At 41.4% G+C, this 111658-nt stretch overlaps 4 protein-coding genes, 1 long non-coding RNA gene and 1 pseudogene across 17 annotated transcripts; 4 read left to right on the plus strand and 2 right to left on the minus strand.

The window, feature by feature from the left end:
• Positions 1–21013: 21013 nt before the first annotated feature.
• LOC113589453 (transmembrane protein 198-like) lies at positions 21014–29057 on the plus strand. 7 transcript variants are annotated; one of them, XM_035522028.1, is made up of 6 exons: positions 21014–21421; positions 21848–22321; positions 24558–24955; positions 26151–26729; positions 27391–27509; positions 28081–29057. In XM_035522028.1, exons 3-6 carry the CDS (start codon positions 24802–24804, stop codon positions 28231–28233), a joined length of 1005 nt encoding a protein of 334 aa, XP_035377921.1. In that variant the 5' UTR covers positions 21014–21421; positions 21848–22321; positions 24558–24801; the 3' UTR covers positions 28234–29057. The 7 variants fall into 7 exon arrangements, with proteins under 7 accessions (XP_035377921.1, XP_035377923.1, XP_035377922.1 ...); XM_035522030.1 differs by having other exon boundaries at positions 21848–22127; positions 22233–24955; XM_035522029.1 differs by having other exon boundaries at positions 21848–21895; positions 22000–24955.
• Positions 29058–29148: 91 nt separating this feature from the next.
• LOC113589448 lies at positions 29149–32798 on the minus strand (annotated as a pseudogene).
• Positions 32799–35183: 2385 nt separating this feature from the next.
• pym1 (PYM homolog 1, exon junction complex associated factor) lies at positions 35184–38316 on the minus strand. Its single transcript, XM_027029109.2, has 3 exons — positions 38246–38316; positions 36808–36901; positions 35184–36514 (listed from the first exon to the last, which is right to left on the minus strand). Exons 1-3 carry the CDS (start codon positions 38274–38276, stop codon positions 36025–36027), a joined length of 615 nt encoding a protein of 204 aa, XP_026884910.1. The 5' UTR covers positions 38277–38316; the 3' UTR covers positions 35184–36024.
• A 983-nt stretch (positions 38317–39299) lies between these two features.
• spats2 (spermatogenesis associated serine rich 2) lies at positions 39300–63349 on the plus strand. 3 transcript variants are annotated; one of them, XM_027029106.2, is made up of 13 exons: positions 39300–39450; positions 44728–44807; positions 51720–51799; positions 52712–52820; positions 53720–53769; positions 54484–54724; positions 55177–55386; positions 56831–56966; positions 58501–58559; positions 59680–59789; positions 59883–59985; positions 60074–60228; positions 60350–63349. In XM_027029106.2, exons 2-13 carry the CDS (start codon positions 44783–44785, stop codon positions 60620–60622), a joined length of 1551 nt encoding a protein of 516 aa, XP_026884907.2. In that variant the 5' UTR covers positions 39300–39450; positions 44728–44782; the 3' UTR covers positions 60623–63349. The 3 variants fall into 3 exon arrangements, with proteins under 3 accessions (XP_026884907.2, XP_026884908.2, XP_026884909.2); XM_027029107.2 differs by lacking the exon at positions 39300–39450 and adding an exon at positions 43331–43760; XM_027029108.2 differs by lacking the exons at positions 39300–39450; positions 44728–44807 and adding an exon at positions 51173–51265.
• Positions 63350–73232: 9883 nt separating this feature from the next.
• On the plus strand, positions 73233–82024 carry zgc:136971 (S9 family peptidase). 5 transcript variants are annotated; one of them, XM_035522085.1, is made up of 23 exons: positions 73233–73306; positions 73535–73563; positions 74840–74991; positions 75090–75216; positions 75418–75502; positions 75594–75669; positions 75827–75960; positions 76383–76517; positions 76603–76694; positions 76785–76822; positions 76922–77043; positions 77247–77307; positions 77441–77535; positions 77711–77780; positions 77870–77952; positions 78179–78317; positions 78403–78486; positions 78615–78695; positions 78804–78892; positions 80253–80446; positions 80886–80988; positions 81128–81234; positions 81341–82024. In XM_035522085.1, the coding sequence occupies exons 3-23, from the start codon at positions 74850–74852 to the stop codon at positions 81447–81449; spliced, it is 2166 nt and encodes a 721-aa protein (XP_035377978.1). In that variant the 5' UTR covers positions 73233–73306; positions 73535–73563; positions 74840–74849; the 3' UTR covers positions 81450–82024. The 5 variants fall into 5 exon arrangements, with proteins under 5 accessions (XP_035377978.1, XP_026884922.2, XP_026884924.2 ...); XM_027029121.2 differs by lacking the exons at positions 73233–73306; positions 73535–73563 and adding an exon at positions 74318–74414; XM_027029123.2 differs by lacking the exons at positions 73233–73306; positions 73535–73563; positions 81128–81234; positions 81341–82024 and adding an exon at positions 74318–74414 and having other exon boundaries at positions 80303–80446; positions 80886–80958.
• A 1287-nt stretch (positions 82025–83311) lies between these two features.
• On the plus strand, positions 83312–87522 carry LOC113589447. The gene is made up of 3 exons (XR_003411981.2): positions 83312–83400; positions 86583–86788; positions 87364–87522. It is a non-coding gene; the product is annotated as an uncharacterized LOC113589447 (long non-coding RNA).
• Positions 87523–111658: the final 24136 nt, after the last annotated feature.

Here is a 111658-nt window from a genome sequence, read left to right on the forward strand (position 1 = left end):
AAATGTAAGTCCTTTGCTGAACCCTTATGGTGAATACAAATCATGCACAAAGAAAGCAGGTTAGACAGGATGTTTCCTTCATTCAGTTGACTTTATGAAGAGGATTTTTAGGTTTGGCCCTTTTTTTTGCCCAAGAGTGTAGTTAGCACAGCTTTTCTATTTTTTTCTTGTTTTCAAAAATGGTAGTTAGCTAAAACAAAAGTTCCATCTGAATACTTATGTTTTAAAATTATTTAATATGCGTTAAATTTAATGTGTTATTTAGGCATGTAAGATCCTCCACATTGCCCCCTCAACACACAATAACCTGCACCCTGCTGTAGATAATAGGGCTGAGATAGTACTGCTGGATGAGTGTGCTATATAAATAAAATCCATTATGATTCATTGCTTCCTGGCTGTCCAGTGTTGCCGATAACTCTGCTTCACTGCATGTGAGGAGAGACACAGATACTCAGAGCAGGAAGTAGAGGTGTGCAACACTCTACAAAAGTCACTACATGTACATCCATAAATGTGGGTACCAAGAACAGGATAAATGAAAAGCAAAAGGACAAAATATAGGATCGCTCTCTTTCTCTCACTCAGTTGGGGGTAAAACAGGTACACAGGCTCATTCCCTTCAGCATTAGAAACCATAGGGAGACCTGGTTCAGACATGCCTGGAGCAAAAGACCTGAAATCTTGGCAATCCCCCGAGACACATATCATTGTAAGAGAAACTCCTCACATGCCTCCAGGCTCAACTTTAAGAGTGCAAGAGGTAGAAGTCCTCACATTCTTTTTAATTTTTCTATTTTGTAATTATTAAGAATGTTTTAGGCTATTAGAAGGTATTCTTAACACTTTCAGTAGTTGTGACTGCTCATATATGATCATTACTAATGTATGAGACCATAAAAATTATACTGTTCCAGACTGTAATATTTTATGAAAAAAAAAAAAAAAAAATCTGTCCCTTTCGATGGTAATCATATGCATGAATTCAGCATATCTGTATGTGTAGGTAAAGGACTTGGGAGTGTCAGTATCTATTGGTCTGTTGCATGTAGGATCAGTGGTCTTTGTTAAGCCATCTGTTGTGTGTGTGTGTGCGCGTGGTTACGTGAGGAGAGATCCTCCATGTTTTACCACCCAACAACGCTGCTCATCTCTGCAGTGACTGGAAAGGAACTGGTACGTCCTTCTCCGCCCACGCCTTGGCCACAGAGCACAAGATAAACCTCCACCTTGGCGACAGCCCTGTCAGCCGTCTCATAGCAACAGCCTCTTTTAGCTCCCCCATTATTCCGCTATTGTGATGCTAATAAACAAGCCGAGCAAAGTCCTCCTCTTCAGTTGCAGAGAAGGAAATAAAGTAGCGTTAGTGACACAAAGAAACTTGGCCCAAAAAAAAGAGGAAAATTTAAACCTGGACTTTTTGAGAGGTTAATTATAAATATTAAAATGTTTGTGTGAATGGTGTTGTGAGAGCTCTTGAATCGAGGCTGATATGTGAGGTGAAGACAGTGTGTTTGCTGTGTTTTAAGATAAGCCTTTTCAGACATTTTGGTGAGGAGAGCCATAGTGACAAAGGAAACAGAACAGAGTAGAAAAACAACTCCAAAAATAAAAACAAGTGAATACCTGGCCTAAAGAGTGTCTGTCAAAGGATCAGCATCATAGAGGATCTTTGGGTCCTGGAAATGGAAGGGTTATATCTGAACTGTGAGAAAACAAAACATGATAAAAATACTCTCTTTCAGGGGGCTTGTCCACATTGTAACACTGTTTTAAGTTTATTAATAATTGGACGTTACTGTTATTGGACATCCGTTAGTTCCAATATATATAGTTTCAAGATTTCATTGAAAGCCACTTTAGCATTTAATTTTTACAGGATCAGCAAAAGTAATTATGTTATAGTTAATTCATCATGGGCATAGCCTCTGTTGTTAGTCACATACTGTAAGCTTACTAAACCCGTTTTATTCGGATTTGAAGACTTAAACAAAGTGTTTAATTTGCTTCGTTTGTCAGCCTGAACTAATTACCACAGCCATACATTTAAACAAGCTGGACCACCTCCATAGGCCTTATCTGCTTTCTGCAGCAGTGGTCGAGTCAGTTGTAATGCCTTAGAACAAATTCCAGAGAAAAAGCACAAAAATGACGAGTACAAAGTGGATTGGGAGCCTTCCTCAGTTTTGGGTACACGTCATTAATCATTAATCATAGCAAACAGTGGCAGGTGAGAGATTAGTACGATGTTTTTTTTTCTACTATGTCTCTATTTGTTAGGTGTAGAGATTTACTGATCAGAAAACTAACTAGCTCGCTCCAAAACATCAAATCATATCAAATCGCTTTTGTCACATCATTGCCATATCACTACACAGCCTGCATTAGTGAAGACATCTGCATGAGTCCATGAGGTCGTTATTGCACAGAACACAACATAATATAATATAATATAATATAATATAATATAATATAATATAATATAATATAATATAATATACCAGGGATATACAAGAAATATACAAAGATGCTGTGATGCATCCAGTCAGCACAGACATAGAACATTCTGAGGATGTGGGGGCTCATACTGAACCTCTTTACCCGTCTGAGGAAGCAGAGGAGGTGTTGTGTCCACAAAAACATATTCATTACCCTTTTAACAACTAGGTTAGAAGACTAAGAATCGGTTATTATTCGAATTTCTATAACAATGGCCAAATTGTTATGCAAAAGGTTCAAATAAAATGTAATATTTAATTAAGATTCAATATATAAATATTCATCTAATTATAGTTTCCTGTTCCTCTCATAACTGAATGGTCAGTGCTGTTACTCAGCCCAGTCAGGAACTGTCATCATGCTATTGATTATTCTCCATGATATTTCATAACAACTTGCTACTTGTACGTATGGTTTGATATTTTATTAAGGAGGTATTTCTAAAAAGCTGAGCATCACAGGGACATCCAGATTTTATAGTCCATCTATTTATCTACATGTAAATTGCAGCAATTTATAATAGCTGGATTATGCAGGTTGTGTATCTCAGGTTTGGCTGTGTAATTGACCTGCAAAATTCTGAGGATCCGAAAACTCACGCCAGACCTATTAAGATACAGACCTGTTTCCCCGTTTAGTCAGTTTAATAACACTGACTTGCACTTGTATCCTGCATCCTACTACCAAGTTACATTTATATACTCTAAAATTTAAATAGATGAAAGTGTCTCATCCATTTCAGTCCTCATTTTTTAAAATTATGTTGGGAACTATATTCAAAGAAAAGTAAAACATTATTTAAATAGATAAAAAAGAACCAGATTCAAAGATGATATACAATGATACATTTGCCATATTAATGATCATATCAGAGTGAAAAAGACCTCATAGGCAAATGCAGTCATTTTGCTGGAAGTCACTGGCACAAATTATCGAGCTGTCAGTGAAAATTCTGTGACGTGATTAGCAGCAAGTGCTTTTTGTAATGCTGTCCTCTGTGATTGTTCTAGAACTTTTCATTATTTTTATCTCTATTGTGGACGTATCCCTTCCACATTTTTATGAACGTGATTTTGTTTTTCTTATGAAATTGTCACATTTAGTATTACAGGAACATTCCATACTTTTCCAAACTCAAATTTCCAGAATTCTTGGTATATTTTTCAAACCATATTTTATGTCTAAGTCACTATGCTCACTCTCTTTGGAACTAGATATTAGCTAGATGTCTGTTATGTAAAAAAAATGGTTTCAAAATCCTACTGATAACAAGTATGTTTACTTTCTGTCTCCGTATGCTATTATGTTGTCAAAAAATTGGCAGATGATTGTAGCTAGATACCATAGTTCATACAAATCAACTAACACCAAAAAGTTCAGTGCACACCATTTTATTCAAGCTGCAATGCTAAACAGTGCAGGGTTGTTCATGTTTTGACATGTACATTTAAATAATTTTATACCTTCAACCCCTACAGTAATGGAAGGAACATTCATGTACAACCAGGGAACTAAAGTCCATGGACTTTGCTTCATTGGCTGTGGGGGTATTTTCCTTTAACATACTGAATAAATATTATTGTTCCTCTCATATTGTAGCCTTGTTAATTATGTCTTGTTTATTCATTATGCCTTATTTATTCATTATGCCTTATTTATTCATTATGTCTTTATGCAGAAAAGGAAACCATTTACTTTTTTGTCTATTTACTTTTCTGATACACAACTGCATAACTCATAAATGTTCAGACAAGATGACTATATGGTTATTTGTTATCCAATGTATATATGCAGTTCAAAAATATTGCTGCACTTTCTATTAAACTAATATGGTACAGTTATAAGGCATTTGGAGCAGTGCTGTTTTGCAGGCTGTGATGTACAAGCAGCTCTGCATAGGAGTGTGCATTCAGTTGCACACATACTTCTTGCCTTGATTTATCTCAAGTAGTGGTAAACATTTTGGCTACACTGGTTGCTGGCTTCATGAAAAACACTGCTTATATGATTTTCTACACTGTGTATGAACCCTGGAATTAAGACAGAGGTTTGTAATAGTTTTGCTACATATTTCCTGTAATCTAGGATCCCATCCATTCTGTAATCTGTCATCAGAAATAATAATCAGATGATTTGTTATTTGTTAATTTTTTCAGTACAATTAAATATCATGCATCACATAATGCATATAATGAGCTGATATCATATGCAGCTGCACCAAGAAGGACACCGTGGTACCCGTAGTAAACCTCAGCATTTTCTGTCTATGGCCTAAAGAACTCACAGAATGGTTGAAACACAGTAGATTGGTTAGAATACAGTTGTGTTCACGGTCTTCTAAGTATGCATAGTGTGTAACACTGGAAGCCAAGGTACAGCTGCTTCAGGGGTGTTGAGATATTATTTCTGTGCTATTACAGACTCCTCCTCTCTTTCTTTAGCATGATGATTCTCTACTGCAGCTGTTTGTGCTGTACTGGAAAACATCCTACTGTATTTATAAGCAGAGACTAATCTACCACATACAAGTCGTGCTGGTCTACCACCATGGAATATGTGGACTTCCAGCCTATTGTGCTACTCATAAAAATACTGTCTACTTAGTATCAGGGATCAAGGAGCAAAGCTTACAGGTCTGTACAAAAATAATTTGTTTTAAGCAATTATTTTATTATAGAATATAAAAAGGAAAATATTAAAGGTGAAAAAGCCTAATGTGTTGTCCATTAGTGTACCAGCACTATAATCCTAGAAAGGATTTTAGGTGTCTGCTAAAATTTACTTAAATGCAAGGCTTTATCTCTGCCCTATAAATTCTACATAAACCCAGCCATTTTATAATTAAATAGATTATATTGCAATCAAACTATTTCTGAATGATTTCAATATTTATATCATATACTTTACACATTCTAATTAGTATATTGATTTGCTGTATACCCTTCACTGGTAACAGATTTCACTAAAATAAATATAAAAAAAGATGCTGACCTAAGGCCATCTGCTTCTAACAGAGTATATAAATGAGCAACAGCTAAACTGGCCTCAGAACAGTGCCTGGTAATCCATCAGGTCAGTAGCCACTCTCTTTGCTGATTTGAGGAAAATTAGGAAAGGTGAAATATGTTTCCCAGCAGACGGGGGCTAGGGTGGGCATTTTTCTTACCTAGCAAGTATGGAATCTCCTGTTGCGTCACTCTTCATGGCATCAGTATTTTCTGAGGAGAATTTTTATTTCTCTCTTTGTTGCTGGTGAAGCCACCCGTCCTTGGCCTGGCTCAGGAGATATATGGCATCCATAAATAATGGCACAGAAAGCTGTTTTCCCTCATCAGCGAGTGGGACCGAAGCCCAGGGCATAGGGGCAAAGCAGCCCTTCCCAGTGTCCCCTCCCTGCAAAGCCATGCAGAATGGAAAAGACCATATGAGCACATGTACAGAACAAGTGCAGTAACTGGATTGTTGCTATTCTGTCATAGATTATTCCATGTTAAAGGGAAAATTAAAGGGATATTCATTTGTAGCTTGTGATATTCTAGGCTTAGGGGTAGTAAAAAAAATAGTGTGAATAACCATAGTCAGTGTTCACAAGGAGGGGTAGAACCATAGATGTTATAGGTGGATTTTACAGCTTAGAGTTGGTCACAGTAACTCTAGTGGTTACTGCAATTTTGAACTTTTGTGTGTTTGTCTGCTATTAACTCCATAAAATGAAAGTAGTGAAAAGAGAGAGAGCAGTTGTTAGGGGAATTGGCCACTGTTCAGACTTAATGCTGCATGAAAGGTCAATTTGGACAGCAATTTTTTTTTTTTACATTAGAGAAATACAGTGAAGGACCAAAGTACAGATAAGAAATCCATCTGTTATCACCAGCAATCTGCTCCTACTTATTTATCTCTGTTATTATCTTATCATCTTTTAACCCTGCCCAACAGATGGGGACAGTGTGTGAGACTTTTGGTTTGAGGAAGGTTTCTTTCACCAGGCTGGCAAGTTTAAAGGGCTCATTTTCTAAAGCTGCTAGGAGACGCTGGTCAGCCTTGTGAGCCTGGTCAGCATGGTGAGCTTTCTTTATTTTTACATCAGATCCGATTTCCCACAAACCCAGTTTTACTGTTTCAGTCACTTTCAATCCTGTCCCTGAAAGTCGGGAAACAGCATAACACTGCAGAACCACAAAGACCTTTCATTGTTGTAAGTGTTTCCCACATTACTAAGAAGCATGGCTCTTTCTGCAGACACTTGGTCAGATGGATATCGAAATGTCCTGTAAACATATGCAAGTATACTGGTTGCATCTCTACACAGAAAATAAGGCTATTTCCATGTACCTTACCTCAGCGTCAGGCACTACCATGGTGGGACCAGCCTATGGAGAGAGCTCTTTTCAAATGGCATGTTGTTTCTGTCAAATGAATTGTACAACCAGTGACGGCATGGCTCAGACAGTGGAAATGGGTACAGTGTTATCAGGGAGGTGTCCTCTCTTGGTGATGCCTATTCAGTGTACATGCCTCAAGCACTTGTGCGTCACGGTGGACCCCATGTGTAGTCCATGGTGATGCACAAGTGTTTCAGGTAATGCATGGTGACATGTAAATGTTTGAGGTGGTAGTACATGGTGTCGCATACATTTTCAGTTAGTCTATGGTGACATGTAAGGGTTCGAGGTAGTACTTGGTGACACATATGTGTTTGGGGTAGTTCTGTTAGTCCTGAAGGGAGATACTGCCACTTTGTCCCGTTGGCTTGACCAGTCTTCTCAAGCAGTCGTCCTAAAAGTAGTAACATAAAATATCAAAAAGGTTATTTCAGAGTACTACCTTGCCCTCAGGTCTTTGACAAACCAATCATGGCAAGCCCCAATGAATTCTATTATCAGTGTACCTTCTGATATATATCCAATTATCCATCATGAATGTTAAAAGGCAGCTATTATAATCAGGGATGATAAGGTATCATTGTATTTTTCTCTACTACATTAGAGATCAAAGAAAAGGTTTTCTTACAACACAAAACAGGCTTAGTGGTATTGACTGGCATTACTCACCATATCTTACAGATAGAGCGAGTTACAGATATAGAGAGAGAGACAGATAGATAGATAGATAGATAGAGAGAGAGAGAGAGAGAGAGAGAGAGAGAGAGAGAGTGAGAAAGAGAGAGAGATAGGGTGAATAGATTTTAATGGTTTTGCTGTGACATAGTTGTATACATGTCCTCGCATCATCCATTATGTTTATGTAACCTTTAGTCTGAGATGAAGACTAATTTGATCTCTTTGCTTGGCTCTAAACAGCATGGTTTACGCTGGCCACCCCTTTGTGTGTTCCAGCAATGTACATTACAGACCAATGCTAACAAAACTCAAAGCCTGGACTGTTCAAAATACACTCTCCTCTGATATGATATTATAGGGTTCTGCTCTTGGATTAAGAGCATTAAGGCAACTCTCTCTGTTTGTGTTTAGATTGTATGATATTCCTGTTCCTGGACAGAAAAGAAGAAAGCATCCAGGGAATTGTAATCTTTTGTAAATTTCACTTGTCTTGCTGGAGAACTTGCTGGAGAAATTATTCATTAATGTTCCATAATGTAAATGCTCCACTGAAAATTAAATTTCATGGTTTATCATGTTCCGTATGGAATAATTCTTCATTTGCCTGCTGTGGGTTACGGAAAAGTATTAACTCTCTCTCTCTCTCTCTCTCTCTCTCTCTCTCTCTCTCTCTCTCTCTCTCTCTCTCTCTCTCTCTCTCTCTCTCTCTCTCTCTCTCTCTCTCTCTTTTGTCACTTTCAATCAGTGATGAACAACACATCCATATGACAACAGTTGAATGTTGGTGGGTCATACCATTAGTCCTATAATCTGATTATAACTCAGTACTTCTTTCTGCAACTAATGCCAATTCAAGGAACCTGACTATTAGCCCGGAGGGTCTGGGTTGATCCTACCCTTTCTACCATTGTGCCCCGCTGCAATAGCCTTGAATTCACCTGAATGTCAGCAGCTATCTCACTAGCCAGGGTCATCCACCTCCATCCACCTCCGCCTGGAGGGATGCTTGATCACATACGGAAGAAATGTGACCTCTTGCTTTCTTGATTTTTTAATATATATATATATATATATATATATATATATATCTATATATATATATATATATATATAAAATAGATTTTTGTAAGAATAAATTTATTATAAACAAATCTGAACCATGACAAAAATTATGAAGTAAATATATAGATAGATCACTTTTATAATTCCCAGGGGGAAATGACAAAAAAAAAAAAGGTGTTATATTATAAAATATGTATATTTAAGCAACAACAGAGAGAGCAAAGAGCAAAAGTCAATGTCGTATGCACATTCACTGCAGTAACTGCAGTTTATATAGAAGTGGAGGAACACCTAATGGCGATACATGGTACTGCAAAAGTAAACTAACTAAATAAATACATTCTAACCATTCAGTTAATTAGTTAATTTAGCTAAACAAGTATCAGAATCATCACCGTGTAACTCAATGTTACGAATTACAGAGGTAAAACTATTAACATAGCTCATAAGTGTCGATACTAATTTACTGTTTTATTGCTTGTAATATTTTGGTGGTACGAATTCTTGTTGTTGCAGGACCACAGAGCAACCTAGCTTTAATAACTAATAGCAAAATAATTAGCACAATTTTTCAGTTCATTCCTGTTAGATGTAAAATGTGTTAGTATTCTGGAAATTCCTAAATGAACTGAGTAAGCGTATGTATGAATCTATCTGACGCCTTCATCCAGAACTCTATGTAACACTAGAGGACAACACTTCAAACCAACTCAAATACAATTGCCCAAGTGATCATAAAGTGTTATATATACCAAGGAGATACACTGTGTCCACTGCTGTTCTGTATAGCTCTGAATCCTCTGACCCAGATAATCAATAAGAGTAGATTTTTGGGACAGATTCAGGAGTGGAACTTCCAACATCTATATCTTGTACATGGCTGACATCAAATAGTATATCATGACAGAAAGGAACATTGACTCATCCGACCAAGATCTACATCAAAGACATAGGAATGTAATTCAGGCTGGAGATGGAGATGGCTGAGAGTAAAAAGAGGAAGTGTTCAGGACAGAGGGAACTGAACTTCCGTAAAGGCTGTAGATCCGACTCAAATTTCAGCTACAAATACCTGTGGATCCTGCAATCCCACAGGAAACATGAAGCAGAAAAATGAGAAGGACAGCAATAACTATGTACCTGCATAGGGCAAGGAATATGAATGCGAAAAATAAGATCAAAGCTATACACATATGCCTTACTAGTCATCAGATACCCACAATAAGCTGGTCAAGAGAACAGCTGGAAGCTGTGTCAAGACCATCAGTGTCAAGACCACAAAAATCCTCACAATGCATGGGACACTCCGACCAATGTCCAACATCCAAAGGCTGTATGTCAGCCAGAAGAATGGGGGTGAGACATGAAACAAACAAACATACATACGTCCAAGCAATTGCCTCCAAGCTGATGAGCTGATGAGGGAGTGCCTCGGACAGAGGGGGATGTTGTTGCCATGGAAGCAGTGTAAGTGCCATGGCAGGATAAGTCCCTCCACATACCACCAACAGATAGCAACGGTGGTTGACAGAAGACAGTCATACCAATGGCTGGAAAAGGCAGGAGTGAAGGACAGCACAGAGGCACTAATCATGGAAGCACCAGATCAAACACTCAGCAGTAGGTCAACTGAAGCAGGGGTGTATCGCACCAGACAAGATCCCAGATACAGACTGGGTAAAGAAGCTCTTTAGACAGTCCAGAAAGTAGTACCAGGATGCAAGATGCTGGCAGGGAAAGTATACACAGAGAGACACTGCGCAGTGGCAGGATCATATTCAGAAACATATGTGACTTGTGGCTTGATGGGTCCTGTTGTCTTCAATTAGTATCAACATAATCAACATAACTGAAGCCTATTTAAACAGAGAACGTTCTCTATTTAACTCCAACTATTCTTTAACTCTGTGCAACTCTCAGTCTGTGTCTCTGTTGTTTGGCCTCATCATGTGCACAACACTGATCATGGCCCAGAGAAAGCAAAGGAGAGATTTGTGTGTAGATATCAGAAAGAAAATGACAAGCATATTAAAGGTAAAGACTATAGGACCATATCCAAACAGCTTGAAGGTCCTATGACTATAGTTACAAATTGTATTAAGATTAAAGTCCACGAGACTGTAGACAACCTACTGGACTGTGAGCACAGGAGGAAATTTCACTCCAGAAACAGAAGGACAGTGCAAATGGTAGACAAAGAGCAAAGGAAAACTTCCAAAGTAAATCAGGGTCTGATCGCACCATCCATTGCTTTTTTAGTGACAGTAGGCTCCATGGAAGAAGACCCAGGAGGTTCTGATGAAAACCTCATCTGTCCTTTGGACAGATGAGACAAAACTGGAGCTTTTCCACAAGGCTCAACAGCTTTATTCACAGATGAAAAAAAAAAGCTGTTTTGGGGCTGTTTTGCTGCATCTGGCACAGGGTACAATGAAATTCCGAAACTATTAAGGCATTCTGGAACTAATATACTACCCAATGTCAGAAAGCTCTGTCTCAGTTGCAGGTCATGGATCCTCCAACAGGAAAAAAGACCCAAAGAACACAGATAAGAGCACCCAAGAATGGCTAAGAACAAAACCTTGGACTATTCTGACATGGCTTTATATGAGCCCTGATTTCAGTCCATATATGCATGAGTCTGTATGAGTCTGGAGTAGACGCTCTTCAAAGCTGAGACCGCTGGAGCAGTTAGCTCAGTCAGCTCAGGAAGAGTGGGCCTGTGTGTCTGGTGACAGTGATCGCCTCTACAGGTTTTGCAATAGAATATTACGATAATGGTCCCATCATTTTGTCCATGCCATTATTCAAAATATTCTGTTAAATCAAAAATCAAAAGCAAAGTCAAAAATCTAAATATTTTTTTTAATTAAATATGGAACAAAAATAGGGGTTCTTCTCTTTTCATGGAACACATTTGTCAACATCTGCACGTATATCATAATTGTTGTTGGTCTGTTTGCCAGGCTTGATAATCTGATCACAAACATTTCGTCACCAAATTAAGTGACATCTTCAGTGCAGTTGTTGGCGCTTTTTTTCTTGAAAATCCTGTGTTTATACAGAATTTTTTGTGTGGGTCGATATGTTGATAGCATAGCTTGTGTGTGTGTGTGTGTGTGTGTGTGTGTGTGTGTGTGTGTGTGTGTGTGTGTGTGTGTTTGTGTGTGTGTATGAGAGAGAGAGAGATAGAGAGAGAGAGAGAGAGAGAGAGAGAGAGAGAGAGAGAGAGAGAGAGAGAGAGAGAGAAAGAAAGAAAGAAATGTTTAGGTAAGCCAGAGAAGGGTGTGTGGGTTTGCGTGAGTATGGGTGGGAGGGGCAGAGTGTTTAGGAGAACCCCAGAAGTAGAGTGTGTGTATGTATGTCACACAGTTTTTGAGTATTTAGTGCTGGTATAAAAAGCTAAGAACAGTACTGGGCTGTGCTAAAGGCCTGCAATGATTATATAATACTATGACTACTTGTAGTGTGTGCCTTGTAAATGTTTAACATTTACAGACTGGCATGTTCAGATCATAATCTTCTGAATCTGACATGAATGTACAACGTGATTCTGTCCTTACATGTATGTGTGTGCATTTCTGTGTGGATGTGAACTACTTTTCCTGACTTCTGCCCATTTAGGTATTTAAACACAACGCCTGTGAATAAGTGCAAAGTAGGTAATTGTGCACTGTAGAGCCTCCAATTTTCATAACTGGCTCAAACTTTGCAGGCAACCTCATACTATCATTACATGTGTGTCTGCAAATTTCTGTGTTGATGTGACCTATTTTCCCTGACTTCTGCCCATTTAGGTATTAAATCACAAGGCTTATCATTATAAGCAAAATATGTCATTGTCAGGAGTGGCTGCCATCCTGGTGTCCCGGTTGTCATGGTTTCCCTGTCATCTGTTTTCCTGCACTTCCTGGTTCCGCTCCTGGTTCCATTTTTGCCACCCCTAGTCTGTTCCTTCATTCCAGTCCGTGTTTTGGTTCTCCCTGCTCCCATGTTCACCCGAGTCTGTTCTGTACCTGATTGTCTTGGTTATTTAAGTGTTTTGTCTTCTTCTTTGTTGGTTATTTGGTAAGTCATGTTCCCTCGGTCATGTCTATGTTTTGCTCCCTGTGTTGTTGTCACCATTGCTTAGTTTGTGTATCATTTTGTCTCAGTGTTTCTTCCTCGCCGCTGTTATTTTGCCCTTTGTGAATGTGTGTTTTCCGTTGTAAATAAACTGCCCCCTGCAGATGCATTCCGCCTCTTGCCTGTCCCGATTGGAAAGCGTTACAGTCATTCTGCATTGTAGAGCCTCTCAGGAATGGATTTGCCCCAAACTTAGCAGTTTTACTCAGAATGGTAGTGTAAATATATATTTCCAAATTGGTCAAAATCAGACAAACTATGATAGCATTTCAGTAACAATACCGGTACCAATTTGATCTGTGTTGCAGCCACATATAGTCAAAAAGTCATTTTCTTTCATAATTATTTAGTTTCAGACTCTATAAGTGCTTGGTACATAATAATAATTGTATTTATAAAACATTTTTATTCCAAAATATGCATAAGGATGATTAAATGTTAAGGTTTATTATGACAATTGAGCAAATAATGCAATACTTCAAGGCATAAAACATAACATAAAGAACAAGTGTAAATAAACTAAGTGGAGGCCAATGTAAGCGAGTTCTGTTCATGCTTTTGTTCTGTAAGTGTGTTCATGCTTACTATGTGTCTTGACTGCTGTGAAAGAACAAAATAGCATACACAGTCATCAGCCACTATCTGATCAGGAACTGAATCAAGTACATTGATCTGGCTTCTTCCATTGACAGGTATATTCAGTCATACAATAGACATGTATCTACTGTTAATAGTTTCAGAATAATTTCATATATGAAACATGTAATGCGGCACAAATAAATAATCAAGCACATGTGATAAATTTCATATGTCATATATATATATATATACAGATACACCGATCAGCCATATCATTAAAACCACCAGGTATTTTGTAGGTCCCCCTTGTGCAACCAAAACATCTCTGACTTGTTGAGCCATGGGCTCCACAAGATCTCTAAATGTACCTGTAGTATCTAAGTGGCACTAAGACATTAGCAGCAGGTCCTTTATGTCTTGTAAGTTATAAGGTGGCTCCTCTATGCATCAGACTTGTTTTTCCAACACATCCAACACATGCTTGGTTTGGAGAACAAGTCAACACCTTTGAATCTTTGTCATGTTCCTGAATACTTTTTGCAATCTGGCAATATTATCCTGCTGAAAGAGTCCACTTCCATTGTCGGGAATACAATGATGGGGTGTACTTAGTCTGCAACAATGTTTAGGCAGGTAATACGTTTCAAAGTAACATCCACATGAATGTCAGGACCCAAGGTTTTCCAGCAGAATGTTGCTCATCACGATGCGTTTTCCAACTAGACTTTTTCCCGTAGTGCATACTAGAGCCATCTCTTCCCCTGGTAACTGACACACATGCTCTCAGCCATCCAAAGAGAACCTAATTCATCAGACAAGGCCAGCTTCTTCCATGGCTCTATGGACAAGTTCTGATGCTCATGTGCCCATTGTTGGTACTTTCAGCAGTGGACAGGGGTCAGCATGGGCACTCTGACCAGTCTGCAGCTAAATAGCGCCATACACAGCAAGCTGCAATGAACAATGCACCTGACACCTTTTTATTATAGCCATCACTCAGTTTTTCAGCAATTTGTGCTACAGTAGCTTTTCTGTGGGACCAGACCAGACAAGCTAGCCTTTGCTCCGAACACACATCACAGTGAGCCTTGGGCACCCAAGACCCTGTTGCCGGTTCACTAGTTGACCTTCCTTGGATCACTTTTGGTAGACATTAACTGCTGTATACCAGGAACACCACACAAGACCTGCCGTTTTGGGGATCACTAAAGCCATCATATAGTCATAAGCAATTTGTTCCTTGTCAAAATTGGTCAGATCTTTACACATGCTCAATTTTCATTCTTCCAACACAAGTTCAATAACTGATTGCTCACTAATAGATCCCACTCCTTGACAGGTGTCATTGTTTTGAGATAATGCTTTTCTCTTCACCTGCCAGTGGTTTTAATATTGTGGCTGATCAATGTAAGAATATATATATATATTCTTACATTGATCAGCCACATATATATATATATATATATATATATATATATATATATATATATATATATATATATATATATATATATATATATAGAGAGAGAGAGAGAGAGAGAGAGAGAGAGAGAGAGAGAGAGAACGGATATGAACATGAGCAATGATTGACCACTAAGCACACGCCTACAGCGATTTAAATACTGACAGACATAACAAGACTAAACCAGGTACAGGTGTGTGCTAAACAACAGAGGTGTGGTAACAAACGAAATAGACAATGAACTCCCACTGCATGCCGTAGGCCGTACTGCGTGACCAGTGGGGAGGGTAGAGTTCTGTGACTTTATACAAGGTTTACAGTAGAAAATGAGTCATGTACAAATAAGAAAAACATAGAATATGCAAGATCAAAAATATGAATGTTCTTTTACTTTTGTAATATGATCTGATTTAATTGACTTGAGAGCATTGACTCCCTCTTCTACCTCTGATAGGACGCGGAGAACGTCATTCAGCAGATGAACAGCCAGTGGCTGGGAGGCTGGCAGATCAGAACCAACTGGACCACCAGGAAGCCTCCTGCCTCCAAGTCCAACTACAAGAGTGAGCCCTCTTCAGAATCGTTCTTCTGGAGTGACATGCAAGCCTTTGCCGCTCTATGCAGAAACCGCCGTGTTCAGAGCGCTGATGTGTCTCTCCCTGTCTCCACGTACAGGTGGAGTACAGGTGGAGTACAGGTGCTGAGCCAGTCCAGCCTGAGTAACTGCACCGTGTACTGCGCCGGCGCCACCTCTGGCCTCTCGGATAAGTGCTGACCTTTCCCCTCTCTATCTGGGGCGCTTCAGCAAATAAAGTCCCGCCACAGGTTTTTGGTCCGACTGCATGGATTTGCTAGTTGAATCAAACCTGCAAAAAAAGGTGGAGGGGGGATCGTAGAAATCCAGTGGCTGGACCAGAATTGGAGCAGGACTTTGGAACCTTGGCTCTTGCTTCTCTGGCTATCCTTGGCCCAAGAGTCTCCTCAGATTCTGCAACCAGGCTTCATTTCCTCTCTGTGTCCCTCCTAGCTTACCTGCACCAGATGTTCAGTCATGCCAAAGGCTCAGTTCAGGTTCAGGTGCATACAGATCTGGAATAGGGCACAGATGTGCACTTTCCATCTGCTGTCTGGTGTGAGATCTGGGCTCTGGTGGGCATGTGCTGTGATCTGGACAGGACTGTTTCTGACAGTCATGTTCTGACACAGCACTTACTGTATTAGCTTGGCACCGTTGGGTGTGTTCACTTGGTTACTACTCTCTTATTTAATACACATTTTTTTAATACACAGTAAATTTGGTTTTGAATTCTAGTGCAGGACAGGAGATGCAGTTTCAGAGTCCTGACTTTGTCTCTTTAAACACATTAGCCATTACATTCACCTGTCTCTAGATTTGCATGTCTGATTGTCACTGCATTTTTCTTTTCACTGCTCCAGGTCAGCTGATGAGACACGTTCTCTCTGTTCGGGCAGATCATGGACATCGGCTTTCCCAGATAAAGGCTATTCATTCGCGAAATGTTGTCAGAGAGATGTTTAAGGCAAATCCCGGACAGGTGTACTGAAAGTAGCTCACTACCTAACAGGTGTGTCTTTACTGACTTCTGCAATTGCCGTCATATATACTGTGATCCATGGAAGAAGACCATACTGTGTTCTGTGATATGTGATATGCCTGTTCCTATATCAAACTACACTGGTGTCTTTGTGATGTGGTTAAAGATTGATCAAGCATGTTTTGACCAAAAATTACTTGCATTGGTTAGATCAAGTGCAAGCTGTGATTTTATTGAAAAAAATTGACTTGCTGTAGCCCAAAATTGATTGTAAACTAAAAGCAGGAATCAGTGACATCAGTGCTGCAAAGACCACAGCTGTGATTTGATAAATCATTTAAAATGGACTAACTGTACAAATGGCTGCAACATCTTGATAACAATCAAAACTTGAGGAAGTGAAGGGAATTGTCTGGCACGTAGCATGGGTCTGAGCTCATCTTCCTCTTCAGGGAGGTTTGACTCCTATGAGGCAGCGGCTCACGCCATCGTGCCTGTGAACAGCACATGAGGGCCATATAGTGAAGTTCTACTGGGGCAAAGAAACTGATGGCGTTAGGGCCATGGAGCAGATACCCATGCCTCAGGTACCCCCTTAAAGGCATAACCTCAGCAGGCCACACCCCCCAACACATACAGTTCCGGTGTAGGACCTGGCAGTCCTGACCACCTGCACTGTTCATGTGCTTCTTGCTCTAATAGGCCTGACCAAGGCCCTGGCAGTTAGCGGAGGAGTAAAGTGTGTGCACTGTTCAATAAGTCTCAGCCCAGTGTTTCCCATTATGCATTGTGGTGAAAAACCATTGAACCCTTCACTGACCTGTGTGCTTGTCTCTCTGTGGCTTTCGGAGATGCTGTGCTTACCTACGTTTAGCATTTCGGACCTTGAATGCACTGTTCACCAGAACCTGCTCTCAGAATCTTCCTCTGTCCTTTCTCCTGCATATATGCCTAATGGCTGGCAAATGCCCACTTATGGAGTGTATGGAGTAAGTACAGACATGGGTACCCCAATGCTGCCTCCACAATGGAACCATTACACTTGCTCTACTAAGGCAAATGTCCACCGTGATGTACCATTATGCCAATGAGGAAGGTGTGTGAAAGGACTACATTCACCCCAGTGTACAGTGTTTGCTTTGTTCCCCATCAGTGAGGTTTTCAGGAATTTTTTCCCTTGGTATTCATTCCTTTGGTATTCACTCACTCAATAGACCGTGTGACACAGGTGAGAGAATGTATATCATCAGTTTCATATCATATCATAGCAACAGTTTGCTGTATTTTATCCACACTGCCAGTATTGGATGCCTTAGAACTAGTGTTAATGTATGGAATTTCCTCTAACTGTTACAACTGGTTAGTTGTGACGGGACTGAGTGAAATGCTATGAGCATGTGTCTGGTTTAGTCTATACTGGGTTTTTACATTTTTGCAACACATTTGTGAACATTTTGTGAAAACACCCTGTCTCTTTGAACAAAGGTGTTTACAATGCACAGTCTGGCATGTTGGTTGGGTCTAATATGAAATCTTGGTGAATTTCTGAGTTTAGTTTTTGGTGATGATATAAAAACCAATGAACTATAATGTGCTGCTATAATAGCCTGCATTGATTATATGATATGACTGCAAGTACACTTGGGTAGCCCTGTTTACTCTGATGTTCTATATAATATTTCATTAATTTTCAACTCTCACACTGTATCATATATATTCATACAATCCAGACTTACTGGAGGGCTTCAGGAAGTTTTTGTGAATGTGACGGGTCGGGCAAAATCAGACGCTTGCGGATATAAAACAGGAGGTTGATTTATTCTTAGTTCAAGGGTTGTGGAATAATCCAGGATGAAGACCAAAAGGGGCATATAAAGGGAAAATCCAAATTATAGAGAATATAACAGTCCGAGTCAGAAACCAGAAGAGCAATCACAAAACGAAGCAGGCAGAAAATCCAAAAGAGGCAGACAAAATGCAATAACGAGGTATACAAAGACAGGGTATGGTACACAGAAAGACTATCCACCATAACGCTCAGTATGCTTTAGTAAACTATCAGCAGTACTTCACAATGAATTAAAAGTTTAAAATAGTCTTATATACACCAAAATTCAGGACACACAGGTGAGTTCAATATTCAGGTGACACTGATCTGATCGGACACCTCTGATTGGTTGAGTCATTGACCGGGTGATGAACAAGTTGCTGGGTATTGTAGTCTACTAGGAGATGTGGTGGTATGACAGTGAACAAGTATCTGAAGTCTCTTGTAGGTTGAGCCATGCAGTTTAAATTTGTATTTCTTTTGTCAAAATATATCTAATTTGTACATAATTCATCTTATCATTTAGCAACACTCTGAAGCGTTAACAAGAGTGACATAAAGGTGACATAGCTATTGTACTGAGGGGTCACCTTGCATACAGTTGGCTAGATGTTTGAATATCCACTAGGTTGTCAATTTGCCACAAAACAGCTTTGTTATTTTGAATAACTGCTAAGATATTGCATTCCAGTAACTCATATTTTGAATAATATTGACACATGTCAAGCACACTTCAAAGTGGTGAAGTATTGTGTTTAGCTGAGTGAATTAAGTGAGTGAAAGCATATGTATATGTAAAGACTGAATATAGTTATAGTTATGTTAGTCTCTGTTACCACACACATTGGCAATATGATAAATACGTAAGAAGCCAAATGTCAGATTGATTGTGTGTTAGAGAGAGAGACGGGTGTACTTAGTACTTCAGACAAAACTGGACCTTTTCCACTTTTCCACAAGGCTCAACAGCTTTATTCACAGATGAAAAAAAAAGAAAAAAAAAAAAGCTGTTTTGGGGCTGTTTTGCTGCATCTGGCACAGGGTACAATGAAATCCCGAAACTATTAAGGCATTCTGGAACTAATATACTACCCAGTGTCAGAAAGCTCTGTCTCAGTTGCAGGTCATGGATCCTCCAACAGGAAAAAAGACCCAAAGAACACAGATAAGAGCACCCAAGAATGGCTAAGAACAAAACCTTGGACTATTCTGACATGGCTTTATATGAGCCCTGATTTCAGTCCATATATGCATGAGTCTGTATGAGTCTGGAGTAGACGCTCTTCAAAGCTGAGACCGCTGGAGCAGTTAGCTCAGTCAGCTCAGGAAGAGTGGGCCTGTGTGTCTGGTGACAGTGATCGCCTCTACAGGTTTTGCAATAGAATATTACGATAATGGTCCCATCATTTTGTCCATGCCATTATTCAAAATATTCTGTTAAATCAAAAATCAAAAGCAAAGTCAAAAATCTAAATATTTTTTTTAATTAAATATGGAACAAAAATAGGGGTTCTTCTCTTTTCATGGAACACATTTGTCAACATCTGCACGTATATCATAATTGTTGTTGGTCTGTTTGCCAGGCTTGATAATCTGATCACAAACATTTCGTCACCAAATTAAGTGACATCTTCAGTGCAGTTGTTGGCGCTTTTTTTCTTGAAAATCCTGTGTTTATACAGAGTTTTTGTGTGGGTCGATATGTTGATAGCACAGCTTGTGTGTGTGTGTGTGTGTGAGAGAGAGAGAGAGAGAGAGAGAGAGAGAGAGAGAGAGAGAGAGAGAGAGAGAGAGAGAGAGAGAGAGTTAAAGAGCGAAAGAAAGTGAAAGCTAGCGAGAGAGAGGAAGACAGTGTCCGGGTGAACCCTAGAGGTGTGTGTGTGTGGGTGTGTGTGTGTGTGTGGTAAGCTCTAATGGTGAATACACTTAAGGTCTGGGTGAATAGGTGAACTTTTTGTGTGCACAAAATTGCAGGATGCATCTTGAGAAAGGGAAAAGGGACATTTGTAGAAAATGACACGACTACAATAAGTGACTAAACTTATTTAGTCTCAGGGAGAGAACTAGAGTAAAGATGGGTCTTAGAGCCTACTATGGGAACATTTAAGCCAAATGACATGCAGAAGATACTGAAGCATAGTTATGAATCTGTAGTAGGCTTTACAGAATTTTTATAACTGTATTGACGTGTCTACATAGAAAATGTACACCGCCTTGCCTAAAAGCTGAACTTTAATAGTTAACTTTAATCAGTAACTTGTTATTGTTATATTTATACTTTCAGTGTAAGAGCCATTGTCAGGTATGTCCCATTGTTTGTACAAGGCTAAGCATTTGACATCACGTCCACACTTGGCTTAGGTCGGACTCTGTATCTAAATCAAAACGGCCTCTGCCACGTAGCCTCTTCCCATAGCCGCTTCTAAACCGCTGCGAGCTGGGATCCATCCTAGACACAGGCACACAAATAACATGGATGCACTCAAACCCTGCCCAACTACAATCAATCATAAATGTAACCATAGTTTAAATCTAATTTAAACAATTTGGAACGTTTTCATGATTTAGGCCTGTCTTTAAACTTATATCGCTGTGTTAATTCCAAAGTTTCCTTTATTTCTGAAGAACATTCCTGTATTTTATCGTAATTTGACTGATTTGCCATTTTCCCCACATGTCGCCGCAGGATACTGTGTTCCACTTTTACACATCTAGCTACATTAAACAGGATATTCAAAAATAAATAAGACCGTTGCTACGATTACGCGACGGATTCATATGTAAATTGACGGACCGCCTCCAAATAACGGAATTACAATCACTCTGTCCAAGAATTAAAACGTAAGGTTGACAAATCGCATGAAAACGCTACAGGCCCGTGTCGCATCATGGCACACACAAGCTGCTCTGATTTGGGAAGCTCGTCCGAATACACGGCCTTTCTCACGCACAGCTAGATCTGGCAGCTGAGTCGCCTTATCCCTCCGGCAGATGGTCGCACGGTGATGTCGGAAGCTGTCAGCTGCTAAATGTGTTTAACGCGAAGAGGATTTCCATCTGAAATCGTGCGAAAGCTTATGTTCGGGGCATTCTGCCTGCAACCAACAGTAGTATATTCAAATAATCAGATTTTTTTTTTCATAAGCCACTGCATTATTAGTTGTGTACATGTGGGGCACTCAGCTTATTATTAACTAGACAGCTATAATTCATGCTTACGTTTCACTTTTTATGGAAAGTACATTTCAAGGTAAGTGTTTTGTTTTTTTTTAATTAAATGTTTTTTTTAATGAAGGCAATTTCTGTTTTGTGTTACTCGGCAATTATTTTATTTTATTTTATTTTATTTTTATTTTATTTTATTTCTTTACATTTCTAACAAACGTTAAAGAAGGCAAAGGTAACCTCTTTGCTACGTCTCTCACAGTGCTTAAAATTTCAGTAAGGCCTGCTTTATGGTAAATAAAACCCCTTTAATCGTAAACTCTCGGCAATAAAGAGCTGTTGTTGCTCTAATTGCCAGAGTATGGGCAGCTTTCCCGGTGTGGGCAAATGTGTTGCCTTCTGCCTGGGTCGTAATCCTACTTTACGATGTCGGTTTAAGATTGTTCTTACTAATACTCTGAGCTCACGTAGAGGAAAGCGAAATAACGTGGAGCTGACCGTGTACCACCAGGTTGCTGTTCAGACGTGTGAATGGTGAAGATCAACCAGCACAGAAATGGTACATTGGTTTTTAAATGTGGTCATTCTTGGGTGGATCTTGAGTTGGCCCTAGGTTTCAATTATGTTTCTGAATGGCTCTCAGTAGATTTTGTACCTCTGAAGGTATGGTCTCTAAGAATTTGGACGATTACAAAACTACCGTAAAGAAGAAGACTGCATTAGCATAATCTCATAGCATTTACCACAAGGTTTAAACCACTGGCAAGACTCAGAAAATGGCCAGGTTACAGGTAAAACATTAATCAAAAAGTTCAATTCTGTAGAGTCTGTACCATTCAGTTCTATACAGTCCTGTGGACAGTTGTGCTGAAGATTAACCTGTTCCACGATTACAGAAAGGGGCAAAAGTTTCAGAAGAAGGAACTCATGATCCTCATCTGTGAAGCATGCAGGGTGTGATCCTCATGATGTTCACAGTGTTACGGTTAGTGTTACAGTTTTGGCATGTTTGGCAGTCACTGGAACTATATCATTTTGATAATCTGACTGTTGATTGGAGCAGTATCATGTTGCTGTAAACTTAAAATTTTATTTGGACTGCTCTGATCCAATCACATTATTTCAGATGGTTTGCCTTGAAGCAGAATATTGGCCTTAAACACAATACTGTTAAGTCAAAAATTTTTATTAACTGGTGAAAACAACTAGCTTCTTGGCCTGAATTTAAGTGAGCATGCATTTCACAATCTGAAGAAATAACTGTAGGCAAAACTCCCCAAATAATCAGGAACTAAAAATAGCCAAACAGATGCGATGTCTTTAGATTGTACCATTCAGGCAGTTTTGCTTAATTATTTATGGCAATTACTTGGTTAGGATTACTATGTGGTTCAACCAATATGAACTTAGCTACATAGCCTTGAACCCCATAGTCATCGATTAATGTAAGGTCCAGGGTGCTAGAGGACAGAGCCAAATGGACAAACACTGTCCAGAAACAGCTGCACTGTATGTCTGTTTAAATGCATGTACTCCAGGGGTGGGCAGGGTTGACATGAAGCCTTAGTTAAGATCAGCTCAGAGTCACAGCAGCAAAAACAAATTAGCAAGATTTTATACTTATGCATTTAATAAAAATAACTGGCATGACAAGACAGCATAACCCACATAGTTGTAAGAACGGGTGATTCCCAGCTATGGTCTTTAGTAGCATGGCTGTCAAATGTTGACTCACTATTGATTATTTTGGGTCTTCTTGAACAGAAATAAAGAAACAATTTAGTTTTCTTGAACAGAAGTAAAGAAACATAATTTCATATCCTGTATAATGGTTGGTGAATACTGAATGATTTAGTTTTCTGGAGAAATGGCCAGTTATGAGCCGTGTGTGTCTGTGTGTGTCTGTGTGTGTGTGTGTGTGTGTGTGTGTGTACATTTTGCTGGCCTTCTCTGTTTTTGGGCGGCTTCATCCTCAAACACACCATTTCTAAAAGCTGTAGCCATGGCAAAGAAGGCTTTGACAGCTGTGCGAAAGGCATCTATTATAAGCAGCCTGGCACAACAGAGCTAAAAAAAAATTTTAAAAAAAAAAGTAAATAAATAAATAAATAATAGTTGTTGTTTGTTCACTGAAATGAACCCTACACTCACCTTACATGTTATATGTTGCATAATAATAAGTGAATTTCCAGGTTTCAAAATGAATAATGACTATTTATATAGCCTATTGTAACTGCTGTGTAGTCAGGCTTGTGCAAGTGTGTATGGGTAGTTAGGATAGATATTTTACATTTGTGATATTAGATTGATAAGCATAGTATATAGTATGTTATAGTGTATCATACTATGGTTCAAAGGAAATGCTATCCTTTGAAGGGGTTAGGTCAGTGGAAAGTGCACCAAAATTTTGTCCTGCTGTTCAATTAATGCATACTCCATACTTAACCTGGAATTATTACCTACCACATCCATGATCAGTCATTTGCAAGTGTAAAAGCTTTTATGATCTACTTTTTTAATAAATAAGATTTGTACTGTATTCATCTGGAGCATTTTTGCTGGCTGTATTAAGAACTGTCAAGCTGAAGTAGTTTGCCATATGTGCAAAACAATGAGACACATGGCACTGAAGCAGAGTACACTTCCTAAACCTGCATCCTGTGTTTGGATGAAGAAAAGGCAGTGGAAGAGAGAGAGAAAGAGAGAGAGAGAGAGAGAGAGAGAGAGAGAGGAGGAGAAGAACGATAAAGCGGGAAAGAGGTGGTGGGTTGGGTCTATGCCTCCCTCATATTTGTCCGAGGGGAAACATGGGAAAGGAGAAAGTTTACAGGTGCTTCCAGAACTCCTGACAATGTATTTTACTGGATTGTTTTGTGGTTAAATTGGACACGAGAAAGAATTGGAATCGACGAGAGGGGAAGGAGCTGGGCTGGAGTGTCTCCCTGCCTCCAGCCTCTGCCTGCCTGCGTCTATGCTGCTGTAGGGGAACATGCATTGAGATACACAGGAAACACCCATGAAAAACTTAGAGATATTTGGCAGCCATGCTGAAAGAGGAAATGCTTGTTCTATTAATCACTACCAATATTCCCCTTTCTCCAGCAAATCACACTGACATGTGACTGAAACAGTTGTTTCATCTGTCCCTAATAAATATGTGTAGGGCTGCACATTTTAGAGCTGTGTTGATTTTGGAAAATGACTTTCCTTTGTTCTTTCAGGTGTTCTGGACCTCCACATCTGTTGCATCTAGAATACAAAGCACTGGCTAAATAATCTGAAGGAATTAAGTGCCTTTTGCTCACCTATATATTTACAAACAACATCTGAATCTCTAAGTTTCCTTAACTCTGAACTCTTTGAATTTTTTGAAAAATACATACAAGGATGAAGCCAGATGGCTATATGTTTCCAATGAGAGGCTAACCCTGAATTTTGGGGTAGAACGTAATCTCTTGAGCCAAGATGGCCAACTCCTCTTTTCTTGTGACCGAGGGAGTGAAGCCCACCCTAGCAACACCAGACATCTGCATTCTGGAGGTCAGGACGAAGCATGAAGTCATCCCTTCAGTAGCCTACTCCCTGTGCTTCATGCTAGGAGTTGTGTACTGCTTCTTTGGTGAGTCTGTGGTGAGATGACAATCATGATGATGATGATGATGATAATAATTATGACTGTGGGGCAAAAGACAATATTTCAGACAGATAAAAGACCATTTAATCTATTTACACACATTCCTTTACTGACCTGCCAGTGAAATGCAGTGAAATATGGGGACCTTATTTATATTTTTGTTAAAAATTCCTAACATTGATCATTGATTTTCATTTTCTGTTGAATTGCAGAAAAAAACTTTTTTGATTCTGTCTTGTAATTTGTTGACAATTCAGCCTGAATACATGTAGACTTAAGCACTTTACTCACCATCCTGTCTGATCCCTGAGTGAGTTCAGAATTCAACAATTCAACCTTCACCTAAGAATGAGCAGCATTGTTTGTTGTGTTTTGCCAAGAGTTATACTGCTACATGACTATCCAAACATCTGATTTATTTTTATAGCTAATTTTAGGTAAATCAAAAACATGTTTATGATTCAGCAAGGATGTCCTCAGTTGGTGGTACTTCCAAAATACGTTCTGGACTGAAAAAACGCACAAAATCTTAACCCTGTTGGAAGCCATCTTTAGTTTCCTTGAGCAACCCCATGCTGACTACCGCCCATTGTAGGCCTCATCTTTAAAAAAAAAAACAAAAAACCACACTTCCTGTTTTCTGGACTTTAGCTCAGGGATTTCATAGAGTAACTGAGGGGGGACACTGTATTGCTGGTGAGGAAGTGGGGAAGTGGTCTTAGTTCAGGTGCGACAGTCTGGGTCCCAGTGCAGATAAGCGTGCCACTGGCCTCACGTGTCACCATTTACAGCACAAAGGTTGAATGACCTTTTGACTTGCCAATGAACTGCATTATTAAATGAAATCTCCAGAGACAGACTGCCAACTTATGCGTGAGATGATGTTTTCTGATTACAAAAATAGATGCAGCATGCTGAGTAGTGGTGGCAATTGCCAGTTCATGAACCACTAAAACAGTTCATGGACCGCTAAAATTGTCGAAGCTCAAAAGTGCCTTTTTGCCAGTGTAGAGTATACTTACTTACTGTTGTAAACCAGCGATTTGTGAGTCACTGCACAAAGATTGCTAATTAGCCAGGTTCAACACACTGGCTCTCATCCCAAGCCTCCAAAGCCAGTTCAGCCTCAACTAGCAACTATTAGCTCCAGATTCCACTGTATGTTCCATTCCTGTTGCAGGCTACCGGTGTTTTAAGATGGTGATGTTCCTGTCGGGACTGACGTTTGGCACAGGCGTTGGGTACCTGTTGTGCCTTCGGGAGCAGCTGCTGGACTCTCCACTGAATGCAGAGACGCGGGCGGGCGTGTCCCTCGGCATCGGCTTGCTGTCCGGCCTAGTGACCACACTGGTGCGCTGTATGGGCCTCTTCCTCACAGGCTTCCACCTGGGTCTGCTGCTCTCGGTTGCTGCCCTGGTGGTGGCGGGGCAGTTCCATGCTGCCTTCATGCCCATGTGGGTTGCAGTGGGCACGGTCCTGGGCACGAGCATGTTCTTCGCTGTGCTGACACTCTGCTGGCAGAGGCCCATGACAATAGTCGCCACGACAATACTGGGCGCCGCCGTCATGACGGCATGTGTGGACTACTGCGTGGAGACACCAGTGCTAGCATGGCGGGCCCATGCAGGGCTGCAGGGGAGCCACCAGGGGGCGATGTGCTGGTTCAGCTGGGCAGTGGTGGGCTTGTGGCCCCTACTATCCACTCTGGGAATGTTGGTGCAGAGAAAACTCACGGCCAGAGGACTATCTCACTCGGAGGGTAAGAGGACGACACCGCTAAACCGCCAACACCGCGGTGGGAGTGTCTGGGGCGAGGCTAATTATGTACAAGTGTTTCTCAGTACCGGCCTATGGGCAAACATTCATCGCAAGTTTTAGAGTTGGTCTGCCTTTACATTTTAAACTAGTAAAGTTTTCATTGATTACTTTAATGATTTGAGGTAGATGATTTGGATTCAGGCGTTTTTGGAAGTTATCATATGGAATACCAGAGGGCTTGACAGATGGAATGGAGAAACTTCAAAGGTTTAACACCTTGCTGCATTATATTGGCATAATTAAAGTACGGTTGTGTCATTATTATGACTGTGAAATCACTAGTGAGATAACTAAGTACATGAACAAATCCGTTTCAAAGCCATCCATGTGAACACCTGTAGATCATCTCAGACATCACAGACTACTCAGTCAGGAGGATCTCACATAATGATGCTTATGATTCTGTTCTCATTTGCTTATTGCACTGCTGTAGTTATGAATACTGTGTTATAATGTGGGTGTACAACCAAATGTAGTTTATTATATCCATATTATAGCCATAGCACATATGTTTTTAGTGTGGAGCTCAGACCCTACAAAAAAACAAGCATATAACTATATAGTGACTCTCTGATTAAGCTCAAACCCTTCCCCCCATCTAGTGATCGTGAGTAATATTCAGAAGCGGCTCCATCAGAAAGAGGTGTGCACGCGCCCAGAGGGGATGTCCCACCGCAGGCCGCCGCTTCTCAAGCGCTACGCAGGAGACGTGCTCGCTCCAGTAACCCCTCTCGGCTCACACTGATTACAAATGTCTTAATCTTCACCCAGCCAAGAATATGTTTTCTAACTTTTGCATGTTTTACTTGTTTTCCTTGTTTTAACTGCAAACTAATAATAATAATAATAATAATAATAATAATAATAATAATAATAATAAGAAGAAGAAGAAATAATAATAATAATAATAATAATCCAGAATACTTTATCATTTGAACTAGGAACAGGAATAATATTCTACTACTGCCACCTGGTGGCTGAATCAGAACGCTCACGCCTATTTATTTCCTGGTCTAAACGGCAAGGAGCTGCCTTATTTTCTGTTATCTTTTAATACCTTTTGCCCGTTCAGGTTTGACTCAGTACATGTTAAAATGCAACATCCTCCATAAGATAAACCACTTAGCTGTAACAGAGGTCTCTGAAACTGAATAGAAATGCCTGAAAAGTGAGGTGGTTTTGTGACAATGCTGCTAATTAGATAATGAGTAAATACTAGTTAGAACAATTTAACTGTATGTTTCTATTTCTAACTCATTCTTTTCTCATCTTTTTCTCTGCCTTTCTCCCAGAGCTACCTGGCGCGCCTGCGGGAGCGCCAGATGAGCACCGGGTCGTCTACGAGCAGCTTGAGTACTGTGTACCACACTATGATTGACTTCGACTTTGAGACAGGGTCCATGGTGCCTCTCACAGCCTCACCGTCTGCAGTACGCAGGATGTAACCACACGGGCGTGCAACCGCACAGGCCTCGGGCTCAGAGGCCTTTCTTTTTAATGTACTGGATTCTTTTTATGTAATGCATTCTTGAGAAAAGACACAGGGTATTCACTGGCAACCAGAAAAAAAGGAAAACGGGTATATTGAGCCCATGATGTTTTATCAGCGCTAACACTGAATACTGGATCTCCACCTGGATCACAAATGTTCCCTTTAACCTTCAATACTAGCCATCACTTCAGACCTTCTTTTAGTAGTGTGCTGTAGAGTACTACCTTGTATTCACATTCAAAAGTAGATAAGCTGGAAACTGTTTATCCTCAAATACTTTGTTTCAATCCAGGACACATTATATCTCTGACCTCATGTGGAGAGGTCACATAGCCAGTGGTATTTGGGGGTACTGGAGGCCCCCTGACACCGATTGTGTCTATCCTGCTAAGAAATTTGTGCAGGGAGTGAAAACACTTATAACATTGATACAATTCAAAACAGGACAACCTGTATTAGAAAACATTTCTCCTCTGTTTTAAAAGGAATATTGCTTCTGTGTGAAGTTTCCAGCATGGAAATCTTACAGCTCAAATTGTACATGGCTTAGTGGGATGCCCAAGATGGGTATATTTAGTAAATGGCAGTCTGTGTATAATACATATTTTGCGTTAGTTAAAGAAAAAGTAGATTATCAGCATACAATAGTGTTTAGCATGAGGTAAGAAAAACATTGTAAATTATCGAGGTGAGTTTTACAGTCATAAATAATGGCACAGTAAATTCCTAAAATATGCAATAATACATTTTCTAGAAATAAATCAGTGTGCAGTTTCCTGAATGACTCAATGAAAAATTCATTTGATTTAAATACTCCATGAAAACTTTAACAAATATCAGTCTTCATAGGCCTGAATTTTGTGGGCTTTATGTTTTAATTTAGTTTATTTATTTATTTGCCCAGACTAATGTGCTTTGCTGCCCTCTAGTGAGCTAATCCTCACACTGCATCCAGCGCTCTTTCGTGCTGCGCGGGTAGCCCTTATCTATGAAATGCCTGGCGTTCACCCGCCAGTACTGGTCCCCTTTAAACACGTAAATGTGGCCACTATTCCAGGTGAGTGCTGCATCTGGATTGGATGGTAACCCAGGAACGAGATGTGAGAGAGGTTTGGGATAGTACTTGAGGACATTGCCAGAACCCAGCTCATCCCACTGCCAGTACTCTGAACCCTGAGGCAGAAAGAGAGAATGAGGGAAAACAAATGGATGGATGGATGGATGGATGGATGGGCGGATGAATGGGTTGACGTTCTTAATGAAGTATGTCATTTGACAGCAGGTTTCAGCCTCATGGATTATTGGACTATTGGATAATTTGGACTGGCTTTACCAGTTGCTGAATTTAAATGTTATTTTTTTTTTAAACTAGAATGAAATAAATTATCAACATTTCAAGATTCTGCTCCATTAGATGAAAATGAACTGATACAATGAAAGGATGGGTTTCCATACAAAAAGACTTTTTTTCTCCCAACTTTATAAACATTCATCTCTGTTTACTGGGTAGTTTAAATGTGCAGTGAGTGGGGTAGCACACCTTGATGAAAATGAGTTTTTTGCTGACCCTGGAGAAAAATGCTGAGTCAATGTTTGGTGGGATAATGAGCAGTTTTGGGTAGCCAAGGTCCAACTTAAAGCCAGAATATCTCCAGATCTTCTTACCTGTGAGGAAAAAGGGCCAGTGTCTGGTGAGCAGAGGGTGCAAAATACATAACACATGCTTCTATGTGGCAGTGTTATTTTCCTGTTTTGAAATTTCAACTCTGCTACGTGGAGGAAATCAGACTGAATGATATGCTCCTGAGATTAGTGTGCATTGCCAAGGACATGCTATAATGGAATGAATGTCTTACTGTGGGTGAAAGGTCAAGTCTACCTTTAAGGAAGTAGGACTTGCTGGTTCTCGGAGTGGCCAGGCAGTTCTTTCCACAGGACGTTGATGTGAATGGGCGTGTTATAGTTGCCCTTCGATATTGTCCAAATGTGCTCGCCACTGAACATCTATGTCTTGTGGAGAGGACACTTAGTCACTAAACCCTTCCCTCATACATAGCTGTGCAGTGTGGAACATGCACAACCTGTCCCTCATAAGGAGCATTTCATTATCGAGAGATATTGCTGTATATATTACAACAGTAACACTTCATTGTCTGAGTCCTGACATCATTTCCAAATGCACGGTATGGATGACATTGCAGTAGTCATCACCAATCTTAGGCATGTTGTGGGTCTTTACCCAGCATTATAGCATCCAGTGAGGCAGTGCAGGGGTCCGGGGAATCTGCAGCTGGCCCACCTGCCATGGCTGGGGCCACTGGTGGATTTTTCTCAGCTTTTCCTGAAGGGAAATAGAAAGCAAATAAAAAAGCATGAAATAAAAGAAGTGATGAAGAGATCTGTATTGTAGACCTGTTCTTACCATACAGTGCTTGGATACCGCGGATGTCGTCAGGGTGGAGTCTGAAGTTGTCCCGGTAGCCAGTGTATATAGCAGCCATAAGAGCACTGCGGTATTGTGAGTGGCCTAAACCCAGGGCGTGGCCTATTTCATGAGCTGCTACAATTCGCAGATTTGTCCCATAGCTCCGCCCCTTGGTCCACACCTCGTCTGCATCAAAGTGCACAAGGCCAGACTCCGGGACATCGGCATGAGGCAGCACGTCACCTGCAGGAATGTCACAGGAGCTCACTAATAAACCAACAATCAGCCATATTGACCTACACACCACATAGCACCAGGAAGTTATATTTTATAGTGCTCAGTTCCGTTCATGTAATATGAAGTAAGCTCCAGTGAAACTGGAGAAAATAACAACAGGCATATTCATCCTTTCTGTCTAAAGTCCGACAAACCCTTCAAAAGCCAGTAATGGTGCTTAGATAGCCTAAAGGCTTGTGGAACAGCATTTCCCCAGCACTTTGAAATGTCCCATTTAGTCAGTTAATGGGCTTTATTACTCAACACTGCAGCAGGGGCTAAATTAATGCCATAAAATGAATCATTATGACAAACATCTCCAGTGATTCAAACAGCCCGGAGCACAAAACCAGAAACAGCCAGATGGGCTCTTTCTTGCTCTTTCTCACTCTTTCTCATTCTTTCTCACTCATTCTCTCCCACCTGGCCCATCAAATGGCACAGGGCAGGTCTTGTCTGTCCCGTGGAAGGAAAGTTTGATGTCTGCATGTCCCCCAGTGACCTCATGGAAGCGGAGAGGTGACACCTCACTCCAGTACCCAAACGCCGTCTGTATGGCTGCCCTTGTGTGAGCTGCTCCCACGCTACGAGCATAGTTATAGATACGATAACTCAGCTTCTTTTTATGCCAGTAACCTGAAAAGAAGGAAATAAATAATAAATTATTGATCATTTAGGAGTTTGATCCTCTTCACTGTGAACAGAGCAAATGAGTAACATCCTAACCAAGTGTAAAAGGTAGGGGTACAGTTAGGACCTGATACACCTGCTCTGGAGAGACCAGTGCAGTGCGTTGTTCAGCGAGTACAACCACTAGCTCACCCAGGACACGGTATTTGAGGATCTTGCTGCTGAAGGTGTCCTCGAGGCCGATTCATCATGGCCAGCGTGGCATTGTCCAGTGATCGCCAGCTCTGACACTTTCTGGAATATTCTGATGGACACGGAAAGGGTGATAAAAGTAACCAAAATTCTGGCCTCACACAGATGTCTGACAACACTATTGACTTTTACTTGGCAAGAAATAAAAGGTCTTAAGGCAGAATTCTTAATGAGTTTTGGTTTATATGACTCCTACACTTACTGACACAGGTCTGATATGCATTGCACTGCATTGAAACCTTATCACAAACAGTTCACACTAGCTCCCTATCTCTAACACCTGGTAGAATAATAATGCAATTAATTTCACTTTTGATTGTTCTTGATTAAGTTATTTTGCTGTCATGGAGTCGATGGGCTGCATGACCAGTAAAATGTACGTAAAGCAGTCTAACTTGGACTGAAGTGCACACGTCAAGTATTTGAGGGAAAAAGTGAAGACGGTCTGAAGCATTGGCACATGAACTATGCATTTGTTTGTGCGTGTGTTACCTAAGTGCTTCACTTATTTGCTCTGGCTTTGCTTCTCGCTCTTGGAGTGTTGTGGGTAGGTAGCCATATCGTTTCAGATAGGCCTAGGTAGGAGGGGTGAGTAAGATTTTTGAACATCATCATGGCACAGGTATGTTTCATCTGCTAAGATATTTCCTTCTGTTATAACTGAAATTAAATGCATATGTGGTCTCCTGACATGCATATTTAGTTCTTAAATTATACCTTCCCACTCTCCAAGGTTCAATAATTCATACATACAGCCAATACAAAAGATACTCCTCTAAAAAAATGAATACTGAATTAGTATTCTGTCTGAAAGAGATAATAGGTTTTGCTCTTACGGTAGCCTTCTCCAGTTCCACTTTAGGCAACGCTGCACACTGTAGCATCCAGATGAGAAGCAGTAGGACCAGGCAGCCGGTCTTCAGTGCCCGACACATCCACATTTCAGAGAACGCTCACGCTTTTCTTAATGGCCGAGGAACTGCAGTTCCACTGGAGCGCTGGCAAATGCAACCCTTTTGCAGTAACTGTTTAAATGTTCTCCTGTGGAGCAGCCAGCCTTTGTTTGTACATATAGACTTGTCTCTAAGGGCCTAAATCTGATGTTTGTGCTCATCCTCCTTTTGTTTGTTCTCTGTACATCTCTCCAGGGAACGTGTTTGCATTTATACTCTGGGAAGGGGAAGGCGTTGGGGTCAGGCCACTGCGTTCTCCATCAGTGAGGAATGAGACATGGGCCACGGCTTCCTAAAGCAGCCACAGCCTCTGGGTAAGTCTCAGGAGAGCAGGTCCAGCACTTCTGCAAATTAAACAGCACAGCGCTACCTCCTGTAAATCTAAAACAGCTGCATGCAAGCTTAGACCACTCCATCCAAGCTAAACTGTCGTCAAAGGGGGCAGTTCACTGACAATTTTTTTAATGGCTTCATTATTTTGATAGTATGAACTAGGAGTGCTCACACTCCAGAACCAAACCTAATGGCAAAGGACAGTGAGTTAAAAAGCCACACAAGGAGTTTTTAGGAAGGGTTGTTATATACTCTAAAACTTAAAGTTGGTTGACCTTCCCTTGTGTGAAACAGCTTGGACATGGATGGAGAATGATTAAATAACCTCCCACACGCCTTGTGACATTAAGACAATAAAACCAGGCTTTAAACTGTATGCAGTTTCGCTTTGGTAATTAATCTGTGGTCACTTGTTTGCACACCATGTCTGTCTTTTTGTTCTGTAGTTAATTTTCATATTTCATGCAATCTGAAACAAGAATTGTGAATTACATGATATAGCAATGTCTTGAAATTATATTCCCTGTTTACTGCCTTGAGGGATGTGAAGCCAGAAAGACTAGTCATCTATTTAGGCAGGGTTTGTCCTGCAAGCTGACTCCTCCAAATATGCCCCATGCATTTGTCTCATATTTCTGTGACAGAAACTACACCCAAATAAGCATTAATCACTACAGATTGGGGTATTGTTAGGGATGAGAATGTGGGAACACTTTCAGAAAGACCGAAGACTGTAAATCAAAAACGCGCCAAGAAAGGCCTCTCTTCCGTTTGTAGCCGATGAATACCATATTTTGCAGTCACATAGACACCACAATCAAAACCACAAATCAAGTCTAACCAAGAATAATGAGTATTTTAAAAAGATTGCTACTTGCATCAAATTTTGTACTGATCAGCACGTTACACCAACGTATTGACTTTTGATTTGAAGAGATTTCTGAGAGCCTTCTGCTTCAGAACATGGTTTTCAGTGTGCCTCTGAAGAAACTATTGTATTTGACAGGATGTTGGGCGCTACTGAGCAAAATTGTCTTGGCTTTACATTATCATGGCTTCTCTACTTATTACACACTAAATACACTGGGCAGCAAAACTACAATAGGTGGACCTTAGTGAAATCAAAACTTTTTAATTTTTTTTCTATCACGTATGATTTTTAAATAGCAGGAGTAAAGATGAGGTTTATTTTACATTAATATTACCTATCCATAAATAAGCTTGTTATTACTTATATGTACAAACCTACTTCTAAAATGTATAATGTATGATTTTTGGCTATATTTGGCCTCAGGAACATTTTCAAATTTCCTTTGTACCACTTTTCCATACCATACTTAATGACATACGGGTATACCTGAACAAAACAACTACAGGTGATAAAGAATCATATGTGGATTCAGTGTACAAAAATTCACAATAAACAGCCATTTTTTGCAGGAAGAAAAATCATAGTTGACCAGTGATATACTGCATATCATAACTGTCTGTACCATCTTTTTAAATGGCTTGTTCCATTAATGATCCATCTGCCGTTGTCCATCACAATATTTCAAGAGGCTAAAACATGCAGTTTATGTCTCCTGTTAATTGCTAGACACGTTTGACTGTATGAGGGACATTCCAAACTGCTTAGAACCCTGAACCAGCTGCAGGAATATGCTGAGGCCAAATTGAGAGCGTTTGAGCATTCAGCTGTACTCTTATCCATTTACACACACACACACACACACACACACACACACACACACACACACACACACACACACACACACACACACACACACACACACACATACACACACACACACACCTCCTGGAACTCACCCACCTCTGCTCAACTCCATCCGAGTTGCTATCACAGGGCCCATTTACTCATTATATGGGAAACCATTCAATGGAGCTGACCATGCCTGAGGTATCTTTCAATAAGTACTGATGCACAATGATCAACAGAATCAAATGGAAATATGTTCAAATGAGCACTCTCTGACTAGATGGTGGAGGAGAAACACACGGTCTCCTACAGGAGGGTACATCTTTTTGCGGTTTTAATGTCATACAGTACTACTTCCTACTACTTGACATCTAGGTAAAAAAAAAAAAATACACAATATAAAGTACTTCTGAAAGAAATATGACTTGGTTGACAATTTAAATACTGTCTTTTGTGTTCAGTCCACAACCACAACTAATCTATACTTGTTTTACAAGTAAATCTGAAATTACAGTATACTGTATCTTATTGAGATTTGTATGGCATTTACAAAGTTTAAAACAAAGAGACCTTTTATAGCCATTTAAATCCTTGCATGATTGTGACAATTATAAGTAGCTTGGTGTTTTTATTTCTTTTTTCTCTGGATGGAATATGATGTAAAAGTAGTGTACACTGTATAACTGCACAATGTATGAATTCTACCTTGACAGATTTATACTGACAGCAGCCCAGTTCCAACTGAGAACAATCAACACCTTCTCACCCTTCTTTGCTGTCACTTTATACCCTTTTTTAAAAGGTCCATCTCACAGGGTTGTAGAACTGTCGTTCGCAATTAAACTTTATCCACAATCTGTTAATACTACTGATCTGGGGGGAAAAAAAACAAGATCAAGAGGAATAGGAGCACTATCACAAAGCATAAAAAACAGGCTCGCTTAAAATTGCATCAAGGATGTGGAGAGAAGATTGGACTGGGTGAAGTGAGTAGAGGGTTTCTCCGAACTGGCAAGTGGAACGAATGAAGGGTCTGTTCTATATCTAAAAGTACAGCGCCAGGGCTTATCAAAAAGTAAACAACAACTAACAAAACAAGAACCAAAAGCAAAAACCCGACCATGCCCCAGCCCCTCTCCCTTATCCGGTCATTCTGCTTCATGAATCCTCCTCCAGCTGCCTGAGCTCCTCCCGTAAGGCCTGTGCCCGGCCCAGTTTGTCCAGCTGATCCTTGGAGGGGTTCTGCAGCTCCCCCGAGTCCAGTTTTTGCTGCAGCTCCTCCACCTGCCGCAGCTTCTTCCGCAGGTTCTTCATTTTCTTGACCTTCTCGGTGGCAGTGCTGGGCTCCGCGGGGGCAGCTGCGCTGTTCTGCTGCTGTTCCGCTGCCGACACAACCACCTTCTCCAGCTCTTTTGCCAGAGCCTCTGCCTCACCGCCTGCCGGCCCCTGCCCCTGCTGCTGCTTGCGTTTCTCTTTGCGCTTCATGTTGCGCTTGGCCGTTTTGGAGAGTCCCGTTGCCTCGCTCTCCCTGTCTCCGCCCCGCACCGCTGCCACCTGCTGCTGCTTTGCTGCTGCCGCGTCCTCTGGGTTCATGCCAGGCGGGAAGTCCGGCTTACTCTTAAAAAACTTCACATATTTATTCTCGTAGCTGTGCACGGACAGGAGAGGAAAGAAAATTAAGAATGTGATTGCTTTTTGAGCTATGAAAAACCTTTCACCTGATAGGCGAATGCAATGACATCACTTTGGTTCAGATCATTCACATGACACAACCAAGATTTAATTTACTGATTTAGATTCAGTGATCGTGGGATTACAGTGATGTAATTACATTTCTTCGATAACTGAAAAAACAATGGAAATAATCCTGGTTTATATGACTGAACTATTGTGTAGAGCTCTGTCTGCAAGCAGTTGGCTGAATCGACAAATTAAACTTACACTGGCACCTCCTCCTGAGGTACATATCCGTCCTTCACTCGCCGAGGTTTCCTCCACGTTCCATCTGGCCGCTGGGTAGCAGCAATATATTTTCCTGTGAGAACACACAGGCAAAACTCAATGAGAATTGTGCTAGCTAGGGATACTTTTCTCAACAGGCAACTAAAGCACTTTTTAAGTAACTCTGGATAAGGGCATTTGCTAAATGCCATAAATGCAAAATGCAAGTATTCCATCATTACACTTGACTGGTATGTCCCTAACAACTGTATCTTAAATATCCATTAATAACACTAGACAGCAATTCAAGGCATAGGTCAAGTTAAGGAAATTCTGCTTAAATTGTATTATTCACAGGTTGTTGTTTTCAGTTTTCTTCAACAAGCTCTTATGTTTAGTTGTGTCATTCATGTTCACCAGAGCTGCTAGTGTATTTAACCAATCATCAAAGAGACAGGACAGTGACCATGTTCTGTGCAACATGAACAGTTTGCCTTAATACATGATCCTACCCACGGAGACATATGAAGTTGTAAGCAAACAAGAAACGTGTGTCCAACAGAGATATTTCTTACCTGCAAATACTGAACAGGGATACCCCTTACCTCCTCATACTTAACATCTTAAGGTGACTGAATTGTCTTGCATTATATCTCATTAAAATATTAACTATGCTTATTACATGTGAACATAGTAATTGTGAAATAAGGCTGAGCAAGGACCTTGCTACTCTGATTTTAAAAACGAATTTTATTTTCTTAATTTTTGTTTTGTGTAAAACATACTGGGGATTTTCCATAACCCATGGCAAATTTGCAAGCATGAAAAGTCGGTCTGTACAAACACGAACATGATATGAAGATCACCGAATCTGCTCCAACATGCGTCCAACTTCAATTATGATAAAATCTCTTTATTACTAAATGAATAGTATGTTCCTAGTTAATCATTTAAACTCTCTAAATAGCAAAGACCTTTTCGCTGGTGCATTCCCCTATTTTAAGCCCTGAGAATGTGCTGCCAGTTAACATTTGTTGCGGACCGTAAGCTTAGCTATCTTATTAGCTTATCTTACATAAAAGAAGGAAAAATAAACGCTGTTTAAAGAAGACTAACATTTAGACTAAGTTAATGATATCTATTAAATGTGTACAGTCAAAACATTAAATGTTACATTGCTGTATAAATGAGAATACAATATAAACAGTTAATTTCGGAGGTTCATTTAGACTTACCGGACTGACTAGCTAAACATGCATGCTACGCCGCTAGTTATCGTTTGTAGATAAACGGTTCACCTGCTTGAAAATGTAATAATTCTCCATACGTTATTTTGCAACGTTAATAACTGACGCAGAATCAGCATAAATAGAAATAATTATCTTGAGTACAAAATACAGGTAAGAGGTAGCTAGTTAGGTAAAAACATTTAGCTCACCAGACTCATCTGTTACATAGGGAGTCGCCATCTTGACAGATGCGAGACTTCCGTTCACGTGGAGGAAGAGGTATGAGAGAAGAAACACAAACGCTAAGCCGCGGGCAATATTAATCTGCAATCCATCTTCTATCTTTGTGACCGCATTAATCAGTTTTAACCTCGGTTTATGCTAGTAATGCCTATTTGAATTCCATTGCTCCACTAAAGATAAAGCAAACACACTGAGTGTCTTTGCAGCACTCATTGTTGCTATTTATGAACTTATATAACTTGGTATTTATCTTAAGAGTACCCTAAATAAAGCAGATACTTCTTTAGAGTATTAATCATTATTATGAGCACCATGGAATCCACAGCTATGTGATTAGGTTATTGCATATATTCTGTAACTGAGACATTTCCTATGCATGCCCTACAAATGAGCCAATTAGTTGGAGGTCCTGGGCCACAAGAGCAGAGATTAATAATACAAAATTACACGTTAAAGCAGTCGAAAATGGAATATAATGTATCCTCCCAAAAATCACTAAACGGTCAGAAAATGTTTGTTATTAAGTTAACTTAATTTAAATAAGTAATGATCAATTTAAATTGTGCAAGGACATACATTCCAGATTCATTTGGCCGCTCCATTACTGAATTGGTTTTGTTATTTTGTCAGTGAATACAGGATGACATAGATACATGGATAACATCCCATCACAAAAATGTAACACGTTCTACAGACCTCGAGCAAAAAACGTCTTCGCCCTCCAGTACACATTTTACTCTCTGCAGATAGTAAGAGATATATCTAAAAATAAACAAACAGTAATACAGCACTAAAATGCGTTTCTGGGCTAAAGCTACAGGTTGACAATTGTAGTTATGAACATGAAAAAATAAGATTGTAAAACAACTGTTAGACTTGGTTTTAGCCTTATACCACACAAACGTTGGAACCAACAGGATTAATGACAAATGTTCGCGTTGTAGTTGAAAAGCTAGGTGGCCACTTTTTATAATTAAAAAGTATACGGAAATGGAATTTCGAAACAGCAGCTGTCAGAGCAACATAAGGAGGGCTGGTAGATGCTTAAAGTCCACTGCATACAGGACATTCGGAAGTGACGCGGCAAACCGGCTGCAAGAGCGCTGTAAGGAAAAGAAAACCGACACACTTTAACGGACAGACGATTAAAAATTCATCCAGAGACTTCTAGGTAGGGTGTTTTCTACTTGTAGATTTTTTTAGGATCAAGAAAGTCCCAAATTCCAATTATTTATGGTCTGCTAGCTTCTGTCTTCGACAGCTGAATTGTGGATGATTCCTGCGCAAAGCGTACTTCAGCAGAACACTGCAGGCTGAGACAAAACAAGCCAGCCAGCCAGATATGTAATTAGCATTTTACATGAAATGGGTATAGGCTAGACTGCTAAATACTCATACTAAGATAAACATTTTGTTGGTTTCATGTAAATATCTGGGAACAATAATTCGTTTACTGGAAAATTGGCAAGCTAACTGGGTAAATAAATAGGCATGCTAGGTGAAGGTTAGCAAATTCACCTAGCCAGCAGCAAATGCGTTGCTAAGATACTAACCTAACGTTACCTTTGTAACTAAGATGGCTAATTCACAGCTCGGTAGTTAGCCTAGCATAGCTAGCAGGTTAGCCAATTGTCTTCGCCTAAATAGGGTTACTAATGGCTAACGAGCCTTCGATCAAGTAACACATTTGCGAAAATAAACTCTGTCGGCTTTAAAAGAGAATGCAAAACCTGCGATAATTAATATAAACAACTAATGAAGCCAAATTGACCTAAGACGCTGTGTCACCTTTGGTTAGACCCACTGATAACTACGCATTGGTCAGCTAGCTGGCTGGCTGGCTACGCGGATCTGGCTTTGCGTGTAGATGGCTGGCTGTTTTGCAAGGCGTCTTTTTTTTTATTAAAGGCAAATGGTTGTGAAATGTGGGACTGACTTTATACCGTTAGGTATTTAACTAACCTATCTAGATGGCTAACCAAGCTATTACAACTAGCTAGCTAGCTATTTTAGTCAGAGCTCACATTCTGAATTGGGCTAGCTAACTACTTAGCTAACCTACTCATGTCATGTCTTTAAGTTAATTATCAAACTGGGTTTGCCTTATTCATCTTTGAATTAATAGACTATCTGCATTGATGTAATTGTATTTAAAAATTTCTATATATATTTTTAAATGTTCTTTAGAAATGTTGACAGTGTTGTAACCAACCTAGCTGCTTGTGAGGGCAAGGGGGTTTCTTGCAATGCTTAAAGTAACGTTATCTTACGATAGCTAGCTAAGTTAGGCTACTTGTTTCTATTGAACAGCTAATTTTAGCTAGCAATCCCCGGGTTTTTTCACTTATAAGTAAATGCAATTTTCTTTATATAGGTAAATATGATCCATAGGTGTGACGAGCAAGAAATGGTCTTGTGAGCTAAAATCGAGTTTTTAGTTTTTTACGTTGTTTTAGCCAACGTGAACATGTTGATGCACTAGTGTGCAAGTTAATCTAGCTAGAAAGTACAGAAATGTGTGAAATGAGAGAGAGAAATTGACCCTCGTTTGTTACGGTTGAGTAGTTTCAGTTTTTAAAAAGGCTGATCATGAGCTGGCAGAACAACTTTGAGCGCTGTTCTAAAGTTAGATGTTACGTTGCTCAGGGACAAACATAGCTAAGTATGAGCCTTTTGATTTGCAAGTTAACCGCCAGCTAAATGTTTCGATACAGTTTCCTTAGACACCTCCTTTGCATAGCAGGAGTTTGTATTAATAACCCATCCTGTACATTTTGATTGCTTTGGTTATGGTTAATTTTAAAGCTAAGATTAAGATAATCTAAACTTTACGTACTGTAGTGTCAGTTACAGGTTTTGTCCTTCGCATTAGTGCCATAACTTTGTGTAGCCTATGATATTTCAACCTTCACAGGCTCGGAGAAATTATAATCAAGCCACTTACAACATAAAAAGCTTCTTGTAAATTACATGCTTTCACTTAGTCTTAAGATTTGACTTCACATTTTTTTTGAACAGCCCGAGTCTCATTCTGCTTTTCAAAGTAACAAAAGTAGTCCTGCTGGTGAGTTTTGTCTGGATGCTGGGCAGTTTTACTTTGGATTTTAAATTTGGTGGTATCTGGTTGACTGGTTGTTATTGCTACCATCACTCATCTTTTAGCAAAAAGTACGGCTAACCTTTAAGGACTACCTAGATATGCATGAGGCCCTCAAGCAATTGCTGTTCCCTATCTAGCCAGTCTTTAGCAGTCATATCTAAGAAGTTCCTTTTATGACTGTTAAAAGGTGAATTTGAAGCTGCTGCAATGTATGTTGTTCAGTGACTCAATGAAAGTGATTCAGCAGCTTTGTGTGTATACTGATGAGTTACATTAAAAGCTTAATTTCCCAGTCCCATGGTGTGACCAATTAGGTGTGTGCTGAGGAACTATTTACCAAATGAACCTTTAATCCTTATTTTGAATGCTTGTTTGGTTAATTTTTCAATCACACCCTGTGTGGCTATGATTCACTAGCAAAAAGGCCAAAATCCTTCAAGAATAGTTGTTCTGTGTATCTAAGCAATATTGTATTTTCTGAAATTGGAGGCATCATTTAAGCCTAGGTGAGCACTAAATTACATTTTGCCTGTGTTTTTCCTTTTGATTATACTTTAATCATTAGACTTAAACTAGCGGTGGGTGATTGTTCACAATATAATCTCAAAGACCTGTATGATGTACTTTCAAGCGTAGCATAGAGAATATGATGACATGTTCTACTAATGTTTTGAACCATCACAAAAAAACTTAGATTGCCTGTAATAAAGTGGATCCACACTACATCAAAACCAACAGAATGATTGGTTAAAAAAATGGCTGTGCTGGTTGTCATATTATACCACATGCCTCTACCGTAGGGTATCTCTATTTGTGACGTGTTTTAAAAACAATTCAACATGACCCATCAGCGTGATGGCTATGGCGCTGCTGCCAAAAAGAGACTCTGAGTGAGTAGTGTTAGTGGTGGCTATGTACAGTCAGATTGCTCAAATCCAAGTTATCTGTAAACTCTTTTGGCATTGATCAACATTGTCAAATGTAATATGACAAATCCATTCATCCACCTTCTCTAAAGGAACATGCTGAGTGTTTCACTCAGTTCGTAAAACCCAAGTCTTTGGTATCTCATGAGGTCCTGATACATAAATGATTGATATGCAGCAAAATATTAACAGCTCAGTTTGGCAGTTGGAACTGTTGATCTGTTCACTGAACTTGGCAATTGAGTTGCAGACATTTTGCCCCAAACGAGACCGCTTCAGTGTGAGTTGGGTGAAAACTCAAACCCCATCAACAAACCAATCAACACCTATGAATTCAGTCCACAGCACACAATTAATCACAAACCAATCAGGTCACAGCAACATGGACAGAATCTTTAACACCCAATCACAATTCAGATTGTGAATTGTTAAGAAAGTGATTATGGCTTTTTGGGAAGATCGCCTGATTTAATCTATATATAGTAAATTGTACAGTAAAAGGTAACTTGTCCCCAAATTTTATTGATGTGACTTCATTAGAATTACTGTTCTTGTTATTCATGTCCAAGTGGAAATGATGAGCTTGTAGCTGAAGACAGCTTACAACATGCACATTCCATTAATTTTAGCCAGGTGCTTAGTGTTCTGCCACTTCACTCAGACTCGACTGGCCTCTGTGTTCCTTTTACAGTTGTTGAGGACCACATTCTTGCTTTGAATTACGGTATACAATTTCTCATCCCTCCCCAAAGTTGGCTTTTTTTTTTTTTTTTTTTTTTGCGCTCAGTTCAAATTACTCACTATCTCGGCCCATTTGCTTTTTTCATGCGACCTACATAGCAAGAGTTCAGTCCCCAGAGGGATCTTGCATAACATCGTCATATCAGGGGTGTACACCTGTTATTCAGTGTTAACTATTTTGGTTACGTAAAAAGGGTTCGATTGCATGTGGTCCTCCTCTTTGTCAAACAGCCGGTTCATTTTCCTGTTGAGTTAAATATAGGCTTCGTGTCTGGTGTCATCTGCTGAACCACACAGGTGTGTGACGTCCATTCAGGTGTGGTGCAGGCACTCTCTGTGCTGGTGACATGCTGCATCGGACGCACCTACAAGCAGCACGAGTCAAGAAGGGTGTGTGTTGGCATAGTTTAAGTTTCTTTTCCCAAGGCTGATGGAGGGGAAACAGAAAGCTAAGCATGGTCCTGTTTGGCTTGTAAAAGCTGTTGCCTTGTCTTGCTGTGTTTCCTTCACGCCTGGTTTGCTGAAGGAGTAAGTGACGTGAGAAAACGGACACGTACACACACTGGAGCGTCTCTGGCTTTAGACATTGAAAAGTTAAGTGAAGGAGTGTGCTCACTCGCTTGTGCAGTAGTAGTTTTTGCCCCTTTTTTGCCAAGAAAATCTGTAAAACTTTGAATGGAAATTCCAAGACACCTCAACTCCTGATTTAATAAGGTATAGTGATGCTCTATTGATTTGTTCTTATTTATGGGTGCACAGTGGATGTCTGATTACTAGACATCTGTGGTGGAGTCATTCTCCCCCTTTTTTGCTTTGATGTTTTTGGCTAACTTGCACCTTTTTATATATCCCTGAAGATACTTAATTGCACAAATTGGTATATACTTCATGCTCATTTGCCTAAAGAAACCAAGTAAGCTCATGATTCAAAGGTTCTGAGCTGTGACTGAGTGGAGATCGGAGGCAGTCTCTTGCCAAGGACAATACTGAATGCCGATTGTGCATATTTGTGCCAGACAGACAGTAATTCAAGCAAATCTGATTTTCATTAGGGACATTCTGAAGGAAATGGCCTTCAAAGAGAAAGTGGACCTGTTTACCATGTTATGCAGGACCAAATTGCAGTCTAAAGGCCTCCCAGACTCTGGAATCTGGCCAAAGCATTTCCTTGGCCCATAAAACTTTTTATATTTTAAAACTTGTAAGTAATTCTGATTCAAAGCATTAACAGACTTGAGCTGCTTTCGTCTGCAGTGGAAGGAACATGCTCTGAAATGGTGAAATATGAGGAGGAAGAGGAGGTTTATTCCTTTTCCAGATTCTTCCAACATCGTTATGGGAAGTAAGGGAAGGGAGGCGGGGGGAGAGCCAGTGTGAGTGTTTAGGAAATTGCCATGTCTAACTGTGGATGTGGAAGTTTGGCTTTCTGTCCTTGGGTGACCCTGTGGGGTCGGAGCCCTCGCTTTGACACGCAAGCATTTTCAGAAGGGGAGGTTGGAAGGAAGACAGGAAGGACTAGTACTGCCTATCCAAGCTTTTTCCTAAAGACAATTTTAACAACAATTTAAATAAATAAAACAAAGGGATCAAAATAAATAATCCTTGTAGAAGGTTTTTTTTTAACCTTTTGTCTGTTAAGTGATTTATTTCATTCAGTAAGCTCACCTTTTCACTCTTGCAGAATAACTGACAAGTCAGGAGACAGAAGTCCATTTAAGATCTTGTAGAAGTGGATTATGGCGAAGAAGAACAGTCACAAGGGTAAGTACTGTAGGCATTGTAATTCTGTGCTTTTTACTTTTTCAATAAGTTTCTTTGTACCCTATCCATAGTGCCCTGACCCACTTCTTTGGAATGACTTTCCTATGCCTCCTTTTCTGTGTAATGCAGAATGTGGGTACAGTGTGTCAGTTACCAGTCTAATAATGTGTGACTGCATTAAAACTGAGGTATACTGTTCTCTTCTAGTGTCTGTGATGTAAAAGGGTATTCACATTCTTCTTTGCAGCAGCATTGTGTGACATGGTGTCTTTGACATGTCAAGGCAATGTGTTTTTGACCTAAAATCCTCAGTAGGTTCTCTTTTGGGTATCTACACAGAATTGAGACAGTTTTCTTCCTCTTCAGGCTGTCTTGTTATCTTAATCAATCATTATTGCACTGTTGTGCTACTTGTTGTCTTTAGGCACTGGACTAGTCTCAGTTGAGTTGATTCCTTTCGGTCATGACAGGCCTGGGAAGCAGGTCGATGATCGGCCAAGTTCAAACTGTCACTTAAATCTGTAGCTGGGCATAACCATTAGCCTGCTGCTAAAACATTTTGGCCTAGGATTAAGAGAGCTTTAAGGCATGGTTTAAAAGGAAAAAACAAACAAACATGCACCTCGAATTTACTCTTATCTTTCCCCTTTACATGTTCCCAAATTTTGCTCTGGTGCTATAAGGTTCCAGGGCTTCCAAATAACAGTAACAAGTAACAAAAGCTCATGGCCACCATTTAACATAAAAAAAACAAAACAAAACTGCATGCCAAAATCACTTAAGAAGAAGAAGAAATGGCATTGATTTCAATTGTCTCTCATTGAAAGAGACTTTTGCTTTCTGATTTAGACTGAAAAATGTAGTTTAAATGGGGCTTGTGTAGGATAATGGTGTTTAGTGTCCTTGCTTTATGACATTAAGTAATCATGTTTGCCAGCCTTTTTAAAAATCTTTTACGCATGCTGTTTTAAAAGGGTCTGCACAGACTAAGCATAGCTCTTCACAGTAGCTTGTGAGCTGCAATAAAAGTGTGGTTATCCTGGAACCACAGGCAGTAATGGCAGTGAAAGGTGATTCGTGTAATGAAGTGGAGAGCCACCGACATGCACCTCATACTGAATGCCCTGAGGGCAGTAATCCCTCTTTTATTGCTCTCTTCAGTATGTAACGCATTAGCTTTGTCCATGTCCTCAGCGGTATTCTATCCTTCTCTGTGACACAGATCAAGGATAGACCTTGCCTAGCTTCCCCTGTCTGTGAAAACGGGTATATTTTGTCTCCTCAGGCAGGGCTGCGGGGTTAACATGCAAAATGTATTCCGTTACAGATTACTGATTAGGTAGCCTGGTTTTCTTAGTGATGGCTTGCATTGCACAGGTCCTTTGTGCCAATAAAAAGGTTTCAGTATTCCATTTCTTTGGGAACATTTTATTTCAAGTACTCTTGCTTTCATTCAGGTGATCAGTAACAAAAAAAAACCTAGTTAAGAAGTGACTGACTTCAGGACCTGTCCTGCATCACCTTTGCCAGAATACAGCCAATTGTCTTTGTTGAGTCATATGATGTTTATAATAATCCTCAATAAAAGACTAATATGGGAGAGGCGAATTTGACAGAATGGTGTGGGACATGATGTAGGAGCTTAATGCTGGTTTTAATAATTAGCATTTCTCATTTTCAACTGTGCTGTCCCCACAGTTCATTAGCCCATGCTGATTGAAAACTGAAAGTAATTGCTGACACCGCTACACAACATACTGAAAGTTTAAGTTTCTGGGTGGCTATACTGTCATTCCATGGGTGTTTTGTGAACACTAGGGTATAGCTGAGATCATAAACAGCATTGGCAAAATGAATACTGTGCTGAAATTGGTAGCTGTAGTTCAACAGATGGACTCGTTGCCTTAGCAATTGCTTGTTTTGTCTAGCAAATGTAATGTTTGCATTTATATGCACTTGCAAATGCTTTCAACCTGAAGCATTGAAGATGTTTGTGTCTCGCTTGCTGAAACCAGACTCTGTGTGTGGTGGGGTTGATCGGAAGACTGCCCATTATAATCTCCCATAACTAACTCAAATGAGATTCATGTGTGTGTTTTGGTTTTTTATTTATTAATTTTTTTTAATACTTTGGTGTGTTTTGTGAACACTCTTTGATCCATTAGGTGCTGAAGTGCTTTATGTAACAACCTGGATAGTTCAACCTGTAACTAGGTGCGTGTGTGCCTGTATGTTCTTATCATTCATTTTTATACCCTCAGCATCATAAATGGCAGGTTTCTGTGTTCCCGGTTAACTCTCCACCTTTATAAACTAGTAGCCTGTATATACGGACCAAACACACAATTGCTTTATTGAAAATAACTAATGTAACATGTTCTTTGTTCATACCAGTTTTAAAAGCACGTACATACTATTTGTTTGAAATGAATCTCGACATAGCTACAATAGACAATAGATGCTGCATTACAGTAGCTGTGATTGGCTCAACACGAGGTTCATTACATTACATTATATTTATATCTGACTTTTCAATAGCTATTAACTCAAATAATATTAATTTCAAATAATACAATATACTCTTTTTTTTTTTTTGAGTATTGCTTTGATTAGATGTTCCGCATATGCATAGATTAGATTAGGTTAACTTTTGTGTAACTTTCTCGTTATATGAATATAAGAGCTTATGTGAAATCATCCAAAACCATCATTAATTCAAATCAGCAGCATAGAGTGCAGATCCATTTGGATAACGAAAGGAAAATGATGCTTAACTCTAACAATTTAAGACTTGAATAGCTTGTGGGTTTTTATTGAGGTTTTGTATAATGTTCTTTCTGTCCTTGAGACTTTTAAAGCCAGAAGGAAGCATCTTACATGCTGAGTAAAGTGACTAAAATGAATCTCTTTAGTTTATACTCTGAGCTTTTTTTTTAAGCACATCATCAAAAATTGCAATTTGCTGTTTTTGTTCTTTGCTTTCCGGTCATGTTTGCTCAATATCTTTTAAAATATCTGAAGGAGTATTCAGTTCGCTACAGTTGTGGTTGTTCCAATTACAACCATCACAGAAGGTTGTGTATCTCTGTGATACTCTGTACTTAGAATGAAAAAATATCTATTTTTATGTTCTTTGAAACTACAAATTGGCCAAGCAATCAGTATCACAAAATGTAAAAATAATGAATACAAGACCATGTATTGAAAATCCTGACTTTTTTTTTAACTTAATTAGAAAGCAATAATTGGTTAGAAAACTGAATAATCTCTCTCTTTAAAATTTAAAACCTGTTTGACAGTTGTTCCCAATCCCAAGTTCAAACACATTTTCAGGTCCTTTGTATGTCATGGTTTATTAGAATTTGACTTATTTTGTTCAGGTCAATTCATATTGGTCAGGAAATGAGCTAAAGCGCATTTGCCATAATGTGATATCAAAATGGTTCCTTCTCTCTGTTCAGTCCATTGCTGCAAGGTTTGTCCTGTTTGTTGGAAAAGGTCTATAACACAATATGATATGATCTTCCAAGGGGAAGACAAGGCACTGATTTTAGAAGTCTTTGGTATATTGCCAAAGCAGTCATCCAAATTCAGCAGATAGACAGGTATGCATGTTTGTTTGTTTTTGTTTTTTTTTAAGTTTCTGAGAAACTTAGTTGTTCCATGGAATGAGCCATGAACTAAAAATGGCAAAAACTGAATGAGCTGCTTCTTTGTTGAGGCTAAGGTATACTTGGGTGAATTTTCATTTTTCTACAATATTTTATGCCATGCTGTTCTATGCTGGCTATTTTGTTTATGCACAATCATTAGCAAAGTATTGATGGACACAGACAATCTTCATAACCAACATTAAATAAATAAATAAATAAATAAATTTAAAAAAATAGCATACTTCATGGAGGCTGCATGGAAAAAGTTCCCCTGAATTGAATTGCAGTCTTGATCTGGGTCAGGAACATATTAAGATATTCACAAATCTGAGGGAATTGGTTATTTAATAATCTTGTCTGTCTTAAAGTAAAGGTTTTGGTGAGTTATATTAAGCACTGCACCACTTTAAATAGGTTATATATGTAAATACGTGTCCTAGACAGCAAATCTCTATTTTTCAAATGGTTATAGAGGTAACAAATTTTAGAATATTGGATAACTCTAATCTCAAGTAATAACATTTCTAAATGTAATCATCAAAATTGTTTTACTAGACACATGGGCAAGTGTACTTTCACCAGATCACAAGCCACTGTGCAGCATTTTCACAGAGGTGTCAACGTAATATTAAATTACATTTCCAACAAAGCCACTAGCTAACATTAGTGACACCTTGATATATAAATGATTCCGAACAATGTGGTGCATCTATCCATTTAGAAGCTATCTCAAGTTTGCATGAGTAGTGTCAACAATGTTGAAGCATTTGTTCATTTACAGACTTATTGCAATATAAGGATTCCTTGTTCACTTTGATCCATCACTGCCAAATTAAAGGTACTCTGGTCAATGTAGCAAAGCCTGCAGAAAAGTTGCAGACATTGTAAGTTTGTTTAATGTTCTGATGCTCAGTCAAACTTTTAATTTTGATTGCATAATGCAGTGAATGCATTGTTCATGCCCACATGGCCCTCTGAAGGAGTTCTGTTCATGTCTGTTGTTGCACCAGACCAATGTAAATGCACCGTGAAGCCCCCGCCCAGCCCTCCTGACACCATCCGTTGGCCAGTAGTTGGGTCAGTGTTTCCCTAGGCTAAGGCACACCTTGAACAGAATAAGGATTTGTTTCTTGTTGCATTATGACTTGATCTACTGAAGCAATGTTCTAGGATAACAACAACTACTTGCTGCGTATCAAAATAATGTTTTGTTGTGCTAACTATCTAGACAGGAGCTGGAACATTGTAATTACCTTGACGACAATACCGTATGGAATTTAGGGGATATTGCCTTACCATGGCATGCTAACCTGGCAAGGCTAAGTTACTATCCTAGCTTGGATGGATGGATGGATGGATGGATGGATGGATGGATTCTTTTGTCATTGCACAGAGTACAGAGAAATTGAGTTGCAATGGTGTTCACGCATAGCAAACAGAAATAGAAGCAGAAATGGAATACAAAATGATTGAGTGAAAAATGGAGTATAGACCTAAAATATAGCATTGAGAAATTGCGCTTAACTGATGAAGCTGTGTTCTTAAATACTAGTAATGGTGCTAATCAAAGTATGTATTTATAGTAACTGAGTGTTCACATATGTAGCTAGCCAGTCTGTTGATTGGAAATGTCCATTTTTTTTGACTCTCGGGCCATTGCTTATGTCAGACACTACAGACTTTGTAGATTTTGCCCTGTATACCATACCAAATTGTCCAAAAGGAAAACCTTTTGTTTTCCTAGATAAACAGCGAGTAAATACTGCTTGTCATGAGTATTGCTGTAACAGCAACTGAAGAAACTCCAGTGTTTTAATTATGCATTTATAGTCTGCTAGGATTTGTGATCCATTAAATGCTGGACTACTGCGCATCCAGTACTACTGACTACTGAGCATCCAGTAGCCTACCAGGCTGCCAACATTTGGAAGAAATGGCACATTTTCAACATTTAACTATTTTGGTAAATGTTTCAAAAACAACAGTATTTCAGCCAGTATGTCTGAAAGCTGTATTTGATTTTTAGCAAAAACTAGAATATTTGATGTAGACCGGCAGAGCATGGTTAATATGTTGGGGGGGGGGGAACTAGTGTGCACAAATACTGGTAGCAATACGTGGCAGTTCCGAGACACCAGAACCCTGCTCATCTGAAACACTTTGGAGAAGATGCATCTTGTAAGTATGTAACCCTTCTTGTTGGTTGTCCTGCAATCTATGTGAGGTGAGGGTAAACTGATCAGAACTGTTTGCATTGTGATCACAGGCTAGCTCTTTACTTTACGAGTAGGATTACACAGACCTGAAAAAGTGTGGAACCTTTACTGTGTTCTCTAGCACTTCATTTGAGTTCTATTCTGAAATGGGAATTCACAAAATAAATGTTGATCGCATTTCTGTAATACTTTGCTTGAAAAATAAATGTGACTAAAAATGTGACTGTTTCAGTACGAGTGGCCAGCAGAAATGACCAGAGCATATACTTCCTGGTAGTGATCTGATACTGGCTCATTTTCACCTCGGCTTATATGCATGTTTAAAATAAAATCCAGCTTGTCGTACATGTCCAAATGAAGTGGACAACACGTTTACATCTTGTCTAACTCCATATGCAGGGTTTGATGCTTCCTTAGCCCTTTGTGTGCCAGGGCGTTGGAGAGAAGCAGAGCGGGGAGGGGGGTTGGAGGAGGAGGAGGAGGAGGAGGAGGAGAAGGGGGCAGCAGGAGGTTTAGGCTGGGAAGAAACTTGGAGTCTTGGAATCTCTGCGTTTAGTTTTAGATGATGTCTAAGGATGACTGACTGTGGGTAAGTGTAGGCTGTGCACAGCAGGCTTTACTTTTTGTGTGCCGTCTGTGAAAGAAAATTATTTATTTTTCAGTTGTGGTTATGGTCAAAACTGTACAAAATGGCTGTGTTGTGCTACAAATATAACCCGCTTTCACTGGTAGCAGTTTGGTTCACCATTTCCCACTTCTTCGCCATTCTGAAAGTGTGAACAAATATTTTTACACAAAAAAAAATGGCAAAGTTTGCCTTTAAAAAAAAAAAAGAAAAAAAAAGTAAGTCACCAAATCCGTTATAATGGTCTTCGCTCAGATTTTCGGCTCCCCTCCTCCTCGTCTCTCTGGGCTGTTCTCTTGACCTACATATTTGGAGGGAAGTCCCCCCCGCCCCCTCTGCCAAGCTGTGCAGAGTTGTCAAGCTCCAAATAGTAAAGTTTAACCTGAACATTTTAACTTTTTTCTTTGTCTTTTTGTAGATACATCAGGGGTGGTGTTTGACACTCACTCCAAAATGGTGATGTCTCAAGGAGGAACGTTTGAGAAGATGAAGGAAAAGGTAAGAAACTACTTCTCTTTGGCAACGTGGAGAGCATAAGGGATCCGTGGCATTCTTGAAACCCATAACCAGCACAAGTCATTGACATGAGTGTGTTTGTTTTTCCCCTCTGTTATTGAGAGACTACTTGGAGTACAAAGCAGTAGGTGCTATATTGTAGTTTTTTATATATTTTTTTTTTTTTTGGGGGGGGGGGTAACCTTATTGTCTAGGCAATGGCACACCAAGTATGATTAATTGCTCAGAGAGAAACGGTCTAAAGGAACTGCCCAAACATCAAACACAGAATAAATGGTGTTATTAAATATTGACTTTGCTTGCAAATTTTCAGGGAGTTACCATTTAAATAACCAAATTACTTTTAAAGGCATATATGTAATCATGCAGGTCTGATTTTAGTTTTCTTGAATTATCTATTGATTTCCATGCAATGCAATGACAGTCTTAAAATATCTTAAGTGGTGTAGCAGTAAAACCACATTCTTTGCTTCTGAGGGGGGCGGACTCTAAAACTCTAATGTATTGTGAAATGGCCACTTTCTCTGCGCACATTTATACCCACACTCAAAAACAGTAGGGATCTCTCTAAAGGCTTTCAAAATTTCCATTTCACAAAACAACTAACTGAATTGAATGTAAATAGTTTAATTGAAAGATATATATTTTTAATGCTGCTTACAATATAGTAAAAAAAAAAAAAAAAAAAGGTATTGCTAATTTTAGGTCTTATTGGTCTACTCTGACAGCTTTTGTCCACCCACTCCCACTAGGACTTCTTTGTGTTATTTCCTCCCAGCTGTTCTCTCAGATCCGGATGACTCCCCTCCCTAGCACTCTTTTTATAAACATGCAGCACCTGCGCACACGGCGTCCCTGTATTTTTCATCTGCCCCTCTCTGTCCCCTCCTCTAGATTAATGCGGTGAGAGCGGTGGTTCCCAATAAAAGCAATAACGAGATCGCCCTGGTCCTGCAGCACTTCGAGAACTCTGTGGACCGGGCCGTGCAGGCCTTTGTGGAAGGTACGCTTCATTACCCAGCTCTGGCTCCATGTGCACCTAGTGGCTCTGAGTGCTCAGCCAGATGTGGTGAATAGGATACAGTGGACACAATCTTTGGATATGGCAGCGAATGGTGACCCAGGGCCACTTTTATTCTTGATTGACATCAGTCTCTAGTATTCTGCATGCTTGTGTGTAATGATCTCTTCCTTTCCTGAGTACTCACACCCAAGCACAGGTATGGTGGAATGCAAGTTATAAGTCACAGAGGAATTTTTGATGGAAACAGGAAGCTGACTTGGCTTTTTAGATCTTCTGTATACACGCACGCACGCACGCCTATAATAAAGTGTGTATGTGTAATGCACTACTTCCTTTCCTTGTACTTTGTGGCGTATTCTTCAAAGACACTGCATCACTTTAAATATAACAGAATTAAATTATGGGACTAGTGCAGACTGCCAATGCTGGCTCCTAGCCATTATAAACATTGAAGGAATGCTGTGCTATTTGTTTCATTGCAAATTAATTTCAAGCTTCTTATTATTGATGATGATTAAAAATAGATCATTTTAGTTCTGAAGTGGTGGAATATATTAAGCAGCAGACATGAACTCATAAACAATGTGTGTAATTTGCCAAGATACATTAGGGCCATGTGCTTAGTGAGAAATGCAATGCAAAGGCAATGTTCTTGCTGAAGAGAACCTTATTAGATTGCGCCCTACTACATGTGTTCCTTTATAGGGAGCCCATCTGGTTAGCCAAGCCTAACATTAAGTTACTGGTGCATTTGACTCATGTTGGCAAAGTGTTTACTGTTTCAGATTGTAGTTATACCATACACAGAATGTTCAGCTTTCACAACTAATGGTGACGCCATCTCAAAATATTCACGTCTCCCTTTTTTCTACCCATAGGCAGTGCAGTAGAGATCCTGAAGGAATGGAATATTACTGGTAAAAAGAAGGTGTGTGCCAGCAGAATGACGCACAGCCCTGCCCTATGTAACAGCCTTGCCTTGTAGATAAACTCGGGATAAATTTGGTGGAAAAAGATTTCGGTCTCTTGCTGAAGACAATAAGAGAACCTTTTGTAGTAGCTTTAAGGGGAGTTTCTTTTCAAAACTCACAGCACCTGTTGTAGCCACATATGTACACCTATCTATCTGTCTAATTTACATAATCTAATCTCATTTTCAAAATGATGGGCAATTTAATACATTCAGAGAATTTTGGCAATCACATTTGTCAACACAGGATAGCAGGCAAGTCTGAGTACTGAATACTTTTTGAATGACTAAAACAGCAGTACTAACAGTCCAAAGGCTGTAGGTAACTTTTTTGTGTAAGGAGCACTAAGAACATTTTAAAATGGATACAAATTTTGATGGAAACATAATCTCTTTAGTAGGTGTATTTTATGACTTTGATTCTGATCCATAGATGCACAATAGAATAATTATTGTACTGCTCTCATAGAATTATAATTTAGAAAGGTACATGAAGGTTAATGCATGCATTTCTTTATTTTGATTTTTCTTTTTTAAAATTCTTTATTCTGAGTATAATAAATTTTCTAAATGTTTCGCTGTATGTAGCAGTTGGTGAACTTTTATCATGTGTGTTGATGCAGTTTTGTTTCTGACTTTATTAATTGATTTATTTAATTTACTCATTGACAGCCCAAGAAGAAAAAGAAGCCCAAATCACAGCCTGAAGCTCAGGCAGACCACATCCCCTCTGAATCAATCCCACCTCCAGAGGTGGAGTGTGCGGGCACGGTAAATGGTTTCCATGCCAATGGTTCAGCTGGTGCTGATGGTGAGTCACTGGACTCCTTGAGTGAACAGCTAGACTCCGCCTCCCTGGATGCAGCTGAACTTGAATCAGAACCTGCTACAGCTGAGCTCTCTGATACCACAGGTAGCCCCAGTGGTCATGCATATGATTTTGTCTTCGATGGCTGTTAGAAAGATTTGCACTGTGTTGCAGGCACGTACATCACGGCGCACTAATAATGTGTGATGTGTAAGTAATTAGGAGCCAAGTTGATGCTTTTTCTCCTACTGCATTTATATGTACTGATCTTTTATAGTAATTGGGTTGGCTTTCTTTTGTTACAAAAATTTGCATGAGTTTCAAGGTCAGAGTTTGTATAAGTACCCAGACGAAAACATGATGTGCTCTCTGTCCGTCACTTAAGACAGCTTGTCTCTGCAGGAGTTTGGGAGAGGGTAGCTCAAGGGCAGCACTAGCATTTCAAATCACAAATAGTCCCTAGCCATCCAGCATGTTTCTGGTGTTTTAAATAAACACAAAGGGTTTTTGTTTTTTTAACCAAAGTTTTGTTCTTCATTCATCCACTTATTGTACAGGTGGAGAGGCAGAGTCCCAGAAAAGTCTAACCCCAGCAACGAGCCCAGCCCCCCAGCAAGGCACCAATGCTGGGTCTCGCCAAAATCACCAGAGTTCCCGTGGCACCAAGTCTCGCCACAGACCTTCAGCTAGTTCCCAGAATACTGCTCTGGCACCTCCCTTTCTCTATGATGACAGCCAGCATTGTTCATTTGCAGCCAGAAAAATTGGTAAGAGTAATGGCAGACAACTAAACAAACAAATAATGCATGTCCCAGCAGGAGTGAACGTAATTCTTCAGTTAGCCAGTTTCACACTATGAAACCACTTAATCAAACATACTCCACTTTCCCCCACCAATGTTCAGCTATAGATGGTTGGAAATAAGTGACAGAATTTGTCTAGTGGTCTTAGCTGTACTCTGTTGTTTTTAAAAATATTCAGTAATATCTCCTGGGGAAGTAGTATGCGATTTTTGGGGTCTGTCTTTACAACTTGTCCTCACATCCAGGCTTTCCTGTTCCTCTTCTGATTTGTTCAGTCAGAAACCTGGTGTTTTTCAGGCATTCTCTCAGGCACACAAACCACCAGTCCAAATGTAATTTCCCAGAGATGGCCAGCATGAAGCTAACTGAAGCCCATAGACAGTGCTTAAGAGCAGCGAGGTTCGTGAGGCAAGGCCCTTTTGAGGCAGAACCAGGAAAGAACTTATTCAAGGCATTGCTGTCTGTTGCTCAATAAAGCTCTTTTTCCTGTAAATCAGGGAGCCAGATGGTTCCTGACAATCTTGGCTCTTTATTCTTAATTCTCTCATTCCAAATGCAGATGTACATGTCGTATCTCAAGGGGCCCTTGTCATTCTGTTGTTGTAAATGTATCCAAGCAAATAAAAAAATAAATATCCCAATTGTAAAGCCAAATGGGGTGTTCTTCCACTTAGTGTGGAGTGTTTAAAACAATGTAGGGTTAACAGGGTGTTAAAGACTGGATTACCATTCTTGTTTACCTACTTGTAACAGACCATGATCTGGAAGTTGTGATGCTAAGAGATGAGGTGCTATACAGTGCTTCTGTTATTCATGACGTACTACAGCCAAGAGATTCTACAATGTCATGGGCTTCAGTGGGAGCTCCTGTATGTACCCAACTTCGAAGCCTCTGAGAAACAGACATGAAGCAAGGGAGAGTTTGAGACAAAAACTCCTTCTGTTCACATAGGCTAGACAACACTGGCACTTTGCACAATGGATATGTGTGTTCTTAGAAGGGCTTAAATGTTTCAGGCTGTCCTCCAACTCTTTGGTGACTATCTGTGGATAACACTGTGATTGTGTGTTTTTATATGTGACAAATTGAGGTACAGAACAGGAATTAGACCTGGTTTCCATCTGGTCTCTGGTATCCTTGTGGATCCACCATGTTTATCCTTTCAGTGTAGCCTCACGCTGAAGTTTCCTGCCCCTCCCCCCTCCCCAGAGGTCATTTCTTTTAGCTTTTACGCTGTCACTGGATGGTTCTGAAAGCCCATAACACTGCTACTCTTGATAGAGGACTATAGTTACAAAGCAATGTAAGCATCTTATTGGCCTATATTAGTTATTTGAATTTGAAGTGTCATTAAACATCTCTTGTGTGGTGTTTCTGTCTCCACGTCTTTCTTTCTCTGTTTCCCAGCACCGAACATTGATCGCTCAGTGAAAGATCTGCAGCGATGTACAGCATCTCTGACACGGTATAGAGTGGTAGTGAAGGAGGAGATGGACTCTTCCATCAAGAGGATGAAGCAGACCTTTGCTGAGCTGCAGAGCTGGTAAGCTTCTCACTAGTTCACTCTCCAACACAGGCTGTCTTGACGCTTGCGGCATGAGCTCTTGTGCGCGCGTGAACACGCTCCTTTACACAAGTCTGTCAGTGCTCTCACAGGAGTGGTCAAAAGCAGTGGAAAGTAAGAGAGGCCTTTCTAAAGTACTAATGGAATGTTTTCGTGGATCTGTGGTTTGCTGAAGTATCTGTTTTTGGTTTTTAAACTTTTACCCCACTGCATATTGAAACACAATTTTGACTTTGGAGTCCAGTATATTTACCCTTTGGCATGTCTTTTGTTAAGTTTCCTGCAATCTCCCCCTCCACTGATTGGTCAAGTGCTGTTTACCAATCATTTTCTGTTTGTGGATCATGTCAAGTTGACCATTTTAAAAGCAAGAACATTTTAATAACTAACTAGCCAGTAGAAAAGTAGGAATTCAGAAGAATATTTTCCAAACAAGACAGTTTTATGAAAAAGATGTGATCGATACTGTTTTATGATTTATGTCGGTCTTATGCTCTAGATGTTCTTTTTGAGAAAATTGGCAATTATTAGTTTTGCCTGTGACGTTGAGATGCATGTTGCTACAGCAACTTCTTATCTGTAAGTGACTGACCCGTAGTCTACATAATAAAAATGTCAAGGTCTGTTGAAGTTCTCTCTGCTGTTTCTGCAGGAAGCAGAAACTAAAACATGACAGCAGGGCCCTGATGAGGGTACTGCCAGAGAGAGAGAGGGACAATTTACCAAACTAACAGGATATTATTGGTTCACACTGTGCCATCAGCTACAGACTTGGGGTAAAGGTGTATGTATCGGAGGCTTTAAGATTAGCACATGCATGCCATTCCTCCCCACCACTCATGATGTGCTGCCATAGCCTCAGCTATGTGCCATGGATATTCATAGATTTGTTGCTGTCTGTAAAAAGCCTCAAGTAGATCTCTATGTAGCTATGTTGCCAGTGCTTATTATTACTAATGATGATTATTACACTTTCTTATTAGAGGCCTTTTTGGTTTCAGCTGGACATGACTGGCTTCTTTATTGGTTCACTATTTAAAGAAGTCTAGACTTAACATGTTATTAATAACCACTACATAAAGTTGGTGTTTTATAGTGGATTGCAACATGGCTGGTAGCGATGTTTTCAGGCCATGTTGAACCATAATCAGCCATCATGAATTTACACACACACACACATGTGACACTTGGGTGGATATGCATAAGATATGCACACCCAAAGAGGTTCAAGAACATCACTTGTGCTAGTCTGATACTTTTCTTATCTGCTTCATTTTCTCTGTCTCTGTGATGAGAACCTTTGGTCTGGTCTACCTGTTAGCCTTGTTTCCACCTCTGTCCTCATTCTAATCTTTACAGCACTACACTCGGAAGCCTGGTGAGTGAAAGTAAGGCTTAGTAGACTGGCCTGAGGGTGTGGGTTATGGCTAAGAGTGATTCATTTGTTCTAGTCACCTCATCTTCCCTTTGTAAAATAATACCAAATGGCTATAATGTGTTCTCTTTTTCTCAGTCTTATGGATAGAGAAGTGGCTCTGCTAGCTGAGATGGATAAAGTCAAAGCGGAAGCCAGTGAGTATATGTGTTTATTTTTCTCTCCTTTTTCTGTTTTCCATTTGCACACTTTGAGACTTGTGGTAGATGCTTGAGCTGTGAGAGTTGACCAGTTAGAGTTTCACCTTCTCCCACCGCCAACAGCTGCTCCACACACTTAACACTTTGTGCTGTCTGAGTGATTGATCAAATTAGCTATATGACCATTTCCCAGTGTCTTGCTGAAATAGAACCAGGCACTTCCAGGTGTTCTGCCTTAGTCCTACCTTATGTACAGTAATGTAAATGTAACAAAAATTCACTGAAGCAGAATCATTCAAAGAATTGCGCTACAAGACTTGTACAGAAGTTCCCTTAAGGCACACAGATAGCCCAGGGGCATAGAAGCTGCAATGTTTGGGTGGGGGGGGGGCTGTCCTCAGTAGTGTGCTGTGCAGGAATGCATACCTCACAAGGAAGCCATTCTCCTGGACTTCACCCTGGGAAACGCTATCAGGTGTCGGGCCTCAATGGGCCTTTTGTTTGTGTGTGTGGTCAGGAAAGAGCAACCTACAGTAATCTTGCTTACAGCTTCTGCTCGCCACTTTTTACTTTCTCCTTTTTATTTTATTTATTTGAGTTCTCTCTCTCCATATGGTTAGCCTAGTTGCTGCTACACTTGAGTGTTCAACTTCCCCTGCCTTCTTTTCCTGAGTGCTCAGACTCCAGTGGTTTTAAGGTTTAAACTGCAGATGTCTTCAGTCCTCCTAATGCCACTAAATGACGCAAACATGCCCTTTCCAGGGAGCCTCTTCTGTCCTTGAAGCTGCTTTCAAGTGGTCAGGCGGAACAGAAAGCTGCTAAGTGCATTGTTTGTTTGCAACTTGGCATGTTTGTTTTTTATTTGTCAGACCCCCCCCCCCCCTTTAATTTTTGCTGTCATTTGTAAACACACATGTTTACCTCAGCTTTATCCTGAAGGAAAGGGTAACAGACACACCAACCAGTGACTGACATGGTACTTCTTCTAAGTGGAGCAGAGCGTGCTGGGAGGAAGTGTGGGCAACGGCCCGGTCGTCCGGTCTGTAGTGCGAGCAGCAGGCCAGGGCAGGCTTTGTTTTCATGGAGTGACAGTGCCCTGTGTTCGTGCTTGGTTTAGTGGCCATCCTGGACAAGCGTCAGAAACGAGCGGAGGAGCTGAGGAGACTCACCGACAAGTCTGCCTCCATGTCTGAGGAGCAGCTATCTGAACTCCGTGCAGATATCAAGGTGTGTGCAAGCATGCATGCAAGCTCTCTTGGATGTTGCACACATGTACGTGGATGTTTTTATCATCTTTCTTTATTTCTTTCTTTCTTTCAGCACTTCGTGAGTGAGAGGAAATATGATGAAGATCTGGGAAAAGCTGTTAAATTCACTTATGAACTGGATCCTCTGAAAGCCAGCATCATGGCCTTTGGGTCAGGTAGGCTGTTGGAACATCTTGTGCATGTAAGAGTATAGAACATCTGAGGCTCATTCATTGGCCCTGATTCACTCTCTATCATCCTCAGTTTATCATCCTCAGACGGGCTACTCCAATCGCTCTCGCTGTAGTTCCACTTCTTCTTCTGTCACTGGCTCTGCTCCTGTGGAAGCACCACCTCCACCTCAAGCCCCATCCCAGGCCTCGGGTTACACACCCCGCTCCAGCGTCCCTCACAAACAGGTAAAACGCACATCTCTGAATGTAACACTTTAGGAGCACACTAACGGTGTAGAACTGCATATTTTAAATCGAATTCACCTGTTTACCCTAACTCTCTCCATCTCTGCCTGCTTTGGTGCAGGTTTTCCAGGGTAATAGGCGTATATTTCAGGGTTACCAAGGTGGCCCACGGCATAACGGGGCCTCCAACTACGACCGCAACCCCAACCGCTCCAACTACCGCTACCATGGAGAGCCGCGTCAACAGGGTGACCGTGGCCAAGGCGATACCACCAACTCGCAGTTCCCTAGTAGCATGAAGGGCCCCTCCCAGTCGTCTGCAGCAGCCTATCGGCAGGATCGACCCGCGCAGAATGGGTTGCCACAGAGGCAACCTCGGACCAACTGCCCCTGACATCCTCAAAATACCTCTTCCTTTCCTTTCGCGTCTCCCTGAGTGCCCAGTGCCCCTCCCTTCAGTCCCTGCAAACATCCGTCTGCATCCCTTACCCCCACACACCCGTCCCTGTCTCCATACCCCTTATCACTCAACTATTTCATATGGATGAAGGATAGGACTCAAGTTTACATTGCCCCCCCCGCCCCCCGCCCCCAATCTTCCTCCGTCATCTTTCATGTTCAATCTCCCACATTCCTTTTTTTTTCTTTTAAATCTCTTGCTATCATTTGCTTCTGTCATCATTAGGATTTACCTTTTATTTGATTTTTGTTTGGGAGAGGATTACAATACATGTTTGCTCAAAGTGGCTAAACTTCATTGACACTTCGTGAAAATGTTCGTTAGTCTTAATCTCCAAGATGTGTAGTGCACTATTCATGTTTCTTCTTTTCTTTATGCTAAAAGATTCATATAATCTATTTTTCACATTACTTTTTTTTTGTTGTCAGTGTAGTGCAGTATTTTCTGTGTATCTCTTTCCTTCTTTGAGCTTTACTTTCTTATCTTTTTAAAATTGCATTGTCTTTTTTTTTTTTTTTTTTCTGTAACTTTCTTATACTTTTAAATTTGATAATCTTTAGCTCTGGAGCCATTAGATAACACTGGCTCTGAGATCTTTGCTAAACTGCAGTGTTGTATGGTTAAAAAAAAAAAAAAAAAAAAAAAAAAAAGGGAAAAAAAAAAAAAAAAAAAAAAAAGAGCTTGTCCCCACATGGACAATGAAGGCAGAAACTCCACTGTTTGAATCTGTAATATCTCAGTGCTGCTCATCTAATAAATGACCTGACGGCTGAAAAGTTCTGAGGGGGACTGCCCCGTGTTCTTTTGCCTTCTGGCCATGATGACTTCTTGTTTCTAAGTAGACCTTTTGTGTTGTCATGCTTGCTGAGTGCACGCTATGCTTTGGTTGCTCCTCACCAGGAGCGCTGCACGGTGCTGCTCTTCCACCGCCCGCTCGTCCTCGAGCATGCTACCCACAGCCTCGCTTGCCCTGCAACTTCTGCATAAAGCCCACGAGCGGAGGCGGAGCTCTGGCCTGTATCAACGAGCACTCATTAATCTTCCACAGTGGGCATGGCATGCATTTAATATATTTGCCTTTGATCACAGGACAACTTCACGTTCGTCTTTTTATGTCCGAGCATGCATGCATACCTCACGAGCATATATTAACTATATTACTATCTCTCTCATTGCTTCTTGACCTGTACCAAGTCAAGGGATATTCAGCAGAATTTTTCCTCAGTGTATCTTTTGGAGTTGAAGTGCATGTCACATTAACCTCTCTGAAGGTGCTAAAGTGAAAGGTAGGATCCCTATCCCCACAATTCCACCCTTGTATTTCCACAGTGACTGAACAAAATCTAGTAATATACCTCATAACTCAGCCACCAGGGTCTTTGCAGAGCATGAGGGCCCTGATTGCTTGGCTTGACTTCGAGAAGTGCAGTTCACACCTGTCGTCCTAGGACTATTGTGCATAGGATGAGATGCTCGCTGGCAGCCCCGGTGAAGCATTTTTGTAACCAGCTGCTTAACCTCGATTGCCCCCCCCCTAAGCCCCAAATCAATCAAGTCTCCCGCCATCACTTTAGAAACTGCCTGAAGACATTCTCCTTTCTGATACATGTTTAGGATCTCTGTCTGTAGACTGTCAGTACTTCAGAGCTTATGAGGGGTTTAAGGTCTATTCTGTTTGGCTGCTTTTTTTTTTTTTTTTTTTTTTTTTTTTTTTTTTTTTTTTTTTTTTTTTTAAACAACCTCAGTTCCTACATGCGTCATCTGGTAACATTACCACATGCTTGGAAAAGCTGTTGCCCGTTTTGGTAACGGTGACATGGTTGTGTAGGTCTTTTGAGCTTAGGACAGCACCTCTGCTTCCTCTTGTAGCCTCCTGCCACGCCTCCCTCAGCAGTCACAGCCAGTGAAGTGCAAAGGACTCTCACATGACCACTGTCACCTCCTATCTTAGAAGTAACATGAAATCTGCTTGTTTCTGTTTTTTGTGTGTTCAGTGCTTGAGCCAGACTGCTGAAATTTGATTCGGTCATTAAGGAGGAAGTCTGCATCACACAATGTTCACCGTTTAATCATAGCTTAGTTTTCTGGTTTTTCCCATGCAACTTTACCACCAAAGAGATGCTTTATTTTCTAGTTCAAAGTTATTGCCTTTTACTGCTCTTGTTTCTAATTTGATGCCATTTCCCAAGTGACTCCAAGTGGTGATGGCGGTGATGATTTCTATGACAGTTTATACTTACCCATACTTCCTTAGTAAGTCCTGTTTGTACATATGTATCTATATATTTGTTTAGGAGTCCTTACTCAAGGCCATATGTATGTAGTCGTATCATAAGGCTAATGGTTTACCTCCAGTTGTAAAGAGAATTTAGTCTAATTCTTCCCAATGTATAGAAAACTGTTCTTTTTGTTTTTTTCCAAGTGTGAGACAACTGTAAACTCAAGTGCCTTCTGTCATTCTTTGCCCATGTTGTCATCCCCCATCCCACCATCTCCAAGTATGGACCAAAGACATTTTACAGCTCCTTCCAGACTCCGCCTCCACTCTACATAACTCTTCCCCAGTCTGGCTACAATACAAGCAGCATTTGGACAAGTCCCCCCCCCTTCTCACTGATTGGCACACTTCTCATTTACTATGAATAAAAAAATAAATAAATTTAAAAAAAAAATAGCAATTGCAGAATGGTGTTTCCAGACCATTTATTTTCTGTTTTGAAGAATTTTTATGTAGCTTTGTTCCTTACTCAGTTTTAGTATATTAGATTTTATACATAGTAAAACAAGATAAGTAAGTAAATGATATACTGAAACTAGGATGGATTAGATTAGTATTTACTCTGCTCCAATTCTCCAATGAGTGGGTGCTGAATTGAGGCCTATTGTTGGTGAGTCTCCAGGTCAAAAGTCTGGCATCAATGATCTGGACAGACATTCATGTGCAGAGAGATGGAAGCTTCTATTTGCATGACTATTTGACCTCAAATGTAAACGGACCAGTTGTGGACTAATCCTACTGGGATATTTTAAATAACACCACCACCCCCAGGGCTTCCATTCTGATCTATTTTATGGTCAAGGACACAAGGTCTAAATAAGTAAATAGATAAACAGCTACATGGTAGAAAGAGATCAGATTCCTAGGATAATAAATTTTCTTAACACAATTTCCAGCAAACAATATCACAATAATGTTACAAGATTTAAGATGTGCCTGGGGAAATCTGGGAATCAATTGGTGGAAAGGAACAAAATTATTGAGTATGAGGAAGAAACCTGAGAGAAGCCAAAAACAAAACTATACACCCCTGGGTTACACCACTTGGAACACCTAAGAATAGAAGAAATGTACATGATTGTAAAAGAGGCATTCTGGTGTATTGGAGGAAAGATCTGCAAAATAAGATGGTAACCAGTATTAATCAGAGAGTAGTGCTATGTGCTGGATTACAGGCATTTAACAGGTAACACATTCAGTATGAGAATATTGCAAAAAAGATCAAGAAGCAGGTGGTTGGCTGTACTTGAATTAGGAAGTCTTACCACTGCAGGAGGAAATATGACTACAGCTTATCAAAGATAAGACATCTCAAGCAAAAATATTAAATGAAAGTATAGCAGAGATGGACAAATATAAACCATATGTGAAAAAAATGGATCTAGGGAGAAAGCAAGGTGACCACATGTAGGTTTTTTTTGTGAAGAATGAAATCATATTGAGGAGGATGTATAATGAAAGTCATGTTTGTCTAACTTTTCTCTCTCCTCCTGTTGATAACTTTCGTTTCCCATGAGGGTGTGTGCCTCTGAAGAGGAGACTGAAGTCTTTAGGTGTCAGGAAGGTGGCTTTCCTTAGCTTGTTTGTTCCCACACACCTCTCCTGTAGCTCACCTGAGAGCTGCCAAGCCCTGTGGCAGTACACTTTCTGGGCATGCTAATGACTAGGGTTCATGTTTGTTGGGGCTCTAGGAAGGAGACATCTGATGAGCTCACCACAAGAGTATGTTCTGTGTCGACTCTTAAGCTCTGTGTTCCCTACAAGCTAGAGTAAAGGGATATAAAACGAATCCCATTAAACTAGGAGAGAGCATGAGCCGGCGCGTATGCCGCAATGATTGGCGTTGCCACTGAAAGAGGAGGTAGCCCAACAAGAACCACCTAGCTATTATTAGTCACCTGGCTAAAGCAGCCAAGAATGGCAAGTGTGTGTGAAAATGAGAGCGTTGCCTTTTGTTTGAGCGAATGTGTGTGTGTTCAAGAGGTGCAGCTTTGTGTGTCATGACACAAACATGTTAATGGAGCATGGAGCCCATAGCTCTGTTTCCTGGTGATGATGCTGAAAACATTCTCAGGGGACAGATCCATGGTGTGCCTATGTCTCAGAGCACCAACAGTCTGCTCAACAACACTCATTCCCAAGACCACTTTTCTAAATACAGAAAGGCTGAATGCGTACCAATAACATAGATGAGCCTTAATTGACTAGACAACTTGAAAAATATTGACCTGTTATTTCTGTAATTGTCACTTCTGTAATTGTCACAAAACATGCAACAAACCAAACAGCTAATCAAACAGTATATCAAACAGTAAATTGCATGGGAAAACTGTATTTTGGCCCTGCTGAATGTCTTGTGTGTTTTACTACTTGGCCACTGATTTTAAAACACATGAAAGTGACACAAGGCGGAATACAGCTGCTCCCTCTGGTGGCTCAAAGAGCAAAATTCAGCAGCTTGTTCTAGTTTTCACTATTTCTGTACATGAGTATATTATTCATCTCAAATATTGACTAACCTTGCAAAAGTTCTGACTCATTTACTGTGTCTTTTTATAAAGTAAGAATGTATTCTGGTGATAATAGGCTACATAGCATTGTAGTGAACATAGACTACAAATTAGCCCTCTGATGAAACTTTTATCTGCTCAGGGTGGGCTTTCTCTCACCCCCGGGCCACGGACAGAAACCAGGACCCATCTGGCGCCATGATGCTGCGCAACAAAGCCATACAAATGGCCTACCTAAAGGCTTATCGCACCGGCCTGGCTTTCGGACCCTTCCCCCCTCTTCTTAGGTGTCATAAACTCAGAGACCGGAATTTAGGAATCTCTTTCCAGCCTGGTTATACTTCAAGGAACTGTGACCATAAATTCCATCCTTAACGGGTCAATCAACTCTTCTCATTCCACAGAGCTATGATCACAGATATATCTTTTTCTTTCTCACACATACAGAAAGTAACAACTACTTTAACCTACTAGGATGTCCAATGGTAATCAGCATATAATGTGTGGTTATTTTAATATAATCTTCAACTTGTGATGTTTGCTTCAATAATTTGATGTGTCCATTGTTTCATTATTCTTTTTGTTACTTGTTCCTTATTAATTTGCATTATTCTTCCTGAACAATTCATTTGTATGTTGCTTACCTCATGTTTATTTTAAACAAATTGTTAACCACTCGTAACTGTGTTTACTAGAAATCTTATATGGACCAATTAAACAAAAATATTTTAAAGTCAGTAGTTAGTAACTTCAAGAAAATAGGAAAGGAATTAAACTGACTATCTAATTGATTGACCCATCCTAGGGTTTGACACTTTGTTTACAAGCTTCATTCACGTATGATTCACGTCGCTCATGCAGGGTCGAGCCAGCAGTGTGTGGGAAAACCGATACACACTCTCTGTGCCATCCAGGCTGTTTGGTGGAAGACGGGCACTCTCTCTCTGTGCCATCCAGGCGGGTTTGGGGGAAAACGGACGCCATGTCTCAGTGCCACCTTGGCGGATTCACATGAGTCGTAAGGACATGCGATAGGCTTCTTATGCTACCAGTTGGTATCAATAGTAACGTTGCTGTTTATATATCAAAATTAGATCAGTAACTTTTTCCTCTCCTCTGCGATGCAGCCTCCTCATTCCTATAATTAGTTCTCCCTTCAGCACTTTCACAACGGTTTCCTCTTCTCTACTGAGCCTTCCTGTTATACATCTAGTCATGCTCACTCTTTTAGTATCTTAACTTTTTTCCCTTTCGCTTATTAGCTTAGTTAGCTACGGGTCTACCATGCATCATTTGGGTTCATTTTGGTATGGTTACATAGTCATGTTTGTTTTACTATAGTGATTCTAGTGAACTCAGTACTTCGGGTCATTAGTGGAATCTTAGTCAATTATTTTTATGCATGTTTTCCTATCTCCGTTTATTCAATATACTTACCTTAGTTATTACGTCTGTGAATCAAGAGTGATGTTCTAATCTTTGTTAAATAAGAAATAATCACATTATTGAACTGGCAACATTTATGAGTTGAAAATGAATTATTAATCACTAATAAATTTGTTAAAATGAATAACTTTGCCTGTTAATCAGGGTGTGACAACCCATAACTAAACCTCTCACCCAATACAATCTGTACTTGAACACAGCAAGCTACAAGGAGGCAGGCAGCTGTGCGTGTGGAAGGTATTCAGTATCTTAGTTTGAACACATTTATTGTTTCATTCACTTTTAACTTACTAGAACACAAACACAGAAACAGAATTTCAGTCTCATATAAAATACACAGTTTATTACAAGCACTGGATGCTAACTGGTGTGCGTAGTTGCTAGAGTCACTAATTTTGCTATTTGTGTTTGCTGCAGGTTCTCTGGGTCAGCTGTACCTAAAAGTGACATGTCATGATATCATGTGTGCAATGAGAACATCACAGGTGCCATTTATGTGTTACTACACATGCAGCAGCATCCAGATTCTGATCTGGTTCAGCCCCAAACAGAAAGCTGATTGGAGGAATTAGGGCCATCCAGAGGATTTGGCACTCGACTCAGACGATGCTGGGCCTGTGGATTATGCAAACACCACAAACTCCACATCTGATCTGCTGATAAGAAATGAGACAGAGAGACTCTGGAGAATGTCAACTCATGCTCGTCATGGCAGATGGAAAGAAATATCTCGGTTCAACAGCAGTGAATCTAACAGTCACAGGTAACATTGATAGTAGTTGTTGATCATTTTCACACTCTAATTAGTCATATGAAAGATTCTTCAGTCCATGCAGATGTGCAGGTGATAGTGGATCCTGGCACTGTGGAGCAGAGTGGGCAGACAGGGACTCTCCCCTGCAACAGAGTCTGCAGGTACTTGGGAATGCCCAACTACATCTGGTATAAAAATGCACAGATGGTTCAAAAGACAAAGGCAGCTTGTCTTATCCAGTGGTATGGATGGCGGCATTTATACCTGCTATATTTGTTCTTGGTATTAGTGTTCTACGTCTTTGGCGACTCTTTCTTCAATCTATGATTATGAAACTGATTTCTGTACTCATTAATTCCTACTGCTCATCTTGTCATGCCATCTCAATGTACACAAATCATGGCTAACCCGTGCGGGTGTGTTTGGGAGAAACAGTGTGACTTATGCTGACATGCACATCTGATTCACACTGAGATGCATATCTGCACTTCAGAGGGATTCACAGTTGACATCGCCTGCACTTTCATGTATCCCGGTGATCATACACTCACGGAAACATACTTGTAAAATAAGAGAGACCTGAGGTTGGTAGAGCACTTTGCAGGTCGTACGGCGTATACTGGGGATAATGAGATGAACTGCACTCTTCGACTGAGCGACCTAAGAAAGAACGACTCTGGAGCTGATCATTTCAGTTTCATCACCAGTGCTACACTAGGAATCTTCACTGATTCATCCAGAGTCCAGCTGACTGTTACGGGTATATAATGACACTATATCAAATACATTTTGGGGAAGAACAAATTCATTCAAGCGTGTGTAAAAAGTCTCTGGGTCTACTGCCTTGTGTGTGAAGGTGCGGAGATTAGAGTGAGTCCCTCCACCCTGTCGGAGGGACAGACAGTTCCACTGAGCTGCAGCGCCATCTGCACCTTCACTGAAAAGCGCACCTACATCTGGTACAAGAACAGACCATCCACAACTAAAGCCCTCACCCCATACAACAGTCTGTACCCCAACACAGCAAGCTACAAAGATATGGACAACTACACATGTGCTGTGTGCACTATTTGGCATCTTCGTTTGACCCCACTGTTTAACTTAATTATTACTGTGTAGCTGTGAGCAGCTGTAAATCCCTTGGATGCTGTGCAATGGAGGGATGGTGTATTTGTATAAACTGTGCGACGTTGGGAGGCGAGGCAGGATGCAGAGACCAGCTGTGGTTCAGACGACACAAATAGTGAACAAAACTTAAAACACAAGGAACAACACTACGTTACCAAGGCAAACTCAATAAACGGTTAAACACAAGAGGCAGTATAGGCAAATGCAACACTCAAGATACGTGTAAACATGGGGTCAATCACAGACAAAACTGATAACTAAACGACCTTAAATACACACACTAACAAGGACGATAAAGGACAGATGTACACATTCCCAGTCAAAAAGGTAGGGGTGTGGCAACGTAGATACAAACACACACACGGGGAGGAGGCCATGCTCTGACAAACTGCATGTCTGTGTAAAGGGCACTGTGTTGACAGTGTGTGTGAAGGTGTGTGTAGTGAGTGGTGGGTTCAGACTGATGTTTGTTTGACCTGCACGTGTGTGTAAAGTTGTGGGCAGTGAGTGGTGGGTCCAGACTGATGTTTGTTTAACCTGCACGTGTGTGTAAAGGTGTGGGCAGTGAGTGGTGGGTCCAGACTGATGTTTGTTTGACCTGCACGTGTGTGTAAAGGTGTGGGCAGTGAGTGGTGGGTCCAGACTGCTGTTTGTTTGACCTGCACGTGTGTGTAAAGGTGTGGGCAGTGAGTGGTGGGTCCAGGCTGCTGTTTGTTTAACCTGCACGTGTGTGTAAAGGTGTGGGCAGTGAGTGGTGGGTCCAGACTGATGTTTGTTTGACCTGCACGTGTGTGTAAAGGTGTGGGCAGTGAGTGGTGGGTCCAGGCTGCTGTTTGTTTAACCTGCACGTGTGTGTAAAGGTGTGGGCAGTGAGTGGTGGGTCCAGACTGATGTTTGTTTAAACTGCACGTGTGTGTAAAGGTGTGGGCAGTGAGTGGTGGGTCCAGACTGATGTTTGTTTGACCTGCACGTGTGTGTAAAGGTGTGGGCAGTGAGTGGTGGGTCCAGACTGATGTTTGTTTAACCTGCACGTGTGTGTAAAGGTGTGGGCAGTGAGTGGTGGGTCCAGGCTGATGTTTGTTTAACCTGCACGTGTGTGTAAAGGTGTGGGCAGTGAGTGGTGGGTCCAGACTGATGTTTGTTTAACCTGCACGTGTGTGTAAAGGTGTGGGCAGTGAGTGGTGGGTCCAGACTGATGTTTGTTTGACCTGCACGTGTGTGTAAAGGTGTGGGCAGTGAGTGGTGGGTCCAGACTGATGTTTGTTTAAACTGCACGTGTGTGTAAAGGTGTGGGCAGTGAGTGGTGGGTCCAGACTGATGTTTGTTTGACCTGCACGTGTGTGTAAAGGTGTGGACAGTGAGTGGTGGGTCCAGACTGATGTTTGTTTAACCTGCACGTGTGTGTAAAGGTGTGGGCAGTGAGTGGTGGGTCCAGACTGATGTTTGTTTGACCTGCACGTGTGTGTAAAGGTGTGGGCAGTGAGAGGTGGGTCCAGACTGCTGTTTGTTTGACCTGCACGTGTGTGTAAAGGTGTGGGCAGTGAGTGGTGGGTCCAGTCTGATGTTTGTTTGACCTGCACGTGTGTGTAAAGGTGTGGGCAGTGAGTGGTGGGTCCAGACTGATGTTTGTTTAAACTGCACGTGTGTGTAAAGGTGTGGGCAGTGAGTGGTGGGTCCAGACTGCTGTTTGTTTGACCTGCACGTGTGTGTAAAGGTGTGGGCAGTGAGTGGTGGGTCCAGGCTGCTGTTTGTTTAACCTGCACGTGTGTGTAAAGGTGTGGGCAGTGAGTGGTGGGTCCAGACTGATGTTTGTTTAACCTGCACGTGTGTGTAAAGGTGTGGGCAGTGAGTGGTGGGTCCAGACTGATGTTTGTTTGACCTGCACGTGTGTGTAAAGGTGTGGGCAGTGAGTGGTGGGTCCAGACTGATGTTTGTTTGACCTGCACGTGTGTGTAAAGGTGTGGGCAGTGAGTGGTGGGTCCAGACTGATGTTTGTTTGACCTGCACGTGTGTGTAAAGGTGTGGGCAGTGAGTGGTGGGTCCAGACTGATGTTTGTTTGACCTGCACGTGTGTGTAAAGGTGTGGGCAGTGAGTGGTGGGTCCAGGCTGATGTTTGTTTGACCTGCACGTGTGTGTAAAGGTGTGGGCAGTGAGTGGTGGGTCCAGACTGATGTTTGTTTGACCTGCACGTGTGTGTAAAGGTGTGGGCAGTGAGTGGTGGGTCCAGACTGATGTTTGTTTGACCTGCACGTGTGTGTAAAGGTGTGGGCAGTGAGTGGTGGGTCCAGGCTGCTGTTTGTTTAACCTGCACGTGTGTGTAAAGGTGTGGGCAGTGAGTGGTGGGTCCAGACTGATGTTTGTTTAACCTGCACGTGTGTGTAAAGGTGTGGGCAGTGAGTGGTGGGTCCAGACTGATGTTTGTTTGACCTGCACGTGTGTGTAAAGGTGTGGGCAGTGAGTGGTGGGTCCAGACTGATGTTTGTTTGACCTGCACGTGTGTGTAAAGGTGTGGGCAGTGAGTGGTGGGTCCAGACTGATGTTTGTTTGACCTGCACGTGTGTGTAAAGGTGTGGGCAGTGAGTGGTGGGTCCAGGCTGATGTTTGTTTAACCTGCACGTGTGTGTAAAGGTGTGGGCAGTGAGTGGTGGGTCCAGACTGATGTTTGTTTGACCTGCACGTGTGTGTAAAGGTGTGGGCAGTGAGTGGTGGGTCCAGACTGATGTTTGTTTGACCTGCACGTGTGTGTAAAGGTGTGGGCAGTGAGTGGTGGGTCCAGACTGATGTTTGTTTAAACTGCACGTGTGTGTAAAGGTGTGGGCAGTGAGTGGTGGGTCCAGACTGATGTTTGTTTGACCTGCACGTGTGTGTAAAGGTGTGGACAGTGAGTGGTGGGTCCAGACTGATGTTTGTTTAACCTGCACGTGTGTGTAAAGGTGTGGGCAGTGAGTGGTGGGTCCAGACTGATGTTTGTTTAACCTGCACGTGTGTGTAAAGGTGTGGGCAGTGAGAGGTGGGTCCAGACTGCTGTTTGTTTGACCTGCACGTGTGTGTAAAGGTGTGGGCAGTGAGTGGTGGGTCCAGACTGATGTTTGTTTGACCTGCACGTGTGTGTAAAGGTGTGGACAGTGAGTGGTGGGTCCAGACTGATGTTTGTTTAAACTGCACGTGTGTGTAAAGGTGTGGGCAGTGAGTGGTGGGTCCAGACTGCTGTTTGTTTGACCTGCACGTGTGTGTAAAGGTGTGGGCAGTGAGTGGTGGGTCCAGGCTGCTGTTTGTTTAACCTGCACGTGTGTGTAAAGGTGTGGGCAGTGAGTGGTGGGTCCAGACTGATGTTTGTTTAACCTGCACGTGTGTGTAAAGGTGTGGGCAGTGAGTGGTGGGTCCAGACTGATGTTTGTTTGACCTGCACGTGTGTGTAAAGGTGTGGGCAGTGAGTGGTTGGTCCAGACTGATGTTTGTTTGACCTGCACGTGTGTGTAAAGGTGTGGGCAGTGAGTGGTGGGTCCAGACTGATGTTTGTTTGACCTGCACGTGTGTGTAAAGGTGTGGGCAGTGAGTGGTGGGTCCAGACTGATGTTTGTTTGACCTGCACGTGTGTGTAAAGGTGTGGGCAGTGAGTGGTGGGTCCAGACTGATGTTTGTTTGACCTGCACGTGTGTGTAAAGGTGTGGGCAGTGAGTGGTGGGTCCAGGCTGCTGTTTGGGGAGCAGTGGGACTCGTGGCTGTTCTGCTTCTCTCTCCTTATTGCAGTTCTCCTCAGGTAAGTGAGGCAGATCTGTTCTACATACTCATGTATGCCATAACCTGTAAAACTAACCTAGAGTTGCCAGATCTCTGTTGCTGTTGGACTTTCAGCAGAACAGCTTTTGTTTGTGTGTTCAGTAGGAGGAGAGCAGCAGTGTGGGACATGCGTACTCCAGTAACGATCACATGCCTGGTGTTCTTTATCAGAAACATAATCTGTTAAAACCAAATGCTGAAAAAACGTGGTCTACTTCTAATCTCAGACTGATCTGAACACTGACGATGACACATACATAGCTCTAAACACAGTGACCGTGTCTTCTGATTATGATACACTGAGAGTAAGTGTGTGTCTGTGTGTGTGTGTGTGTGTGTGTGTGTGTGTGTGTGTGTCTGTGTGTGTGTGTGTGTGTGTGTGTGTGTGTGTGTGTGTGTGTGTGTACATGGGTGCTGGTTAGTGTGCCTAACTCCCTATGCTTTTCCTGAGTGCTGTTCTTTCAGGTTGTGCCCAGTGCACTGCAGAGGTTCTTGGATGTTGCTGGTTTGAGTGTTATGGTTCCCATGCCATTGAGGAATCCTAAGGTGCTGATATATGATCCTGCAGTAGCTCAATTACATGTCCTGATAACTTTTCCTCTTTCTATTATCAACCACCGACACTTCCCCATCCTAGCTGACATTCCATCCCAGTGCTGGTCTCTCTGGTCCTTGATGTTTCAAGCTTATGCAGAACAAAAGAAGGACCTTCATTTTCTTAGTATGCATCGCTGGCGTCCTGAGCAACTTGCTTTGAGTGTTTTTTGCTGCCAGTGTTGTTATCCAGTGTTTTATTGAGCTTTGGATCAAGGCTGGGTCTATCAGCAACTTTGTTTGTTGCTCTATGCATTCTTCTTCTTCTTCTTCTTCTTATTATTATTAATAATAATAATAATAATAATAATAATCATGAAAGGCTATATTTTGCTTGCTATCTCATTATCTTTAGTTTCTTTCATTGGAAGACATATTTACATGGTAAGCAAATGTTAACTTCAACATGTTTAACATGTTCTTAGTAACATTCCGTTCTGTGGGACCTTTTGGTACATCACTTGCATGGGCTTCTATTTGTTATAATGAGGAAATTTCCATTGCTCGTAACCGCTTTGTATTTTATAGAAGTTTAAATTACCGACTAATCTTGGGGAAAACAGTATGAGTTGTTGGAGGTGGCTAGCTGGAACTAGTTTGAAAAAAAGGAAAAGAAGTTAAATGAGATCAACCTTGTTCGGACAGGGCTCATTTTAAATGGGAAGGAAGAGTAACATAATTATTACCGGCGTTTCTCAGTGATTTTAGTCTCCAAATAGGGTTTTGACTCATCGTTTACTTTTTCATAATTATTCATTAATATGAAAATGATGCAGATATCCCAAAAACACGACACTCTAGTTTAACATCAGTCATTATTTCTTTTCAGAGCAAATGTAGCAGTCAAAGAACAAAATTGTACATTGTTGCATTTGTATTACTTCTGATATTTTGTAGTTTTTAAATGTAATTCACTATTTTAAGTTCTTATTGCTTTAAGCTTTAATAGATTTAGCTACTTTACCATAATTCCTCTATACTAGTTATTCTATTTATATATTTAATTTAGTTTTAATCTCACACCCCTTGACTTTTACTAAAGACGGTCCTTTATCATGAGAAATGACATGAGAATTCTTCCTAGTGTGCAGAGCACGTACGGCTTACTCGCTAATTCAGTGTCGAAACTGCCGAATAAAACGTGTAACACCCCCTTCACTGGCATCGATGGTGCTGTCCTCCGCGCAGGCGCACAAGTACCCTACCGGGCAACACAAGCGGCTCTCAAATAAAGGGTTCGTGTTTCTGTCGTAAATAGGAACTGTTATTATGTTCATTCTACGAAAGTATTTAACGTAATCGGTAAAAGTCTGGGGGTTTTTTTTGTTGGGTTTTTTTTTGTTATAGTGCCCCGCTTACTTATTTAACCGTAAGAGCACGTCTCCCTCGAAGCTCAGCAGCAAGACATTACACCCCCAAAATACCCCGTGATCTAAGATACACGTTATTCTAGCTGTGAACATTCAGTGTGAAGTAAAAATAAAAAAAAATATGACCGGATTTGTTGTGTGCTACCATGCAGTACTTGGCACTCACCTATTTTTAAATGTTGAAATTTGAAGCGTCGTCATTTTTGATGGCTGTTGATATACGAGGATATGATTTCCCAAGTGTATTTTAGATTGTACCTTGTTACAGAAGTTGTGTACGTTTCCTGTAGATGATGACCGATGATGGACGGGGTGAATCGAGATGTGTTTAGGCAGTTTAACGGCTTTCCTGTTCCTGTTTCTGCCTCGGTTACTGCTCAGAGGGACTTTGGCTTTGATCTTCATCCCATAACCAGGACCCAGAACCTCAGCATAATTTCTGGTAGACCTTAATGAAAGTATAATGTTTTCTCTCTGCTCAGGATTTTATGTTTTGTCCATTATGCATTTACTTTTTCTTGTGTCTCGCGCTCTCTGGAGACTGGAGTCAGTGTGAGGTGGACAGAGGAGTCCGACTACATTACTTCCAGCAGTGGGCTCTTCTGTGTAATCGAAGGGCCGTGGAAAGCGTAGTGTCTCGTGGACCATGCATAAACACGCATGGAGAGTAAGACGTGTGCATGTACACGTATACACGCTACACACAATCTCACACATACTCTCGCATAGCCAGCGCCTGCAACATAGAGCCTGACGGATGGGTGCATGCTTCCAGTTCTATCCAGAGTGATAAACACACAGAGTGGCCCTAAAAATACTGACACATGACTTGCATCTCAGCGCATTCATCCTCCTTGTCCATGTTCAGGCTGCTTGTCAGTCACTCCCCTTCTGGAGCACGCCGAGCGGTTGTCCGGGAAACCAGCACACATGTAGGACATCAGTACCTGGAGGTAACTATGGCAGTTCAATCAAGAACAGTCAACCGATAAGTACTTGAGCGGAGTTTAAGACTCCGATGAAGCCTGTGACATCACTGCTCAGGTGTGGGGCTACAGTGGACTGGAGGCGTGCTTGGACCTCGCAGCGCTCAACAAACATGGAAAAGTCTATGAAGATGGTATTGCACCTCCTTCCTGTTTAATCCCGTTCCACTCTGTTTAGTTCTGTATTGATATGGCACATCAGTCACGCGACATGGGTGTTTAATCGTGCGTTCCTGTGTGTGTGTGTGTGTTTGTGTGTGTGTGTGTGTGTGTGTGTGTGTGTGTGTGTAGCACAGTTTGCATGCCTAGCCTGGTCACCTTGCGAGGAAAGGTTACTGTATGTGGCAGAGAAGAAGAGGCTGCGATCATCGGCACAACCGTCTTCTGCCAGTGATGATGCAGATTCGATGGTGTTTGAGGAAGAGGTAACATCCCCTTTTTGCTTATGTGCGCTAAAGAGTATTAACTACGGGTCACTCGTTTGTTTTTTCTAACAGCTGCTGTTTCAATTTGATGGCAGCTTGTACTAGCTATGTCTATTGCAGACTGGGTTTAGCAACTAGGCTAGGCTAGTCCAATATAATAATATGCTCATTTTGTGAGTGCAGACCAAGCCTTCTATATGGACAGGAACAAGGTGTTTATGAGACTGTATAAAGGGGGGTGGGGGGAGGACACATGAACTTTGGGTTCTGAGCGGCCTCTATAGGCAGCCCCCCCCCCACAACTGTGTGGAGGTGTGTGAAATAGTTTCATGCATCTTTGTTCGTTCTACCAAATGTCAGTTATTCCTTAACTCCATTTAAAGCTTCCTTTTTGGGTGTGTGGGTATGTGTGTATGTTTTAGGATAAGAATATGTATATGGAAGACTGGGGTGAGGGTCTGGTTGGTAAAACTGCCTCAGTGTTGTGTGTAGCTGACCTGTCTAAAGGAGATGTAACAGTTTGCCCCGGTGTGCCGCCTCATCTGTCACCTGGGCAGGTGAGCCGTGACCTTGAATCCTTCTAATTATCCTACTGCTGCAGTCGTGCGTGTTTAAGGCTCTCCTGTGACGACTCTGACTCAGGGCCTGTGGGCCGGGGACAGCGGGGGTGTGGTTTTCGTGGGCTGGTGGAATGAGCCTTTCAGACTTGGCATGAAGTTCTGTTCCAACCGGAGGTGAGGGGTGGAGGTAACATGATAATCTCAGCCAGGTTACTGATCCATGACCATTTTTGCAAATGAAAAATGAAAATTCCCTTGTCTCAGGTCGGCTCTGTTCTACACTGACCTGAAGGGGAGTTGTGGTAAGACGTGCATGGGTACTGGAGATACTGCATGAATTAGATGCAGGTGATTGAAACAAACTGTAGGCCTTATCGACATGTGCGCTGTCTCTGGGTTAGAGCTGCTGTCATCTGATCTGGGATCAGTGTCTAGTCCTCGGCTGAGTCCGGACTGCCTGTGGCTCGTCTATCTGCAGGGACGAGCGTTCGGTCCACACCATCAGTGCTTCTGCATGATGCTGGTACACATGCGCGCACACAAACGCACGGCAGACAGGTTCTCTAACTGAATAGCGTGACTGTGTACAAATGGGAGAGAAAGCACATCATACCATGGGTGTAGGAACCATTTTATATAGGGGACAGGATGTGTCCCTCCTGCTCTTTAAAAATATATGCTTGTTCTTTCCCATGCCCTCTGTCTCTCTCTGCTTCTCTGTCTCAGTATGACATGCAGAACCAGACAAGCTCACTTTTGGTGGATGTGGTGAGAAGAACAAAGGAAGGTACATAAATAAACACCCCCCCCCCCCCACACAGATATCTGTCTCTCTCTTTATATACACATGCAGATATACATCTCTCTCTGTTTATACAGACACAGTTTATCTCTCTCTCTGTACGTGTGTACATCTGCAGGTCAGTTTGCAGGTGTGTATGACTCACTGCCCCCACATTGCTGGTCATCAGACAGTGAGTGGATCTTCTTCAGCAGTGCCTGTGAAAACAGAAAGGTACATAAACAAGCAAATTTCCTCAACAGACAAGCAGCAAGCACGCAAAAAAAATCACAAAAATGTGGAGAGTGTTAAGTGCCGGGTGTTAAGGTCCAGAATGTGTGTTGTGATGCCCTAGGGGTGAGTTTATGAGCTGTGGGCTCTAATGAAGCGATGCTCTCTGATCTCCTAGTCAGTGTTCTCAGTGGAGAGACGTACTGGGAGAGTAACGCCTATGTTGGGCGCTAATGCAGGATCAGCCGGTAAGGATGTGCTGTGCGTGTGTGTATTAATGTTTGCTGCTGCGTGGGTTCTTGATCAGCTAAGGTGTTCATCTTGTGGGTCTTCTCAGAGTTTGGGAGTGTCAAGCTCTTGACAATTGTGAAAGACCTGATGGTGATCTGCTGCTCCTCTCCCAACCACCCCCCCTGCCTGGTATATGCACACACACACACACACACACACACACAGTATAACTGTCCTCTGTTTGAATGGACTGTATAGAACTGTTGCATCATTTGCATTAAACTCCACCGGTAATGACTACAATACCTCCTCATTAATCTTAGTACACATGCAGCATTTTGTGATGAAGTTTAGATTTAATAATTAAATATTTGACTTTTAAAAACCCTTAAAACTTGTTTATGCCTGTGTGTAGAAAGTGGGCTTTGTGTCTAATGGAGCCCATCTTCAGAGTGAACAGTGGTTTCACCTGGGAGGGGCTGAGGTTAGTGAGAACTTTGGTTGGCAGTCTATGATAATCGCACCCCCACCAGAAGAGGAAAATCACCAGTTATGTGAGTCATGTGTATATGGAGTATATTCATGCTAATTATGCAGTGTTTTCTTACATCCTCATGCTCTCGCTCTCTGTATGTAAAGCTGGTGTGAATTTTGGGGCAGTGCTACTGAAACCTGCCGGTTCCTCTAAGAGTGTGATGTTTCCTCTAGTGGTCTTCATACATGGTATGCAAACTATTTTACGGGTTTCTAGCTTTATCTGTAGTTACTAAACATGTTCTAAACGGTTTACTCTAGTCTCCATGGTGAGGTGGGATGTGGGTGTGTGGGTGTGTGTGGGTGTGAACGTGCAGGTGGGCCACATTCCCATTTCGCTGCTGAGTGGAATGTTAATGCTGCATCTTTGACTAAGACGGGTTTTGCTGTCCTCATGGGTGAGTGTGCATGCTCCTTTTGTTCCGTGTCATCTAAAGGAGATTAGAATCAGACACTGAAAGAATCTTCCTGTCTGACCTCGATTGAATGACTGAATGTGTGAGTAGTTAACTACAGAGGATCCACAGGTTTTGGTCAAGACAGCATTGATTCTCTCCTCGGAAACATCGGCAATCAAGATGTTAAAGATGTGCAGGTGTGTAGATACACACACCCCTACTGCATCAGGAAATAAAGTGGTAGCTCAGTGGTTAAGCCAATTGGTATTTAAGGTGCTTGACTTGTAATTGGAAGGTTGCCACTCCCAAGTTGCCACTGTTGGGCCCCTGAGCAAGGCCCTTAAAAACATAATGTCTTGAACTGAAACCATGTTTGAGGCGATTAGAATGCTTGGAAACGCTGTTTCATAATGAACACAACTGAAAGAACAGAGATGCAATTACTTGCAATGTGCACGTTGCAAACATGTCACAACATCTTGTTTTCACGTGCAGACAGTGTTTTGTCTTGAAATATGTCTTAGAAAATGGTATCTTATGAGGCATTACCTATTGGTTAAATACATTATGTCTTGAACTGAAATAGAGTTTAAGGCAATTAGAATGCTTTTAGTCATATTTCATAGAGTACAGAAATTAAAGAACAAAGTTGCAAATACTTACAATGTGCACATTACAAACATGTTTTAAAAGCATGTGTTTCACTTGCCAACAGTGATTTCACTTGGAATAAGTTTTAGAAAGTATTTTCTTATCAAGCATTATATATTGGTTAAAACATTGTCTTGAAACGAAATTTTGTTTGTGGCAATTAGTAAGCATGGAAAATGTGTTTTATAGTATAAATTACTGAAAGAACTTAGTGGCAATGTGCATATTGCAAACATGCTACAACAGCTTGTTTTTACTTGCAAACAGTGGTTTCACTTGAAATATGTCTTAGAAATTGTTTTCAGTTGAAGCATTACTTATTGGTTAAAACATTGTCTTGCACTGAAACAGTGTTTATGGCTATTGGAATTCTTGGAAATGCTTTTTCATAATGAACAGAACTGAAAGACCAGAGTTGCTATTAGTTGCAACGTGCACATTGCAACCATGTTACAACAGCTTGTTTTCACTTGCAAACAGTGCTTTCACTTGAAATTCGTGAAATACCTTAGAAAGGATTTTCTTATCATGCATTATATATTGGTTGAAAACATGTCTTGAACATAAAATGGTGTTAAAGCCAATTAGAATACTTGGAATCGTGGTTTCATAGAGTACAGATTGCATATTACAAATGTGTTACAACAGCGTGTTTTCACTTCCAAACAGTGTTTTTACTTAAAAATACATTTTAGAAAATATTTTCTTATCAAGCGTTATATATTGGTTAACCCTCAATATATTGTACTCAGACATAATTGTAAGTCACTTTGGATAAACGCATCAGCTAAATGCCGTAAATGTAAATAGTGTTTTGGGTTTTTTTTGTTTTTTTTTTTAAAGAAAATTCAGTACATAAAGAATATCCTTTCATTGTCCCATTTCTTATTTGTCATCATTACCCAGAGGGCTGTGCTGCATGTCCTGCAGAATAACAAGACCCTTGATCCTGATAGGGTGGCTGTGATGGGTGGGTCTCATGGTGGATTCTTGGCCTGTCACCTGATTGGTCAGTATCCAGAGTTCTACAGAGCATGTGCAGCACGGAACCCCGTCATCAATGCAGCCACACTACTTGGAACCAGTGACATCGTGGATTGGTAAACATGAATCTCACCTTCAGTCCCTGAAATAATCTTTCTTCCTCACTTCCTCATTGCTCTGTTGCATTCTGTGAGACTTTGGCTCTACTTTTGTTAATTAGAAAAGGGCACATTATCTTTTTTTTATGTACAGAAATAAGATACGGGTACACATCAGACAGTAATGACATTCTTGGTATAAACAAGACTATTGCATCTTATTATCATTTATGCTTTAAAATCGTATCCGTGAATGCCTTTTTGTAAACGGAGTTTTTCTCAGCAGAGATGCCTACTGGTTAACCCACAAGACAAGTTTACATTCTTCTTGAAACTCCACCTTAAATTCTAAGCTCTAAAAACGTGAAATGTTTTAAGGTATATGTGTATTTGAGACTATATTTGCCTACTCTTGTATGTAGTGATAGAGCTGCTGTGGTTCTGTTGCCCTGTACAGGAGATATTCCTCTGTTGGCCTGCAGTACTCCTTTGACCTGCTCCCTACTCCACAAGCCCTGACAGCCATGCTTGAAAAGTCTCCTATTGTGCATGCGGCACAGGTACACACACACACACACACACACACACACACACACACACACACACACACAGTCACTGGACGACCTATTCCACAAAGTATATGCATTCTGTGCTGCAGGTCAATATCAGCTACTGACCTCCAAATTGATGTGTGTGTAGATCCGTGCACCAGTGCTCCTCATGTTAGGTGGGAAAGATAAGAGAGTCTCACCGTACCAAGGCCTGGAGCTTTACAAAGCTCTCAAGAGCAGAAACTCGCCTGTCAGGTATGTATGCGCACACGCGCACACTTACATACAGACTGTTCACTCTTTAGATAAATTCATCAACAATGATTCTCTCTCACTCTATCTTCCTGTCTTTCTCTCTCAGGGTGTTGTGGTATGAGGGTGATGGCCATTCCTTGTCAAACGTGGAAACTCAGGCTGACTGTTTTCTCAACATGGCCCTATGGTTCAAACAGCACTTAAATGTGAAATGAACACTTTCAAGACCATACGTTGCTTAAAAAGTGTTTGAAACGGCCAACTGCCGGTGAATGGAAAAGTCCTACAGCACCATTGGGAAGAATGCACAGTACTGTTCCTTACACACTGCAGGGATACAGCAGCATCATTAAAATTCTAAAAAGAAAACTTTTCTAATCTACTAATGGAGGAAAAGTTTGAAACCTCTGTTTTAGATCATTTTTGAACCACAACTTAATTCATAAATCTGGTGACCAATTGTCATTAAAAGTAACCACTAGGTGGCAAACTTGACATGAATGAAACCCTGGTGAAGCTCATCCAGAATCGTAAAGCCAGCTGTATTTGTCTGTTTCCATCAAATAAACATGTAAGTACACTGCTGTAAATAATTTTGAACCTTGAATTGATTGACAGATGGTGCCTGATGGGATACTGTACAGTGTTCTGAAACTTTGTGTTCTGGTGCTGATCTGCAGGCTCTACACACACACACACACCCACCAAGACACAGACCTTCAAGAAAAACACCTTCACTATTTACTCTCTGTTGTATGTACAAGCTGAATAAAGAACTGCATCATGTAATGAACATACTGTAGTCCACAGGTCTTAGGATGAAGTGTTGTATAATTTTAGAATAATATAATTCTTAAAAATGTTCTAAACCCTCCCTGGAAACCATCTGAATCTGTTTCGTGTCTGGCTTTTACATTTATCCTGACAAATTTATCGGAATGTGAATTTTGGCTTAATTACAACAGTAAAAAATTCTGAAATGCATAGTTTCTGCTGAGGGGAATTGAGTCAGTGTTCCAGCAGGCTCTGATAAGTGTATGAGCATGGCACGTGTTTCTTGTTAGTGAGACACAGTGCAGTAATGTTCCGAGCTAGGAGAGGATGGTGTTTGTCTTCGGCGTTAATGACTCAATGCACCATTAATTCAACTGGACAAAAGAATCTTGCACAGCTCACTTGTGTGAGAAATGCAGATGACCAATGGTGTGAACATATAGAGAATAATTATTTATAATAAGAAAGAATGGCAAAGTTGACCCTTTCTATGGTTAAAATAATCACCAGTGTATCGTTAACTTCCAGGACCTTATGGTGGTGATTATAGCTGGGTTTCACTGCTTGGTTTTGGCAGTGTTATAGAAACAAGTGCATGCAGTCTGGGAGTGCTCAAAAGTTTGAAATGGTACAAATTTATTCAAGCAAATAATTACATTTGTCTTTTCTAGTAACAGGGTCATGCATCAGACCTCTCAATGTAAAAATTCTGATCAGTGATCATATTTTTGGCTTGAATTAATAAAATGCATCATGTATTTGTCATTTAGCCATTCTTTAATTTACATATTACTTCATCAACATCTCATATGAAGCAAATTGGAAGAAAACCAGAACACAGTTATGTTTCTGAAAATTATTTTCCCACTCCATCCCTATTTGTGTGTGTGTGTGGGGGGGGGGGGGGGTCTGTATTTTCAGTGCTGAGTGAAATTTCATAAGTCTATTGCTGTTTGTTTTCTCATTTTGCCTCAAAAGCTGAGCTTGTGTATACTTGAGGTTTGCCTTTGGTAGTCAGAGAAAAAGAATGAACTCATTTTAACTTCAGTTTCCAGAAGCATTGCTCTATATCCTATTCATAACTCAGTTGTGTGTGTGTGTGTGTGTGTGTGTGTGTGTGTGTGTGTATACAATAATGGGTTTTCCTTTTTCTTGTTGGCGTTGCCCAGGGTAGCAGTCTGAGTCTTTGCTGTATGTAAGTCAGAGTCTGTGGTTGCTACTTTTTATGATTGGGCATTCTACACAGGCACCTGTAAATCTGCCTCACCTACTCGAGCACCTCAGCAAGGACCCCAGTACTGCTCTCAGAGTTCGACACTGTCTGTGAAAAGAACGATGGGGCACCGTGTTTAGAAATGGGGAGAAAGGCCTGCGGATGAATAAAGCCGGGGGGTGAGTGAAGGCTGGAGAGAGAGAGAACGATGAACGTGGGAGGTGAGGAGTGATGGACTGAGAGAGCAGAAGAGGGGAGGACAGTGAAGGTAGAGGAGTGTCATGTCACTGAAGCCTTTGAGTAAGGTGCTATGCACGTGTGCTCATTCACAGTGGTGTTAGACTGACAGTATGGTGACTGAATGAAAACTGCAGATTAAGTTTTCTGCAGTTTTCTTAGGTATGAATGTGTGTGTTCTTTAGGAGACTCTGCTATGGAAGAGGATTTTTTTTCTTCAAGGCTAGGGAGGTGTGTTAAACACAAATGATCTGTGTAGGGCACTTGCTTAGATCTAAATACACTTAAATACATTTGTGGACTAAGCATACGAGGACGGTGCAATTAAAGGACAGTTATGCGGGTTGCGTAAGCAGCTGAAACTCATCCAGCTGCTCTGACTTCTCTTTCCTGGTCCCTCCCGTGTGAGCTGGCCTGCATTGTTCTGCCGAAGTGTGACTGTAATGGATGCTCCCATAAATTTACCTCGCTGGAGGAGATCATTGCTTAATGCCCGACCTATTAACAAGAGTGTATGCCTGTCATCACACAAGCCCCAACTTGTTTCAATGTCTTTAGCACTTAGGGAAAAGGAGAGACGACACACACACACACACACACACACACACACACACACACACGCGCGCGCGCGCCCTCTCCCACTCTCTTTCTTCCACACACACCACACCTTCTTTTTCATATCAGTTCCACATCTTTTTTTTTGCATTGTTTTCTCTTTGTTGGGACTGCAATATCAGTAGAATAATGACTCACTTTTATAGAACTGACATTTCCTGTCTGCATGTGAGTGTAGGGTAAGGCTGGGTGGTGAATGCTGTGTGTGCCCAGTGAGAAATAACAAATCCTGTAATGTTATCGTTTGATGGTTAATAGCCAGTACCATAAACAGAACCCACTGACTCGATGAGGGAAAACTGTGTGTGCGTGCACGTGCGCATGTGTGAGAGAGTTTAGGGAATTGAGACACGGTCTCAATTATTGGTCCACATATAAAATGGAAACTTATATACATGTATTTATAAAACCTCTCTATTATGTGTCCTGCTTTTACATGAAACCTTGTTTCTAATGAACTGCTTCATGTGTGTATAAGAGTGGTGTGTCCCACGGGAGAGACTGAGCAGCAGTGATCCAGAATATGTTAGCGACTGGCTTTGAGCTCTTCTTGTTTTGACTGCATAGTTTTAAGTGTGAAGCTTTTTTTCCTTTTTAGCGTCATTAGTGTTTTAAGATCTCGCTCTGTCTCGTTCTATCTCACCTTTTCTGTTTCTTGCTCTTTTTCTCTATGCATATCTGGAAGTAAATGTGCGTGCGCGCGGGCACATTTCAAAAATGGAATGCAGGAAGGGCTATGCTGAGTTTGTGGTGAAGCTGTTTGAAGAACAAGCGAGTGAGAAAGCACACTGACATAGGCTCTCGAAACAACGCGAGGGAAGGAGCAAAGCTCCACAGAAGCCCAATATTCAGATGAATCAGTCCATGCAAGTGAAACTGGACAGTTATTGACTAGCGGAAACAGGGCAATGCAGACAAAGGTTGTGGAGGAATATGTACCATATGACCAAAGCTTTGACCCACTGTACCAGCAGAAGGGACGGTATTCAGTGGATGCATCTGCCTATTTCTTATTAGCTGCTTAGGGTTTATATATAATTAGATGTTTCCACGCATACACAGACTTGCGTTTTCTTTCTGCCCCTCCTAATCCAGCCGCCCTTTTGCGCACTGATTACAATAAAAAATTAATTTAAGTCAAATTTTGCATGTTTATACTTTTGAGCCACTCATAATAAGCTCTTTCTTTCCTAAATGGTTTCAGGCTGCATTTCAAATCAAGCCATTCAGATAATTCTCTAATTTTTACCACATGCTGCTTAAGTCCTATCAAAGCTTTAAAAAGGACCGTTATGGTATCAGCTGTTTTAATATACAAACTGAGCCTAATTGGAGACTCAGATCCAGGGACATTAGAGATCTCCATAAAAAATGTGTTTTCTTTGTATTTGTTTATTTATTTATTTATTTTTGAAAGAGTAAAATAATTCTATTATGAAGACAATATTTAACCCAGAGTTTACACCATTTGGCATTCTTAAATAATTTGTTGTTCATTATGAGGCTTCTTTACACAAATTGAGAAATACATTTGCAGAAATGGTCATAGATATCCAAACTGGATTGGGAAACACCTTAATAAAACTATTAAGTTATTAATATGGACAATATGACACTGGATTCGTTGTTCAGTGAAACAATTTTGGGCTAACCCAACTGAATCATTGTTATATGCTTTAGCAGTTACTGTCTTTTAAGTGCAAAGAATCAGATTTCAGCAGAGTGAACTAACATTTATGGATATATGTGGGGTTGGTTGCCATTATTGTGTCCTGATTACGTAAAACCGTTACAGGGAAAAGCAGTAATTAGAATTACGTTAGTATTACGTTAGTATTACGTTACTTATGTAATGCTTCACAAGGATCAGCAATGCTGGTCTGCTGGAGAAGGGACTTGCTGTTTATATGGCTGTGCTAACTTCTGCTCAGTTGATCATGAGCACACACAGTACAGGAGCTCGTGGGCGCTTGATGGTGGCAGGGACCAGTGATCTGAAACACTCTGGCAGTTAATGGGTTAAAAAGTAATCCAAATGTAATGGAAGTAGTCAATTACATTACACTGACACTTTGCTCTCCTCTGTTTTCCCTCTGGACTACTTTGCAGTGCTTGAATGCTTTTTCTTGGTTTATTAATCAAACCCGCTTCACTTCTGCACTTGCTTCGCCGTAACGTCACAGTAACCAGTAATCTGAACTGGAATACATGTTTAATTAAGGTAACCTCCCCCAACCCTGGTCATTAATCATGAGTGCTGTAAGAAAACACAACTAAATCAATAAGATTATTTAAAGGAGTCCACATCCCGCAAATACCAGTGAACGAGAGGCACTGTGTGGCAGTTAGCTTGATCTTACCTGCCAATAGTGTTAACGGTCCCCGCTGATCTCCATCCAGCACCGGCTCCATGAGAACATTTGGGTGAAGCATTCTTCATTCCCCCAGGACAGGTACTGGAGAAGGTGCCCCCAAGGTAGTTAGTTGTATTTAAAGTGTGGCCTTTCAGTTTTGCAGGAAGAAAAAGGCCCGACAATGCGACTCTTCACTGCGACTCTTCCCTGCGTCGGGGCTTTGGTGCCAGGCTGGTGGGTAACGGACACGGAGCCCGTGGTAAAAGCATCCAGAGCCAGTCAAGCAGAGCCCCGTGAGCCTTCCATCGCTCTCTCTGCCTGACAGCCACAGGATGCAGAGGAGAGCAAAAGTTTCTTTAAGGTTGGTAAATGGTTGTTTAAGGGGATTTTAATGGCGTAGCAGTAGCAGAAATGATTATTTTTATAGTGGGAGTGTGAATGACTGTCCGGGAATGTTTATACATGGTCGTCGGGGGAGGGGGAAGGTACACACGCGCACAAATGTGACTGCCGTCGGAGCAGATGCTCAGACGTGTTGAATATTTGCAGATAGTGTGTATGCAAAGAGAAAATCTGCTGATCTTCCATGTGTGATTATATCAAAGCTTATAGATTAGTTTCAAACGTCTGCTATGTGCTCATAATGTCTATACCTTATTTTTTCAGTTCTCTCCATTTCTCCTCTCCTTCCTTCACCCTCTAACTGCCATTTCACCCACTTTACCGAGTGTTTATTTTCACTGTATGGAGGCTTCATCTCTCTCTCTCTCTCTCTCTCTCTCTCTCTCTCTCTCTCTCTCTCTCTCTCTCTCTCTCTCTCTCTCCCTCCCTCTCTCTCCCCCTTTCCACAATGTACCCTTCAGAATGTTGCTTTTCCCTTATGTGAATGCAAACTCAGTCTCTCTCTCTCTTCTTCTCTCTCTCTCCCTCTCTAAGATCCTGTTCTCCTAGGAGAACATGAGCCCAGTGGACTAAATGGAGAAGAATTTTAATAAGATGAACGAACGGTGATTTTGCTGTAGATGTCTGATGTACAGTCAAAACGTTCTTTGAACCGTTGTTAAATATGCACATGTATTAAAGGCGGTATTGTGATGTGGGCCTTTTTCCACCTTCAGCACATTTTCAGCGCCTTCCGAAGGCCTGTGCTCAGAGGGGCTATATGTCATCTTTGATATTCCAACATAAGACCCCTTGGTATGTAGCACTGCCTGCTCTGTTCATTCTGATTCAGTCCTTCCTCCATCTTTTGAAGTCATTGCCTATTTCTTTCTTTTAAAAAAAGTGTTAACATAACTAGGCAGCGTTGTTGAGCACTGAACAGCAACCCATTTCCTCAGTTCTTTAAAGAAGCCACAAAGTCAGTACTCCATTGGTTGGGCCTGCCTTTATGTGTGTCTGGAGTGAGCTTAAGATAGGCAGGTGAAGTGGAAATGTTCGAGATGTCTAAATGATCCCAGATGCACGGGGTTTGTGTGAGTGGACATAGTGTCACCAGCGAGGGCAGCAAATTTCTAGGGACGCATTAGACTTTGCATCGGCATGTCAGAGTCTCACTGCTGTCTCAGGAATGTCTCCCGCAGCTCAGGCTGAGAAAACTAATGGACCGGGCTGATGACAGTAAAGGGAAAAGGAGAGAAAGGAAAACAGACTGGAGCAGGAACTGGCTGCAGACACAAGAAGCACATCAGTAGTTATGCGCGGGTCCCCAGCCCTGCTCTCGTTCACGCACACACAGCCAGACTCTGGTTGGTTGAAGCGGAACTGGAGCAAAGGCTGCATTGTCTCCATCCTCTACACTCACCTGCTGTTTCTTTCTTTTTTTTTTTCTCTTTCTCTGCCTTTTCATTCAAGTGCATCCATCATTCGTCCTTTCATTCAAAACCGGTCACACACACACACACACACACACACACACACACACAAAAGTCTTTGTAGACCCCCCCCAAATACATACTCACACACCACTATCTTTACATGTGCATACACACACACGCGCACACACACACACACACACACACACACACACACGCGCACACACACACACACACACAGTCTGCACACCTCCAGGGAATTTTGGTCCTCAAAGACTCTACGGGTCGAATCTCCATTCACTCTGTTTGGTGACTAGCTGACCATTCATGGAATTCAGTGTGTGGGTGTCCTGTTTTATCATTCTTAAAATAAACCAGAAAAAGCCACCTTCTCTTTGGACAAACCTTTATTTTCCCAAAAGAAAAAAAAAAAAAAAACGCCCAGGAAAAGGAAGCGAGAACTCCGAGGTGTTGTCCTGGGCCATGTGTTCAGTATTGGTTACAGATTACCCAGTTTCTGCAGTGGCTTTGAAATCGGCAGTTAATGTCATCAATACCAGCACAGTGAAACGAATGATCCATAGTAATGGTTTACACTGAGGTTTATTCATGCCAATTGTAGCTGCTTCTCTGGGCATTGTACCTCCTTCTTTGCCATGTTTGAAAAATGCCATCATAGTTTTGGAACCAGATTTTTTGGTACAACATTTACAAACACACACACACACACACACATACACACACACACACACACACACACACACACACACACAAATGCTTGTGCATGTGAAAGCCTAAGCAACCATGCACTAGCTGTTAGCTGTGACAACCGGCTAAATTAGTGCATCTCTTGTTTGTCAGTCTGGCTGGTTTCTGTGAGTGGGTGTAGAGAGAGAAGGCACATGTGAGAGTACATGTTCCTTTCTGTGGGTACTTTGAGTGACTGTTCGCCAAATAAACTTTTTTTTTTCATTCCCCCCCCAAAACACTTCATTAAATATGTCCAGATTTCAGTCGAAATATGTTTTGGGTTACTTTCATCAGCTTGTGTGTAAAATAAGAAGGAGCACTGTTCCTATTTCAGGTCACCCTGTTACACTGGGAAAGTACACACTGTAAAACAAAGAGTCTCTTGTATGGTTTATGGACTCAATAGTGAAAAGGTCACAACCTCTGACGTGTCAGCTATCATACTTGTCATCTCCTTAAACATGCATGAGGTGAGCTATCTAGCTTTAATAAACACACATACACGGGCACACTTTATACACCAGCTGAACCAACTAACCAATCTGGCCCAGAGAAAAAGAGTTTGTAAGGGAGAATACTGATCATTTTCTGGACAATCAGTCAGAGGCTCTGAAGTACAGCAGTCCTAAAGCAGCCTTCCCAATATCATTCCAGAGGAACTCTTCTTCATATAGAAGTGTATTCCTTAATGTACTTCCGGAAGGAACTTGTCTTCATATAAATGTGTATTCCCTAAACCCATTCCTGGAGGAACTCGATATAAACATGTATTTCCTGCTCTAACTCATGTGGTTAAGTGAAGGAAAGGCTTGATAATCAGCTGATGAGTAGAATCAGATATACGCCAGTAAAACACCTCCAAAAGGAAGCCCTGACAGTCAGGCTCAAAATATGCAAATATGCAGCAGGAAAATCATTCTAATCATGTGTAGAAGCTGCCATCTCCTCATATATAAGATGCAACTGTTTCAGTTTGTTAACCTTTGAGAAATTTGGGCGCGAATCTCAGTAATCACAAGTAAAGTCCCACTGGAAGATTTCACCAGCAGAGGATATGATGCTAGCACCACCTGCACCACAGTCCCTGGCCCCTTTTCATTCCACACTATTTAAAAGCATCCAGGAACATCAGTGCTACGCTAGTCATCTGGTTTCCATGGCGCTTTTTCACTGAACTATACACAGATTCCGTGACCATCCATAACCCAGTAGTGCATGACTGCCATTGTCTCTTACCACATCACAGGGACTGCCAGTGACCCCCTTCCACAGCAACCCGCCTACACACTTTGAACTTGGTGCCAAATTCCTGCTCTGCCATATTGGAAGTAAGCAGAGAAAATGAGATGAAACACATTTCCTGTAGTGGGGTTACTGTTACTGTTACAGCACAAATAATCACAAAGACACAATAAATAAAAAGTGTATTTAAACTACAGTGTCCACTAATATGAGTACTAACCTGAGATATTTATAATGTTCAGAATGTATATTTAGAGACATGTCACCAACCAGCCAAAATCAAAACCTGAATGGTGTAGGATTTGAACGGACACGGGGTTGGCGAGAGGTGCAAGTCTCGTATCTGTCACTCTCTCTTTCCTTCATCTCTCTTCTTTCCCTCCTCTTCCTCTTCTCTCCATCACTCACACGCACCTTTACCACAGTCTGCCATCACTCGCCACAGCCGCGCTGTCTTTTTTCATCACTCCATTTCTCATCAGCCCCACATCTTCATCCCCCTCCCACCCCCTTCCGCGCGGCCGTCCCTCCCCGGCTCTGCTGCCTCTCTGCTCTGCCTTCCGTCGTGGAGTTCTGTGGCTGGAGCTGTGATATGAGTTATTGTGTGTGTGTGTGTGTGTGTGTTTGAACACCTGGGTGGCTTTGGGGGCCCACATCAGGGCTTCGACCTCTGCTCTGCATCAGCAGGGCCAACAGTCAGTCTGTCTGCATTCAAACCCTGCTGCCTACAGTGCTTTGAGCACCAGTGAAAAACCCACGACTGGATCAACAGGAAACATTGCTAAAACTACAAAAGCTCACTTCCCTGTGATCCTGACTGTGTCCTTTGTCATCATTGTAAGATGTAATGCAACAGTTTCTAAACAAGCCTGAGAATTCATTCAGTATTAGAATAATTCGATTTTGTACTTCCTTTTGGTATCAAAACTCTCATTCATAAAACGTATGGCCCCCTCCTCGCCAACTGTGGGGGGGTTTGTGGAGGAAAGCTAATGTTTTTCACAGTAAACAAAAGTCCAGCACAAACAGGCCAAAGCCCCCCACCCCGCGGTAGTCCCTGTCCAGAGTCTCTGTTCTCAGCAGCACACCTTGACTCACCAACTCACCTCAGTCACAACAGTTAATGAGTCAGTCATGGCTGGATCATGTTAAAGACCTCCTCCACTGGAATCCAGCTGCATGACCAATTTGATTTGCCATTTTTATGAAGTAGCTTTTTATGCAGTGATTAGAAGTGCGTTCTCTGAGGGCTTTCTTTTTTTAGAGCACAACAGTTGTGTGTATGTGTGTGTATATGTATTTAACACACATGCACATATTAAAGATCTCATGTTGAAATCCAAACCGCAGCAAAACACAAGTTTGCAGGGGTCACCACACCCCATGTTTAAAGCAACATCGCCGGCACAGCAGTGCAGTTGAGCCAACGAGATTGGAGAGATGTGGGGGCGGGATCTGAAACCCATGTACAATGCTTCTGTCTGATTAGTGGATCGGGTTTTCTGGGGCGGGCCTTAGGGTCTGAGAGGTCATTGAGCAGACAAGCTCTGACTGATGGCAAACAGTGGAAAAAGTGATGGATGTAGGCAGAGAAGGATAATTAATTTAGAAAGAGAGAAAAACAGGGAGATGAATAGGACAAAAGAGACTTAAGAGATCCTCAGGGTCATACATATGCTGGCCATGTGTACTGAGTAAGGTAACCAACTCATAATAAACCCAGCAAGTGTGTGTGTCTGTGTGTGTGTGTGTGAGTGTGTGTGCGCCCGTGTGTGTGTGTGTGTCTGTGTGTGTGTCTGTGTGTGTGTGTGCGCCCGTGTGTGTGTGTGTGTGTGTGTCTGTGTGTCCAGTTGTTTGTATATATGTGTTTATGGGTATAGATCAAATTTACATATCTTGCCACATTTCAGTACAATTCTTTATTGAGGATAAAATTCCCATGGACAGTATTTTGCTACATTTTAGGACAATTGTTTGTTGAGGATAGAAATATGGAAAAACATGGAATATGTTTCAGATGTTGGAGCTTGCTGTTAATTGTAGTAGTTTGTATATGTGCTTTTCACACAACATGTGGTATGCATGCTTTCTCTGTCCATCTTTTGCATGTTTGTGAGCTCTGTGTGTGTGTGTGTGTGTGTGTGTGTGTGTGTGCGTGTATGGTAGTAGACCTGTTGTCTGCGGAATGTCATTAAAGGTGTATTCATTTCCCTGAATGGCATGCAATTGCCTTTGTGATGTCATGATAACATCTGCTATCACCCTGACAATTCTTGTCCGTTAACCTCAGGGGAAGGATGTGTCCCCAGGGAGTGTGTGATGGTAGGTACAGATACCACATGACTCAGAGAGCATGTCTAATTAACCTACCCATTAACCTCCTTGCTAGCTGCCAGTCAGCAATCAGACAAATCCTGTCTAACTGTGTTATGACTTCAGGCACATGCACATGGACACACAAACCCCAATCATATTTCTTTAAACTAAGTGTTTATTTTAAAAATATTTTATAGATATATGTTTCTCTCTCTCTTTCTCTCTCTCTCTGTTTTAAAAAAATCCATCAGCATAGCACTAGGTGATCTTTAATATCATATAATCACGTAGCTCAAGCAGTCAGCTAGAATGAGCAAAGCTTGTCTGTGTGTATATGCAGATCAGCATTGTGGAACAGTGGGACCATTAGTGCTAATAACAAGTGTGAATGAGCCAAAGCTGGGGTCAGACGGCACGATAAGCCGTGTGTTTGTGTGTGTCTGGGTCTGTGTTGTCTCATCTTCGATTCAGTTCAATTTTATTTGTATAGAGCTTTTCTCAAAATACAGTGTCACATAGTTTTCCATGAGTGCAAAGGCCTGTGGGTGTTTGAAGGGCAGTGGTGGTCACAGTGTGATAAACTCACCACACCCTCAAACCAAACCTACTGCAGAGGCTGCCCTCAGAAGTCTGGCTGTGGATTAAAGTGCACAGTTAAGCTCTATTGTTTCATGTGTGTTTGTGTTTTTTGCAACATTCATTCTGTACAGTGGATTTATTTATTTAACTTTGTTTTTCTTGTCTGAGATTTGGGGCGTGTGTTCGTGTGTGTCGTTTTTTGTGTATTTTACTTTGCTGGATTGAGGAATGGGTTTCGTGTTTTGTATGTTGTTTGAGGGTATTTTAGTTTGGACACTGAGAAATAAGATGCATGAATGCTTTTGAATGTGTGTGTGTGTGTGTGGGGGGGGGGGGTTTGTGTGTGTGTATACAATGGTTATATTTGCTCTCCATGGCTGAGTTGCACTGCGCGAGACTGAAAGAGATGGAGAGTCAGGAACACGATGGAGGAGAGGGTATAAAGATCAAGGAAAGTTACCACGGCAACAGCCATGGGCCAGAGAGTGAAAACATTATTAGGAGTCAGGCTTCGCTCATATGAATGTATGCATGGATGGATGGATGGATGGATGGATGGATGGATGGATGGATGGACAGATGCAGAAACAGACACCTCAATACAGTGAGCATAGTTACTAAAAGACAGGAAAAAATGCATTTGTAGCACAAAGAAAGAATTACATACATCATAGAAGAGAAAAGAGATATTTGTAATGCAATCTGTTCCATTCTAGTCACAGCTGGGTGGCTGGCGAGGGAAGTAAGCTTCCATTAGTGAGGACATCTTCCATTCTGACATGCTGTTTCCGGTGCCAAACTATTCTCCAAACATTAAGGCAGCCATAGTGGCACCAAACGTTCAGCCATACACCACAACCTACACAGCCGTAAGACACAACACACCCCAACCTACACAGCTGTAGGACACAACACACCCCAACCTACACAGCTGTAGGACACAACACAACCCAACCCACACAGCTGTAGGACACAACACAACCCAACCCACATAGCTGTAAGACACAACACAACCCAACCCACACAGCTGTAGGACACAACACAACCCAACCTACACAGCTGTAGGACACAACACAACCCAACCCACATAGCTTTAACACCCAGCGCACCCCAACCTACACAGCTGTAAGACACAACACACCCCAACCCACACAGCTGTAGGACACAACACAACCCAACCTACACAGCTGTAGGACACAACACAACCCAACCCACATAGCTTTAACACCCAGCGCACCCCAACCTACACAGCTGTAAGACACAACACACCCCAACCTACACAGCTGTAGGACACAACACAACCCAACCCACACAGCTGTAAGACACAACACACCCCAACCCACACAGCTGTAAGACACAACACAACCCAACCTACACAGCCGTAAGACACAACACACCCCAACCTACACAGCTGTAGGACACAACCCAACCCAACCTACACAGCTGTAAGACACAACACAACCCAACCTACACAGCTGTAAGACACAACACACCCCAACCTACATAGCTGTAAGACACAACACACCCCAACCTACACAGCTGTAGGACACAACACAACCCAACCCACACAGCTGTAAGACACAACACACCCCAACCCACACAGCTGTAAGACACAACACACCCCAACCTACACAGCCGTAAGACACAACACACCCCAACCCACATAGCTGTAAGACACAACACACCCCAACCTACACAGCTGTAAGACACAACACACCCCAACCCACATAGCTTTAACACCCAGCACACCCCAACCTACACAGCCGTAAGACCCAACACACCCCAACCTACACAGCCTTAACACCCAGCGCACCCCAACCTACACAGCTGTAAGACACAACACACCCCAACCTACACAGCCGTAAGACCCAACACACCCCAACCTACACAGCCTTAACACCCAGCGCACCCCAACCTACACAGCTGTAAGACACAACACACCCCAACCTACACAGCCGTAAGACACAACACAACCCAACCTACACAGCTTTAACACACAGTGCCCCCCAACATACACAGCCTTAACACCCAGCGCACCCCAACCTACACAGCTTTAACACACAATGCATTCTTTTACAGCACATTTGTAGGATATGGAGCAGGGAATCAGGATGACGCTGAGCTGGGCCTGTTCTACTCATGTGACTCCAACAGCGTAACCTTGATATAATAGAATTGAATATAGTTTCAATGAAGGAAAGCGTCCTAAAGTTACTAGAGTGGATGCTGATTTATCGCATTGACTACACCATGGCTCAGTGGCTTAATAGCTACAGCTGTCATGGCTCAGTGACCTTTTTACACATAATGAAACGCCAGGGTCTGTGTGTGCATATGTGTGCGTAAGAAGGGTATGGGTGTTTACTGTGGTGATGTCGTATATGTACACCTTCAGCATACTGTAAAACTGTATACAGGTGTGTGCGTATGCATGTGTGTGTCTGTTTGTGGTTTGCAGTAAGTACTCTGGCCAAATGTCTTGATTACAAACAGACCTGAAACCAATGGCCAGTTATTGGAGTGGAATGAGGACAAGAACACACACAATGGGACAGAAAGCAGGAGCCAGAGCCAAATACAAGAAAGTGAACACACCCAGAACGTACGACCCCCCACCCCCCCGACACACACAATTTCTCTTTCTTAGGAAAATTACAAAATGACTATATAATGTTTAGTTCAAGCATATGTTGTTAACTTACTTTCTCTCTTTAAGTGAATGTATGTGAATAGTAAGCAGGGAGGTGTGGTGCTCTAGGACCATAAATACTTTATGTCATTTATGGTATTTCAGTGTGTAAATGTGGTCGAAGCAGGGGGTCGTCAGTAAGTAACTGAAGTAACTTCTTTCTCTCAGTCACTATTTCACTGGCCACTCTTTCAGTATCTGTTGTGTTTCCTCTGCCCCTCAAAGGCCTGTAAACAATTGTTTTTTTGTATTTTTTTGTGAATGTTAAGTTCACAATCAATTGTTTTGTTAAAGTAAATTGGTTTAAGCATTCATTTCCGAGTCATTCGTTTTAGCTCAAAGCACCGTGCCAACACACTGCTGTAGCAGCGTCTGTCTAAGGGCCTGTGTGTTTAAGGCCCTGATGCCCGCCCTCCCCGTCATGCCCTGGTGAGGAAAAGATGATGACCAGAGAGGCCTCTATGGTTCCTGGGCTGGAACATGGAGAGAAAAGAGACAAAACGCGATACATGCAATTTGAAGGGAGTTAATTTCTGTGCACATTTTTTACGTTTAATTTTGGAATGTAAATTTACATTTACATGAAACTATGAATGTCTGTGTGTATGTATACGTGAAGGAATAAATTAAGGCTGTCCAGTAAGTCTCAGTGTGTGTGTATGTGTGTTTGTGGAGTGTGTGGAGAGCTGAATGACATTCATTTCTCAGTGTAAATGCCTCTTTGTTCCTGTCTAATCTTTGGTTCTCTTTCTGTATCTTTCATGATTCTCCCCCAGAGCACCTATTAGATGATAGACACACCCGCTATCTCCACAGGGACGTTTGGAATGAGGAGGGAGTGTGTGTGTGTGTGTGTGTGTGTATGTGTGTGTGTGCATGCGTGTGCATGGCTATGAAATGAAGCAAGAGAAAGCCACGAGCAAAGTCAGCAGGACGCTCGGTAACAGTGTGTGTATATTTTGCCTGCTGTAAGTCCTTTGTAGCTGATGGCTATCTGAGGTCAGTGACCAACAGCCATAGGAGACACTGAGTATTTTCCCATGTGGTTCTCTTAGACACAACCACGGTCAGTTCCTGATTCCAGAGCCTTTCAGACAGTTCTTGAGTATACTAAATGCATGCTCAGTGGTTCAGGTAGGGTGACTGCCTTGGCCAGACAGGAACGTCACTCTTTTTAGATGAGCAGAATGTTTGGAACCACCAAAGTGAAGATGTGACCAATGAGAGAGGTGTTTGTTGGATCTGATCCAGTAAGATGTGTCTGTGACCCCTAAATTCACCCTATGACAGCTGACACGGTCACATCAATAGGCCAGCTGCACTGGATGTTTTCTCAATTCCCACAATGTTTCCAACAGTACAGTAAAAACTAGAGCATATCCGTCCTTAAAATGTATTTTTATTTTACACTTGTTCCTTAAGCTTAATTTAATTATGCCACATATTTACATTCAATCAAACAGAGTGAGCACACGGATTTTGTTCCTGCAAAATAAAAAGTAAAAAGGTGAAAAGTGGATATTAACCCAAAGACAACACAATTCATTAAGTTAATGTTGACGTGTAAAGTACCAAAAGTTCATTCTGCCTAAGCCAGTAAATGAAGGCCAGCAGATCTTTCCTTGGCTTCTATTCCCAAGAAGGATGGATTAACAATGGTTTGGCGCTCATGTGTGCCTGTAACAGGCCACACTTGTGCTGAGCAAGGTCTTTTCTCTTCCTTCCAAAGACTGTAACCTACTTGGAACCATAGCTGACAGGGCTTTAGAGATGATATCGCAATCCACTCTGTAGGCCATGTTAATCTCACCAGGAATCTCACTGATTCAAACACTGAGTGATATTATCTATGTGGTATTTCTCAGTAGAGAAGTCCTACATCTCTCTATGCCTCTCCTTCTCTCTCTCTCTGTTTTTTGGTCAGTATGTCATCACTCTGTCAGCCCATGTCAAGTCCAGTAGACTTCAGCCCTGGGGTGTGTTGTTCAGGCAAGCAGAAGAGAGAAGCTGCCCTCTGTGGGAATGGAACCAGAGTAAGAAGAACACCTGTGTTTGCTTGGGTCTGTATCAGTCTGAGCATGAAGGAATTGAGATCACATGCGTGTCCGTGGTAATCTCTATCCACTCTTACGATCTCTATGCACGAGTAACAGCTGCACTTGTGTCGGACAGAGACCTGTTTCCCACTGCATCACCACAAACTAATGCATCTAAGTGCATTATACACATCATGCAGCTTCCTAAGAATCTTTGGTGTCTTTCTTAGTGGGTAATATTCCCATACCCAAGCTTTTGCATTATCACCGTACTCATGATCATGTGGCAGTGGGAACACCTCCACAGACTCTGTTCCCTTCTGACTACAAACAATCCCAGGCATTTATGGACCAGTTAGAAGAGGCATGTTTTCCTGTGCAAATCACACTATGTATATTTATACTAGATGCAACAGACAAACTATGGTACAAAAAATTTGGAAATGTCGATTGTTTTACGTCTTTAGAACCCAGCGCAATTATGTTTGTTATTGATTTAAAAAACAAACTGTTCCTATATGCTGGTACTTTTCATTTGCATTCGTTAGTCTAGATCTGTACAAGTGAATAAACGCTGTAAATCTTCCGCTGGGTTTGCTCTGGCCAGTTCAAACATGTGACTGTAGTCTGCGAACTGGCGCCCTTGATCAGAGGTCCAACCTCAGTTCAGCACCTATGTCACCTCACACAGTACCAGCGGAGTAGGACTGCGCTACTGCTCTGAGTGGAGGGCTGGGGGTTTGAAAATTGTCTTATAATTCAGTATATAATTCAGTATATGGTTTATAATTCAGTAGTTTTTGGATCATTAGCTAAATATACAGCCATGTCAGGACACTTGCCCTTAGTGGAGGTGTAATGGATATAATGAAGCATAACCACTAACCTTTTACCAACCTATGGGAATGTACAGCCTATGGGGATGTACAGTACAGTGAACATTATTAGGGCAAAATGAGAAGCTGCTGAATATTTGTCTCATCCATTTTAAAACCATAAATTAAACACAGATGTTCACTAGGGAAAGCACTCAGGTCTCATAGTTAGAAACAGATTACATGGAGGGGAAGTTTGAACAGAATAGGAGCCCACGAGGCTCATTCTTGTGAAGTTTTTATCAGCTGACCTTAACGTTGACTGTTTTTAATTTGCTGTACTTAATTCTCTCTCTCTCTCTCTCTCTCTCTCTCTCTCTCTCTCTCTCTCTGTCTGTCTCTTTTTCTGTCCCTCTTATGCTCCAAGACATCAGCTTTTTCATCCTCTTTGTAATGTGGGAAACCATTCCTCACTGTGGGTGTGGGGAGTTCTGCTTCTTGTCTGCTGATGCATGCTAACTTTCTTTGCTGTGCTTCATAAACATGTAGTCTCAAGCTACCATGTCTGTTATAAACAGTGTATCCAAAGAAATGTCTATATATATATTTAGCTTATAGCTTATGTACTTTGCACTTCTAGGCATCAGTATTGATCCCTGTATTTCTACAGTATTCTAATTCACTGGTATATTGGGCTCTAACCCACTGTACTGGCTAGGATATATTCTATGAGTAAATGTCAAAGCACTTTTGTAAGTCACTCTGGATAAGCACATCTGCCAATAGCCGTAAATGTAAATATATTTATCAATATATCACACAGCATGTGTGTTCCCTGTGAATCATACAAGCTTGGTGTTAGCACTTTAATCTAAATGCTCTGCCAGGTGATCTACAAGATTTGAGTTACACAGGAGTTTGTGAAGCAATCTCGTTGCAGTCTTTGAATGACTACTTTTAGGTTAAAAATGTAAATGCTAATTTAAAATAATGAAATAATGACTTGTAGAGGACTATTACAGACACTTCCAAACATTGTCCCACAGCACTGTCTGCTCAGCACAAAATGGTTTACTCCTCTCCTTCCCTGTCCATTGTAAGATAGAAGTCAAGTTGTCTGAAAGTTCCTTGCAAAGTTTTTTCTTCGTCCTTTTCTCGTTTGTGTTTTTTTTCTTGTTTTCACCCCTTGAATCGTTTCTCAGCCACTTTGAATTTGTGTGTGTGTGTGTGTGTGTGTGTGCACGTGCGCGTGTGTGTGTCTGTCTGTCTGTCTGTCTGTCTTCCAAGTTACTTCAAGGGAGTGTGCATGTTCTCTATTTAAACAATGCAAGTGTACGTGTACAGGAAGTTTCCCTGCCCTCACAGGAAGTGAGTTAGAGACAATACAAGCTTGACTTTTGAACTTTGAATAGTCACCAACAGGAAGAGGAAGCTATTGGCTGTCTGCGCAACCACGCAATATGGTGAACTAGTTGACTCTCTGCTTGGTGCCGGAGTCCTCAACCAGAATTAGGCACACATGTCCAGGAGAATCTGACAGGAATGTTTACCAAGGATGCTGTGTGATGCTCAGATGAAGAGTTTGCATTATAAGTGTCTTTATGAAACTACTCTTACTATCCTCCCCTTTTCTTAGTCTTTATTTTCATTAATAAGGAGTGAAATGTCCAGATCATTCGGTCGGAATTTAGGATGCCCTAGACAAAGGGGTCTCATATGCCACTGCCATGTCAGCCATGCTACAAGTTGTTATAAGGTGATTTCAAATCAAAGTTTATTTGTCGCATGCATAGTCGTACACAGTATAACTGGTAGTAAAATGCTTTTGATGACTGCTCTACACATAAACAAAGGAGAAATACAGAAACATATATAAATAAAGGATACGAAAATTCTAAAAATGTATTTGAAAAGGAAAATAGAAAATAAAGTATAAAATTAACATAGAATTTGTCTAAAAAATAAATGAATATGGGTGATTAAATATGTCCAGAGAAATGAATATAAGATGACTGACTAAATACAAATGTGATTATATACAAATACCCATCAAGTGTGTAGATGTGCAAATAACAAAAAAATATGGGTGTGTAAGAACGTGGTATAGTGACCAATGGTGCAGTCCGGTGGGGTGTTCAGTGAATGGAGAGTAGTCCCATTAGTTGACCTGGTTCAGAGCCCGAATCGCCTGCAGAAAGAAGCTCCTCCTCCACCTCTCTGTGTTCATCCTCAGGAAGCAAAAGCGCCTCCCTGACCTCAACAGAGAGAAGAGCCTGTTGTTGGGATGGGAGGGGTCCTTCACAATCCTCCTGGCCTGGGTCTGACTACGCTTCTTGTAGTTGGTCTGCAGGTCAGGAAGTTCCGTATGAATGATGTGCTCTGCTGACCGCACCACCTTCTGGAGTGCTTGTCTATCCTGATGGGTGCTGTTCTCAAACCAGACTGTGATGTTCCCCATGAGGATGCTCTCAGTTCTGCAGCAACTTGCAGGGCAGTCTGAAGTTTCCTAGGCGTCTTAGGTGGTAGAGACGCTGACAAGCCTTCTTTGCCAAGGACTTGGTGTGGCGGGACCAGGACAGGTCCAGTGAAATATGAACTCCAAGGTCCTTGAAACTGTCTACTCTTTCCACCATGGTTCTGTTGATCTGAACAGGTTGATAACACAGCTCCTGCTTTTTGCTGCAGTCTGCAATCTGCTCCTTTATCTTGCTGATGTTGAGGAGGAGATTATAAGTTGATTTAGAAAGTTGTACTGTAAGATGTTTTACAGTTTCTGATCAATTTATCAGAAACACCCACTCTACATCTGCACACTCATTGGCCACTTAATTAGGTGCACCTGTCTTATAGGTTGTTGTCTGCCATCTTGTTACCCACTTTTCATTGGTTGGTTTCTGACACCAACGCCACTGCTGACAGAATTCAAGTTTCCATGTGCTAGTGTCACTGCTGGGTGAAGAGCGGTAGCCATCGTCAGCACTCAGCACTAGAGTAGCAGGACACTGTATTTAGCATTTAGAATGAATACATTGAAAATCTGACTCTCAGTTCTGTAAAATAACAAACAAACAATAACAAACAATCTAGTGACACATTGGCACACGGCATACACAACGATGCACTAAAGTGATGACAAGTGCAACTGTCTGTACATTTGGAGTTTGATTGAAAAGTTGACAAATGAAGGCAGACAGTTGCTTTAGAAATAACAAAAACTGTAGCTAGGCATCAAACAATAAAGAAACAACAGAACCATAAGCCTCAGTAGTTGCTGGAAAATATATATATATAAAAAAAACAACCAGTGTGAAACTGAAAAAGGTGTAAAGTGGTGTGAATGGTATGCAGTGTGGTAGTGCAAATCACAGTACCAAAGGGTAAACAGCAAAAGACTACCAAATTTGACTCTCGGGTTTACACTAGAGTTTATACTAGAGTTTACACTAGAGTTTACACTAGGCAGACTGATGCCAGATCTGTCAGCAACTATGTCAGCTATAGTTATAGCTAACCAGTCCAATGTCAAGCAAAGCTACTTTCATTTTGCTAATGTGGACTGAGGTTGTTCTTTCCTGTTGTAGGGTTGTTGCTGTTTATGATTTATTTATGCCCTTTGTAAAGCACTTCCGATTGAGAACAAAGGAGCTCACGACTTACTGAGTCATTCCCACTGATGACAGTGCTACTACCATCTTCTGTTCTCTCCTGCTCTCATCTCTCACTCTGTCTGTCTCCCTTTGTTTCTCTCTCTCTCTCTCTCTTTCTCTCTCTCTCTTTCTCTCTCTTGTCTCTGTTCCTTGTCTTTAGAACCCAGTTTACCCATTAATGAGTAGTTATTGACTGAACCAACAGACTCACTCGTGCTTCACTGGAACTGTATCTATTAGACATGCATCTATGTGCACAGAGATTCTAATCACTAGTGGTTTCTTGTATTGGAGTCTTCAGAAAACAGATATATATGTGTGTGTGTGTGTGTGTGTGTGTGTGTGTGTAGCAGTAGTAGGTGAATGTCTGCAGGTTAACAGGACATTCATTTTATTAATCTCTAATTGTCAGTGATGTACTGTGACAAGGAATAATTGGTAAGCGCACACAAACACAAACACACACAGATACACACACATTTATTTTTCATTGCTGAACTGGGAGTAGGGGGAAATGGGAGCAGGCCAATGTTAACTAATCATTTATCCATTGACCTCTCACCTTCTCTCCCCCCCTCTCTCTCTGTCTGTCTCTTTCACCCTCACTCTCATCCTCTCTCTCTCTCTCTCTCTCTCTCTCTGTGTGTCTCTCCCTCTCTCCCTCCCTCCCTCTCTCTCTCTCTCTCTCACCCCCCCCCCTTCTCTTGCTCGCTCACTCACTGTATCTTTGTCTCTGTCTACAGGGCAGAGATGAATGAGTAAGAAATATATCAAAGAAATGAAGACAAATTAGCCAAGCCACTTAGGCAAGATACACACGCACTGCACAGAAAACAGCTCTCCCATCTCCTGGGACTTGATCTATCTAGTGGGATTTGGTATTCATTTTCATAGATTGAATGAATTGAATTCAGTTTTTTTCAAGTGCAAGACATTTCTCAAACTAGCTAGACGTTTTGTGCAAATATTTGTCCTAATATTGCTTAAACCCATGGCAAGCATATGTGATGATGTTGGCTACACTTTGTACTGATGTTACCCAGCAGTGTGTAGTTGATCTGACTGATGCATTCTTCCTCGGAGAGCTTTAGCTGTTTAAATAAGTGAAGGAGAGAGAAAAAGAGAAAGAGTTGAAAGGACAAAGGATAAAGAGAACATCATCTTTAATGGTAAAACGTCTGTGTGTGTGCGTGTGTGTGTGTGTGTGTGTGTGAGAGAGAGAGAGAGAGAGAGAGCGATATGGAGTAGTGTTGGCTGTCAAACAGCTGGCATGTATGAACAATGAGCTCAATGGGCACAAGTCAAAGGCCTCAGACTTTGAAAGCATGGTATGTGTGTGTCTTTGTTTGTAGGATTAGGCCAAATGGCCAAATGGAAACACATCTATTACTGAAGCTCTCCTCACACCCCCCAGGCCAGTTACCACAGGACCCACCAGGCAGAGAGATTCTCCAGCCTTCGAGAGGAGCTGCTGGAATCTGATAGGCATTGCTTTAGTTTCTCATGAGGTCACATGCTGAAGACCACTTCACGCACAACATAAATCACATGATCTGGTCATGGACATGTATGCTTCCTGTTCCACTTGCTTGACACTATATCAATGAATGGAATGTAGTTTTGGCAAAATTGTGATCTTTCCACAATGTGTGTTGTATGAAACCTTAACAATTCAATACATTTTTGTTATGGAATTTTAATGTTAGGCGCTTTAATATACTGCATGTTTCTGCCATTCAAAAAAATCTATATCAGTGCTGGTGTATCTGTCTGGTTTAATCGAATACAGCCTGTAGCGCTCCAACCCATCGAACTTCCAAACCGCACAGACTGAGTAGGATTTTGAGGATGACCGAGTTTACTTTAAACTTGGTCTCAGACCAAACCGCAAATGAGAGCCGGTCCCGGAGCGCAAGGTGGAGCTGATATAAAACTGGCAGTAAGTGTTTAAGTGGGAAAAGGCAAACGATCCTCCAGTATGGTGAGAGAGCATTTTACTGTCAAGCACCACATGTCCTAAAGTGGCACAGGATGTTAATTTGGATTGTGTGCTTTTGATGATGCAGCCTTCATTTCTCTCTCTCTCTCTCTCTCTCTCTCTCTCTCTCTCTCTCTCTCTCTCTCTCTCTCTCTCTCTCTCTCTCTCACCCTCCCTATCTTTGTTTCTCTCTTTCTGTCTCTTTCTATCTACCTCTATGTCTAAGCTCATCTGTGTCTCTCTCTGCAGGTAATGTAACACCCCAAGACGTGGTTATGTGGGTTTAACCTTTGTCCATGGTTAGTGGCTATTCAGTTTGTTGAAAAACGATTGGTTCTTCTTGGTTGTGTGGAATGCTGGGAGATTTGGGCTAACAACTTACGGAGCTCCCCTACACATAATGTCCCCTCTTAATGTTTTATAGCCAATTTAGGGGAAACACTTTTTCCAATGGCTCACCGAGAAATCATGAAAAAAAGTGAAAATAGATCTAGAGACTTCATTTTGTGGGTGTGTGTGTGTGTGTCAGTAGTCTATGTGGGCATTAGGGGCTTTGGCTATAGCTAATCTCTTGCACTCTGGGGAATCCGGCCCCTAAACTAACCTGAATGAATGACAAAACATTGTGTTTGTGTAGTGTTGTAATTGGTCTGCTTTGTGTTTGTGAATGTTTAACTTGGGTGTGTACACCAAGAGACTGGAAGTGTATGTATTGGTACACATTTCTGTTTGTGCACAAATGCCCTGTGTGTGTGCCAGTGTGAATGTCTATGCACCTAAATGTGTGCTTCTACATATATGTGTATATACTCTTTGTGCATTTCCCTATAAAGGGCATTTTGTAGCTGGCTAAACTGGATAATTTTTGGTAATAGGTGGTCAATGGTTTGGCTTCACAAAGAATATTTCTGTGCTGTAATCTATAAAGGTTATGTTATGTTAACCCGTGTGTGTGTATGTATGTGTGCGTGTGTGTTAGTGTGTGAGAGAGAAAGAGCGAGACTCTAGTAACCATTTCTACGGAGTCACACTGCAGGATTAAGACCAGCCTCCACATAGAAATTAGCCTGGTGTTGTGTGTGTGTGTGTGTGTATGTGTGTGTGTGTGTGTGTGTGTGTGTCTGTGTCTGTCTGGGGACTTTGCTGGTGTTCACAATGAGATGTTGGGGAAGTGAGCCCAGATTTCTAACAGGAAACAAGCTAATGGCAGACTAGTGAGTTTATGTGAGTGTGTGTGTGCTATTTCACAGGTAAAGCTTGTGTGTATATATATGTGTGTGATGTGGAAGATTGTAGCTCATTGCATTCTGCAGGGTTATCGGGTTGCTGGGGGCTTGCATTTGGTATTTGGATGCCAGGGGCTTGGCTTTTGTTAGCACAGGCTGTTAATTCTGACTGTGTGCTTTTGATAATGCAGCCTTAATTTCCCTTCTCTCTTTTTTGCTCTCTCTCTCTCTCTCTCTCTCTCTCTCTCTCTCTCTCTACCTCTATCTCTATGTATAAGCTCAGCTGTGTCTTTCTCTCTCTCCCTGCAGGTAACGTAACACCCCAAGAAGTTGTTATGTGGGTTTAACCTTTCAACATATGACCCTGGTTAGTGGCCAGTCATTTAGCTGAGAAATGATTGGTTCTTTGGTATTTGGGTGGCTTTTGTATTGGCTTTTGGTATTTGGGTTCTGGGTGCTCAGCATTTGGTATTTGGATGCTGGGGGCTAGGTGTTTGGAATTGAATCCTAGGGGCTTGGCATTTGTTATGTGGGTGGTATGCATTTGGTAGGTGGGTAACGAGGGGCTTGGCATGTGGTACACTATGTGCACAATTATGAGGCAAGTTGTATTTTTGAGGATTAATTTTATGATTGGACAACTACTCTTTTGCTCTCGATCAATCCAAAATGATTTCTTAGGAGAATATCTCTGTGCACATAATTACTGGGCAACTATTAGTGTGCAGAAATCTTATGCACTTAAAGGAAAAACAGAGGTTTTCCCATCTCACTTGTTTATTTTCATCTATTAAAGTGAGAATAATAAACAAACAACTCAAAATTTACAAACAAACACTTCTGACATTAAAAAAAAAAAACAGTGAGCAATATAGCCATCCTTCTTTTCAATAAGTCAAAAGCCTTCCATTCACAGAGTCTGCCAGTTTCTTAATCTGTTGACGATCAATCTTTTGTGCAGAAGCAACCACAGCCTCCCAGACACTGTTCAGAGAGCTGTTCTGTTTTCCTTCACCGTAAATCTCCCATTTAAGATCGGTCCACAAGTTCTCAATAGGGTTTAGGTCAAGTGAGGAAAGGTCATTATTCTTTCATCTTTAAGGCCTTTACTGGCCAGCCACGCAGTGGAGTACTTCAACACATGTGATGGAGCATTGTGCTGCATAAAAATCATGGTCTTCCTGGAAGATGCAGACTTTGTCCTGTACCACTGCTTGAAGAAAGTGTCTTCTGAAAACGGGCAGTAGGTTTGGGCGTTGATTCTGAGACCATCTTCAACCTGAAAAGGTACAACTAGCTCATAGCAGTACCCCACCTCCACCTTGCTGGTGTCTGAGTAGAAGTGGAGCTCTGTGCCCGTTACTGATCCAGCCACGGGCCCGTCCATCTGGTCCGCCAAGAGTCACTCTCGTCTCATCAGTCCAAAAAACCTTTGAACAATCTGTCTGATATTTCTTGGCCCAGTGAGTATTGAACACCTTGTACGTCTGGGCACTCCAGGTAGGTTGCAGTTCTGGAATATGACTAGAGGATAATGGATTCCTGACCACTTCACGTTTGATTCTTCTCAAATCTTTAGCAGTTAATTTGTGTCTTTTTTTCTTAACATGTTTCTTGCGACCCTATTGATGATTTGAAACAAAACATTTGATGGTTCTGTGATCACATGCCAATATCTTATCAATTTTAAGAGTGCTGCATCCCTCTGAAAGACTTTTTACAATTTTTGACTTTTCAGAGTCAGTTAAATCTCTTTTTTGGCCCATTTTGCCTGAGGAAAAGAAGCTGCCTAATAATTATGCACACCTTGATATAGGGTATTGATTTCCTTAGGCCACACCCTCCCTCATTACACAAATACACATCACCTGATATGCTTAAATACAATAGGCATTCAACTTTATACAGCTTATAGCTGGAAAATATGCATAAAATGATGATATGGTCAAAAATACTCTCTTGCCTAATAATGGTGCACACAATGTATTTGTGTTTTGGGGACTTGGTGTTCGGTATGTGGTTGCTGGCCACTTGGTGTTTTGTATTTGTGCTCTGGGGGCTTGGTTTTTGTTATTTGTGTGCTAGAGGCTTGGCATTTGCTATTTGGATGCTAGGGGTTTTGTGTGTGGTATTTGGGTGTTGGGGGTTTGGCCTTTGGTTTTTGGATGCTGGGGGCTAGGTGTTTGGATTTGGAGCTTAGGGGCTTGATGTTTAGTATGTGATTGTTGGAGGCTTGGCAGTTGTTATTTGAGTACTGGGGATTTAGCTTTTGCTATTTGTGTTCTGGGGGCTTGGTGTTTGGTATTTGGGTGCTGGGGTTTTAGTGTTTAGTATTTGGGTGTGGGGGTGGTTTGTGTTTGATATTTGGGTGCTGAGGGGCTTCGCTTTTGGTATTTGGGGTCTTATTAAGATGTCAGGAGGTTACTGGTTGATTGGAAAGGAAGACGGCCACATCTGGAGAGGTCATGGGGTAATGGCTTGGGGTCTTGCTGCTTAGCCTCTATAGGCAAACAGTCATCAAATGTTTCATAGTATAGCAAAGAAGCAGAGAGAGTGAAAGAGTGAGACCGAAAGATGATGTGAGAGAAAGCAAGTGCACACTATTTATTTAAAATAAAATATGGATTGCAGATCTGGTTTTCTTCAGAATCCAAAATGAATACAAATCTTTTCTAAACCCCCTAACACACACACACACACACACACACACACACACACAATTGCACCACACAGTCCAAACCCCAAATCTTGGTAAAGAGGTTAGGGTGAAGACAGGGGTCTCCTGAGAAATATTTGCTTATGTATACATGTGTGAGAGAACTTCATCGTCGAACTGCTTTTGGTGACTAAACAAAATAGCTCTGGCACTCAGAGAGAGAGAGAGAGAGAGAGAGAGAGAGAGAGAGAGAGAGAGAGAGAGAGAAATGCATTTTCATTGCAGTAAAGTGAACTACTTCTCTTACCAACTGTCCTAATATTGGAGCTTTTCGACATCTTCATTCATGCATTTGGAAATTAAAATATCAGACCAACATAATTATCATCAGCTCAGTGTTTGTCTGCAATTTCAATATGCTACTCATCTGCATAATTCTGAATTATTTTTTGGTTTGATTGTTTCTTGCTGCAATTGCTGCCACATTCATCTGCAGTGCGAAGGCCCCCAGCCGTGTTGCTAGTTTATGAGGCTGGGGGCTTATTTCCAGACTTCTGCTTTAATGTCCACATACTGCAGTCTTTACTGAATCAGCCTCCATCACACAAACTAAGCCAAAGTGGACACACACACATGTATGTCTGTTATATGTCTGTAAATACACAGCCCACACAAATCCCCCACTCAGAAATTCTATGTGCAAAAATTAAATGTATCTGCTTTGTCAAATCTTTGTGGGATTTGGGGATTTGAGGATACCTTTTGAATGCATTTTGGCTGTTCAAAAATAACTACATTGAAACTGTGTATGTGTGTGTGTGGGGGGGGGGGGGTTTGTGAGTGGTGCGAGTGGATGGATGGATGGATGGATGGATGGCATTAGAGAGACAAAATAACTGTTCTGAATATACTTTAACAGCATAACAGTTATAACAACAGAGATGAAAAGTAATATTGAGAATCCACACATCTCAGATTTAGTATTCCTTTGGAAAATAGTTGGCACACTAGGGCACTGTGCGGATTATTCTGTGTTCTGTGCAGAGTGGTCCATAACAGTCAACGACATAAAGGAACCAAACGACTTTAGGAAGTACAATGACATATCCAGGTTTGTGTGTGTGTGTGTGTGTGTGAGATGACATTTTTGCACTATGCATTTGAGCATAAAAGCATTAGACATTTAAAATGAACTTAATGTAACACCAGTATAGATTCTTTGAATTCAGCTGAACTGAAATGAATTGAATTCAAAGAGCAAATAATGCAGTGGCACTGTATCTAGTAAGAAATGAGCACAAGCATGTGCTGAATTATAAGAGTACATATAGGTACACACACACACACACACACACATACACACACACACACACACACACACACACACACACACACACACACACACACACACACATACACACACACACACACACACACACACACAATCTCGTATTCCTTCCAAGCACATTTGTGTGGCTGCCCTCCAAGGTGTTTCATCCAGGCCTGCCAAAATTCAACATTAACACCCACTGACCAGTGTCACCCCAGAACCTCCACTGGCCCTATTCTTCAAGGCTATGTTTCACACCACAGCTTACAAAGGCAGTTATTTCTCATTATTAATCATTTTTAATAGCACATCCTCGCCGACAGCTCGAGTACTGAGAGTCTCACTAGTTCTTTATTGCTTTGCACTAGACGTAATCAAATCCAGTGGGTCAAAGGTAGAAAGAAAAGGAGACAAATGTGGTGAGGTGTAAACCTGCTTTATTTGACTGACTTTATTTGTGTGGATGTATCCAAATGGATGGGTTGTAGACTACTGTGCAAATGGCTAGGCACTCCACAAATCAAACACGATATCGCTGTTGTTATTCAAAACATTTTCTGAATAAAACTAATGAATAAACATGAGACGAACAAAGATATGTTTAACTGAACTGGCCATTTCCTATTTGCAGAAGTAAGACTTAAGTATGGGCTGAAAATGCAAATCTGTTCTGGAGGTGAATGCACATCTAATGCAGTGTGATAACCGCACAATCATTAGTGATGCAAATCCTGTCACATGACGGATTGAGAGAGAGAGAGAGAGAGGAGGAGCTGAAGAAGCGATATAGAGATAAAAGAGGTAGACAGGGAGAGAGAGAGTAAGTGAAAGAGGAGAAGAGAGAGGCTGGGCAGAACAAAAGAGAAGTCTTTTCATCTGCTACACTGGGGGCTGGCCATAGGAAGGGCTCTGGAGTCTGTCCGGTGGACGCTTACACCAAGGAACAAGGATGAAGGACAGAATGAGCAAGGGATGGAAAGGGCGTGCAACTTCAGAGTTTCAGCTCTTGAGGATACCCAGAACATACACACGACGATGCACGCTGACAGATGAGAACGGACGACCCAGAGCATGCGCGCACACACACACACACACACACACACACACACACACACGTGTTCTGCTGTGTATTAAGGCATGATTAATCACGTGCATATTTCTGATTGAGGACTAGAGACACACACACACACAAAAAAAGCGGCCTGAAATATTTCAGCCATGTTTCAACCTTCAAATTAACTCACTCTCTCTTACACTCACTCTCACTCACTTTCTTTCTCTCTGTGTGCTGATAAATGCAAACTTCAGGGAATGAATGAAAGAATAACAGGAATGCTTGGATGACGACTGACTAAGGCAGAAAACCCCTCGACTTCTGTTAATAACATTCATCTGTAAAAAGGGATGGGGGAAAGGAAGAAGCAAGTCGCAGAGCGCTGAACAGATACGTGCCACCCTCTTATTTGCGCCCTGCTGAAGGACACAGGCACTGGGCATCGACACCCACTGCATGATGGGGATGCTTTTTCTCCAGGGCTGGAGTCTTCAATGAGCTGCACAGAGACATTTTTCATTGCCTAACTTTCAATCTTTCAATGAGACCATTTGTTTTTCATAGCCACCAGACCACCAGAGGCAACCAGTGCATCCCTGTAGGCAAGTGAGTGTATACATGATACTTCATTACTGCTGAAGAGGAGCGCTATGGGAAAAAACCTATTACGAGACATACGTGTGACACGTGTAAGCCATAACTACACACTTGTTGCATGCCATGTTCTCATTTGGAACTTCAGTATCAGTTTCCGATGTCAGGGCTGCAGAAGACTGAAATGGCATCCTTGCTGACTCTTAAGCCCCAGGAGTGGTTTTTCTTTCCTGTTTGCTGGAGAATATCACCGCTTGATCAGGCGGCAAGCTGGACAGGGCCAGGCTTTAATGATGCAATTCGCTTTGTTTACCCAGATGAGCTGCTGGGTTGGATCATGAGGGAGGACTTCCAGAGAACAGAGAAAGAGGAGATCCAGAGGAGCACTGGAGATCATGAAGAGCAGAGGAGATCCTGAGGATTAGTGGAGATCCAGAGGACCAGTGGAGGTGTTCCCAGAAGCACCTCCTGAATAGAAGCCCATATAGGATTGATATAATCTCAG

This window comes from Electrophorus electricus, chromosome 23 (assembly GCF_013358815.1).
Source record: "Electrophorus electricus isolate fEleEle1 chromosome 23, fEleEle1.pri, whole genome shotgun sequence".
NCBI lineage: Eukaryota > Metazoa > Chordata > Actinopteri > Gymnotiformes > Gymnotidae > Electrophorus > Electrophorus electricus.

Excerpts from the sequence above, each read along its gene's own strand:
- LOC113589453 (XM_035522027.1), top strand. The coding sequence starts at position 24,802 with ATGGCCAACTCCTCTTTTCTTGTGACCGAGGGAGTGAAGCCCACCCTA. Across the intron at positions 26,730-27,390 it reads AGGACTATCTCACTCGGAGG|TGATCGTGAGTAATATTCAG; the intron begins GTAAGAGGACGA and ends CCCCCCATCTAG. Across the intron at positions 27,510-28,080 it reads CAGGAGACGTGCTCGCTCCA|AGCTACCTGGCGCGCCTGCG; the intron begins GTAACCCCTCTC and ends CCTTTCTCCCAG.
- pym1 (XM_027029109.2), bottom strand. The coding sequence starts at position 38,276 with ATGGCGACTCCCTATGTAACAGATGAGTCTG. Across the intron at positions 36,902-38,245 it reads CTATGTAACAGATGAGTCTG|GAAAATATATTGCTGCTACC; the intron begins GTGAGCTAAATG and ends GTGTTCTCACAG. Across the intron at positions 36,515-36,807 it reads CCTCAGGAGGAGGTGCCAGT|CTACGAGAATAAATATGTGA; the intron begins GTAAGTTTAATT and ends GTCCGTGCACAG.
- spats2 (XM_027029106.2), top strand. The coding sequence starts at position 44,783 with ATGGCGAAGAAGAACAGTCACAAGG. Across the intron at positions 59,790-59,882 it reads AACTCCGTGCAGATATCAAG|CACTTCGTGAGTGAGAGGAA; the intron begins GTGTGTGCAAGC and ends TCTTTCTTTCAG. Across the intron at positions 59,986-60,073 it reads CATCATGGCCTTTGGGTCAG|TTTATCATCCTCAGACGGGC; the intron begins GTAGGCTGTTGG and ends TATCATCCTCAG.
- zgc:136971 (XM_035522085.1), top strand. The coding sequence starts at position 74,850 with ATGATGGACGGGGTGAATCGAGATGTGTTTAGGCAGTTTAACGGCTTT. Across the intron at positions 75,217-75,417 it reads TGCATAAACACGCATGGAGA|GCTGCTTGTCAGTCACTCCC; the intron begins GTAAGACGTGTG and ends GTCCATGTTCAG. Across the intron at positions 76,518-76,602 it reads CTCATCTGTCACCTGGGCAG|GGCCTGTGGGCCGGGGACAG; the intron begins GTGAGCCGTGAC and ends ACTCTGACTCAG.